This window comes from Fistularia commersonii, chromosome 18, assembly GCF_037954325.1.
Source record: "Fistularia commersonii isolate RoL2024-O1a breed Wild chromosome 18, RoL_Fcom_v1.0, whole genome shotgun sequence".
Classification (NCBI taxonomy): Eukaryota; Metazoa; Chordata; class Actinopteri; order Syngnathiformes; family Fistulariidae; genus Fistularia; species Fistularia commersonii.
Genome location: NC_141301.1, coordinates 11,995,577 through 12,105,624, shown reverse-complemented (window position 1 = coordinate 12,105,624; position 110,048 = coordinate 11,995,577). Strand labels below are relative to the sequence as shown.

General features: G+C 40.3%; 7 protein-coding genes across 9 annotated transcripts in view; 4 read left to right on the top strand and 3 right to left on the bottom strand.

Annotated features, from left to right (window-relative positions):
• Positions 1-3,161, bottom strand: part of laynb (layilin b) — an 8,664-nt gene extending 5,503 nt beyond the window's left edge. The window contains exon 1 of the mRNA XM_086164023.1: positions 2,942-3,161. Within this exon, the coding sequence (XP_086020149.1) occupies positions 2,942-3,014 (73 nt within the window). The 5' untranslated portion in view covers positions 3,015-3,161. The remainder of the gene's footprint in view (positions 1-2,941) is intronic.
• Positions 3,162-12,132: 8,971 nt separating this feature from the next.
• Positions 12,133-14,718, top strand: LOC147224406 (zona pellucida-like domain-containing protein 1). The gene is made up of 10 exons (XM_086164772.1): positions 12,133-12,255; positions 12,435-12,661; positions 12,874-13,064; positions 13,138-13,210; positions 13,284-13,381; positions 13,495-13,578; positions 13,652-13,823; positions 14,233-14,332; positions 14,419-14,445; positions 14,545-14,718. The coding sequence occupies exons 1-10, from the start codon at positions 12,162-12,164 to the stop codon at positions 14,700-14,702; spliced, it is 1,224 nt and encodes a 407-aa protein (XP_086020898.1). The 5' UTR covers positions 12,133-12,161; the 3' UTR covers positions 14,703-14,718.
• Positions 14,718-24,418, bottom strand: LOC147224405 (uncharacterized). Of its 2 annotated transcripts, none has more exons than XM_086164771.1 (4): positions 24,400-24,418; positions 16,361-16,429; positions 16,185-16,278; positions 14,718-16,088 (listed from the first exon to the last, which is right to left on the bottom strand). In XM_086164771.1, the coding sequence occupies exons 2-4, from the start codon at positions 16,407-16,409 to the stop codon at positions 15,281-15,283; spliced, it is 951 nt and encodes a 316-aa protein (XP_086020897.1). In that variant the 5' UTR covers positions 16,410-16,429; positions 24,400-24,418; the 3' UTR covers positions 14,718-15,280. The 2 variants fall into 2 exon arrangements, with proteins under 2 accessions (XP_086020897.1, XP_086020896.1); XM_086164770.1 differs by lacking the exon at positions 24,400-24,418 and adding an exon at positions 16,565-16,695.
• On the top strand, positions 18,786-43,243 carry LOC147224404 (uncharacterized). The gene is made up of 32 exons (XM_086164994.1): positions 18,786-18,975; positions 19,172-19,395; positions 20,021-20,182; positions 20,774-20,953; positions 21,147-21,267; positions 21,423-21,515; positions 22,862-23,060; positions 23,165-23,327; positions 24,323-24,511; positions 24,615-24,789; positions 25,637-25,767; positions 27,399-27,575; positions 27,765-27,895; positions 27,999-28,156; positions 29,167-29,394; positions 31,210-31,551; positions 31,630-31,778; positions 31,895-32,144; positions 33,625-33,795; positions 33,914-34,071; positions 34,256-34,396; positions 34,740-34,881; positions 35,042-35,187; positions 35,425-35,550; positions 35,715-35,904; positions 36,405-36,476; positions 38,085-38,144; positions 38,222-38,338; positions 38,653-38,801; positions 39,059-39,145; positions 42,417-42,563; positions 42,641-43,243. The coding sequence occupies exons 1-32, from the start codon at positions 18,786-18,788 to the stop codon at positions 42,812-42,814; spliced, it is 5,142 nt and encodes a 1,713-aa protein (XP_086021120.1). The 3' UTR covers positions 42,815-43,243.
• Positions 43,244-43,540: 297 nt separating this feature from the next.
• Positions 43,541-44,375, bottom strand: LOC147224403 (dispanin subfamily A member 2b-like). Its single transcript, XM_086164728.1, has 2 exons — positions 44,201-44,375; positions 43,541-43,856 (listed from the first exon to the last, which is right to left on the bottom strand). The coding sequence occupies exons 1-2, from the start codon at positions 44,312-44,314 to the stop codon at positions 43,713-43,715; spliced, it is 258 nt and encodes an 85-aa protein (XP_086020854.1). The 5' UTR covers positions 44,315-44,375; the 3' UTR covers positions 43,541-43,712.
• Positions 44,376-50,926: 6,551 nt separating this feature from the next.
• Positions 50,927-72,812, top strand: ttc12 (tetratricopeptide repeat domain 12). 2 transcript variants are annotated; one of them, XM_086164604.1, is made up of 20 exons: positions 50,927-50,988; positions 51,646-51,785; positions 53,115-53,250; positions 53,489-53,610; positions 55,118-55,177; positions 55,691-55,762; positions 56,291-56,351; positions 56,963-57,151; positions 59,132-59,201; positions 59,840-59,928; positions 60,140-60,308; positions 60,531-60,623; positions 61,689-61,752; positions 61,847-61,981; positions 62,064-62,156; positions 62,690-62,758; positions 65,427-65,528; positions 65,997-66,096; positions 67,848-68,076; positions 71,310-72,812. In XM_086164604.1, the coding sequence occupies exons 1-20, from the start codon at positions 50,937-50,939 to the stop codon at positions 71,377-71,379; spliced, it is 2,115 nt and encodes a 704-aa protein (XP_086020730.1). In that variant the 5' UTR covers positions 50,927-50,936; the 3' UTR covers positions 71,380-72,812. The 2 variants fall into 2 exon arrangements, with proteins under 2 accessions (XP_086020730.1, XP_086020729.1); XM_086164603.1 differs by having other exon boundaries at positions 51,646-51,863; positions 53,175-53,250.
• Positions 72,813-95,842: 23,030 nt separating this feature from the next.
• On the top strand, positions 95,843-104,828 carry ankk1 (ankyrin repeat and kinase domain containing 1). Its single transcript, XM_086164402.1, has 9 exons — positions 95,843-96,227; positions 96,387-96,666; positions 96,753-96,904; positions 97,263-97,312; positions 97,438-97,593; positions 100,890-101,014; positions 101,286-101,319; positions 101,647-101,887; positions 102,276-104,828. The coding sequence occupies exons 1-9, from the start codon at positions 96,043-96,045 to the stop codon at positions 103,309-103,311; spliced, it is 2,259 nt and encodes a 752-aa protein (XP_086020528.1). The 5' UTR covers positions 95,843-96,042; the 3' UTR covers positions 103,312-104,828.
• The last annotated feature ends 5,220 nt before the right edge of the window (positions 104,829-110,048 follow it).

The following is a 110,048-nucleotide window of genomic DNA, read 5'->3' as shown; positions in this document are numbered from 1 at the left end:
ATATATATATATATATATATATAGATATGTGTGTGTAGCTGTCAAATTGGTACATGAAAAACTATAAAATATAAATTAGTGTTTGATGTCTTGCTATCTATTTTATCTATTTATCTATGTATATCTATGTCCTACAAATATATAAATATACACACACTTTTACAACAAATTTGAAAATTTTGCACACGTATGTGTATATATATATGTTTATGAAATGAATAAATATATTAGTGTCTGTTGTCTGTCTATCTCTCGATCCATGTACTATATATATATTTATTTATTTATTTTTTCATATACAACTTTGACAGCTACACAAAAGCGAGCTCTTAAATTCCAATAATGGGGAATATGTCAATAAACATGTAAAAATTATCTTTGCACCTGAACTCTTCTGAGTTGCACACCAAGCAGCACTCAAATGTTTTATTGCACTGTATTCGACACACTGTTCTATTGCAATGTTCACATTCATATCTCCTGTATAATCCTATTTAGAACAATGTTTACACTCTTCTACCAGCACACATCCCAATGCACTGCGGAGAGCAAAGTAGGAATTTCACTGTACAGGGAGACACGTTTCTACACTGTACATGTGACAATAAACGCTTTGAATCTTGAAAATGTGATAGATAATCAATTGATACAGTCATTTAACTTTATATCTTGAGATCTTTGGCTGCAGAGAACAGCAAAACACAAGCAAAGAAAAATCAGATTTTCCAATTATGACATTTCCCTAATTACGCCATTTGAAATGCTAATCGTATCGACAAACTCGCCCAAACGTTTTCAAAATAATAATATGATTTCAGGAATCAACTTTCAGTCGTGTGGGAGAAATAATAGTAATCAGAGGATTAAATAAATATAAATAATGATCAGCAGAACATTTGTAACCACTTGGAAGACAAACAAACACAAGCTCACTTGTAAATTGGAACCATCAAATCTTATTATTGACATTATCCACATTTCTTGTGAAAGGATCCTTTCAGAAGCTCTCAAATTAAAGTGGAATCAAATGACTCCATGGGACAAAGTCAATAAATTCACCCACGTGCATCCGTGATATGGCTTACAGATGTAAACAGATACTGCAAAACATATGCAGAAACATAAAATGGTTGCGAATGTATAGAAAACACACAGAATATAAAGAGGGGGACACTTTTCACCACTTTTAAGTCTGATCTACAACGCTGCCAATATAATCATCTCTTAGTGAAATATTTTAAGTAGCCACTAAACCAGCTGAACCTGAAAGCTACGCATTACCAGGGACAGACAAGAACGGAAGAAAGTAAAAAAAAAAAAAAAGTAAAAAAGTAAAAAAATAACATCAGTCCACCGGTAAAATCTTCCCGTGAAATCAATGATATTTTTTTTCTTAATTAATCAGAATCATCAGAATGCTTTCTTGAACAATCAAAATTGAACTCAAGACGACTGTCTCAGAAAATAAGAATATTGTGATAAAGTTCTTTATCTTCTGCAATGCAATAAAAAAAAAAAAAACTTTTTCATGATATTCTAATATTTTGAGATAGGATTTTTGAGTTTTCTTCAGAGATAAGCTATAATCAGCAATATTAAAATAATAATAGGATTTAGTTGATTTGTAATTAATCCAGAATGTATAACATTTTTGTTTTTGTAATTGCATTACAGAAGATAAAGACCTTTATCACAATATTCTAATTTTCTGAGACAGTCCTGTATATAAAAATATAGAATAAAACAGCATATATAAAAAAAAGTAAAGATCAAAATAAATAAATTTTAAAAAAGGGAAATGTATGTCAAAAAATGTAACTTCTATAATTGTGCATTTACAAGTACGTGTAGTATTTACTTGTACAAATGATTGCACGGGAGACAATGGAGTTATATCACAGACGGAGACGCCTCGGAGCAAGAAGGTCGCCGGTTCGGTTCCGACGTGGTGGCGGTTTTTTTTTTTTTTTTTTCCACGTTCTACCTGTATCTTTAGTGCGAATGAGAACGTGAACACTTGTACGCCTTCCGGTCCGGGGTGAACCCCGCCTCTCGCCCCGGTGACGGATGAGACGGGGCCCTCGTCGGGGGGTCACGGGGGCCGCCTACGGAGACAGGAAGCGGCGCAAACTCCACCCAGAAAGGGCCCAAAATCAGCATTGAACCAGGAACCTCCACGCAACCCATCTTAAATCGATTGCGCCAACCAAATGCATGGAGTTGGAGAGAGAAGAACCAACACCGGAGTGTTTTTAACTTTCCATTACAGAAAAAAAACAACATTTAACCCCTGACCCACTTTTTCCCCTTTCTATTCAACTCATCGGAGCCACCAAAACACTGGATAGGAGGATGGTGCGCATCACTCCATGCTTTGTGAGGAACCAGTGACATTAAAAACAAAAAGATTATTGAAGGAACCCCGGCTGTGGAAGGGACAGAGGAAAAGTCCATCTTGTTCTGCGGCAGTTTTTTCCCCAAATTCTGGTGGTTTGGAGTGAGATAACAACCGGATGTTGCGTAATGGTTCTGCAGAACGATGCCAACATTCCTAATAATAACATTTAAAGAAAAATCCCCAAACCAACCGGATCCTCCTGACTTCTCGTCGGTCTTCTGACTCCAGACGCCGCAGCTGTTGATACTTTTCCGCCACATCACGTGGTGCAGCTGGTCTGCAGCATTTAAACTTTATTTATTTGCTTTATTTGAATTTCCTATGCTTTCTTCACCATGAAAACAACACAAATCCCGAATAAAACTATAATGGGAGTCGGGGTGCGTCATCGAAGACCAATAATCGAGACTGTAAAAGTCGATTAATCGATGCAAAATGAGGATGGAACACAAAAATAGAAGAAAATGGACAGACTTTTTGATTTCTATTTGTTTTTTTTTTTTTGTTTATGTTTGCGAGGAAACGCGAGGTAAATAAACTTACCATTGATCTTGGACGCGGATCCTGGGTGGAACAAGACGGCGATCACGGCGCCGAAAAGCTTCGTAAAATCCATCTCTACATGTTCACGCCGGGGTTTCTGGACGGTTCTTCCCTCGGACTGGGTTTTTTATTTTCTGGAAGGAAAGACGGAACTTGTGAGCGTCAAATCCACGGGAGCGTTTTTAGTCCGCAAACACCAAAAAAGTGGGTCGTCCGGAGCGCAGGAGTCCACATGGCGTCCGGCCGGGGAGGAAAAACAACTCCGATTTCCCAGATTTATTTAAAGGCATCCGTTCCTCTTTCGTTTGGCGGCGTGTGAAACGCGTATTTTTTTGTGTGCGTGAAGTGCGTGAAGGAGCGCGGATCCCGCAACCGGATGAATGGGGGCCGTTGTGCGCGGCCGTTTGTCACGCGTTTTGCGTTTAAAATACGGAGCGGCTGCCGCGCGTTCTTGCTCCCTTGCACATGCACGCGTATGTCAAAGAGAACGCGCACATGCACGCGTGTGTGCAGCGTACACACGGATACGTACGCGCACACACGAGTGTGCATGTGCGCACATGCGTCACAAACACACGTACAGTTACACGCTATAAGTACACACAGTCACGGACACGTCACTAGACATACTCGCCAGACACGCACACGCACACAGATACAGATACACACACACACAAACACACACACACACACACACACACACACAAGGGGCACCGTCAAAGATTTTGAGGTGGGAATCTACTTGGAAATATTAAAAAAAGTCATACAGACACACACACACACACACACACACACACACACACACACACGCACTCGGTCTCACACACATACGTACATACACACTCACACACACACACACTCACACACACAAGAGCACAGCCAAAGATTTGGGGCCCGGTACAAGAAATCTTACTGAAAATATTAACATTATCTTGGTGTCACGCACACTCACACACACGCACACACACACACACACACACACACACACACACACACACACACACACACACACACACGCACACACACACACACACACACACACACACACACACAAGAGCACAGCCAAAGATTTTGGACCCAGTACAGGAAATTTTGCTGAAAATATTAAAATGATATTAGTGTAACACACACACACACACACACACACACACACACACACACACACACACGCACACACGCACACACACGCACACTCTGGGATACTGTTAAAGATTTTGGGGCCCAGTACAAGAAATCTTACTGAAAATATTTTCATGGCAGGGGTGAAACAAAGCAAAAGTTGGAGTTGTATCACACGCCACACACACACACATGCACACATACACATGCACATACACATACACACACACACACACACACACTGCGGTGATGGTTGCAAGAGGAGCCAAACCAAGATGCCAGAAGGAAAAGTCAACCTGCAAGTGTGAGAGTGTTTGGTTGAACGCTGATTGTGGGATGAAGCTTTGCTTCACACACACACACACACACACACACACACACACACACACACACATGTACAGACATGCACACACACATACATACATTCTCATAATCTAGCACATACACACCTAAATATACATACATGTACACATACACATTTACTTAAACACACATGAGCATGCATAGACACACATTGACACACATACACACATATAAAAACATGCACACACATACAGACACGTTCACGCATGTGCACATACAGATACATTCACACACAAAAACATACACCTACATAGACACATGTGCATACACATTTACAAACATGCACACACTTACACACACATTCCCATCTTGATACATACACACACATGCACATACAAATAGAAACATGCACAAACACACTTGTACATACAGATACAAACACACACATACAAATGCTTATACATAAACACAAATGCACATACATGCTGTACACAAACATGCACACGCATACACACACACATTCACACACTTGAACATATAGCTAGATACACACATAGATACATATATACATATTCACATGCACTTACAATTATAAACATGCACACACATATACAAACAGGCACACACACACGTACTTGCCCAGACAGATACAAACACACACATGAACACACATACATGTGCACATACAGATACAAACACGCATACACATGCTCATACATAGACACAAATGCACATACATGCTGTATACAAACATGCACACCCATACACACACACATTCACACACTTGAACATAAAGATAGATACACACATAGATACATACATACACATTCACATGCACTTACAATTAGAAACATGCACACACATATACAAACAGGCACACACACACATACTTGCCCAGACAGATACAAACACACACATGAACACACATACATGTGCACATACAGATACAATCACGCACATACACATGCTCATACATAGACACAAATGCACGTACAAATTTACACAAACATTCACACGCATACACACACACATTCACACACTTGAACATGTAGCTACATACACACATAGATACATATATACATATTCACATGCACTTACAATTATAAACATGCACAAACATATACAAACAGGCACACACACACGTACTTGCACAGACAGATACAAACACACACATGAACACATACATGTGCACATACAGATACAAATACATGCATACACATGCTCATACATAGACACAAATGCACATACATGCTGTATACAAACATGCACACCCATACACACACACATTCACACACTTGAACATAAAGATAGATACACACATAGATACATACATACACATTCACATGCACTTACAATTAGAAACATGCACACACATATACAAACAGGCACACACACACATACTTGCACAGACAGATACAAACACACACATGAACACACATACATGTGCACATACAGATACAATCACGCACATACACATGCTCATACATAGACACAAATGCACGTACAAATTTACACAAACATTCACACGCATACACACACACATTCACACACTTGAACATATAGCTACATACACACATAGATACATATATACATATTCACATGCACTTACAATTATAAACATGCACACACATATACAAACAGGCACACACACACGTACTTGCACAGACAGATACAAACACACACATGAACACACATACATGTGCACATACAGATACAAACACGCATACACATGCTCATACATAGACACAAATGCACATACATATACAAACATGCACACGCATACACACACATTCACCAACTTGCACATGCAACTACACACACACATGCACACACATACACATACACACACACTGATGACAATGCATTAAAATGAAAAACAGGTGAAACAACATCTGAGTGAATGAGGTTTTGTCTCGTCCCCTGCAGAACCCAGAGAGCCTCCAGATGAATGTTCAGGAAGGCAGAGGGAGAGATTGCACTTGGAACAGGAAAGCATGCTGAGGAAGAAAGGGAAATCATTTTTTCAGCTCCATGTTTCCTGTTCATTGCTTTAGTTTGGTCTTGAGTCATTGTGACTCCATTTCCACAATTTAAGGGATTGTGCAAATTTGGAACCGTCAGCCTAGTTATTACTATAATAAATGATCATACTCGGCCTCATCCGGCGAAATCAGACGTCGGTTTCCCCCGGCGACCGAGAGGCCGTCTCAGTAAATGACGGAGAGGTTTGGATACGGTTGACTGAAAGGGTTTTTTTTTTTTTTTTTTTCGCCCCATTGTTGTTTTGGCAGACAATAACACAGGCGGTTCATTCACTCTACTTTTGTGTGTTTTGAGATTCCAACTTTTCTTTCAATCGCAGGGTTACATATAGAGACCTACAACCGTGCGCTCTCTCATACGTGCAGCTATTCGTGTGAAAAGTACAGCAAACCCTCTGCTCAAGACGTCCAAATTCGATGCATCTACCAGCTTTCTCAACTCGGGATTTGATCACCGATCTCGGCACAGAGAAATCATCCATCATCACGTTCTGCTACTCCGGTGTATTCCTTCGAAACTACGTATCATTGAACTGTCATTTTATATTCATTACATAGTGGACTCTCAGTAATAATGGGAGATAAACAAAACACACAGGGATTTGATATTTTGGCTTAGGAACACGCGGGTTATGGCGGTGGTTAGCGCTCCTGCTAATTGTCCAGATGTGGGAATGAGAGGGTGTGTGTCTCTATTAGTGAACACTCCCTGTTGACAGCTGGGATCCCCTTCTGCGGATAAAATATATAGTTTATGAATGAATAAATGTAATGCTCAATGCTGGAGAAGTAGTTACGCAGATTATTTTTCCGGATTAACTTCTTCCATAGGCTGGCGTTCCTCATCTTCAGTGATTTCAACCATGTCTTTCACCTCATGACCTTTGACCTCGATGGAAAAACACCGCTTTGTGTTTGTGTAGTTGTTGTCAGTTAGAGCGCAGCGAGAGTGTATTTGTGATTCGCGAGGTCGACACGCATCGAACAATGCGAGCCGCTTAGATTTTGTTTTCGCGATTGTCGGGAGTCCTTGTTTTATAAATAAAGGATTGTGTGAGACCCACCCCTCTGTTTTTTCCGGCACGAGGTGTGGTTTTAACCGAGCCTCTGCGAAATGCGGCCTGCAAAGATTTTCTGCTTGTGGACTCTCAGGACCTTCCAGGCTCATTTGATTACTTTGTGATGCCGTCACATGTTTGTCATGTGATGAAAAGCAGCGCCTGTGTGCCGCAGATACTTGCCATGTTTATCATCCCTCTCTTCCTGTGCGTGTTTGCTGACGGCCTAACAGAAAATTGCACAGAAACGTCTCAATGTCACTGTGTGCTGGCGGGACATTACTTTTCGTTTATGAAGACCAATTTCTTACATTTATGTTTTTTACGTTCTTTTGTCATGTCGAAAACGCCATGAGTGAAAAGGGCTTGTGTTTAGATTTTTTTCCAATTTGGTTTGACACAGGAAAGAAACATCTGTTTTCCCAGCTTCACATAGATGATTAAGTTTTGCCTGCATGATCCACATCATAACATACTGTGCTGTCTTTTCATTAAACGGTAAATATATGTGTGTGTGTGTGTGAAGCAGTCAATATGTGTGTGTGTGTACAGTGAGCTAGACAGAGATTATAGTTGGAACAGGAAAGCATGCAGAGGAAGAAGGGGAAATCATTTTTTCAACTAAATTACCCAGACGTGTGAATGAGTGGGTGAATTGGATGTATGTCTCTAAATGTGGCTGTGATTGACTGGTTACTGAGTGACAAACACACACACACACACACACACACACACACACACACACACACACACACACACACACACACACACACGCACACACGTATATGTGTGTGCGTGTGTATGTATACAGGACTGTCTCAGAAAATTAGGGTATTGTGATATAGTTCTTTATCTTCTATAATGCAATTAAAAAAACAGAAATTACTTTTTCATGATATTCAAATATTTTTAGATAGGATTTTTGAGTTTTCTTAAGATGTAAGCCATAATCAGCAATACTAAAATAATCAAAGGCTTGCAATATATCAGTTGATTTGTAATGAATCCAGAATGTATGACATTTTTGTTTTTGTAATTGCATTACAGAAGATAAAGAACTATATCACAATATTCTAATTTTCTGAGACAGTCCTGTATATGTGTGTGTGTATGTATGTATACATACGTATATTATACATAAACACGCACACACACACACATATATGTATGGATGTATGTATGTTTGTATTTATGTATATATATGTAGATATAGATAGATAGATAGATAGATTATAGTAAACCCAGGTTTTGTATAGTATTCATGATTTTTACTTTTTCTTCTGATTCATTTTATTTCATTATCTTTTTTCGACCAAATGGATATAAAGAAGTGTGACGTCACATTGAAAGAAATGAATGAATAGCATTTGTCCAGTAGATGGTGCCAGACTCATTCTGTGCTAAAATTCAGCTCAATACAAAATGAGTGAGGTTATATGTTGAGGAAAAGAAACAAAATCTCCATCTCTAATGGCAACCAATATATTTAATTCAATGCATTGAGATAATTCATCGATAAAGCAATGTATTTTTCCGGACCCATACTTTCTCTGTAGCCAAGAATAATAGTAATGCAACTTTTAATTGAATGTGTCATACATTGTAATTTGGTGTGTGTGTGTGTGTGCATGCATAAAAGGGTGTGTGTTTACCTTACACACTCAGGAGAGCAGGCATCCGTCCAGGTGGAAGGCCGGAGGTTGAAACCATACCTGAGGCGGCGAATGCAACAGTTCACTGTACGTGCAACAAAATAGTGTACCATGTTTTCACTCACACACACACACACACACACACAAAAACACACACACACACACACACACACACACGTTTCCCCAATGTGGCCTTTTCTTTTCAAGCTCTGATTTTCATTTCTTTGGAATAAGATTGTGTATCATCTCTTGCAAAATGAGTAAGTCATTCAAAATTTAGAATAAAAGTAAGGTTCCAGGTTGTCTATGTTAAACCTATTAAAAAAAAAAAAAGCACAGTCCAAATGTAAAAAGAAAATCCGCTTAATTCTACATCCATTTAAATCAGATTTTATTTTATTTTTTATTTTATTTAATTGTCTGATGACACTTTCCATCTCCACATCTGGAGCACACTTTCCAAACATTCCCATTCCCTAACATGCAGCAACAGAAACATGGGGCTCTTCGGTGTTTTATTTTAGTTTGTTCATTTTTTATAATGTAATTTTCAATTTGAAGATTACGGTGATCTTGAAATGTGTTAAAATATTTTGGTCACTCTCTGCATACGGATGACAGCACACACAGAGATCATTTTGGATAATTTGAGTTCAAAGAAGAACTAAAATAGACATTCAGTATTTTGCTTAAAAGTAACCTTCAACCCAACATTTTTTTTTTTTGGAGTTCTGTTGCATGCAGAAATGTAATTTGGTTTTCTCTACAGTCGTTCATTGAATTAAAAAAATCCCACATATTTTTTTTTATACATAGCATAAAGGCAAAAAAAAAAAAAAAAAGCATTATATGCCATGTTAATTCATTTTAAATTTCAAAAGGGTTGTGCGGGTCCCTTTGTTTTCTTTACTGCGGGGAAACTGGTCCAAATGGCTCTTTGAGTGGTAAAGGTTGCCGACCCCTAAGCGCTATTAGCGTTTTACATTTTGTATTTTTATTTATAACTTCACAATGCAAGCTTTGGACGCTGTATTTTCAAATCTGTGAACAGTGACCTTCCTGTGAGAAAAATCGCTGTAAACAGAAAAAAGCGAGCACAAAAATGGACTGCAATGAGAAGCGTCTTGGAGTCATCCCCAAATCCCCAGACTTGTTGGAGGACTCTGACGCAGAGAAGATAATGTAACAAATGTCTTCTTTCACCATGGGCACTTTGGCAGGGAAGAAAGAGAGCGCTTCTGTTCTTTTCATAGTTCGGTCGAACAATGGGAGGTCTCAGTTGAGAAGTTAAATTCTCTGCCTGCGGCTCAATGTATTCCCTGCGAAGCAACTCTAATGAGACAATAGATGAGAGATTTGACATCCACGGGAAATTAACAAACTTAGTTCTGATTGGATGTATTTTTTGTCGCTTGTGGCAAGTGTGATCATCTTACACGCATGTCATGTTTCCCCCCCATTCATATCTCCACATTATATTATCCACTGATCTTCTCAATGCAGGATTCATGAAAAGGTTTTGGTGTTTTATTTTTTTGTGCGCACGTTGAGTCGGTATTGGGTCGAATTAAATGTCTTAATCAATGACATCACCAGTTGTGAAACCGCATTTTAGGTCTGTACTCCCGTTTGACAATGGCGTCTCGTTCGCACAATAAAACAAAAGTCTGTTTTTTAACACGAACAACCATGATTTCACTTTACCTGGCCTCTTTGGCCACGTTGTAAGGATAGTCTTAGGATCTCGATTACCTCCCTGTAAGAGGTAATTGTCATGTTAGGATTATATCATTGATCATTTTGCTCTTTGGTAGATTTACTCAGGTCGAGATCCCTTATTAGACACCTAAAGGAGACAGAACTCAATACCAGCGATTTCCCACGGCTGTGGAAATGACAAAATGAATCTGTCTTAAAGCGTTATCATTTTAATAGCAAACCCAGTTGTTTTTTTTTACTTTATCCTAATTGGTTTCATTCATGCATGAACCTGTCAGCTGTTTAAATTATATTTTCTCCACGTAGACTCGCAATTATCGATTCCGTTATTCCAGCAACGTTCCCCTTCGTTCAATATTCATATATGAGAGACAGAAACAGCATTTGTAAGGATATATTTTGAATTTCATTAACTCATCAGTCAGATGAAAATATAAGAGTAAGAATAAGAATAAAAACAACTTTATTAATCCCGAAGAAAATTGTTGTGCCAGAGTTTCAAGTAAAACAAAACAATAATAAATAATAGTAGGAAATTGTATAAACAGTAAAAAAAAAAAAAAAAAAAAAAAAAAAAAAAAAAAAGAGGGAGAATAAGAAATAAAAATAAAACTATAAAGTATCAAAGTCAAGGCTATAAAGTGTTTTAACGTCTTAAGTACAAAACAAAAATTTAGGAAAAAGAGACACTAAAGTGAGGAGAAACTCTGGCAGGCAGCTGGCCAAGACAGCGCCGGAAGTAGTAGACATTATATTATATGATATTATAAATATTATATGATATATTATAACATCAATTATCATAATGTATATTTTTATATATTATATTAATATATTATACATGTATTTATATATAATTATAATATATTTGCAAATTTGCATTTTGGTTATCAGGAATTCGCACCAGAAAGATGAAGAGACAGTGTGTTCACGTGAGTGTGTGTGAGTGGGTGTGTGTGTGTGTGACTGTACGAGTATACATAGGGGTCTATAATTAGTTGCTGGGAGGGCTTGGGAGTTACACCTCTGCGGTTTTAGGTGTCTCTGCTATAAAAGACACGTGATGAGTTATGCGTGAAACACCTGCTCAGGTACCAGCAAGGTAAGCTCTTTATGTTGTTTTTGCATTTAAGTCAAATATAACTTGAGCAAACCGTTGATCTAAAATTATATGGATTAATCCCAAGACAATTTCAAATGACAAACTGGGGAATCTTTACACGTTCACAAACGTATCCCCTGAGGTGGATTTTTGCAAACCTCCGTTGTCGTTTTGTATCTTTTTCGACAGAATTGAACGAACGCGTTGAATCGTTTTCCCTCCAGCATGGCCCTTCTCCTTCGTCTTCCTCTTCTGGCGGCCGTCCTGCGGCCTGCCCTCGGACTCTACAACTGCTCTTCCATGTACGAGAGGACTCCAGGTAAGTTATCAGCTGTTGTTCTTTGCAGGCTTATTCAAAAGCCTTATCCGAATGTTAGTAACTACGAACGCATCTCATATTTCCCAATGTGCAGCATTGATTCTTGAAAGAAAACACCATGGATGAGCATAAATAACAGATATCCTTTAACATCGACCTTTGTCTCCTCTGTTTTTAAGACAATTCTGACCTAACTGTCGACTGCGGCACCAGTATGATCACTCTGGAGGTGAACCTGTGCACCGCTCAGTGGGCCGGTTTCAACGCCTCAGATCTGGCACTAAATGGGAACCACAACATTTCAGATTGCCAAGGCTCTATCGACATCAGCGTGGATCCCCCGGTTATACGTTACCAGCTTCCGGTCAACCACAGTCAAGAAAACCCGTGTCGCCATTCCTTGCAGGTCAGAAGGTTTCTGGCGGAGAACGATCAGAGAAGCATAACAAGGAAGTTATTGTCGAAATGTAGAAAACATTTTGGCATCGATCTATTTCACTTTGCAGTTAATACTCCTCTGTAGCAAAGTAGACGATCATGAATGTGCGGGAAATGTATATGATATAAGAAGAAGCTCTTATTTTCACTCACGTCACGTTTCTTCGCGTCGCGGTTCAGATCGTGGACGAGGCCCCGGACCCCGCGGGACCCTTCAGCAGCTTCCTCAGCATCCAGTCGGTTTTCATCACGGGCTACATCGACACGCCCGAGTCCGACCAAGGCTTGATCAGCTACTCCACAGACCTCCACTATCACTTCTCCTGTCGCTATCCGCTGGAGTACCTCATCAACAACACACAAATAGTGGCGTGAGTTCTCATGGACAGTATGAATATAGTGGCAGCGCTCCGCTTTCTACAACTTTCATTGATGCATCTCCAGGTCCTCAGTCTCCGTGGCGACCAGGGACAACAACGGAACGTTCATCGACACACTCCAAATGAGTGTTTTTAACGTAAGCGGCGGTCCAGATGGATTTCAGATACTGTAAATCCTTCCCTGGCTTATCGTGCTCGAATTTTTCGCAGGACTCCAACTACGGCTCCCCGCTAGTCGTACCCTCGACGGGGCTGGAGCTGCGGACGAGAATCTACGTGGAAGTGAAGGCCGTGAACCTGACGGGAAAGTAAGTACGCAAACTCGTTGGGCAAAGCATTTGCGCGAAAGAAGAAATTAATCTGGGTTAAATCCTTTCGATAGTCAAAAGTCTAACTTCGAGGTTGACTCTTGTGTTGTCAGTTTCCATGTCCTGCTGGACCACTGCTTCGGAACTCCGACTCTTTACAACGTGTCCAACACCGAGCAGCACAACTTCTTCACAGGGTACGGTGGAACGCGCTCATGGTTTCGTCCTTAAATGCAGTTATCCGACTTCCGGTTGTCATTTGCTCCTCAGCTGCTCGGTGGATCAGAGGACGTCCGTCACGGCCAATGGCCTTTCTAAGGTTGCTCATTTTGATTTTGAAGCCTTCCGCTTCGTCCAACATCGCGACCAAGCAAAGTCCAGCATCTATCTGCACTGCATACTGAGACTCTGTGAACCCACCAAATGTCAAGAGCTGCTGAATGTGAGTGGGAAAGTCCAGAACTAATGTTTGTTTTTGTGCGTGTGAGATATTGGACAAAGAAATTAACTTTTAAATTCTGTATGGAGTGACAATGGTCGCCCTTAAAATCAGCTAATCTCGATGTTGGAGGGCTCCTATGGGAAAATTGCAAAGCGTCACGTGATGCACAAGAATCTTTTTCGTTAGTTATTTCACTGCTATCAGCATCATTCTTTTAATAATTAAATTGAAATGATTATTATTCATAATAATAATTAGCATTAAATTGACAATTCTCCACTGTGGGCACATTCTATTTAATAATAATTTCATTTTTCTTATAAATATTGTTATTTCTAGTTCTAGTACTAGTGATATTGATTTCCCATGATGTGAAATTTATCGACACGACCGGGTGATATTTTTACAGGCTTGTAATAGCAGAAGAAAGAGATCAGTGACGCCTTTCGGAGAGGAAAGCAGCGATTCAGCCACAGTTTCCATCGGGCCGCTGTTCACAGCTAGGGAAGGTTAATACTTCAATATATTTTCTGTTGTTGAAAAGCTAAAAAAAAATCACCACAGTTGAGATTCAATATTTCTTCTCCTTCCACAGTAGACAGGCCGTATGCAGCCGCACAAGGTGAGAATATCATCGTCGCATGCATAAATCCAAAGATAACAGCGTAGTAGATATTTGATAAGTAGAATGTAATCTTGAGTGTTGTTCTGTGCGTGACAGGTAACGGCGAGGGAGCTGAGAAGGATGACGTGAACGTGACGGGGCTGGCGGTCGGGGTCATTTTTGGCTCGGCCACAGCCGTCCTGCTTGTCCTCGTCGGCTGGTTCGCGCTGAAGAAGTTTTATTGGACGGGAGGATCTGCGCACGCCTTCAACTGACCAACCAAGCTGTTATTTGTCACCTTGTACCAAACTTTATGTTTATTGTGACAGGTTGTGTCATTCTTTTTTTAAAAAAAATTGCATATACAGTCGACACATAAAAAAAAAAAAAAAAAATCACAAATATATAACTTTTTCTGTATATACGTATATTATTTCTACTGCCGATGTTACCGATCTGAGTAAATGAGCTGCGACGATGGCTATTATTCAACCACTGAGCGTTACAAACCGCGATCCCTTCGACTAGATGAAATGCATTTTCAGCAGGTGAAACTGGTTACCACTACTGCTTTTGGCTTTGGCAGAGTTCAAAATAAAAGAAATTTAAAATCAAGTTGTATTGCCTTCTGTCATTCCGGTTAAAATTGCACGATGAGAAAAAGAGCTGATTTTTTTTTTTCTAGCTTTACACAACAGGTATACATAATGACCAACAGTGTGACCCACTCAATCACATACACAGTGAACACTTAACTATGTACAGAGTGCTTGCTTTGGTTGTCCGATAGACCAAATGTAATTCAGTGAAAGCTCAAAGCTTGAAGGACTTACTCATCTCGCAAAGCTCAAAACTACACCGAGTGCAGGATGTCCTGGATCAGGGCGGTGAATACGACCGAGAACTCCTCCTGCAACGAGCCACCTGACAGTCGCGAGGAGGGGGGAGCAGTCTGGTGCGAGGCTGCCTGAACCTCCAGCTCCATATAAAGCCTCTCAATCCGAGCCTGGAAGAGCTGGATCTGCAGAGCTGTGTTTTGGCAGGACCGCTTGATGATGGCGTCGGCTTGGGCCTTAACGGGGTCTGCGGTTTCGAGAAGAGACGAAAACTCGTCTTTGAGAGCATCCACCCCGCTCTGTGCATCCATCCTCATTGAATTCAATTCCTGTCCGAACCTCAGACTAAATTTCTGCCAGATTCCCGCATTGACCGCCTCTCCTTCTTGCAGAGGCTCGATCACCTCTCGGGTTTTAGTCTGAAAGTCGCTGAAAAGCTGTGCCATCTTGCTGCCGCTGCGTTCCAGGAGTTCTGTTATCCACGGTGATGGACTGACTGGTGGCCCAGCATCTGGTGCCTCCAGGCCCTGCAAGTAGAGGCTCAGTTGGTCGCACAGATCTTGGGTGTTGCTCTTGAGCAAACTCTGGAACTGCTGGGTGAGGGGAGCCAAACGCTGTCTGATGCCGGCCACGGTGGAACTAAGCTGGACCGGAGATAGAGCCAACCTCTCGCTAAGCTCGGCCAGCTCTTGCTGCAGACGGCTTCGTAACCGCTCTGACTCCATGTTAAGTTTGCCTTGCATCTCTTCTGCTAAAGGGCTTCTGTTGTGATCATCTTCTTGGTTGTAGAGGGCAACACTGTCGATATGACTCTTGTAGATCTGACTGTGCAAAAGCAGAAAAGTACATTTCTTTATGAAGAGTATTTTCATTCAGAGATTTTTCATGGATGGGTGCAGAGCTGCAAAAATATTTACTTACTCCACGTCCTTTGTTGATATAGTCTTGTCACGAGACTGGTTTGCGTTTGAGTCGCTCCAGGTTGCCTCCCTTGTGTTGCGATGGCGAGGGTAAGCTAGAGACAAAAACAGGCGTGTAAACGGCAAAAAAGTGCAAAATAAAGCATGATGTATAACATTTTAAAAAGGACCATATACCTGAGGTTGTCAGAAATGAGAGGATGAAGATCACAACTTGTAAGTGCATGTTTATCTTTTTTTTTTTTTCTGCAGGGATGAAAAAACGAAGATCAACAAGTTAATACACATTAAACTGATTTCGTGTCATTGCATCGGGCACTGATATGCTGCAGTGTTAGACAGGCAAAGAGACGGATGTGTGAAACATTGGCTGGCTTTTACCTCGGGTGCAGCGGTCTGCAGAGTGCCTTATCCACTCTGACTTATAAAGGTCCTTGTTATCGCTCCCAAATTCTGCCTGTGTCAACAGCAAACACGTGGAGGGTCACAGCGATGGACACAACATGCACAATTACTGTAAACTACACGTTTGCGCGCAAACTATGACAACAATGCCAATACTGACGGTGTCCGGTCTCGAGACGCCTTTTATGCGGTGTTTATTGATAATGGGAATTATATAATGTCAACAAGGATGCTCCACTTTGACATGAATTCATTGCAAGTACTTGTACAATGATAAAGGCCTTGATAAAAGTAGCATGTTGTGGTAATAATGATAAGAAACGTGGCAGTTTACTCAGCAAAGGCAGTACCGACGAGGTAAAGTGATGCATATAGTGTAGATAAGGGTCATTTTTATGGCCAACAAAAAGTTCAGCAAGGTCAAGTTTGCACGCCCACAGTCAACAAGCATTAACACATCAACAACAGCTGAGTATTTCTTCTCAAACATGAGCGGGACGTTATTATTTGTGCAGCGTCGACTGAGGATGTGTTTTCAATTATAAGGTAGATGGTGAAATATTTCAGACACTTGGCACTGAGCGTTTTAAACATCAGTGTGCGAAAAAATCTCCGATCTTGCTCAATATGTCGCGCTTTTTTAGAGTTCACATTCCAAATAGGTAATAAGGCGGACTTAAATGTCCCCCCCCCCCACATATCGTAATTCCGCTTGGGAATGCGTGTGAATGTGTGGTGGACGGCTTTTTCACCGGTGACATGGACAAGTGGGTGAAAGTTGAGTCCCGTTAAGTTAGGTAAGACATCATCAAAAGATCATAGTCCAGGGCTACCATGACGAAATATGTAGGTTATTGAAGTCATCCAAAGTCCAAGATTTATTTTAATACAATAACAGAGCGTGATGAGGTGTCCAATGCTATCTGCACAAACACGAGGAATGCAGCACATTTAGATGCACATGTGAAGATGTATTCAAACATTCATATGTCTTGGAAGGACAGCGCTACCCAGTCGATGTACTTTGGCTCATGCGAAGCTCGTCTGACTTCCGATTGAATCGGGAACAAAGAGAAACACACAGACCATTTTGTACGTGGTTATGAAGAGATTAGACAAACATAATCTTTCTGCAGGTGAAAGGTTTCAGTGAACGCGAGAGCCCCGTCGTTCACGGAAAGCCATATTTGTCAGTGCAAAAAAACAGTCAGTTGTGAGGTGGGCAGACCTTGACCGTGTTTTTGCTTTCTGCTGTACAAGTCAGCCGTCACCTCCAACCTCAGCAGAAACTCAAGGTAGATAAAACACACAAACAAACAAGCCTGGTTTTGTCGAGCTTGCTGCATATTTTGTCCGCCCAAACTGTATGGTTTTGAATACCCGTTTTCTTCGGAGAAAATGACTGCAGGGCTTCTCTCAAATATCAAAGGATTGAGTTTCTTTAAAAGTACCAGCAAAAGTCCTTATTTCCAAATATTATGACCTGTTTGCGCATCAGTTTGAAGCTGATTTAAACTGCTCACCGGAAAAAAAAGGGTGAATACAGACATTACTGTTGTGCCAAATCTGTCAAATGTGATTTGGATGATTTGGGGGAAACTCCGGTCAGTCCCACTGCAGCTGAGAGAAAGCAGACACCTCACTGACTGATTTCTTGTAAAACTCACATTAAATTGATACAGATGGATAATGAGCTCTGTGACTACTTTTTCTCCCTTCTGAAAAGAAGCATCTGACAATTACGCAGAATAGCACGGTTCAATCTGAACGCGCGTCTGTCTTGCATTAATCCTTATACGTATACAGTGTATCACTGTAGTAACCGGAGCCAAATCTAAAAGTGAATTTTAATCGCTGGTTCCTGTAAAGCAAAGCTGTGATGATACACTGAGAACCGCATCACTAATCAGTTTCATGTTAGGTTTGAGGAGAACAAATACTGTTATTTGATCCTGCACTACCAGGGACTCTGTGCGCCCTTCGCGCTTTCAACCGGCCACCAGTCCCTGCACTGTTGCTGTCACCTTACCTTCAGACCTGATAAATCATTCAGCACACAATTGAAAGTTACTCAGACTCCCCCACTCTTTCCTTGCAGTTTACAAAAGGATAGATCAGGTGATGTTTATAGGGCTGCAGCTCATAGGGTTTTTTTTTTAACAATTGGGTGTAGCAGCTCAACAATAATTTGGATATGATGGAGAATAGCAAGAAATTGGGTCACTGGCTCACCAGTCCTCCGCTGCAGGTGGTCTTGACAACAATGCTGAGGCCACACTGTGAGAACTTCAAGAGTCTGTGGTGGATGTTTGTATCTGCTCTTCTTAACTGTGGTAATGGAGACAACTTCACTCAACATGTTCAGGAGAAGCCACCCTGTCAGCCAGGTATGACTCTGGGTTCTTTCGTCCTCAGATATAATTGAAATTTCATTATCTGGGTGTCATGCTATTTTATTTTACTTTAACCCAATAACGAGCTAGTATAAAGAAACGTACTATAGGTAACCAAAAACAACACATATTAGTCCAAGTGGAAAGCAGCAGACAGCTACAAAACTATGTTTACGATTGTTTATGTTAGGTTTCTACTGCCCATTGGGCAGCTTCACACCGATCCCTTGTCCAAAAGGAACCTATGGTCCGACAACCGATGGGATATCCATGGACAGCTGTCTGAAGTGTCCTCCTCACCATTACTGTCACAGGCCAGGGCTGTCGTCCTCTTTGCCGTGTGGCCCTGTGGCTCAGCAGCCGCTACCCGGCCAGGACACCTGCCTTTGCCCTGGAGCAGGACAGACTTTCCAGGTCAAATGACATGTAAAATGTACAGTGGTGGGAACATGCAGTGAATATGTGAAAGTTAAGGTTCCTTCTCTTGTGCTCGCCCAACTCTTCGACACCTCTAACCCTAAAGGACATGTTTTTTTGTCACCTTGGCACTACATGCTACATAAATTCTGAAGAGTCTTTCTAGCCTATGACTCTTTGTGTTGAATTTGTGTGTGTACGGTAGGACGTGGTATTAACTGCACTATCACGAGAGCAGCTTTATCGCTATCTCTCTGATACCTTAGACCAAACAATCTGTAGCTTCAAGCTGAAAGAGAGCTGGCTCAAGTTTCCCTCACAGGAAGGTCCTGTTTCCTTTTTTGATGAATTATGCCTGGGCGATGACCTCACAAAGCAAATAGATAGTTTTCCCCATCATAGCATTGCTGTTGGTATGAAAGCTGATGATCGAAAAATAAAAATAGGCGAGCACACGTCTAGATGAGAATACACATACAAAATTGAAATTGACAATGATTGCACTCCATAAAATAATATAAATTAATGTATGGAACCAAACTGATGGATATAAGGAACAAACCTGCAAATGTATTTAATGATACAAATAACCTTTTGGAATTGGGTTGCCTTTTTTCAGCAGGTCAGTGATGGCCAGTGCCTGTGCACCCTCGGCTACCAACCTGCCAAAGACAAAGATGCCTGTGTCCACAAACTATACAATGTCTGCAGGGACGGAAAAACACGTACACAGTATGGAGACTGTCTGGACCAATATCAATGGTCACTTTATTGTAAGCAGCAGGTAAAGCTCTTGCGTGCGCACACATGCGTGCACATACACGCACGCACATAGGCACAAAAATTAGAGCAAAGGTAATCGGCATATCGTTTGCAAGTTGACACATCTCTGACAGGAAATTTCATTCTGAACACCTTTTTTTGAATGAAGCTCGAATTGTTTATGAAGGACCACGGATGTAAAATGTGATATGTTTACAGAACTGAGAAAATAATCAATCATTGACAAGCCTGATGAATACAACCTAGATGTCTTTGCCCTTTCTTCCAATAATCCCAACAGGAGTTTAAGTGTAGCTGTACTAGCTATATCATTTAATATTTAACTGTCAACTGATTCTTGTAACCATCTACCAGAAGCAGCTTTCCCCCTGAACTGTATGCTTTGTCATAGTTTACATGCAAGACTTTGGCACAAATGACCTCTCACCTAGTAACATGTTCACAATCAAATTAAGTCGGGGTTGACAATGAATGAATTTGTTTTTAAACATTAACTTATGGAAAAAAAAAATCGTAGAATATGTAATATCTTATACCAAAAAATAAAATAAAATGAAATGCAATAAAAAATAATGAATAAAATTTTTCCCAGGTGTGCCAATCTGCTGAGGATTTCGAGGGTTATAGTGGAGAGCTTGGCCTTTGTGTGTGCAGAGAGCCTCCAGGAAGAGCTGCATGTGGGGGTCTGTGCAGAAACAGGCCTGCAAGTGAACTGAACCTCAGGTTCTTACCAAGAGGAGAAAAGAAGCTGATCTGGAGCCGTGATGGCCAGGTGAGCCAGTGCTCCTCTATGTACATCAAAACATTTGTGCATGGAAGAAAAAAAAAAAAGGTCAAACAAGCCCTCCTACAAGGCATTTTTTTTAATTGAACCACCAGTAAAACCATAAGCTCTTCTCCTGTTGCAGTGCCCAGTTAATGCTAATTCATAGTGCGTGTGTGTGTGTGTGTGTGCATGTTTGCAGGTATCAGGCATCTCAAGCAGCGTACTGGATACAGTTTTTAAACAGTGGGACTTCCAGAGGAATCTGCTTTTCAGCAGCAGCATTAATTCTTCACATCCAGTTTACATTGTTCAGACAACTGGTGCAGACACACACACACACACACACACACACACACACACACACACACACACACACACACACACACACACACACACACACACACACACACACACACACACAAAGATTCCAACAATGATCGTCCATTTATTCTCCATTTGTTGCTGTGTTCTGCAGAGTTGGGCTTCCTGGGCCTCCTTGGTGACATTCCAAAACAACTTGAGGAGCTGTTTTCAGCCCCCAAACAGCAGGACACACGGAGCTCAGACGGTCTGTCAAACATTACACTGCCATCTCAAATCACAATATCATAAAAATAATGTTCTTTTTCTCTCGTTTCAGCTGCTCTTTCAGGGATCCTCGCGGTTGATCATCTGCCTCCCTTTAACCCTCTCCTCTGCATCCTTACACTGATTTCATGGCGTCTTTCACTCGATCCATACATCTCCTCTCTGAGTTCCAACCTCAGCATCTTTCTGCCCACATCTTCCCGCTCCCTCCTGTGTGTATGTCCAAACCATCTCAGTCCTCTGATGGACTCATTCCTGAGTTTACCCATCCTCCTCAACCCTGAAGAGAACCTCAACATAATCTGTGTTGCTCCCAGCTCTGCCTGCTACCTTTTCCGTCCGTTAATTCAGGCTGATATAGTTTTTTTTATGATACTCTAATATTCCTCCACCTATTTCAACCTACTTGCATACATTTATTCACCTCTTCACTTGCGCTTTACTGTTGATCACTGTTCCCTCTAAACTGGGCATGTGCGCAATCACACACAGCTCTAGTGTTCTCTGCGCACAAAAAAGCAGAACTGTAAATAAATTAAACACACTTATTTAATTTACAGTTTAGCTTGGATATTATGTTGTGCGCAGCATAGATTTTCTGTGTGCAGAGAATGCTGGAACAGTGCTGTTGATCCTTTGTACTTAAAATCCTCCATCTTCTTTATCTGCAATTCTTGTAGCCTGAGGGTTTCACCCAGGTCTCTCTCATTCACATGCATTCTGGGCACGTCTTCTCCTCTCTAGATTTTCCGGAACAGTCTTTTACTACAGATCACACCGTCATCTGCAAACATCATAGTCCATGGTGATTCCTGTCTAATGTCATCTGTCAGCCATCACCACAGCAAACGAGAGGGCGCTCAGAGTTGAACCCTGATGCACTCCCACCTCCACTTTGAGCTCCTCTGCCACCCCCTACGTCACACCTCAGCACTGTCTTACAGCTGTCATACATGTCCTGCACCATGCTGATATACTTCCCTGTCACTCCAGACCTCCTCATTCAACCACAGTTCCTTTCTTGGCACCCCGTCGTACGCTTTTTTTTAGATCTACGAGGCACGATGCAGCTCCCTCTGACCTTCTCTGTACTTCATTATCAGCATTCTCAAAGCAAACACTGCATCTGTAGTATTATTTCTTGGCATGAAACTAAACCTCTGCCCATAGTCGAGCTCCCACTTCTCATTCCGCTAACTTCATTTCATGACTCCAACTTTACTCCTCTGTAGTTGCCTTTGTTACGAAAATAATGCTTAATAAATGAAACGGAGATAGTAAATATTTATCAAGGGTTAAAAGTGTCTTTTACTGTTGTTGCAGGAGACCATTCTACTTTCCCACAAGAGGTCAGTACAATTGCAAGTATCAGTCCTGGAGGTTCAGATATTCTCTCAAGCAGCAGGATCACAGAAGAATCCGAAGAGACAAGTGCTGCCGGAATTTTGAACCCAACAATGTGTCTCCGATTGGGGAATATTGTACTATTCACTGCTGACACACATCACTATCCTCAGTATGACGTGTAAGTCAGCCGCTATTTGCTTGCATTTCATTTGATCCATTATGTGTTGATTTTCTGTGACTCAGGGGCCGAAACTGCTGTGTTCTGTGTGCTGTGTCCATCAGGGACAACCTATACAACACCAACGCAGATTTTGACTGGGGGGCCTTTAGAAAACTAAAAGATGAAATGACTTTCACTTGGACACCTGCTAAGTTCTTTCCAGTAATCTTTGATCAGCCTGGGGTGTATGTGTTTGCACTGAGCAGCCAACAGCACAAACACTTGGTAGGTAAATTGAAATCCCGCTGTTCATACATTAAACTTTTTCTTCTGTCAGTTTTTCATATACGATAACCTCCTGCAATGTTCAGGTTGAAACAGTCTGCGGAGTTAATGAGTTGAAAGAACCAGGGTCAGTTCTTACATCCCACCTGGGGTTGAGGGCAGTGCTGGTTCAGTAGCTGCAGGGAAAAACTGTGGGGGTTCTTGTGTTTGTCCTTGGCAAGAAATGTTTTGAAAGCTAAGAGGAAGGACCGTTTATGCTAAAAGGACAGGGAGAACAGCGAATGGATGGAGAGAAGCAGTTGTGGTCTTGAAAAAGACATGCTGGCGGTAAAAGCAATAAATTTGTGGGCATGTTGTGGAGCTGTGAAGGGTTAGGAAACTAAGAGGTGACAACAATAATGAAAATTTTGGTTCAAGATAACCCACATGCTGTCAAGTATAACTTATAAATACTCTTCTGTCTCATTTCCTCCCATCACTGAAGAATAACTACTGGAAAAGCTTGACATTTGTTTACACCATGTACATCTGGTAGATCTCTCTAGTCTTGGGTCCTTTTGGGAATCATGCATGGTATGTGAGTAGTGGGGTGGAAATGTTTTTCAATACATTTGGTTGTCCTCACTACTGCATGGTTTACCAGCATTTATTCTTACAACCTTTCATCCAAAAAGGACTGAAATACTGTGTCTTTGTTGGTAATTTTATCAATGTGAAGAGGGAATATAGTCAAAACAGATAAGATATAAGAAGAATTTGAGCTTATGGAAAGGTTTCACACTCGAGCAACTGCAGGTCTGCCATTTTTGTGTTCTCTGTGCTAATGTGAGGCTTTATTTTTGACATTGTCTGGAAGATAAAATTCATATTTAACTACTACAAGAGTGTTTATAATTGATCAATCATTGCAAATATGGTGAGATATAATTGCAATATTGTCACTGAATTAACTTCACTGTATGACTCTAAATATCCCTATTACTATTGTCACTCAGTATGTGCGGGTGATGCCCACAGGAGGCCAGTGTTATGAGCCCGGGCCCTTTTTCCCCCCAACTCCTCAACATCTTACCAGAATTGGAATCAGCAGGAGAAGAAATCTGTTACTGCGGCCTGAATGGCCCGTGATGTGGGGGCTGCTTTTCTGTGCTGCGGTCATCCTCTGCCTATGTGTGACACTTTTGGTTAGTCTTAAAAGCAAAAAAAAAACCACACACACACATTAATGCCATGTCTATTTATGAAAGCAATAATTAACACATTAATGCCATTGTTCTCTACTTGTAGATTCTTTTCCATGAGTACGGTTGGCCTGAGAAGAAGCCAATCAAAGCACGGTATCACTTGTTGCAGTTGACCTACCGCATGGATGACTATGCATCCAAAGGTTCACGAGTGATTTCACAAATGAAGACTCACAGAAACCAACAAGCCATAATGACACGCAGTACCATTCAACCAGGTGGAGACACACACTCAGACACAGACAGACAGACACAGACAAAGACACGCACACAACCACACACACACATGCCATATACACACTTGCACAGCTCATTCATTGACAGCCCTGAGGTCATTGTGTTACATAACATGCGATCAAACACATTCTATACCATGTGAGCTAATGCACCTGCATTACACACTCATAGGAGCACGTGGAAACACACACTGACTCTCTTGTTTGGGAAGACCCTTGTGACTTCTTATGTAACACACTGACCCTTGGGTCCCACCCAACCAATTACCCTTGAAAAGGCTCATGTACTATAGCTGATATCACGTGCAGGGAAAGTAAAAGTCAACATTCCAAATGTCAGGTGACCTGAGAAATCCCCTCAACAATTGCATACTCATTGTTACATTATTACATTATTGAAAGGATTAAACCCTGACAACAGGAAACTGTTTAACCCTTGCCAGAAATGCTTTCAAGTTTGACTTTTACAACATTACGTGCTTATTCTGTGACAGAACATTAGACAATGCACCTAAGATGGCATGCAGGCTTATAACACTGGTTCAAGCTTTCAAAATAGTATTGTCAAAGTCAACTTGTCAATACTGGCGTACGTTTCAAATGTATAGAAGATAAAATTTGGATGCTATAAGCGCTACAATGTAGTACTGAAAAAATATAAATATCATAGATAACAAGTTATAATGAAAGCAACTGGTTATGGCAAAGCCCCCAAAAAGTTTAGATGCAAGGTGAGTGTATGTGTCTATTAATAAAGATAGATTTTGTGCTATTTTAGTTATTTTTAATAATTGATTTTAGTGATCCATCAGTGTCTTTGTCTGAATAGATACCACGGAGGACTTCTGGGACTATGAACACCAGGTGGATCTGGAGGCTTTCAGCAGTAGCATTTTCTACAGCCTCTTGCTCAAACAGAGTCTGTCAGTCACCACAAGGCTTGGAGAGCTAACCACTGAGGTCTGCAGCTTATACTATATATTATACTGATAATCACACAACTCAATGTATAATATCCTATGATACTTAAGCTAACAGCAAAAGGTATGAATATTAAAGTATGCTTCTGGCAAACAATTTCCATAACTATGATTTTCTGTTATGGACCATAGGTACAAAAACATCTGACTGCAGCCCGAGGGCCGAGATTAATGCCAATCTCTAGTGCAAACTAGGCTATGCATCTTAAATGCACCATAAAAGAACATGACAATGCTCGTTTTTTTTTTTCCGTCAAGCCTGCTTAAAACCAGAAGGCTATTTCGTAATATCATGCTTGCGTCCAATGCTAGTTTACTGGGTTGACCCCCGATAACTATCCGGGGGCAGCTGTGGCTCAGTTGGTAGATTTAGCGGCTTATCAGTTCAAATTCCCGGCTAATTCCGTCTACATATGAAAGTGTGCTTGGGCCAAAACACTCCAAACCAAGTTGCTCCCCAGCAATTGGTGTGTGAGTGTGTGTGTGAAAGGGAGACTGCAATCAAGTGTAAAACGCTTTGAAACCACAGGGTTTGAAAGGGCTACATAAGTGGAATGTTTATCTAGCCAACATATCATAATGGTTATCTGGTTATCAACAACCTGAATCATAATATGGTTGATATCACATCAGATTTGGGATATAGCACATTTTCTGTAAAGTAGTTGTAATAATGACAACATTCCGGTAACCCTTTGAAGCATAAAAAAAGGCAGCTATTCGTTTTTCTTCTTTCAAAACAGTGATTTGATAGTTGAGTTGCTGATTGGAAATTTTTGCTCCAACATGTTTATTCCATGACTACGGCCATTGACCTCCATTTTCATTTTGTTGTCACTTACCAAATATCCATTTTTACAAAAATAATCAGGTTATTAGATTCTGATGAATGAGAATCAGAATCTGAACAGTAAAATGAGATTCTTTGTGTTTCAAAATACCAGTTATGGTCACAGGGAGCAAATTGGATCTGAAATGCACTAAACTTTAGATGTGCGGTTCTCCATTGCAGTTGCGGAGGCCAACGTTGGCCTTCTTATTGAATTCCTACTTATGTTATTTTTGTCACAGCAGCCTCGGGCTTTTATTGTATGCCATTGTTGGAAAATGGATAATGTGGCTTATTGAGGCTCCAGGTTGTCTGAATACAAGGGAGGAGACCAAGACGAGCTAATGTAATGCATTAGGACAAATGATCGCACTCCAACGCTCACAAATTCATTCATTTCATGTATTTACCACCTATTCACTTTAACCTGCCATTGTCCCTTTTTAATATATACCAATCATTATATCCAAAAAGATTGGATATCCTGCTTGGGACTGATCTGCGCCCCACAGACATCTGTGACCTTCCTGTTTACGCCTCCAAATTGCTGGCTGCTGTGTGACACTGAGATCATTGTTTCAGCCCTCAGGACAATTTTGGAAAGGAGAGATCGCCCATCTTGCGCTTCTGTGTTATCCCATAATACGCAGATGTTTCATCAGCATCTGATATTTTTGTGCAACCGACACAAGGGTGGCGTGGGATGTGTGATCTGATTACCTTTATAAGGAGATTAGCTCTTATTAAGATGTCAATGCATTTTTTTGCATGTGGATATCTAGGTAAAGCAGCTATACAGAGGTTTGCTTGAGAAACTACAGCTACTCCACCCATGCCTGATCACAGAGCCGAAAGTAGAGGATGGCTGTGAGAAGATAAGGAGGGAAGTAGAGAGGGAGGTGGAGCGAAGAAAGTCTCTGGCAGCACAGTTGAAGAGTCTGCTTCACACTCAGCTGCAGGTTTTTATGGGTTTTGTCATTTCCATACATGCCACATGATGACGGGAATGCATGCTAAACTGATAAAGTCCAGCAATTTATGTATCCAGACATCCCTCAATGTTATGTTACCGGTGTCACCGCTTTTAAAACACGATGTTGCAAAGAATAAACTTTAACCAAGTATTTCATGTTTTTGGTGTTCATCAGGTTTTGAGACAAGAACAGCAAACCCAACTGAGTGTCCATACTGTTTTCATGGCCAAATTCAGAGAGTGCACCAGACTAATGGGCAAGGTTTACAGCAATGACGAGATGCCACATGAACAGCAGCATCGAAAGTAACCAGGTTTTTTTTCTAAACTTGTGGGCTGAATATTAGAAGAAATAGAAGCAAAGAAGATTCAGAGTCTGTCTTTTTTCAAATCGCCTTTCTATCTTCAGTATGATCCACAGGTTTAAGCTCTTGGTCGATGAAATGGGGCAGCTGGTGGCAGCAGAGTGCCAGCGGCAGGGAGCTTGGGGATTGTTGGGCGAGGGCACAGGGGCCAAGTTGCTCTGCCCTGATACTGGAACTGTGCTGACTAAAGACTGCATATTTGGTGATGTTTTAACCTTGTTCAAAGATTCTTCTTGCCGGCCTCTCAAATGTTAGACAAACAACACCATCTACTGGAAAATATGTGAAATGGAACAAAACATGACGATAATGATGATAATCATTACAACAATGATAATCATAATACTACTATACTACTACTACTACTACTATTACTCCTTCTACTACTTCTACTACTACTACTACTACTACTACGACCAATAATAATATTGATAATTATTATTATTATAACAACAACTGCAACAACAATACTACGACTACTACTACAAATAAAAATATGTTACAAGTAGAAAATAGATTATCGTATCATGACCATTGCAAACATTTTTCTTTATTCAGCAATGCTTGCCCAATTTGTGCCAGTAAGTAAAAATAGCTTAGATGAGAAAACAGTCAAAAACCATTTACTATGATAACAGCCACAATAAGCGATGCAGCTTTAGGACCAGCTCAAATTTGTGTCTTCTCCATTCTCTCCATGAAATGATTCTAACGTGTTGTTATGGCGAGAACAATGGGCCCTGTATGCAGTTCTCTGGGTCTCTGCTATAATACAATAGGGCCTGTATGAAATACTGCGTCATTTGCGGGCCAAATATACAGTTAAAGTGGCTGCACTGTCACTGAACTCTTCATTTTAGTAACAGGATGTCATCTGCCATCTCTCATGTCCTCATTTGTGTTTGCGAGTCATAGGCAGAGCATGCAGAAAATAAATGAAATAAAATACGTGAGAAAAATACATTTTGAAATACTGTCTGAAACAAACCATCAAAAATTAAACAAGAAATTCCCCTTGAGAAAAAAACTCCCCGAGAAGATTGAAGTATAATTTTCTGCACGACCATGTACACTAATGTCCATTTTAAAATAACATTCAAAAAGACGAGCTCTTCTTCCAGCATGTGACTGCACTTCATTTCAGCAAACACAGCCTGGCTCACTCTGAGTTTGATTATTCTCACCATGGTGTTTTCTTTTGTTTCACGCCAGGTCCTGATGGATCCCTATATGTATGCCAAGCAGTTCACTATGATTCAGTTACACACCTCATCTCACCTAAAGGCCACGGCCACATGCTGCTGAATAGTGGTCACACCACTGCAGTGCCCCCTGATTTTTTTCTGCACCCGCAGACCGGACGAGTTATGCCCATTGCTGGGAACATAGCTTACGATCCAGACAGCTCTACTCTAGTGTGTACAACTGATTTATGTGAAGGTATCTAACATGTGAGCAGCAGTGAATTAATAGTATTTTAAAGGAAGATTTAAACATGACAATAAAGCAGTGTGTTTCAACCTTGTTTTGAGCCACTGCAGTTTTTACATGAAAGAATCCCGCAGCACACCACCAATCAATAACTGTTACAAAATGACACTGTAGCCTAAAACAGTATACATAATGATGAAAAAGTCTCAATTTTTTTTTAAGATTTGTACTCACCCATAGTGAAACTTGGGCGTGTTAGATGAACACAACGCTGATGTCCTGGTAGGATTTGAAGAAAGACACACATGAAGTCCTTCCTTGACAGCTCTTAGCCTGTTTTAAGTCTCTATAGCAATCATGCTTGAGAAGCTCGACTTACAGAGATATGACGTGAACATCTGTCTCCTCTGAACAAGTTTTTTTGTCTTTACACCTGGGTTTCGCTCCTTCACCCTGCTAAGAGTGCCCTTGGTGCACCCAGGCAGTGGAGACACTTGTGCAGTTTTCCAACTGAAATCCATCTTGCTCAAGATACTCCGACGTGACCCGAAAAATGTCCTCATCTGCGGTTTCTTTTCTGCCAAAGACAAGCAAAATTGGTTTTCTCTCTGTCGGCGCCCTCACCCACAAAACGCTAGTTAGCCAAGAGCCTGTGAGCTTATCCACTCATATTTGTCGGCTCATCCCACAAGGGATTAATAAAGTATAATAATTTAAAATTTCCCATTGATGCGCATTTTATCAAAAAACAACACTTTTGTGTGCATATGTAAGTCTGACAATTGTGTTATAAAAGTAGGACTTTAGCTATTTACGTGATATTATTTACTATGGCTGAGCATCTTGCTTACAATGGCTTTGCCAGCAGGTAGTAATGTCTGTTGCGATTTGGCTACAAGCTAGGTAGCTAGCTTGAACGGCTCTGATTCATCTTTGAGGTTTTTATAATTAATGTTGCCTGTTTCTCTGTGTTTTCAATCAGGCGACAGAGATTGCTAACATCCATGTTTTGATGGATGTTTTGACGAGTATTTTTTTTACAGATGACATTAAAATTTTGTGTTAGTACTATGGCACCATATGATTGCCTTTCCTCAGCACAGTGCCCTCTTTGACAGCAAATCCACACGAAAGATAGTTTTCGCTGTAGAACCCCTAGCTCACCCCCTTTGCTTTCTTTTGACCACTAATCATACTAAGGCCCTTCTTACTTTTGTCCATGGCCCAGGTTGGAGTTCTTATTTTTCCTTTTCAAAAGCTTCTCCGTCACTTACTTGTGTTGTCTTAACAAGGTGATTAGCCACCTTCTGCTGCTGCCTGCTGACATTGAAGTGAATTAAATGACTGCCTGTCGCTAGCTAGCAGCACCGGCTAATTACTTGCTATTGCTCATCATAATTACAGCCAACATTTTTTTAATTTACAAAAATAGGTTTTTAGACACTAAAATGTTCACACGACACAAAAACACTACACTAGTATCAAGTAAAAATGTATATTTAAATATTTTGATGCTGATAGAATAGAATTAGGCCAACAAGATTCAAATAAGCTTTGGTGACAAATTTGACCAAAGATTTTGCCAACCTTTGGTCAAATTCAATGCCTCTAGTCATTTTTGTGAATTTTTCCACCACTTTATTTACATTATGAAATTATTTTAAGGAATATAACTTCAGCATCTGCTAATAAACAGAATGTTGTTGAAGTGAAGGTGGGATAAACCACCATAAACTATGTCATACACAATATTGGTGATCCATTTGTGTGCCATGACTGGACCTATCCCTGAAACAGTTCTATCATTTTAATGTTTTTTTCAAGGAAACACGAACCAGAAGTGGGATAATCCGCTCATTCCTTTCATTCCATACCCGACCTCTGGAAACTGCGACCAATCTCTGCCAAGCATCCGCCTCAGGAGCCTGAGACCGGGCCAAAAACTACAACTGAACGCACCTATGGCAGATCCAGAAACTGGGGTCCCAGTCCCTATTCTGGCTGTGACAATCCACCCCCAGAATGGACTGGTCTACCCACTAGGAGGGGTGCACATCTGTCCCATCACCTGCATCTTGCAGCCTATACAAATTGGATATCCCATGTTGGACCCCAGGACCGGGCAAGTTGTGCTCACTGTTGGAGTCAGCCTCGATCCAATGACAGGTTGGCGTTGTCTCCACAGCAACCTATGCCGGCGTCATGAAAGCTCAAGCGCTGAATGTTTGCTGTGTGTTCACGCAGGAGCTGTTGTGCCCGTAGGTGGAGTCCTGCTGGGCGAGTTCTTCATTGAACCTCTTAGTGGACGAATGGTGAAAGTGGGTGGGGCCAGCCTGCAAGCGGGGCAACTGGTGCCAAGGACTGGGGGCCACCAGGCATTTCTAGACAGCAAGGTGTCTGATTGACAAAGTGTGATTTTGAATTTCAGTAAAATACTAAAAATGTGCAGAAAATATAATAACACTGGGGACCCAACTGAAACCAATCACTGGGTTTTACTGCAAACCAGGTTCTCGCAGTTATGTTAAAAGTCGTAGAGCTCCTGAGGAGACTAACTGGGGGATGGGAGTCAGACCTGAATCCAGAGACTCGGGAGCGACTGGAGCCTTCAAATTGTGTGCAGGATCATCTCTCCGTTACTGCAAAGGAACTTGAGCAGCAGTGGGGAAACAGTCAGCTCTCCCACCTGCAGCTACAAACCAGGCTGGAGATTGTCTTGGGCTGGGCTGAAGGTGTTCAACAGGACGGGGGGAGCCTCGGTAAGGAAATCTGAATCCAAAATATAAAAATTTAAGCGAGTTTTCTTCAGGACGATCATCATAATCACTGTTTTATTCAATTCCGCCCTGGTGCCAATTAAATTTGGACCTCTGGAAATGATAAAACAACTGCACTGGTGTGACTGGCTGTACGATGATGCTATCCTCCTGTTTGAGGGTTCGGTTCTATCCTGCCTCTGGCTTTCGTCCTCTGTGCTGCTTTCAGAAATGGACTTGATTAATGCAGAATGAAAAGGGCTTATTTCCCTACAAAACTATCCAAATTTTTTTAACCATTTAAAATAAGCCATGGAAATCTTCATGTTTTGGCAACGGAATTTGAATTTCTTCACTCGAGGACATTTCACCCCTCATCCGAGAGGTTAATTCAGTTGTAATGACCTGTGGGGAGTTTCCGAATATAACTGCCAGGGTTCTGGGCGGGTCTGGGTTAGGGGGGCTTGTTATGAAAATGGAAGAGTTGATCAACAGAAACTAGGTCTTAGGGGTTTGTTATACTAATGGGGTGTTGCTTGCAACTTTTGGGGACTTACATTGATTGAAATGTGAAAAGGAAAAGCTAAACAACGGAGTGAAACCTGTTGGTTTACATGAACTGAGGCTCATGTGGAAGTTACTAGGGGCTGGTTCTGGTGGTGAATCTTTTCTAGTTGTTTGGAGGGTGCAGAAGGGCCTGGTCCGTGTGTGCAGATCCGTTTTGGTGTTGATCCCAGCCTTATACATTTGAGAAAGGTTTTGTCTTAGGCCCCCTCTTCTGTTCAGAGGTGGTTTTTCTGTTTTGACAAAGATGGCTTCTTTGACTCCTCTCTCAAAATTTCTGTCTTCTCTGGCCAGAATATGGTCATTGCTGTTTTCAAATGAATGGCCCTTGTTCTTCAGGTGTAGGTAGACAGCGGAGTCCTGTCCTGAAGTGGTGGCTCTCCTGTGTTGGGCCATGTTTGTGCGGAGGTTGCTCATCATAATCCTCAGTGCACGTGACAGCATACTCCACATTCTCAATCTTATGCCTGGGTGTTTTGTCCTGGGGTGCACCAGTTTTTGTCTCAGGATGTAGTTGGGTTTGAGACGCGGGAACAGAGAACAGGAGGAAGACAACAACAAATGAAAGAAGATTGTCATACCCTATCTTGATATTATATATTCAAGCAGAGGCAAAATAAACTAATGTGAGTTTCATACCATATAGTGCCTAGTGTGTAAGATGAACTTTTTAATTAAAGTTCACCTGTTACAAGACCATATTTCTGCCCTTGCAGAGTTAAAGGTTTAATGCAGAGCTATACACAACCTTTAGCATGCATCATGTTTTGTTTTCATGGAACCTTATTGTAAATAGTCATTATATTTTAGCTATGAGCATCATTTAACAACTTACAAACTGCATGGGAATGTTTTAAGAAATAAATGTTTGTCCTTTGACTTTCTAACTTGTTATCTTTTTCCCATTTGATCCTATTAGGGCAGATGCCTGTTTCAGGTTCAGAAACAGGTGTGCCAGCATTGCTGGGGTTGGAATATCCCGACCCCATGGGGTCAGGCATTAATGTACCTGTCTTGGGGTATGAAACAGACATTGTATCTGGAATAAATATGCCTCTGGCAGGAACCATGGAGGACCCAAATGGAAAAGGTATTTTGGAAAGTAATCTCAGATAGCACAATTTCAATCACGCAAAGTTAACTTTAATCCACTTTCAAAGCACGTTAAATATACTTGCTATCCTGTTTTGTATTCTTTCTGTCCACAGGCTTAGTGGCGATCCGTTATGGATCTCAGACAGTTGACCCAGTAACAGGGTTGTTGGCTCCAGTGGTCGGAGCCAGACTGGATGTATTCAAAAATTCTATTGTTCCTGTCACGGCATCATATTGGTTTGCAATGGGAGATCAAACCCACAGTGCACAGGTAAGGGAATAGAACAGAAAGTTATGCAGCCACTAGACTAGATGATGTTTCTAATGTTATTGTTTTTACATTGCAGTGAAACAAGGTTTTATACCCCAATTTTCTTTTAAGTAGCCTTTAAATATCATGACAATGGTATGAGGAGACTGATTTAAGTTCTTTTCTTGATGGGACTGTATGCAAGATAGAGGCGCTGCAGAGGGAGCTGAGTGTCAGAAACATTTACTGGCAGAAGCAGACACAGTGGGAGGAAAATACAACCTCCGATTTGGACAAAGCTCTATTCCAGTGTCTTCATGGAGTCACAGATACAACCTCTTATCAGGTGAGAAGGGGAAATGTGTAGGTTTTGGGGGGTTGGGGCGGGGTGTCACAGAGTAAAGTCCAAATGTCAGAGGAGGGATTTAAAAGGCCAGGCACATTTTAATGTGAGGAAGTCACTGAAGGAATGTAAACAGTGTTGGGAAGTGTTTGGTGGATGCTTTCATATCCTGGTGTTGTAAGAGAGCCAATTGATAATGTCTGAGAGTCCCTAATACCATTTACTTCAATTAGCAATTTGTGTGTGTCTATCCAAATATTTATTTTTGTCTTTCAATGTTTTTGCGACTGCATGTATGTTTTTGCTTCCCCTCTCCATATGAGGTTATCGTATGTATCTGTTGTAGGTTCATTGGCCAGGGAGGCAGCTGAAGAGAGCAGCTGCACAGATGCAGGATGCAGCACAGGCCGAAGCCCAGAGGAGAGCTGTTCATTGCAGCAACTTGACTACGATGCTGCCTCCAAATGTAGTGCACATCTTAATGCAAGGTAAACTGGTCTGCTGTCTGGCAGAGTGAACATAGACATTTCAGTCATGACACACACTATAGTTATATTCCTTTGTGCTTAATCCATATTCTAATTATGATGCATAGTTCATTTTCAGTTGACAGCGTTTGGGAGTGCACTTCTTACTTTATTTGTGCAGGTGATGAAAGTGAGTGGACTCAGCAGAGTGTGTGGCATGCAGAGCTGATGTCAGGACTCGATAGATTGGACATATATATGGAGCAGCTGCAGGAAGACCGAGAAAAATGGACATCGCAAAGAGGAGACTGGGCAACAAGCCACCATGTAATGCTTAGAATAAATGCTCTCTTGTCCATATTTGGGAGAACAGATGAATGAAGCAATAGAGATGGTGTTCATGTTGACAGACCTGCCGGTTGAAACTAACTTTGAAAAATCTGTAAAAACTGTAATTCGATAAATCTATGAGTTTATGTGTAGCAGTGTGTCATTGTTTTTTAGATGCAAAAAAAATCTCAGTGCTTCGAACAGCAAGAGCCTGTATTTCTGTTTGTCATCTAGATAAGAGAAATGAGATGGAGAGAGCTGCAGGAGGAGTGTTTCTCCAGGCAGACAGAGTTGGAGACAGCCCTTGAAACAATACATTTTGTCAGGCACCTTTCTAAGCTTCGCGCAGACATGGCTCAGGTCAGAATCCTCACGGAAATAAACAGGTCACCTGAATTCAAATGTAAACATTTATGCATCTTCATAACGCAACCCTGTTTTTTAGATGATGAACTCATTTTAGATGGTTATTACTACTCTCATTTGTGTCGTTCTGAGTCACCATTCACCATTTGTTTACCCAGGCAATTTTGAGTCAGGATGTTTGGTGCAAGGAATATGGCCTGGCCGGGTGCAGCCGAAGCAAACCAACTGTGAGGGCCTCGAGTTTATTCCAACAGAAGGCTTTGACTCTCCTTGAGAGGCTGAACCAGCACTTGGAAAATAAACAAGCTTCCAGCCTTTGCCCTGACTCTTGCCTCCAGCACCTCTCTGGTACCCAATAAGTCACGGAAACTTCTACTCATACACAAGATAATCAACACTGTGATATATTGGCTGGAAAAATCTGATACAAAAGTAGACACAACCACGGCACGGTTGTGCGGTGGTTTTCGCTTTAGCCTGACAGCAAAAAGCTCCCTGGTTTGAAACTCCTTTCAATGTGGAGTTTGCATGTTCTCCCCATATGGGGCAAATGCATGTCGGGTCCAAAAACACGCAGTAGGTTAAACTGGAGACGTTGAATTACCCAGATGTGTAAATGAGGGAGGGAATGGCTGTTTGACTCTTTATGCGACCCTGTTATCAACTGGTGACTGGTCTAATTTGAGCTGCAGTCTCTCACCTGACGATCGCTGGATAAGCTACGTAGAGAATGAATGAATGATATAATAGACACATTAAGTATCTAAAAAAAAACAAAAAAAAAACCTTTGCATCTTTATCACTTATATTTGAGTTCTTATTTCGGTTTCTCACATTTGTCTTTCTAGCTTTGTCACAAGACCCAAACCGTATGGAAACATCCACTGGGGTCTGGACAGCCTCTGTGCCAGTGTTGAAAGGTATGTTCACTGACGGCCAAATGATAACACACGCACACATATGTGTGTGTAAACAAGTGTTGATCGTGTTGAAATGTTTATAAAGGACAGTGGATTGTGAATAAGTAAACTCCAAGAGCAGGAAGGATATTATTTCTTCTTTAGATGATTGTTCTCATTATTTTTTCATTTTTCTGGCGAACATAATCAGTAAGTAATTAGAAAACAGACTTTTCTTTTATGTTAAAAATAGGTTTCAGATTCAGAAGTTGTTGTAAAAGTTCAGTTTGGAAATGAGAAAAGTTCAGTGCCCAATGCTTAAACAACAACAACAACAAAAAAAGGCCTTGTAAAGTTAAGAGCATTACTGAAGTGTAGAAGTGTAGTGACGGTAATGTATCTTGGGAGAAGTTTGATGACAAATAACCTGCTGATTGGTGAGACAGAATTGATCTGGGTTGTACAGAGCCAAAGTGTTCTGACAGTAAGTGCTTTCCAAGGAATCTCCCCAAAGTCTTTAAAGAGGGCCGACCAATGCTCTTTACTGGAATCATGGCTTGGCGGGCTAGCTCGCTGCCGACACCCTTCTCGCAAAGACAACCCATTTCCTCTGGCCGTCAGCCCGTAATGAGATGGGGCTGAATGACACTCCGGAGTGTTCGACTAAATTCATGTTTTGTTGCGCTGTTATTTTCTGGCTTATTGATCCCACCGCCTGAGTCCTGAGTTACAAGCAGACGAGACTGATAATTTAAACCCCTCAAACCCAAAATGCAGAGGCTCACAGCCAGGTTGAAGAATCCAGACCTCATGGATACTTGCTGTTATTAAAAAACACAAACCGATCACAATGAGAACGTATCTTGACATTATTTGGATCTCGTATCCCAACAGGGGCATTTTGACCCACATCGATGCAAGAGCTTATTTTTAAAGGGATACTTTGTTGGCAGAGTTGCAGCTTACCATCAACTTTCTTTCAAGCTGCACTCTACTTTTGGCTTCCATCTCACATCCTCTCTGGGCCTGAGCGTAACACAACACTAAGATTTCCAATGCTTTCATTTGAAATAATTGCGTGGGTACTGACTGCATTAGTGACGCCGGCTGATTTTGGAATTTAGCGTAAATGGAAACAGTTTTTCATCAAAGTGCATTGCTTTGGAAAGTACCGTCTCCATTACTTATTCGTCATACTTGGAGCTTGGATTTGCTCATGTAATGACAATGTCAGTGCTTGTTTCTTTCACTTTACTTACCCAATACTTTATGTTTTGAACGGTACCTTGATAGCATGCATGCATTTTCCGTGTGTTCTCCAACTGCATCCACGCGAGTCCACTATGACTGCATGATGAAACACGTGTCTCCTGTTCAGGAAAACAAATGCAAATATGTGGTCACAATCTATGTCATAATCCAGTTTCAAATCCGCTTAGATGTGCTCTAAACCTACGCCTCCCATGTTTGAAGTATGCTTAGCACTTATGTTGCATATGCACCATTGCATTGTGTACATTGCTGTTGTGCAATGTTACATTTGACCTTTATGGCAAAGAATCATAAATTGCTTCAGTTATTCAAGATAAAAATAGCACTTTTTACACAGATTTTTAATGTGTTTTATAGAGAAACAACCTCAGGGAGTGTGCGCTCCTCCTACACATATACTTGTCCCTGTAATACCAGGTAGGATAATGATGAAAAATTACACGTAATTACATCATGGAACTGGTGTTGTGTAACTTTGTGTTCTTATTCCCTAGAGGACAAATGGCCCGCACTGCTAGCGATTTCTCCCCTTTTCAAGTTGTTGAAGGATGTCGAGCTACAGCTGAAGTACTATGGGAGTAGAGCAGGGTTCACCGTGAAAGACCTTGCTGGTTGGTATAGCGAACATGCAGCTGTTCGTGTTTAGCTGAGTGACAGCTGCAGGCACCTCTAGTTCAAACTGTCAGACATATGTTAAACTCGTTGTCATACATATACTGATAATTCAGATATGCTGAGTGTGTTCAAAGGTTAATAGTAACGCAGCCTGATAAAGACCCAAAACGATCCTAATGATGTATTTATACAACACGCTTAAAGGTCCCAAGCTCGTATTGCCATAGTTTTCGACACTTGCTTTTCTAGTCTCCTGATAGCGATTGGAGTGATTCCTAAATTTCTTGCTGTCTTTTTTGTCTATATAAAGACAATAATACTTTTATGGATGCGCTCGAATGCCAGTGGGAATGTGAGGGTGAGCTGATCCCTTGGGATACATCCACTCTCAACCCCGAAGAGCTACTGGTTTATCAACACGGGCTTTCCCTGATAGACACACTGCATGCTCTAAAACTGGTATGTGAGAAAGTTTGACACACAGTGGAAGTCAGTTAACTGTGATTCCTCATGAACATCTGCACAGATTAAAAGATATTCAGTGAGAGGATCCAAATCACCCTTAAATATCAAGCTGAATGCTACCTTGTCTTTTTTTCAGTTTGTATTTATGTAATCTTTTTTTATCTCTTCTCAATGACTTCCTTTTTAAATCTCTTTTGGCATCAACAATTAATACAAATCATACTAACATTTTTGGTCTCTCCTCCTCATAGACTCCCGCCATTTCAATCCAGATCGCAGTAAGTCTCCCAAAAAACAACTACTCCGACAACGCCTTCAGAAATTCCTTCTTTTACGAGGTAAATGTAAATCTCTGTGTGTCTGTTAACGATTCAGCGTTCGGTTGCGAGTTGCTTGCAGAGACACCCCAATAACAGGGTTCGAAAAAAGGAATGAAAATAAAAAATATTTTTTAAAAAATCACAAAATTTTATATAAAAAAAAAAACTCAAATTATACCCGAAATTATCCAAAGCTTTAAAAAAATACATCAAATTAAATGCCCTCTTATTAATTTCCTCTCTGGCTATCCAATTCAGGGGTTTTCCCTGCCAATCATCTGCCGCTGTTTAACTTCATATCCTGTTTCCCTCCATCCATACCTGTATATCTCCTCTCTGGTCCACCACATCCCCACACCACAGATCCTCAACATCTTTGTCTCTGCTGTCTCCATCTCTGCCCCGTCTTTTCTTAGTGTCTCTAAAGCAGGGGTGTCAAACTCATTTCTCATCGCGGGCCACATACGGCATAGGGTGGATGTCAAGTGGGCCGGACCATTAAAATGATAGCATACTCAGCAATAAATAACCAAAATATCATGTCTTTCCTCTCTTTTGGTGTAAAGGAGTACAAGGACATTAGGAAAATCTTGGAATTCAATGAACAATCCTTTTACAAAACATTTCATGAAACACCTCATATTTCCTTAGACAAACGTGTAATTTACTTTTATCATTCACATGTATGCATTGCAACCCATCCCACTGATCGTACAAAGGCACTAAACTTTAACAAGTTATTTGTATTAAAAAATATAGTAATGCACTTTAAGATTAGACGAGACTTATAAAGAAAGTGATTTTGAAACCATTTACACATGTGCATATAAAATCTAAATTGAATTCCTGCCTACACCTTACAAACAAAAGAGAGTGCTATTAAGTGTGTAAGGAGGAAAGTATTCACCTGTCCTGTAAATGTGTAAACTTCATACATGAAACATGCATACACATACAGTACATACTGAAAATGTATGGAGTTGCATGAACAGTAGAATTCCACCATACTCTTTGTAGTGAAGCTGCTGACTAACATTAAATTGCACATTATCGATAACAATTAGGTCACTGGCTTTTACTGCTGCTTCATTGATTTCTCGGCTATGGGTGAAAGTGGACTGCTGTTTCCTCAGACCCGCCAGCAATTCGTTGATCTTATATCTTCTCGGTTGTCCTTGAAAGCTGTCATATTTTTCGCTGTTATGAGTCTCGTAGTGGCGCCGACTATTATATTCCTGAAATACCGAAATTGGATGCAAACGCAACGAGCACAAAGGTTTCCCGTGCATCTCCGTAAATAAATAGGACGTAGTCCATTTTTCTTGGAAAATTCTACACTCTTTATCTACTTTTCTCTGTTTTGATAATGACATTTTAATTAAGTCCTTGCCTTTTATGTATTTTTTCTCTTTCAAATTAACCTGCGGGCCTGATCGAGCCTTGTTGCGGGCCGATCCCGGCCCGTGGGCCGTGTGTTTGACACCCCTGCTCTAAACCAAACAACATGGCTCCTCTCACCACCACCTTTCATTCTGGCTGATACTCTTTTCCTCCACCCATTCCGACATGATTGCACAAATTTCTTCATCTCTTTTCCATCCTTTCCATCGCTCTTACGGACCGTTGACCTGAAATACTTATATTAATCCATCTTCTTTATCTAATCCTCAAATGCCGTATAGGTCAAAATGACCGCCTTGTGCAACTAAATTAAACCTTAAAAGCTCACGAGTGTCTTTTTACGATCCATCCAACGAATTCCAAAACAAGGTACGATTTTAAAAAATCTATTCATAAAGATTGTATTTGTGGGGAAGAAGATGAATGAAGAAGAGCATCACAAGTAAATATTGAATCATTTTGTGGACATGTCTGAACTGCTGTTTGAAGTGCAAAACTAAAACACTTGATAAAATGAAAAGAAGAATATACTAAACAAACCCTTACACTTTCCCTTTCCAGACGTGGATTTTAAGTAAATATCTTCTTTGCATGCATTTAATGGCTTTCCGTCATCTTAAAATCCCCCCCACCATTCTAAATTATTCAAAAGTGCAACAAGCAAAAGCCCTACAAGTAAAAGGATAAGCAATGCCTTAACAAGCCCTCATTGTCCGCTGTCATTCACATTTGATCTTAAATGGGACTTCATCAACCTTATGGCAGAATAAAGTTACTTATTAGGACAATTTCCTCCTGCTTTAAGGATTAAGGATTTAAGGATTTTGTGGCAAGTAGCCATATCACTTGCACCCAGACGGAGGGCAGACGACTTACTCTTATGACTTACTTCACAGTGTCAGGGTAATGCATCCACAACACTTTGTTTTCGGATTAATTGCACCTGTGGTGTGTATGGCTGCAAAGGGGCAGTTGGTTTAACACAGTTTTTACATGCACAGCGCTGGTATGGGTTAGAGGTAGACACAACAGTCGTTGCTTTAAAACATCCTTCATCAAGTTTACTCATTCCAACATGCTTGCACACATTTCGATCTCTAGAAAGTTCTTCCACGCTGTGCCACCCCACCCCCTTGTTCATGAAGAGTGGGTCAGATGCCAATTAAAAGAGAAAGCAGACAGAAATTCCAAACCCGTTTCATTCCCCGGCCTTGCTGCAATAAAATGTGTTGCTGGGGGAAGTTTCTGAGGCCCCAAATTCCTGGATTTGGAGTGGGGGTGGGGATGGGGGGCCTCGGGTAACACCAGCTCTAGATCTTATTTAGACTCTCTAAGTAAACACTTTACCATATGGCTCGGCAAACAGTTATGACTGCATAGTTTTCAAAATCTAATTACATCCTTGTGTCTGTACATCATCTACTAACGGAAAGCAGACCGTGATTTCATTATGTTTGTCTCAACATCGACTAGAATTGACTACGAGTTCCGTCATGTAACTACGAGTTTGTTAGGAGATTTTTAGTTTATAAATGGGCATTGAAGCTCACGATAGCATATGTTTTATGACCGTGTACTTTTTGTTTGACTCTTGGCTGAAAGTTTCCAATTTCTAATCAGAGAAAGTGAAGCAAAGCTTTTCATTTAATGCCCGCTCCTCCCAAGGAATATGTGTTTTAAAGGTCTCAATGTAGGATGATGATGAAGTTGCAGATTTAAAAGATGCCAGAATGGGTGGGGGAAAAAAAAAGATTCAATTTTCTACGCATTGAGATCTCTTCTCATACATGTTTATATATACCAACTATACAAGGTGTATATCTTAGGCGGGTACCAATATGTAACTTGGAATAACTCAGATGATTGTGAGAGAGGTTCTTGTTGACAGGAAGCAGATGAGACCCTCTTTGTCCGGCGCCAGAGGCTCCAGTCGGTTGGAGGCTTTTCCCTCCTCCTCCTCCACTGCCTGTCCCATGTTCAAGTTAAAGACATGAGTGCTGATTCCAATCCTATATTCCAGAGGCTTTTCTTTAAGGTACTGAAAAGACAATCCTTATCATTTTCAAATGTCTTCAATTGATATATATTTTTTTGTCTGAATTGAAATCATAGATGCTGGAGAAATGTCTTGAACAGTTGTTTCATGCTGGACCGGACTCCCCCCCGCCTTCACGGGCAGCCAATTTGGGTGCGTCAGTGCACAACAAAGAGATCCCTCTGGCTGATTTAAAGGGGAACATCTCCGCCCCTTACACTCCAATCACTCCCCAAAAGCATAAGAATTAAAGCTGCTTTCTTCTGATGAAAAAAAAAAAAAAATCTCAGTGGGATTTTCTGCAACACATTTTACCAGTTGGACATGATCCTAACATTTTCTGATTTCATTTGAATTTTGGTCACTAAGACAAGCAAGAGTGTTGTTGCTTCCAGTAGAAACCAGAGAGCAGGCAGAGTTGTTTCACATATTTTCAACAGGGTCTGGGTTTTTTTAGACCGTGGTGTCCAGGCACCTTATAGGCTTGGAGGAATGTCTCTGATTTACCATCTTGAAGTGCTTTTCAAACAGACATGTTTTGCACCTAAGAAAGAACAAAACCACATCGGCTGAATAAAGAAAACTTCCATTTGATCTGTCCATGTGCAGTGATTAAATGATTAAAAGAGCGTATAAAAAACACGTATGAAATGTCTTTGACAATGTCTCCTTTGTGCAACGGAAACCAACTAATGCATTAACAGAAATGCGGAGATGCCTCTGCAAACCAACTCTTCAATTATTTAACGAATTACTTATAATTACTAATTACTTACTTATTCTTAATAAATAAGAAGTTAACTTACTTTTTAAACCTGACTGTAGTCTTATGACTATTAACCTCTGAGTAGAAATCCGCTTTGTTTTTCAAGGAAAAAAGTAAAAAAGTAAACTGACTTCTAAAAAAAAAAACAAAACAAGGCAAAACCATCAACAAAATGTTGATACAAAAAAGAAACAGCCCTCTCCTCCAGGAGTTGTTTTAAAATGGCATTTATTCATGGTATATAAAGGCTTTAACATGCACATAAATGGACATCTGTTTCTGTTTAGTGGTCCCAGTGAGTGAGGGAAGGAATATCCATAGTAGAAAAGGGCTTTGTTTAGATTCCACCCACCAGCAAGTCGAGCGGTTTTCTATATGCTAGTTCAGTGCATGTTGGTGGCTTTCAGAGCGATGATAATGATGATCAGAATAATTCCAAGCACGATTCCAATGACATTCAGGATCTTGGCTGTCCGTGAAGCATCTGCAGCGTTGGTTGAATCCCCAACAGAATTAGCGTTTTGTGCCTTAAAAAAGATGACATGGTTAGTATCAGTTTGATGTGATTTGCAATGAAATGTGTTACAGTGACATGGAATTTGATCTGTTTCAGTTCATGCAAATTGCTGAAATCTTTGCCTATACTGGAAATAGAAACAACATAGAAACAAAACATAATTTCAATTTTCACCAAAAAGTAGCTTATTAAAGATACATGCAAACTTTGTTACAGATGCCTAACATTCTGTCACATGCAGCAATAGTGCAAGGTTCTCCACCATTGCTTAATTTATGCAATCTATCCAAGTATTTCCAAGATTCCAATCATGAATTAAGACCAATTCAATGATAATCGTGAAATAATATCTACCCTGCAGGAGCAGACAATTGCTGCAATGCCCAGGGGCAAACAACAGCACAATGTGTTGAAGATGGACCATCCAAGGTAGGTTGGGGCAGCGGAGCGGACCTGGCCTCCTTCCATACTGTCTTCTGGGTTTCAGTTTAAAAGTGGATGTAACTTGCTTGTTGGCTGATAGCTCTCCCCAAACTCTGACTGTCTGATGTGGGAGTGCCCGCTTACATATTATGGGAGTGGCTTAGAGGTATTTGGGTGTCCATTCGAGCACAGTGGGGGAATGTATAGAGGGAGGGCTGCAAGATGGACTCTTGGGACACACACACACACACTTGAATACACTTGGAATCGTATATCCAAAATGGTTGAATGTTTTTTTTTTTTTTTTTTGTGAAACCAAAAATCTGAATGGTCATGTTATTTTAAGAAGCAAGGCTATTGGACCATAAAGTCTTTTTACAAAAGGAAAACTTAAAAAAAAACAAAAAAACATGAAAGTGGGATTGGCATGTGTCATGGACTGACAAGACACACCCACAGTACAGTTGTGATAGTTAAAGCACTGACAACATAAGATGCAGAAAAACAAAATACTCACGATTTGAGGTATGTTGTATGAAACTTATCTTTCAAATGTATTTGCAAGGGACACCTTAGACTGACAACAGCCATAACATTACACAAAAGCTACCATTTGAAGAATGACAGCATTAGATAATGAACAGAAGACTGTTTGTCGACAGAGAGTCCAATCATACACATTTCTATTTTCAAAGCTCATGAATCTTTTTACAATCCATCCTAGAAATTTCAGAACAGGCTATGATATTAAAATCTATTCAGAAAGATTGCATTAGCGGTGAAAAAGAGGATCACAAGCCGATATTGAATAATTGGAAGGGTGGGACATGAATGAACTGCTGTTGAAAATTCACATAAACCCCCCAAAATGAAAATGCAAATCTAAAACACTTGATAAGATGAAAAAAAGAAAATAACTCTTACACCGGGTGTAGATTTTGAATAAATGTCTTTTTTACATGCATTTATTGGCTCCCCATACTCAATTTGTTGGGATCGGGGGTTACGTGTCTGTGTGCAGCTACTTTCACCAGTGAGCCTGATTGAGCAGGAGAATCCATCCATCCATCCATCCATCCATCCATCCATCCATCCATCCATCCATCCATCCATCCATCCATCCATCCATCCCTGGCAGGTCTTTATCTCCAAACCGCCCATCCCTGACTGCACCACATCCCAGTTCCTAAGACCCCCAGCGCCCCTCCTCGTCTGTTCCTGAGACTCCAGAAATAACCCTGGCCAAACGCAGCCTTTCATTCATCTCACTTGGTCAATAAACCCCTTATCGCCTGAGTTTCTTTGCATTTAAGTCAGGCATCACCCCGCCCAAGATCATGACAGAACTATCTGGTGGCGAAGGGCTGGCGGGAGGCTCCTCTTATCCTCAGCCTGATGAGCCGCGGGGTGCATTGCACCCCAGCTGAAATTATTCTCTCGCTTAATAAGGCTCACTGGTGAAAGGAGCCGCGCACAGACGCATAACCCCCACACCTAACGTCAACCCCTCCCCCAATGGCCCTTAAAACACCATACCCCCTGAGTGTTCTTGCCTTTGGGGCAAGCATCGCCCCAGAAATCATGGAAAAAAATGATTCCAAAGTACAAGCAAAAGCCCTACAAGTAAAAGTAGAAGCAATGTTTGGACAAGCCCTCATTTTTCCACTGTCTTTCCCATTTGATCTTAATGGGGCCCTGCAGACCTCATCAACCCCATGGCCGAATAAAGTTTCTGGTTCTTATTTGCACAATTTCCTCCTGCAGATGGGATTCATTTTGTGGCAAGTAGCCATATCACTTGCACCCAGATGGAGGGCAGATAACTGACTCTGTGACTGCATAGTGTCAGGGTAGTGCTTCAGTAACACTTTAGTTTAGTATTAATCGTAACTGTGGTGTGTTGGCTTAACACATGAGGGTTTTAATGTATGGTGCTGGTAATGGCTTATGGATAGGTACTGCTTGAAAACATCATTCATCAAGTTGAAGTTGATATTATGACAGAAAATAACTGTGAGGCAAACAAGAGACTGTAACATTTTGAAATGATTTTTTACATTTTTTTTTCTTTTTTGGATGTTCCCAGTCTCATTTTAACAAAATCTGCATGATACGGATTGTTGACGTCACACAATGTTAAGTTTTAGGATACAATTTTGTGCCAAAAAGTCGCAGAGCACTAAATGCTCTGATCAAATCGGGTTCCTCTTCATAGACAGTTAGAGGCCCGAATCATGGCCAGACTTATTGTAAAAAGGCCGGTATAGTGGAGAGCATTTAATCAATGGCTGTATTGAGCAAGTGCTATGTGTTATCCACCGAGACGCGACACAGTGGCATTCACTAAAGTTGGAGTCTGGCCACAGCAAAGCCCTTGTCTGCGAGCCGTCACGGAAATAACTCCATCTGTTCTGCTACTATGCATTAGTATTATACTTTAGCAGCGATGCAGATACTTAACATCCAAAGTTCTGGTGAATATTCTGTAACTTAAGTCAAAAACTAAATCCTGAGGTTCAAATCCGTAAGATAAAACCATTCATTTACATTCATTCATGTTTAATCGGATGTTTTTCCTTGTTACATTCCTCAAGTCACTTTTTCTTTCCAGTTCATCTCGTGACGACTGGCGATCTGATTCTGTAAGTTCAGCTTGCTATTTAAAGACTTTTAAAAGCCTGTCGCTGTGGAATGTGTGAGATGCAGGGGAAGGTGCCGTCCAAGCAGAGAGCTAAAATATGGTTAAAAGTGATTATGCAACCCCATTCATCGATTTCATGGTGTGTTTCCAATAATGCAAAAATGACCATACAGCATGTTTTTGTCCATTTGACATTTACTAAATGTGAATAAAGACGCTCACTTGTTCACAACCGATGAATAATGGCTGTGTGAACAGCGCCTCTCAGGATGAGGTCAAACCTCTGTTTCCTTTTCAGGACACTTTATGGAGGCCACATGTGAAGGCCACAGAATTTTCCACTGTATGAGGAGGGAAGCCTCCGTCTTTTACAGCAGTAACATTTTTGTCATCGGAGTCCCTCAAATGAAATGATTAAATTATGTAATACATGGCTTTTTCCAGAAAACACGCAACTATATCAAGTTTCAAAGGGCTAAATAATGTCTTTTAAGTTTGTAGCTGAACGAAAAGCCACAAACTGTTTACATTTTCAATTGAAATTGCTTTTAAACAAGATACTTTAACTGCTACATATGTGCATACAATGCTTATTCCGTTAATTTGCAGGGTGTCGTTAATTAATTTCTCATTATGCCGTATATTCCCTCTGGCGGTGAAGTGATCCACATAAGTGCGTCACAGCTGAGACTCGTGTGTGTTTTACGTCACCTTAGAAACCTTACAAGGCTTGAAAAAATTGATTGATCCATGGGAGGACCAAAGCATGGAGCTACACTGCATCTGGAGGTTGATCTCTTTTCCTACTTGAAAAGAACACCATTAGGCATTTTGTAGGTATCTGCAACTTTGGAGGATTTATATCAGCTGGAGGGGAAAGAACAGCATTGTCAATGCAAAATGACTTCCGCCATCTGTTCACCTTTTGATGCAGAAGCCTCTCGCAAAGTTGGGGCAATTTTATTGGGGCAATACAGGACTGTCTCGGAAAATTAGAATATTGTAATAAAGTTCTTCATCTTCTGTAATGCAATTAAAAAAAAAAAAGTATTTCATGATATTCTAATATTTTGAGATAGGATTTTTGAGTTTTCTTAAGATGTAAGCCATAATCAGCAATATTAAAATAATAAAAGGCTTCAGTTAATTTGTAATGAATCCAGAATGTATGACATTTTTGTTTTTGTAATTGCATTACAGAAGATAAAGAACTTAATCACAATATTCTAATTTTCTGAGACAGTCCTGTATGTTGAAACCATTGTGACAATCATACACAACAACATGCTGGTTTTAAGTCATATTTTTATAGAAATTCACTGAGTGTGTTGCCTTTTGATTTTATCGGACTTTTCAAGTTGATGTTTTATTGATTGAGTGCCAGCAGAGCTTCTTTTCTGTGCTTTATCAAAGACAAAGAATGGAAAGATGCAGAGGCCATAGGAAATGTGCTTTTTGACACAGTTAATGTAAACAGTAAAATATTAATGTACCCCAACGTGCTCCTTTTTTTTTTTTTTTACATTTGGCTTTTCTTTAGCACTGCTTCATTTTTCTTGTGTTCGGATTTACACTTATATGCGGCTCAACTCATTTAAATATTTTGGTAGACAGTCACAGTTAATTTCAGATATACTAAAAGAAACAGTAGAATTGAGGACTTTGCTTTGGAGCGATACATGCTTGTTGCAACGCAACCCACAGGGAGGCAGTATTGATCCAAAACTGTGAAAGAGGAAGGTCAAGGTTTATGCTTTACCTCCTGGATGGAGTTCTGATATGAACCCTCAAAAGCCTTAAATGCCCTCTAGGCCAGTCCATTGAAAAGTGCAACTTGTTCATTATGGCTATGTGTCACTGAAATCTAAACGCTGTGTTCTGAAAGATATTGTATTGAGAGAGCGCTGATCTTTTTAGGAATTTGTCATTGATTTGTAAACATGACATTTTATCATATTCATTTCAGTATTCATCATCGGTTTCTTGTAAATGATCAGTAGTTATAAATCAAGTGTTTTTTTTATATACACTACAATTTGCTCAAATTGTTCTATATTACAAACATTAAGGTCATAGGAATGCAAAAAGTTGATCTGAAAGTAGATCGCCTTAATGAAAAGGTAACGTAAGACTGAACTGAACCTGCCTTTTGCAGCTCTCATTGTCACATTGCTCTGGATTAGTTAGTGAGTCAGTGATTACTTAATTATTTTGAAAACTATAAATGATAAGAAACTCTTAAATATGGCTCAAAGTTTAAGGAGTTGGCTTAACAGAAAGCAGTAGAATGTTTTTTGTTGGGGTGAGCAGCCTGTGCTTCAGTTTGTGATTTATGGCCGGCCTGTAGCAGCATAATCGTTACCCCGATGGGTCTTGAAGACGTGCTCTGTTACAATCTGCTCTTTAGACATCGGGTGCTAGATGTGGTGACGGCCAGCAGCAGGCTCAAAGGAACACACACTCCTACACTGCATGCAAAGAAGGACAAAATTAAAGTAATATAAGGTGCACTAAAAACACTAAAGGGAAACTTCTAGAGGCAGTAGTTACAATAATGACATTTCAAACACAGTTTTTTTGAAAGTTGGACTGCACTCACCACTGCTATGAATGAAGTATGATGGATTTTTACAAAAACAGCTCACAAAAAAGCCAGATTTTAAAAATAATGTTCAAAATCCTTTGTTGTTCTTATTATTCTCCAGCTATTTCTGATTGTATTTTCCTTCAAGGTTCCATTCACTCTGGAAATCAAAATAATAGTTTGTAAAATGAAAACCCACTACTACCGTATTCAGTTGGGGATTGAATACATTAACATACAAAAAGCCATTTAGAAAAGCCTGTAACAAAATTAGCATGCAATCCATTCATGCTCTAGACTGCCTATCTTTTGAAAGAATCAATCTTCTATACTCTGTACTTTTGGATAATGCATTAGAATATGTTCGCCATGTTTAGTAACTTTGCATTTGCAGTGTTGTCATCTGCCATCATCTTCCAAAGATTGGGTTCTTTCCTCTATCTGTGTTTTAAAAAAAATCACACTACCCATTGACACTTTTCTGGAGGCTTGTAATTCCTTATACCTCCATCGCTGTCAACTCCGTCACCAGACCTGGTGCTTTGTCATTGTTCATTTTACTTTTTATTTCTTTGTTTTTCCCTTGTGTCTTTGGTTTATTTTTAGATACATATCAACATTATTTGTATTATTCTAAGCTATTCTGATCTTGCAATTTCAACCAGCTTCACTGAATAAGTACAGCACACCAGTCTTCCCGGTCTTCGCTCACTGGCTGCAGCAGGTAGAAGAGGAATACTCCCTCAGTTTGTGTATAAGTTCTCTTACAGTATTTGTTTTCCTATTCTGACAGGATATGATAATCCCAGTGCCTTCTTTATCGTTGGACCTCGTATTTTATACATGCACATTCTGAGTAGTACCACCTCATCCATGTGCATGTGCCAGTGTGTGTCTGTGTAAGCTTGTGTGTAATCATGATATGAAAAGCACAATAAAAGTAATCTGGCATCATTAAATTAATGAGCATTTTTTTAACAGTTTTTTGTTAATAAATCTAAGTCTACTGTCAACTTGACCCAATTCTCCTTATTACAAAGAACACATTGGCACGTAATATGACGTCACACCACCCCACGTGATCTCGAAAACTAACTCCTTAATAGTGTGACCCTGTTATATCATCAGTAAACTAGTGTTATTCTATTGTATCTTTGTCGCATATATTAGCAGAGTTAGTCACAGCGAAAACTTCACAACCTAATAATCATCTTCGAGGCCAAGAGCTGCGGTTCCGGCTAATTCCTGGTTTCACTCAAACATTTACAAGCAACCCTGAAGGCATCGCGTCGCCATGGCAACTCGTACACGCAGGCGCTACCAGAGGAGAAGACAGCCTGAGGGAAATCTAGCATAAACAAATATATATGTATAAAAACATAGTGGTAGATTTAATTTTATTGTAAAAATAAAAAATAAACTACAACAAAAGGACCGCAGCAATGGACCACCTTGAGGGCTTCGACAGTTTTTTGAAAAATGTGGACACAATAAGTAAGTAGTCAAGGTTAATACAATCTTAATTTTAGCCGTGAGGCAAATTGGATTAGTCGGAGAAAAAAACAACGAGTCACATGAACGAAAAAATGAATAAGTAGTTTGACAGTAAAATGAGAATTTCCGGGAAAAATAACTGCAAAACGTTAAGCGCTTTTAAATATGGTATTACCTTTTGGTGTTAAAAACTTGCGCACGGCGTGGAACAGTTAGATGCTAGTTAGCTTAAACAGTAGCCCTTCACGTTTTTAGTGCCACTCCAGCGACATTTATATGGGCGCAATTTTAGCGAGGGTTAGCTTGCCGAAAAACCCCTTTGCTGGAGTGAGGAACTTTTAAAATAATATTACCAGAAAACTAATAAAAATAAATAAATAAATAAATAAATTCCATTTTAAACAACTTTATTCTGTCTTTGTGGCCGGTAGTTAGGGGACCTCCGAACTAAAAGACCCCCCAGGGCCCCATACAAAGTTCAGTAAAAACAAGTATGTTTGAAACCTTCAATTTGAAGCGCAGTTGACACAGAAAACATGTGTAGGATTCTTAAATGTTTCAGTCTGGTTTTATGGCGCGTTAAATTAATTCTAGGTTACTTAAAGGTTATGACAACAGAGTGGCGACTGTCAGTGTTGATGACGTCATTGTTCTCAGGCGAGCTTGTGAGGGACCTCAGCTCCTCTGACCTCAGGCTTCAGCAGAGGGCGATGGAGAGAGCTGACTGCCACATTGCAGCCCTGACTGAGCCATGCAAGACAAAAGTCAACCACGCCAGCATCAACACAAACCCACCAGTTCACCCTGGCTTGGTAAAGACTTTTCCCTGCATCTTTCTCCATCTAACCCTCCCCCCTTCTTCCTTTCATGCCGAGGTTTGTTCTAGATTTAGTCAGAAATGAGTGAGTGTGTGGTTGTTTTACATATCTTTTGTGTTTTTAAAATGTTGGTTCTTCCTACAATATCCCTGACTATTTTTATTGTCTTCTTTTTACAGAATCTAAATCATGGAAGTCCAGGTAAGCCACCAATGGAGGAGTGACTTGCAAAAGCACAGAAATTGCAGAGTTAGCTGAGCAATAATAAGAATATAGCATCATAAGTCATCATCATGACTTAATACAGTCATGTACTAAGTTTAAATATAAAAGTCTGGCTCAAGTAAATGTGACCATTTTGCCATTGCTTTGAAATAGTTTTTGGATGAGTTGTAAAGGCTTTGAGGCAGTCCCCATCTACACATTTAATAACTTAGTTTCACTGTGGAAATAAATGTTTTTGTACTCATAATTGTCCGTGAACTATCAATTTCATGCTGATATCTATAATTAAAAATGATAATGAGGCCTTCCGTACACAGCAGGCTCCTTCTTTTCCTTTTTGCTGGTCCCTTTAGGGGTCGCCACAGCCAATCAACCTGCTCCATCTAACCCTATTCTCTTATCTGACACTACCTAACGTCATGTCCTCCTTCACTACATCCTTAAATATTCTCTGTGGGGCTCAGAACTGATTTCTGATGTAGTTCCACCTCCACCTTGTACTTTTCTGTCACACCGACAGCACATCTTACCACTGTCTCACAGCTCTAATACCTGTCCTGCACCAGTGTAACATACTTCTCTGTCACTCCAGACATCCTCATACAGCACCCTTATTCCTCTCTTGGCACCCTGTCATATGCTTTTTCTAGCTCTACAAAGGTACAATGCAGTTCTCTCTGACCTTCTCTGTACCTCTCTACCAGCATACTGACAGTGAATACTGTATCTGTAGTACTTATTCTAGGCATGAAACCATACTATTGCTCATAAAATGCTGACTTATCCTGTTAGTCTAGTTTCCACAACTATTTCCCAAAATATTGTGTGGCTCATCGATTTAAGTGCTCTATAGTTACCGCAATATTCACAATATCTCTGCCAGCACCATCACCCATCTCCATTTCTCATGTAATTGACATTCCAACATTACATGTGTATACTGCACGTAACATTATCAATAGCTAAAGCTTATTTTCTAGATGTATAAATGAAATAACTTTTGCTGTGTGTCATAAACTCACACTGTATGGTGTAGGGTAAAAAATGAATTGCTTCATTCATTAACAGCAGCTGTTGAACGAGAATGATAAATATTCTCTGTCCCTGACAGATTTTCATTTTTTTGGGGGGGGGGGGTCAGAGGCTTTTATGAAAATGATGGAGAAAGATGCTGAAGACAGGAGAAAATTGAAGATCTCAAAGCAGAAAAAGGCAACCGGTATGCTATTCTCTGTTCCCTTGAAGTAACATCAACTACTTTTTGTGAAATTCCCTAAATTTGCAGCATCTCCATGCAGAAAGAAATGACAATAACATATCTACTTCTCTACAATAGGGAAGATGGCAAATATGCTTTTTCATTAAGTTGTCGGTCAGGGGACCAGGTTGCTTCAACTGTTGTTTCTCCTTGTCCATATTTCATCCTTTCAAATGATGAACTGTTTGTGTTCTTTTAGCTCTCAAGGACAAAGGGAATAAGGCTTATGTGCAAGAAGACTATGAAACTGCCGTTAAGTATTATAGTGATGGCTTGGCAGAACTCAAAGATATGGAGGAATTATATACCAACCGAGCACAGGTACCGCTTTAAACCTAAATGATTAACCAAGTGGTTTTTAAAGAACTTGTACTCTCAGGCCATGATTGCAGCCTTTCATATGTGTCCATTACCATAATCACCCTGCCAAAAATGTGTTCTCATGACACACAAAAGTGTGTTTGATTTGTCTTTTATTTATTTGGGATGTCAGCTAAAACAATGCAAGTCTGCACCCAGAGTTCCTACCTGTGAAAGGAGTCACCTTTACCAACCGTGTTAAATTAAGACTGTCAGTCACTTTTACCTACCACCATAAATAGATCATGCCAGAACCAAACAATACCAGTGATCCCACCATAGTGTCCTAATTTATTTGTCATATAATCTCAGTGTTTAAACTCAGTGTTTTCAGTCTGGCAACGTCGTATGTGTAAAATATATATTGTTTTGTACGAAAGTTAATTTGGTGATGTGATAACCTTCCTACACTGACTTGGTTAGTGTTAAAGGAACATGATTAGGTTAGAATCTCATGATGTATTTGCGGAACCCAGAGACACAACACCATTAATTTCTGTGCGATTTTAATGCATGTTGTTGAAAACAATGTAAGACCAAAATAATCTGATACATGAAAAGACCAAGCCACATTGTTCCTACATTGTTCTGTACACCATTACCCAGAAGGTTTAATTATTTAATGTAGGGAACCTCATGAATCACTGACCCGCTTGTTACTCTAATGATCAGGGAATCATAAATAACAGACCTTCTTTTGGAAGATGCATTATAATAATCCTACTCTGAAGATTGCTTGTAGTTATTTTTTTCAGATTTGGAATCAGGAACATGTACCAGTCGAGAGATTCACACCTCCTCTGGCTCCTCTGAAACAATGCCGTGCTCCATGTTTAACTGTCTCAGAGTCGCTCTTCTGTATGCAAAAGTGGTGTTTGTCCCAAAAGTGTTGTTTTAGAGGTTGCATAGTGTAAGCGTTTTGCCCTTTTCCATCAAAGATGACACCAAACAGAATAATATTACAATATTAGATATATTACAGAATCATCAGGGTAACATCATTGCTCTTTTTGTGATCTAATTTTGAAAAACAAGTTCAGGTCTGGCACTCCTCATATGGGTATACTACTATTCACATCCACTTCCCATTAAACACCTGTCCTGTCACAGAAAATGTTGCAATGCTGCACTTTCCCTTGTCCTTTCTTGTCTGTCACTTACATTGTCTATTTTAAAGATCTCCATTTAGTTAAGATTTCGATGGATTACAAGATTATATCATCTATTCACTTAGATTACATACTGTATGATTATATACAAATGGCATAAGGTTTCCATTTTTTTTCTTCTTCACCTATCTAGAAGATTGCAATATCATTTATAAACATCCAATATCACTGTAACATTAATAACCCTAGTTTCTTATTTTGTGTTTGTGAGATAATAGTTTTTTTTAATGTTGTTTTTATTTATTTATTTGTTTAATGCTTATTTACCTTTTATTTTTAAAATGTTTAACTCTGCATAGGCTTACATCAAGCTGGGAAAGTTCATTGAGGCTATCAGCGACTGTGAATGGGCCCTGAAGGTGAGGCCTGGCTGAGCTGTAGGACATTTGCTGACAGATTTGTCATTCATTCTTTGTTACCTTTGGATCTTAAAATATTATATAAAACAGGTGGTTGGATGATTGACAATGTAATCTTCCCAGTAAAACAGTCTGACATCAGTCATAGGCCGTAGGTGATTGTTGTCACCAACATAAAATCATTGCCAGAAGAGAAGCAGCTAGAAAAGTGGACTGAAACACAGCATTCCGGAGTTCTGTACATAAGCACAATCCAGTTTGGTGTATTTTTGAGATGTTACTGTTGATGACATGTAAATATAATATTTACCAGGTATTTTGGATGACAAGTGAAAAATGTTGCATCATTATAACATATCCTAAACTTTTGGAGTGAAGTGGAACTCAGAGTGAATATTTGTTTTTAGCTTTGCAAGTGTGATGAATATAGACTCTTAAATCAACACTAGGTATATATACTGCTGATCATATGCTTTACAAAAAAACTCAACATAATAACTTTCTCCTCATCAGTGCAATGAGAAATGCGCAAAGGCCTATCTACACATGGGCAAAGCATGTATGGCTTTGAAGAAATATGATGATGTGAGTATAATTACAGCACATTATATCAAATCACACTACTTCTTTTTTTTCTACATTTTTTCGAACAAACATACACAAATAGTCATTTCAGCTACATACATATTCAAACACAAGGAGCTATCTGGTTAAAACAGCACCAGGTAGATTTTATCCTCATCAAGATTGAGATTTGTGCACTTTAAAAGTAATAATAGTGTTTTAACGACAAGATAGTTAATGAAATAAATCTGAGTCAAAAGGTTAAAAGTTTGTTGTAGTTGTTTTTCTGTGTGAGCCCAATTGAATGGCTCTCACATGCAACTGCTGGAGAATGAAACATTTCCTGTATTTGTGTGACTTCCCATGAATGAAGACCCCAACATGGGGTAGAATACTTATTCCAACATAATCCTGATAGCTGTGCTGTAAAGTGTGTTATGTAATGGGTAATGCAATGTCATGCAGTGACTTGTTTTGTTCAGAGTCATATTGATCTCCTTGGTTTCATGGGAGACCAGTAAACTGCTCTGTATGTTCTTCCCTTTTCAGTCCAGAAACTGCTTTGAAAAAATTGAGGAAATTGATCCTGGGAGAGGGAAGATTGTGAAAGGTAAAGAGATTTAGACTTTTAAGAGCCTTGCATATTCAACATTAGCTCGGTGCTTATTGTCTGAAATCAACACGCCCATAAATTATTTACAACTTTTCTAAGCAGAATTAAAAATTATATTAAAGCTCATTCAAAATATTGAACAATACTGCTCAACTTTCCTTTATTTTGTCATTGGTGTTATTCCCACAGACCCTTTACAGACGAGAAGCTTTAATTTTCTTGCCAGTGTAAACATACAGGAAAGAAAACTGTTTGATTACTGTTTACAAGTTTAGAAGAAAAATATTTGTTGAGTCAAGGACATTAATAGATATTCTGTGATTTGGTCAAAATACTGAGTTAGAATCTATCCTATATGTTGATTGCTTTTCATACACAATTTTATTTTCTTAAATGTCATGTGTAATGATGCTGCCCTTTAGAAGCTTACTGATGCAGCTTGTTGCATTACATTTGAAGTGGAAAACAGAACTGTGTATTTAACAGACTGATAACAGACCTGTTTGCATTGAAAGGGCAGAAACTGAAACAGATGTTAACACGATGACTTCTATTTCAGATCACAGTTGGATGTATTTTCTTTCATGTTCTTTGTTTTGTTATTGCAGAATACCTGACCAAGGTTGATTTCGAGGAGAAGAAAGAGAATCAAGAAATGAAAGCCCGACAAGATTTTGACGAGGGAGTTGGAACGACTAAAACAGTCCCACAGCTGCTGGAAAAGCTGTCAAGGCCCAGTCAGATGTCTGTCTACTACTGTGGAGGACTGGAGCTTCTGTCACAAGCAGTTACTGACTGTAAGTGTTCTTGTAGGAGATAGTTGGATCTCTCTCTAATGTCTTTCATCATTAACCTGCTTCACTGATTCACTTAGCTCTCGAACTGTGGGCATTTTTTCGATAGAAGAATCCAAATTACTCAACTTGAGAGTCAAGAAAGGTTGACGATATTTAGTAAAGTAAAGAGGTTCAGGATATATCAATATTAGTCTTATTCAACAGTGATGATAAACTGAATAAATCTGTCTCCATCAATCACCACACCAACAAAAATTCAATGTTGCTGTGGTGAGCTGTGAAGAAGATGCACAAAGGGGGTGTGTCCAAAAGCACTTTCCCCACTTTCAATCACCAGGTGGTCTGTCTAACTTGAAGGGTTTAAGAGCCCTTCAGAGGCCTAATTTTGTTCATTTTTTCAATCTGAGATACTATGGTTGCTGAATATATCCTGAGGTAAAAATGGCAGCTCTTAAATACCTGCTCCAGCCTGTGATCTGGAGCCAGTAAAGGCTGAAAAACACAGGTAGTGGATGACTCACCTAGTCTGCACGGGTTAAAACTACCATGATTTGGGCCATCTTCTCCTTATTTGCTGTTCATACATGGTATTTACCCCTCATTTGACGAGAAACCACAAATTCCAGACCCATTGTGCTCAAAAAATAATGGACAGTAATAACATAATCACTATGCTGGCATTTCTGGGATTGTGTAAAAATGGTAAATCATATATAATGACAAATAGAAAGAAATTACTGATAACTGCATTTGGTGAAATGGTATATAAATGGGAAGTTATAAGATGATGGAAAACAACATTAAGGTTTCTGATGCTGTCTTGAGTGAAAGTCCATGATCTATTCCTTTCAGGAGTCTATTCCACAACCTCAGGGACACTCTGCCCTGTCAGATTTCAAGAAAGTTAGTTCAAAATGGCTTTGTGGAATTATGACAGCCTTACCTGAAGTGCCCAGGATCGACAAGGGTTCTGGTTCATGTCAAGGGTTATTGAAGCTCAGTATATTTCACAGTAAGACTGTACTGTTGTCAGAATTTCTGGCCTCAAAACCAGATTAAGCAAGCTTGAATTAGAACAGCGAAAAAAGAGCTGACAAAGTTGTAGCCAACACATTCCGCACTGCAGTCTGTTGAGGTAAGTGGTTGTAAAACACAAACAAATCTGATTGAATCAGCAAATCTCTAACAAACCACATGTGGGTCTGGTTTGTAAAAGCAGAAAAACAATGTAGGCAAAGAAATGCATTTATGGTCTTTGTTCTGTTAATGGACGAAAGTAGCAATCTAGACCGACAAGATATTTTTGCTGGTTTTCAATTGAAGTTTAATTAGCAACCAACGTGGTGATTTGAAACTTGAAGGTAATGCTTTATCAAGGAGGTTCCTTGCTTTTATTTGTTGTTAATATTTTCTTAAAGTTCATACATATATATACACATACATATATATTTTCACAGTTGAATGAATCAAATTAAGGAGGCACAGGCTGCTCTATTGCTCCTTTCAGCTGTCAGTTGTCAGCTGTGCTGACAACCCATGGTGTTGGAATAACTTAGTAAATGTCTACGATACTATTTTATACCACAGGGAAATTCGACGATGAATTATTATTTAAAAATTGTGATCATATGCTAAACAATATTCTTCAATCAACAAAGCACCCTCTATAGATGTTAGAAAATGGCTAACATTTGTCCTCCAGTGTCTTATTTTCTCTCAACTTAAATTAATAAAATGGCCAAAGCAATTCAGCAGGAAAAGGCAAAACATACACAACTCACAACTGAGTAGACTGGTACTACTGGCTCTGTACTCATGTAGCACCACAACAGGCCTCTTTTCTTAGTCTGTATAATTCAATTCAGTTTTTATGCATGTGTTATTTCCCTAAAAACTGCTAGGCCACTGAGGAATGCTATGTATTCTCATATGTTTGTACACTTCTTCACTCCTTGTACCTCTACGATTTTTCTCCACCAGGTACTGACCAAACACTTTTCAGACTGAACAATGGGTTTAGTATCATCAGTGATAATGACATGATGAGGAGGTAAGGGGACCCGGGGGAGTTGTAGCTGTCAGCCCTAAGTTAGTCCAAGAAAGATGAACCCAAAGACACAGAGAGAAAGACACCGACAGCCTTAACTTGAGTGATCATCTGCTGCCCTCTTACTTTCACTCACTCTGGTTATTTTTGTCAGCGCCCAAAGAGGAATATTATCATTGAAATGTACAAAGGCCCTGAGTTGTGGGCCAGAAAGAGGCAGGATGTTGTACAAGATACCCATAATGTCTCCCTTTTGTTAAATCAGTCTGGATCTTATGAATTCCTTCCGTTCTCTCTCCCAGTTGTCGGAGTTGTTTGTATCTAAAATGAAACAGAGTGTCTGCAAGTGCAGAGGGATGCCTATGGTTCATGTTCTCCTGGCACTGCTGCATTGTAGAGACTTCAAATTTTTATGAGGGCTTTGGTCCCTAAACATGGGCTTTTCTGCATGCTGAAGACTTTAGTATCCAACTGAATTCATAGTCTGCAATCAGTCTTTCATCCTTTTATCCTATATCATTTTAAGCAACGATGTAAATAATTCTGTTTTCTTTCTATCCTTTTTTTTCTTACATATTTTATTCAATAAAATAGATTCTCTGTAAATCAGTGATTTTATTCACTAGTACATGTTTTTTCAGTTGTTTGTTGCAGGAAACAAAAGATCCACGCAGCCAGGAATTATGTACATCTGTTCTAAAGTTATGGAGGGTAATTTGTTGTGGCAACGGTACGTAGAATCATATTTCACCGTCTATGTTGCCCAGTTTACTTGTGCTGTTATTCACAAGGTTATTAGATAAATGTGACAAAAAACTCTGACTCTAACAGTCCAACAAATACTCCAGATAATGTTGTCATGCACACTTAACTTCCTGGTAACACAATAGTCGACTGCATACCGTTACCTCATGTGCATACCATCTTTTTTCCCCTTTTAGATGAAAACCAGAGGATATTGATAACATGTCCAGTGTCCAGACAGTCTATTGTTAACTTGGTATCATCAGAGCATGTTGCGGTGCGGAGAGAATGCCAAGCAATACTGCGTCTTTACAGTCAGTCACCACATGGGAGACGTTTAGCCGTTGACAACTTGGATGTTCACATGTAAGCTACAGAATTTGTTTCATACAGCTGAAAATAACAGTAGCATAACTGGTTTAAAACTTGTTTCCGAAAGGCACATGAGTAATACACATGACAAATAAATACTTTCAAGTATAATTGAATATTTCAATCACATTCATTGCAAATGTTTGCTTTTGTATGATCTTTTTCTGTTTGGTTTCTCCCCTTTTATTTTGATCTGCACTTGAGTTGGATCTAAAGGTTAATGAAGAACCTCATGGTGTGCATTTCAAGGCCGACACAATGGGAGAACACGGCGGTCAGCCTTCTGGAGGATTTTGCTGCAGAAAAAAAGTAAAATTGTTTTAAATTCCCTCCCCCTAAAATAAATATTCCACAAGCCTATTTTCAATGTCAGTCTTTGATATACAGGGCAGTGTATTATCCCCTCAACTTTTCATATCAATACTTATTTTAGCTCTTTAAATTCCATGCCTGTCTGAAGAGGTCCTCTGAGAGATGATAAATCAAAATGTGATATCTTGAGTGTTACTGCCAGTTGAAGAGCAAAACAAAACAAAAAAGTGCCAACCTGTTTTCCTTGTGAAATTAGACATGAAAAGATAACTCAGTCTTTTAGAACACAGCCGGAAAGAATTTGAGCGACAACCAATGAATGCGTGATCGATCCTGCTTTTCTGGTGCTCAAAGAACTTATTCAAAAAACAATCTGTTGTATTCTTCAGCCCAGCTGGACCACTTTTGAACATCAAATATTTTTTTTCAATCTCAAGTCGTGAATCGCCAGATTCTAAAATGACTTTTAGTGTTGCGAATGTCCCACAAGAAAATCTTCACAAAAAGACACTCTTACAGGCATGCATGTGAATAATGCTACATAAATATTCAATAAATATGTGTAAAGCATGCTAAATCGATATTTTGACCAAATTCTCAAAATAAATTTGTACATAGAAGTCAGGGCTATCATGCCTTTTTCAGAGTTGAAGGCGGATGAGTTATAGTCCTCAGAGACGTTACACCACATTTTTTCACTGAATGAAGTTGCAGAGATTCCTCTATTGTTCTGACATTAAGTGCTGTTGTTTGGAAGTGCTGTTTCATGCATTCATTTGTTTTTCTGAAGAAACATATTGTCTTTTGTAATTCCCTTCAAAGCCTTCTTTCATGTTTGTACTTGACGTTGTTATTTTGCTTTCTTACCTCATGCTGTACTGTGATTTAATTGTGTTTTGGTTTAAAGCAAATGTCATCACTACTACGGTGTATCGAATTTGATTTAATAGTATAATTCCAGCTAAACACTAAAACATCTTCCTGCTGTAATCAGAAAAGACTACAGGTAGTAGTTTAAAATTTATGCTGGTCTGCTATATTGGATGTGTTTATTTCTTGCAGATTTGCCATTCAGCTCAGGGATTTACTGACAGACTCTTTCATTGTGCCATTCACAACAACACTGGTAAGTCATGATGATGACAATCTTTCATGTAAACACTTTACCTATATTTGTGTTAATGTCATGGAAATATGAATCACAGTTTATTTCATTTTAGAGAAATATCAGCAAGTCCAATCGGCATGTTATTCCATCGTTAGTATCGGTTGTTGGCCGCCTGAGTCAAGATGACGTCAACCGTGCCAGTCTTGCTCATGCTCCAGAATGTTGGGAGGCCTTCCTGGTTGCCATTGTTAGTATCTTCACAAATTTGAACTTAAGATACGATAACTATGAACCTGATAGAATTTATATCTGCCTATCTGTTCTTGTAGAAGCAGTGCAGTATGTGTGATTACAGAGAGATAACCTATTCCTTGCTTGGACTGATAATAAACATATCAGCTATCACATCTTCTGTTATCCAGGTAAGACATGTCAGAGCCACATTAATTCTGTTAATGAAAAATTTAGAACTATCTCTTGTTATACTGAAACAGTCACCCTCAACAGGAGTGGCATAGAAATAATTGTAAATGTGTGCCAAGTCAGTTTAGAAGACCGTATTTTAGTAGGAGTCTTATATGAGACTAAGAATGAAGAAGGGATTAATGTGAACATCATAGGGTATCTATCAAGTGACCTATCAAGATGCAAATCTATGGTTTTGTCTAATTGATTTACTTTATTACTTTCAGAATTTATGCACAATTACAGAAAACTAAGAGCAAGATCATATCCTACCGGTGCAATTGATGAATAATCAACAAATAAAAAAATGACAAGTAATTGTGTAATTACTCAACCACTATGAGATTAAATTTTATTAAAATATTTATACACCTCTTCTAACCCAATCAAAAGAACTAAGATCAATATATCATTACATTGCGCTTGTTTGTTCGCCGTTTATTTAGAAAGTTGTGAAAAATATTGGACATTTCTCTTTTTTTTTTGTTAGGAATATGCTCTCTCCCTCAGTCAGTGCTGCCTGGATCTGCTGAAGAATAATGATAGAGACATAATAACTGTGAGTAATTCATTTCTGGCACTTTTTACAATTCAGCCTGAAAAGTGGCCCATGAAAAGAGCTAGAAATTTGCCATAAAGGGAAGACAACAGTATCATGACCCCAGGAGTTTTTAAAATTTTGTCTTTGTTGCTCTGACACACAATGGTTTTAATGATGCTTCTAGTTTCAGAGAGTCTGTGATATTGGAAAAAAAACTTTTTTATTTCTCCCAAGTTGAATGAATCTTATAAAGAAAGAGCCATCCATGCGGGTAACTCGACCAAGCTAAAAGTCACAAATCTTGGGTAAAAGGCCTTTTCCTAGGTCTTATGAGCTCCCTAGCAATATGCCCCCAAGAAGTAGATAACTGCTGGAGACAAAGTTTTTCAGATCCCATATACATGTTTTTAATGGAAAAAAAAACAACTCTTTCAGTAGCTTCACTCTGCCTATGATATTCTCTTAGCATCCTAAAGTCCCACCCCACGTCCCTCCTCTGTATTTTAGTGCTCACTCACTAGCTGTCTTGCGAGGAGGGATTTCTTTCTACCTATCGCCTGTTGTCAGCATTTCCTGTTTATTTTCCCAATATTTCTCACTGGCCGTTATGTTCCATTTGTATTGTTCCCTTTGTATTTACTAACTTTAGAGCTGTGTTTTTTTTTTTTTTTTTGCTTGGCAGAAAAGTGTGAGCACATGCAATTTTAAAGATCTTTCAAAAGAATTTTAATATTTAGATGAACTGGTTTCACTCTTTTTGCTAACTGATGATACTCACAGTTAGGATTATGCATCTCTTCTTCTACCTCCAGTTATGTTGCAAAATCCTTGTCTGACAGGGATTTTGTGTAGGACAATCTAAGAATGATAAAAATCATTCTTTTTTTGTTCATAGACACATCTCCTTGTACCACTGTACCTCTCTTTGGTTTTGTATATGGATAGAATATTGACTGCATATCTAAGATAGAGTACGTCCTCTGCGGGGCCAATGCATGATCATGAGCATATTGGATGGAAAAAGTCTGAATAGCTAATGGAAACAATGCATATATAAACATTTATGAGTTTCCTTTCTTTGAGAAAGACTTTCTGACACAGGCGCATGCACACACACACACACACACACACACACACATACACACACACGTCTCTCGCTCTCTCTCTTTGTAGATCTACATATCCCATATAAATATAAATAAAAACAATATATATATATATATATATATATATATATATGTATATATATATATATATATATATATATATATATATATATATATATATATATACACACACAAAACACTATCAATGTATGTTTGACTTTATTTCTTGTCCTGAGTGCTACACAAACAGTTTTACATGACAGTCACCAATGATGATTCTTTCCTATCATATCAATCTACAGTATGTTGCTAACAATCCATTCTCTTTTGGTCATTTATAGTATTTCTTGACTCTTCTTCTCTTGTTCTTGTACTGTGTGTATGTCAAACTCTGGATCGGGTTCCTTTCCAAACACCTGAGACTGTTGTTAATGTTAATGCCACTACTATTAATGTGTTGATGTTGTAGCTGTCGTAGTAATTTTTCCAGGGATAATAATAATCCATTATTACGTACTTAAAATTGCATTTGGCCATGTACTTTTACCCCCTTCACTCTTTCTTTCTTTCTTTCTTTCCCTTTGGTTTCTGTCCCTTAACTTCTAGTTCAGGTCAAGGTAGAGACTGATTCTGTTCAGGATTTTTCCTCAAAGCTGTTGCAAATATCTGCTCTTTGGGTCATTATTAGGACTAATAAAAATTTGACATCATGGAATAAATAAAACAGCAGAGAATATATTAGGATTGAGTGCAGAAGACTGGCTTCGGGTGAGATCGGTCCCATTTGTTTTTTTATTTTCTGCTTGTTTGTGAGCTTCAAATTGCCTGCAAAATCTGTTTTTTTTCAGGTTCTATTTTACCTGCAGCTCTTGAGGAGATTATATTGTTCCTGCATTCCTGCTTTAAAAATGTTTAATTTCTGTTTTGTTTTGCCAAAAAGTATATATTACCAGCTGCTGTCACACGAATAAACTTTTTTATTTGCTTCACTTTCTCTGTCTTTAAATTACGCTCTCTGTTTGTTTTCTGTTTCGGTAAATAGGAAGAAGTAATCAAATTTAACTTGCACAAATGAGACAAGTAATATAGAGCTGCATGGGCTAAAGATAGGTTTAAACAGACAAACTGATTATACTCAAACTGATTTTTTATTTGAATATTTCTCTTGGATAGTCCTTATAACAAGTAATTAGTGCATCTATTATTCTTATTTAGTTATATATTATTATGCCATTTTATTTTTTTAACCTGCTACAACCTCATATAACATATTAGTGCTGATAATAGTGTAATAAAGCACACTTGACAAATGGGAAAATGTAAAGAAGCTTGTTCTATCTTTTCATTATTATGGTTTGGAAAGGATTACTTTACAGTGCTATACTTGGTATTCATTGGGAGTAAAACCAGTGTTTTCTTTTCCTGTCAAAGTTTTCCTCATCACATTTTTTTCTCACATTCTTTCTTTCACAGAAATCATTCCTTGATCCATTTGATCATATTTGATTGCTCAATATTTTCCTGTCCATAGTTTCTTTCCTTCTGCGCTGATCATTCGAATATACGTCTTATTCCTCCAGAGAGCCACAGGCGTGTTAAGCAACGTCCTTGCTCAGTCTGCTGAGGCCACTGACTACACTATACAAGGACGTGTGGTACAGACCATGCACCAGCTGCTTAAGGTACGTAGCAATCAAGTTTCAGTCATTAGTACGATACCTTGTATCATAATTGTGCTTTGAGTCAATATTTCATTTCATATTTAATGAATCGTCAAGATTTGTAAAACAATACATTTTCCAAAATGTATGTGCCTTTTGTAACATAGCATTAATGTGAAGGAGGTTTTTGTCATTGTTTCTGGAGGCCAGCATAGGACTAGTTATTTGAGTCATTTTACATTACATTGCATTTGGCAGACGCTTTTATCCAAAGCGACTTATAATAGAGGACATAGGGACTGCAAATACACTTGCAAATACACGATTTTGACTGTGACAAATTCGTTTCTCACTATATAGCGCAGATATTCCTTTAAGACCTTGACAAAAAAGGGTACTCAGTAAATCTCAGTACAGATCTGTATTTTCTTGTAATTTTTTGGCCTCCTACAACCATAAAGTGAGTGACTCTTAATATTTCCCTTCCAGGGAACTGACCAGGCAACCATTAAGTATGCCCTCAAGACTTTAACACTGTGCACAGCTGCCAGTCACTTGGCCAGGGAGGAGCTGGTGATGTGTGATAATAGTAAGAAATGATTGACTCTTTTTTCTTTATATGGGTCCTCATTATATTATTGAATCTTTTTGAAGCTGGATGTTGTATTTTAATGTACCTCTTTATCTTCATACTGCTATCCAGATCCATTATGAACTATCAAATACAAGAATTTATCATATTTCCTGTTAATATGATCAATTCCTTTTTGTCTGTGTTTGCCATGAAGCACTCATACCGCTATCCAGATCCATTATGAACTATCAAATACAAGAATTGATCATATTTCCTGTTAATATGATCAATTCCTTTTTGTCTGTGTTTGCTATGAAGCACACATTCCTATTTGACAAAATTGGTACAATAAACTCAGTAAGATAAGATATGATAAGACAAGAAATACTTAATTGATCCCCATAGGGGAAATTCCTTTGTCACAGTAATTATAATGTCAAAAATAAATATGAATATAATTATAAAAAGACAGAAGATAGCAAGACATCCACAAATAAATAGACAGCAACAACATCAGGGACAACATCATGGAACAGTAAGGGTGAAAAATAGACAACCAGAAGTAAATGACAATATGAATAGACTGACAATAGGAATGACAAGAATACGAACAAGGATAAGAAAGACAGCAGAGTTGGGGCACGACATGTGAATGGGTGACGTAGTGAATAGGATGAGGTGGTGAGGTTGTGGTAGCACAGATGCACCTCAGGCCGGTCAGATTTGTGTGCCATCCAGACTGCTGTTATACAGTCTGATGGCTGTAGGCACAAAGTAGCGTCTGAAGTGCTCACTTGTGCACCGGGGTGGAATAAACCGCTGGCTGACGGAGCTGCCCGTCAGCCACAGCTCATCGTGCAAGGGGGGGCGGGTGAAGGATTGTCCAGGATAGCTCCAGTTTGCCCCCCAGCCTCCCCACTGCCACCAATTGAAGATGTTCCAGTTTCAGTCCCACCACCGAGCAGCTCTCCTCACTATCTTGTTGAGCCTGTTGACCTCACCAGTCCTACCGGCACACTATTTGGAATGAGTGAGCTGGCTACCGTAGACTGGCGGAAGGTCTTGAGGAGCCCGCTACACACACCAAATGCCCTCAGTCTCCTCAGTACAGGTGGTCCTCACTTAACGACGGGATTACGTCCCAAGGGGTCTGTTTTTAAGCAATTTCGTTAAGCGAAACCGTTGCTACCGTTTTAATGTACAATATTTGCATACATATCGGGCATTTGTACTGTGCTATTTTACCTCTCCTTTTCCTATAATGTTTATATTTGCATGAATATAGGCCAATTATAAGTGCGGGTAAGCGCATACAATACGTACTCACTCCCAACACTGCTGCCAGTGCATTCTGCTCACATTTTAAGAGTATTGCAAAGCCTGTCGTAACTCAGGGTCGTCATTAACCGAGTAAGTCGTCAAGTGAGGACCGCCTGTAATATACATTCACTGGGAATCTACTCAAGGTCATCCTTTTGTGGCAAGATCAGTGAAAGCATCATCTTTGTCCTGCAAACTGGAAATATCTTATCTATGTAACACTATCATGTTACTGTGCGTCTTCTGAAGGGGGTTCTTTTTTTTCATAAAGAATGTGATGTGATTCACCTCCAGGGATCAATAGATCATTCTAAATCCAGGGAATGTATGGCCTCAGAATTACCTGTTGAATTTCATATCATGATGTGTGTGTGTGTGTGTGTGTGTGTGTGTGTGTGTGTGTGTGTGTGTGTGTGTGTTCACTTGCTTTTCATTGTCATACACAGAGTTGTTCATTTTATGTAAATTGCTGGGATCCAGCCATGATGAGACGGTGGTGGGAAATGCAGCCCTTTGTGTGTCCCACTGTCTGGAACTAAATGGTCTTGCCAGTAACCTGCTTGGCACAGACATTGTACTCCTGCTGCTGCGCCACGCTGCAAGTGACGCAAAGAAGACGGCTGTGCAGCAAAACGCGGCAATCGCCCTGGGGAAACTGTGTCGACTGGAGAAGAGGTGACCTCTCACCTCAATCAATACACTACAAAATGTTTATTACATGCTAGAAACTTGCTTGAAGGCATAATCATAGATGGGGCAAAATGACAGATTGTCAAGGAACTAATGTGATGTAATGGCTGTTGGAAAGTAGTTGTGCAGTTTAAATGATGAAGCAAAATGCTTGTCCATACTATTAGTCAAGTCAACGTGATCCATCCGAAAGTGTAACAAACATTACAAAGAGGGAACAAGATTTCATTGAACGAACTCCAAAGGTGCAGTTAAATAAACTGAAAACACACACAGAACCACAAGCATCCACACACACACCCTACCACTAACATGAACACGGACATCAACAATAAATAGATATAAGATACACATGCAGACAGACATAGGAGACACATGTTTCAACAAGAAAGAAATCTGAGGAAGCCTATTTTCCTATTCTACGTATGACAGTTCTATCAGCGTTTGCCAGACGGTAGGAGAGGGAACATTTTGTGTGCTGGGCGGTTGGTGTCCTTGATTATGTTGATGGATGGCTCTATTGTAGCAGTAGGATGTGTAAATGGTAATCTTTTCTGCGGTCCTCTCCACCCTCTGTAAGGTCTTCTTGTCCCTGGTTGAGTAGCCCCCGTACAAGACAGAGAGGCTGCCGGTGAGGATGCTCTCAATAGCACCCCTGTAGAAGGTGGCGAGTGCAGAATGTGGGAGATCACATCTTCTCAACCTGCGGAGGAAATGGGGGCGTGTCTGTGCTTTCTTGACCAAGGAGATGTTTTTTTTTGTCCATGTGAGGTCATCTGTGAGCTGCACCCCCAGGAACTTGGTACTTTTTACAGACTCCACAGCACTGCCATTGATGAAGACTGGGCCGTGTTCCCCGCGTTTCTTTCTGAAGTCTACAATTATTTCTTTGGTTTTGCTAACGTTGAGTTGCAGGTGGTTTGTGCCACACCACTTTATGAGTTAGTGTACTTCCTCTCTGTAAGCTCATCATCTCTAATAAGGCCCACCGCTGTTGTGTCATCATCAAACCTGATGATGTTGTTCATTGTGAAGCTGGCACAAGTCATGCGTCATCAGTGTGAACAGCAGTGGGCTCAGCACACATCCCTGAGATGACACCCAGGTGTCAGTGAGAAAGTCTAACATCCAGTTGCATAATGAAGTGCCGATGCCTGCTGCACGTAGCTTGTTGACCAGGTGTTGGGGGATAACTGTTGAAGGGGGAGCTGAAGTCAATGGATAGCATCCGCACATGACTGTATTTATTTTCTAGATGAGCCAGGCATAGGTGGAGTGCTGCTGCTATGGCATCATCAGTGGAGCGCTTGGGGCGATATATAAACTGTAATGGGCCAAGTGTAGTGGGGAGTCTAGATGTTATGTGGGTCTTGACCAGCCTTTCAAAGCACTTCATCATAATGGGAGTGAGTGCTATGGGTCTGTAGTCATTCAGTGATGGGGCTTGGGATTTCTTGGGTAGTGGTGTGAAAACATGATGGTATGATGGCTTGGCTCAGAGAGATATTGAAGATGTCTACGAGGACATCTGTAAGTGAATCAGTCTCTAAGAACATGCCTGGGTATATTGTCTGGGCCTGCGGCTTTCCTGGGATTCACCTTGAGTAGGGTCCTCCGCATATCCGCTGGGCCTCGCTGGAGTATTGTATCGTCTGAGTCGCAAGGGGCTTTTGTTAGTGTGGTGGTGGTGTTTTTCGTCAAACTGGCTGAAGAAGGTGTTAAGTGAGTTGAGGAAGTCTGTTGTCCTCCCATGGCGGGGGTGTTGGCCTGTAGTTTGTGACTGATAGGATGCCTTGCCACAGGCGTCTGGGGTCTTTAGCATCCTTGAAGGGGGAGTGGATTTTCTGTCCACTGTTTAGCTGCTCTCAAAACAGCTAATCAGCCAGGGCAAACCTGGCTGATCTGAGGGCAACTTTGTCCCTGGACTTGAAAGCAGTGTTATCAGGAGCTCAAGTACCTCCCTGATGAGCATGGGTTTGTTGTTTGCTCTTGTGGTGATGTTTTTGATTATTAGCATCATCCATGTATTTGGATATATATCCAGTCACAGACTCAGTATATTCAGTTAGGTTGATGTGCTGCTTGGTGGTGGCAGCCTGCCTAAAAAAACAGACCAGTCTGTACAGTCAAAGCAGTTCTGGAGCGCTAGCAGCTCCCTCCGGCCATGCTCTGATCTGTTTCACGGCCAACTTGCTTCTGGTTCATAGTGGTCAATAGGCTGGAATTAGTATAACATAGAGATGGTCTGCGCTCCCGAGGTGGGGGTGGGGGACAGCTCTGAATGCCTGCTCGATGTTTGTGTGTTCTCTCCCCTGATCGCAAAGTTCACGTTTTCTTAACTCTATAATGTATTTAGTATTAAGAAAGGAAATTGTTGGGACAAAAAAACTACAGCTGAATTAACAAGCCCACATACATCATTGGTAATTAAATATTGATCGCACAACTTTTAATGCTAATGTAGTTAGTGTTTCATGTCACTGCGAATAAAGTGCATGGGAGGTCCCATACAAGGAGGCTCAATTGAGAACTCTGCACAATTTCTCCCCATTCATTTTTTTTAATGGATCACAATTTGGTATGGAAGTGTTAGCTGTGTCAGTCCACATTTTTTGTACCCGCAATAGATACAAATGAGATCCCTGCGCGATTAAAAAAAAAAAAAAAAAAAATCAATACAAAAACAATCGGGTAAGCCTTAAAAGTCTCTCCCCTCTCAGACAAGTATTATTCTTTTAGGACTCACTTTTTTCAGTAAATACATCTTCCCTAACTTCATGTTCCAACTTAGTTGCATCAGTTTGTTTTTCAGTTAGAATAACACACATCCTTTCAAAACATTGTATTGTTACAATAACAATATTGCAACATGCAGGACGGTGTACTATTCTCATACAGGCGAGCTCACATTCTGTGTTTATAAGGTAATGTTGTGGTATCTGCTCAGCAACAATAAATCTCTTTTTTTTTTTTTTACTTATGAATACTTAACCTTCTCCAGGCAGATGTTGCAGATTTGCGACAGCTAAATGCTACTTAGCTAATTACGCCACAACTTAATTTGAGCCTGAGAGGGTTAAGTTGCTCCACCAGGTTTGAGAGCTCTGCGGGGGGGAGTATTGAGAAAGTGTTTACAAACTAAAAGCAGGAGTTGAATTATATCCATCAATCTGATGCAAATGCATTTCTTCCTAAAAGCATTTTCCTTGCTTTTACAGACACGTGAACAGACTTCGGGAACTGCATGGCTTTGAGATCCTTCACTCCTGTATGAAGTTTATTAAATGAAGACATGACAAGATTTCAAGCAACAACATCAGGATTCTGGGGAATTCTCCTATTTGTCGCGACTACCTAATAATTGTAATTGCTAGAAGATACAGCCATGCCGGTGCAAGCACAAGGAGTTGACACAAATGGGCTATTAATCAAAACAAAGCATACCAAATCTGTAAAAAGAGACAACATGAAAATAGCTGTATTATCACAGACAAGCACTAAAAACACAATCCCCTCACAAATGACACCCTTTTACACAAATCTACATGATTGAAAGGCAACAATGTGCCATTTTGTCATGGCAGTCAGAGTCCATTACGTCTTATCATTTGACGGCAACTAAGAAAAACGATTCTGTTATAAGTATCCCGAAAGCCCTGAAATCGCAGGTTACGAAGGACAGCCCTCACTGGATGCGTTTGCCATATTTCTGCCATATGAACATGTCTGGCCCTTAGCAGGCAGTGTGCACTATTTCCACCCTGTGGACCCTCTTCTTTTGTGATGTTAGGAGTGAAATGGCTTGCAGTGAGACTGTTGAAGGAGTGTGAAGGAAAGGCATCTATACAGGGGATCATGCCTGTGTTGCAGAAGGACCCTGGAGATGAGTGAGTGACTAGTATGCGGAGCGCGCTGGTATACCATAAATACAGTGGGGGTCGCTTGAGGGAAGCCGGTGGGCGTGAACGGTGTGGGGCTGTGAGGCTGCAGAGCTGTTACTATGTGTGTCAGTCTGTGTTCTTGCTGCCATGTGTTGTAGTGATTAGCCTGTGTGTTCTTCCCCCACTGGAACAGGTTCACCAGGGGTTTCAGCTGCAAGTCAGTAATGTTGACACAACTAAATAGGTGATTATTTGGACAACTAAAGGTAACGAGAATTTTTTGTTGATCTTCCCAGCCAGGGTGATCACAATTCAACCAGAACTTAGGGCTACACCAATTGAAATGTCTTGTTATGATAAAAATATAACTTTGAAGTGAATTTAATAAGACTAACTTGTCTCGAGTAATTGTAAATCCTATTGACCGACAGGAGATTGCTTTGCTTTTTCACTTTCCATCACTGTCTTTCTCAAAGGATTTATTTTTGCGCAAGTTGTGTCTTTTCTTTGCTATCTGTAAGGGTTCGGTTTTTAGTAAACAGTTGTGATTGTTAACCACAGCTACAGAAACGTCTCATCGAAAAAAAAAAAAACAGTTCACCGGAGGGGTGACAATATAATTAGGCTTTTTACCTTCTTTATCTTTGTTAATTTTTTTGCTCGGTGTCATTATATTACCTAACACAACAGGGTTTTGTTATCAACCAGCTCATTATCTGATTTGATAAATCACATAAAGAAATCTAAAATCCCTCTTCAGTTAATTAGAAAAAAACATTTCGTATCTCATTATTCCCAGCCAAATATTAACGAGGCTCCTTGGGGATTAGATTGTATAAATAGTACTCTGAATGTAATTAAGTCATCAAATGCGTCATCAGTTATCACAGTATTACTGCCTGTGAAAGCTGGAAACTTTGAAAAAAATGAATAAACGTGTGAATGACAGTGAATGGTCGTATGTCTCTTTATGACGTTGCATTTCTCAGAAACTAACAGCTCGTAGTGTTGCATGGAAAGTGCAATTTCTGTCTTTATCGGCACAGAAAAAAAAAAAACTTCTCTTCAGTGCCGTAATTATCACCTTGGTTATTTTTGCAAGCAGTGAACATCTTTGCTTCAACCTTCAAAAAGTCTCACAATTCATCTCGCCTCACTCCTGTGACAAAAGTCACCCCCAACGCCTCCTCCATGTAAAAACAGAGGTGACTGTCATTGCATTTCTTGAGTTTCGAAATAGGGATGATTTCTTGTATCGCTTAGGTTCGGAGCCTGTCAACAAAGCTTCAGCTGCAGTTGAAACCTCCCAGCTGCTTTACACAAAAATACAAAGAATAGAGTACAACACAAAGCAATTGAAGAGAGTAGATTTGATGTTTTACTCTGGTGGGTATGAAATCGGTGAGAAAAAGCAAAGTCAACAATTGTTGCAAATAAGTCAATTTCCCTCTCTGTTGCTCGTCATCTTGCAATTTGGGGGTGGGGAAAAGAAATAAAGGCATAATGGGACAAAAGACTTTGTAGAAACTTCAGTCTTTAGAGGTTCTCAGGAGGTTTAGGGGCTCAGAGGCTCGATGTGTCTGTATTGAGGACGGGAGCTATCGATCAGAATACTGTCAGCTTTGCTCGTCCTTCCTGAAAAGACTTAATTCGGGGGCTCTGGGGGCATTTCAACTATTTTACTCCCCGGCAAGACAATCCCGGAGAGTTTATTCTTAAATGCGGTTTAAGTAACCATGTATAGCATGAAGGTCAAAAACTAAAGAAGTCAACAATGTGTTTATATTTGACCAGCAGTGCTCTGACAAATGACTTTCCTCCTGGTTCTCATGTTCATCTCAGTGATGTGATGAATCTACTTTGTTAGGCAAAAATGATGCTTTGTGAAAAATATGTAGATAATTAAGCTGAACTTCAACATTTTGTGACTACTGTCTATAATCTTGTTAATTAGAAAATAAGTAAATAAATAAATATAAAATAAAAAAATTGATGGACCTCTTCGGAAAGATGATGTCAAGTTTATTATTGGTAGTAATATCAATGCTGTTAAAGTAGTTTGTTTTTCTAGCTCTTGTTGTTCTTGTGTCATGAATAACTTTTTTCATTTCATCAAACAACTTGATTTGGTTCTCAGTTAGAAACTGATTTGTTGGTGACACTGAATTATCCCTTGCCGCTTTGATAACTATTGTCACCAAAAAATAATTTTATTCAGTAATCATCATATATACCTTACTAATTTCACTTTGTTGCTCAAACAAAGAACAAAAATACTAAATATACCAAATAATTGTATCTTCTGTTGTCCGTACAGGGTTGATAATATACAGTATGTCCGTATAATATAGTGACACCTCTTTCCCTGATGGAAAGATGTGAAAATAATTTTCAAGAGGCAGAATCCATGAAAAGCAGCTGGGCATGACTCCATCTCCCCATCCACCCTGAAGCACTGCTGACCAGCTGTCTCCGGGGTTTACTGACATATTTAACACCTCATTGGAGAGACATGCCATGCACCAGCCTGCTTCAAGGCCTCCGCCATTATCCCCATCCCAAACAAACAGGAACTCCGTGACTACAGACCTGTTGCACTGAACTCTGTGGTGATGAAGTCATATCAGCTCTTTGTGTTGTCCCACCTCAAATCCATCAGACGCCCCTCCTGGACCCCCCGCCTACAGAGCCGACAGGTCCGTAGACGGCGCAGTAAATCTGGCCCTCCACTACATCCTACAGCACCTGGACGCAGCAGGGAGCTACGCTAGGATCCCGTTTGTAGATTTTACGGGACAACCTCTCCCAGCTGAATGCACCAGACTCCAGGTGGATCACACACTTGTTAAACTGGGAAAACACGTCTCTGACTCCAGGACCATCAGCACGGGATCCCCCCCCAGGACTGTGTTCTTTGAGAGATCGACCCAGCCTCACCCTCCTCCGTCATCCTGACGGACTCCCCCAGCTGGCACCATGGAGTCCTGCCTCTTCTTGGGAAAAAATCATCTCCCAGGACCTCAAGTGGGAGCTGAACATCAGCTCCCTCACAAACAAAGCACAGCAGAGGATGTTCTTCCTAAGGCAGTTAAAGAAGTTTAACTTGCCATGATGGTGCGGTTCTACGCCTCCATCATCAAGTCCATCTTCACCTCCTCCATCCCAATCTGGTGCGCCAACGCCACCGCCAGAGACAAGGGCAGACTGCATCCACTCTGCAGAGAGGGTGACTGGTGTAATCGACCCTCTCTACAGGAACTGTACACCCCCCAGGACCCGCAGGGACTGGTGTAATCGACCCTCTCTACAGGAACTGTACACCCCGAGGACCCGCAGGCAAGATCCTGGGCGACTCCTCACCGCTCCCCTCTGGCAGGAGGTTGCGGTCCATCGGGACCAAAACTACACACCACAAAAACGGTTTCTTCCCATCGGCAGCCTGCCTCATAAATAATGACCCGGCCCCCCACTGACACTTTCCCAACCCCTCGAATGCACAGACCTTGCAGCGCTTTGCACAACCAACCATGATTTGCCTGATCTCACTTTTTTAATTTTCACTTATTTAATGCCTGTTACATGTTGTCTGTTTAGCACCGTCAACCAAAGCAAATTCCTTGTAGTTGCAAAATTACTTGGTGAATAAAGCGATTCTGATTCTGATTCCAACAAGTGATTCAACATCAAATTAAATCTTTCATATATAAGTGTCACCTGATTCTCACTTTGCATTTGACATTATGTACGGCATATATTAATCCCAATTTCCAATATTAGCCGCAATAAAACAAATGCAATTTCATCTCGCTCCACAAATTTGGTCGGTAGCCTTCGGGGGAAAAAAACACAACTGGCACAACTTTTGATGTTTTTTTTGTTGACAGGGTTGAAAAATATTTCCAAGGTTAATAACAGCACATAACAGAAAAGGGACAATTGTTACAAAAGATCTGCTATTGAAAAGAGGAAAAAACACAACTGGCGAGCGCACACACACACACACACTAACTTCACAGAACACCCATCAACCCGAGTCTGCTTTCGGGGTGGTCGTTTTCGACACGGGCAAAACTACCTTGTGAGGGACCAGAATTCCCGCAGGCGGTGGGTCTAATTTGTTCACAAAGCGCAGTCTGATTCACTTCCACGAATACGGGGGAGACAACCCTTCCGTTATGAGGTTCACGCTGGAGCAGAAAGTCCACTGATGTCTATTTATGCAGGGAATGCTTTCTCTTCAATCACAACGGAAGAATGAATGAACGAGATGACTAGCACTTCTGAGCAGGATGCCCGTTTGATTCTAAATGCAGCGGGGGCTTTTCTGTGGTTTCACACTCCAAAGAAAAGAAAACATCAAGTCTATTAGTCTCATACTCGCTGACAGGGAGAGCAGGAGTTCCAATTCTATCTGCATCTCATTTTCATGTAATTGATAACCTCGCTGTGCTGCATTATGACACTGATGACATATGGTCTCCAGGTAAGGATGAAAAGAAACGAGGCCTGAAACCCGTGATGCGATGAGTATCCTTCCGGTGCTGCGGTATGTAATCCATCCTCCTAAATGATAAAAGTGGAGATTAAGGGGGGAAGACACATTGCTGTAAATTTATGTATGTATCATTTGAGAGATTAAAGAGAAGCGTTTGTCAACGAAACGCATTTCAGATTCTTCAAAAACTATTTTTCGGAGCCTGAACCAACAATCAGATACAGAATGAGGTGCAGTCTTGTCTCACATGCAGTCTTGTCTCAATGGAAAACACTCATCTACAAAGAGACATCCCCTCCTTTAACATTAGATAGCCGGAGTTATTATTACACTCTTGCTATCTTTTTTTTCCAAGATACAGGAATCCAGCATTTGGTGCACATTTACACACGGGGAGCGTCAATATCACAACGGTTACCATTACAAAAATATGGCTCAATCTTTGCATGTAAGATTGGATCTTTTTCTTTCGGCTTTTCACTTCAGGGGTCACTACAGTGAATCAACCTTCTGCATCTAACCATATTCTCTGTATAGTCTTCTCAAAGTATCCCTAACACTTTTCTCCACCCATTTCAACCTGCTTGAACCTGTTTCTTTACCTCTTTTCCACACTGTCCGTTACTCTGGACTATTGACCATCAGCACTTGAAATCTTCCAATTTCTTGAACTCAACTCCCTGTTGCCCAGGTTCTTCTCATCAAACAAGTGTATTCTGTCTTGCTGCGACTAACCTTCATTCCTCTCCCTTCCATAGCATACCTCCACCCCTTAAGATTTTCCTCAACCTGTTCCCTGCTCTAACTACAGATCATAATATTGTCTGTAAACATCATGGTCTATGGATATTCCTGTCTCACCTCATCTGGCGGCCTGTCCATCAACATTGCAAACAAGAAGGGGCTCAAAGCTGGTCCCTGATGGAGTCCCACCTCCACCTTGAACTTCTCTTGTTACATCAACAGCATACCTCACCAGTATCTCACAGCGAGCATACATGTCCCGCACTAACATACTTGATATACCAGACTTCCTCATACAATACCAGAATTCTTCTCTCTGCACCCTGTCGTATGCTTTTTCTAGGTTTTCTAGTGCAGTGCAGCTCCCTCTGACCTTCTCTGTACTTCTCTATTTGCATTCTCAAAGCAAACAAGAAAAAAAGAAGAAATTCCTTTATGATCACATACAGTTATACATAGAGCACAACATCAGGAAAATTTAACCACTGTAACAATGAGCAGAAAGCAGGGGTTCAGGTTCTTGCTCAGCAACACTTCAACAGGCTAGGAGGAACCCGAAATCTAATGTTCAATTCCAAGGATGACCGCTCTACCTCCTGCGCCACGCCGCCCTCTGACATTGATGAAAAGACAGGACACAGTATGGAGGTTGCAGAGATGAAGATGCTGGGGTTCTCTTTGGGGGTGACAAGGATGGATAGGATCAGGAATGAGTCCATCAGAGGGACAGCACATGTTAGATGTTTTGGAGAGAAGGTCAGAGAAGCCAGACTGAGATGGTTCGGTCATTTACAGATGAGGGATAGCTAATCTATTGGTAGAGGGATGCTGTAAGACTGGATATATCCCTGTTATTTTGAGCCGCTAGAAATGCACATGCACAAGATGGTCCCTGTTTTGTGCTGACACTTGTGAAAGTAGGGGCAAGCTGATACCCATTGAAGTGAGTTGATACTTGCACAGCTGGTAAGTTTATTTCCCATCTGTCTGCATCCACAGCAAATGATGTGAGGCATTTATTTACTGTCATTTCCAACTCTTTGGTCTATGACCAAATCTTTCTCTTATATATATATATGGGTAAGTTTAAGAGTTCTACATGCGTAAATGCAGAGGCCTATGGTCGGGCTGTATGATGGAATATGTCGGATGCACGCAAATCAAAAGCAGAAAAACAAGGCAAAATGAAAAAAAAAAAACATGTCGGTCATCAAGACCTGCAGTGTATGGGTTCCACAAAGGAGGTACAGCCATCTTGATAAAAACTTTGGATTTCAGCAAACACAATACTTAATTGTCCATCCGTGGGATTGCAGCTGCATTGATTGTTCAGCCTGATACATCACTGTAAGATACGACCAGTGGGAAAACGTCTGACATCAACTCAAAGTATATATTCTTTTACCTTCACCTTCGCCCTCCAGGGGTCGCCTCGTCCATCTAACTAACCATCCATCCATCCATCCATCCATCCATCCATCCATCCATACACCCTGGACTTGATCGCCAGTAAGTCGCAGAGTCACATATGCCCCTCGTTCCATAGTCTTAAACATAATTTTGGATTAGCATCCACTAATTTTGGATTAGCATCCACTCACTCTTTGTCCAAAATGTCCCTAGCTTAATCTGTCAAAACTCTGCTCCTGTTGCTGCTGAAGCACAAGGATGCCATCAGAGAGGGACCGTCCCAGAAGTAATGGGCGTAGAGCTGCAGCTCAAAGACTGCAAGACCAGAACTGACCGAAGTTGATTATGCAACAGTGACCCTTCAGCCTTTACAGACGACTCACTTCTGCATCCAGTTTCACTCCCTGCCGGGAAATCATCTTTGATCTCTCCACTGAGTGGCCAATTACAAACTATCCCCGTTTTCAATAAGAGTGAGCGACCCGAATGTTTTCCGCATCAGATGATTCTTCCATCCTCTACAACTAAAGTCAGACATGATAGAGATCGAAATTCTCAAACTTGTTAAAATGCAAGTGGAGTGGGGAAGCAGTCTTTTGATCCTTGGGTGCCGGTCAGTATGCCTGCGATGGTGAAAAAATGTATATCAACCTTCACAACAAAGGGAGCAAAAAACAAAGAACGCTTGTTTATTTCGGGTTCTCCGGCCATCTTTGGAGTTGACAGGTGACTGACGGTGAAAATCACCACTGGAATTTTCCAAGACATAGATATCTGCGGAGTCATCCGATAAAATCTCCTGGCCATGAACCCTGCAGTCTTTTCCTTGATGCAATGGGGACTGAATCAGAGATCAATGATATTCTTCAATCTGAAGCTGTGAGATGACAACGGCCACCTGCCGAAGAAAGAAAAAAAAAAAGAAGGAAAAAAAAAACCCTCATATCGATGTTTTAAGAGGAGCTAGTCATGACCAATGACAAAACCCAATGAGTCGTTTCGATCAAATCCTAATGAACCATCATTTCCTCCAAAAGTGACGAGGGAGAAAGATCACCTGAAACCAAGGAAGTAATGACTTTTCTCATAAATTCAATATACAGTGGACTGAAATTCTTCTTACTTCCTTTAGACAACAAGGTTGTCTGGGCTATATTTTCTCATCCTTGTGTTTCCAATGGCAACAGTGATACCCACAATACAGGACTGTCTAGAATATTGTGATAAAGTTTTTTATCTTCTGTAATGCAATTAAAAAAAACAAAAATGACTTTTTCATGATATTCTAATAATTTGAGATTGAATTTTTGAGTTTTCTTAAGATGTAAGCCATAATCAACAATATTAAAATAATAAAAGGCTTGCAATATTTCAGTGGATTTGTAATGAATCCAGAATGTATGACATTTTTGTTTTCGTAATTCCATTACAGAAGAACTTTATCACAATATTCTAATTTTCTGAGACAGTCCTGTAGCTATTCAAATTTTAAACCACAACCTGATGACGCAATTTGCACAACATATGTTTTGTGTTTTTCTAGTTTTACAAGTATCGACCAAATGTTGCGACCAATCATTTGAAAATTTCGTACCAAATCGCTGAGCACAGAACATTTCTGCATTTGCTGCGACTGTATCTCTATCTCTGAGCGGAACCTACAGTAATGTAACAATACATCTGATGTGATCCCAGATATGATGGAAAATACAAATACATCATCCTCAGTGACTCCTTCCCCGACAAATTAGAAATATATTCATTTATACAGTACATGTCTCCTCCCACAAATCACTCGCAGCAGTGGCCTTGAAATCTCGGACCCCCCGCCCAAAAGGCCAGCTGCAGCATAACTGGGGGCAGTCCACCCCGGAGATACATCAGATGTTCCTCGTCCTCATCTGACACGTAAACATACCAGCCGTTCTCATTCAAACAACCCACGATGGCGCGCACGGTTTCATGCTTTTTTTCAAATGTGTTGCATGCTCATATTGAGGGCAACTGGCAGAGCTGTATATGCACCCTAATGGCATCAAGCTGCTCTGAAATAGAAACATATATTACAAAACAAAAAAATCTATATTTTTCATTATTTTGTCACCATGGGTTCATCTCACGCGATTCAAGGTAGGTTTGTATGAATATAGTCAAGAGGCATATTTCAACACTGTATACGGACATGGTTGATATAATGTCTCTGCTGTGTTTTTGTCAGTGTTGCTTGATAAGACGATTGAAGTGAGAAGAGTCTGCTAAATAGCGAGCTCTGCTGTAAAACAGTGAAGAGCAGCCAGAGAAAAGAAGTTGAAAAGAACGGATGCCCTTTTTCAGCTCACTAAATATGACTTTAGTGCTGCCTGAATAGCATAAAGATACGTTTAAAAAACTTGACTAAATGAAAAGCAAATAAATGACCCATCTATTGTTGGAGGCAATGATAATGAAAAAATGCACACAAAAAAATATAAAAAAATTTTTTTTAAAAATGCCGCAAGTCAAGTAAAATCATATTTGTTCCTGTTACAGTTTTTTTTTTTTTTTTTTGCAAGAATTATAACAGAAGCCTGAATGCCTCATCATGTGTTGAACCAGTGTGTTTACACTCTGCTTATTCAATGCATCAATTTCAGAAGTGACCTGAAATTCCAGACACATAAGAACTCTGACCAGACTGACGGACTGCTAAATCTAAATATCACCCCCCCCTCTGCACGCTTAAACCCAGGATCAGGTTTAACTAAGCAGTCGCAGCGTGTAAAAAGACTCATGAATCCACTTATGGCAGTCATGCGAGTGTGCAGGTTTTTATTGAGAAGTCAGCTTAGAATTTGAAGACCGAAGGAATGACGGACTCCAAATAGTATCATCGTCAGTGACGGGGTTACTGGCCTATTCAGCATGAGTCATCTCCATGGTGCCCAAGCGTGCCTTCGTTTCAAATTCGTTCCTCTAAAAAATCATCAGTCACAGATATGCAGATCTGATTAGCTGTGGATAATCAACTTGCGACATATCTATATATATACTTTGTAAATGGGACCTGTTGTTAACACATATTTCTGTTAAGCATCTGAGGAAGGGCCTCCGTTTGCTCGAAATGTCATGCGAGAATAACTTTTCTGTACTATATGTAAAATAAATTATCTTTATTTTTGAAGCACTTTTGGTGTGCAGATATTTTTCAAACCTTTATTCAACTGGGCCTGTTGTGAAAATATTTTATGTAACTCTGTTACTGTACTAGTCTGTGTGAAACTATGCTCATTATCTTAACCATGTCTATGGTGTAGAAAATATCCTGTCCACAGTGGAAAATGACTAAGCGTGTGAAACTCACATGGAGAGAACCGATAAGTCCAAATCCTAGCATGTACTCGGCTTTGACGAACAAGATGTACGTCGCTTCATCATCCATCCGTCTTCCAAACAACACCTCCTAAAGGACGTCGAATCCGACTCTTTGTATAAAAACCCCACCCTGCCTTGTGTTTTTTGTACTCTACTTCAGACTACTACTCTGTGCTCTGCATGACTTGTACTTTTTGGGGTCTCGAAATAAACATCCAAAGACCATTCTGAGTATTCTTTGTGATTCATTGCTATTCTGAAAGGAGTCTGAAACCAAGTTGAATCGGAGATTGCAAGTAACTGGAGCAAGAGTTAACCCTTTCCATAGTCATTGTCGTATTTCATCCTGATTAAATAGGAAACCCCTGCTTGCAACACTGCGGTTCAGGAAAATGGACTCTATTTTCCCAGCTGTCTAATTGCTGAGGACACACGTAACCTGTCATCTCTGGGAGAAAGTCTGCTTGTTTTCCGTCTGACAAAATAAGTGATGCAGGTTATTCATTTGGCCGCGGTGTAATTATTACCGAGCTCCATCCTCAAGGTGAATCTACATAGGGTTTCGTGCACGGGAACGAACATTCCCACCCATCCTTTCTCAGAAAGCGATGTATTATTTCTAAGTGGAAATAGCCGGATGTGGATGAGAGAATCAAATTAAAGTGGCTTTACTCGCAAAGCACGCACGGCCCCAAATTCCTGCGGGGTTTCGAATAAAGCTCTATATTTCTATTATCAGATTATGGATGACTTTTGTTTGATGTTATTTGCTCTAATGTTGAGGCGGGAGCACACTTTACCATGATCACCTATCAACATAAATTTCATGTAACCAAGCAACGTGGGGGCACGTTCATTATGGCACGCTCACACATGACATATATTCCTATTCCTCATGTCTGACATCACGATACGAGTAGAAGCGACAGGCAGGGTCTTGCGAGACGTGCACGAGATCAAGCCACGGGAATGTTATAAATTATGCCAAGTTCAAAAATTGCTATATAGCAATTCGAAATGTGGAGTTAAAGACTTGCCCAAGGCACTGACAATATGTGTGGCATGTTCTCATATAGGATGAGCATCCCTAAAGACCTGGGGTGGAATATGCTACTCCATCTTGCCTCTGTATGCAAAAGTCAACACAATACGTGACTGCTGACCGGCTTGGACTTGGAATTTATGCATAAAAAGACACATTATATATATGTTATGATTGTAATTATTCATCCCATGAGGTATTCACTGATAGGCCCAGATAGCCGGAATAGTATAGGGAGGTTCCTAGTAGTCCAGAAAACTAAATGAAGGCTGTAAAGTAATTACACTCTGCTTTGGTCTCCTGAAACAAATACCCTCAGAAGACCTCAAAAAGTCTTAAAGCCGTGACTGATTCTGCACCACCTACAGGGATCTCACCTGCGGAGATTATTAATAATAGCTGCAAGACAATTTGTGGCGCTATATCAAGATGAGACCACTAAATCAACAACTGGAGCAGATGTAATTGATCATCCCGCTCCGGAGAGGAAAATGCAAAAAAAAAAAAAAAAAAACACAACCTGATGATGGGAAAGAGAGCTGTATTGCAACGCACTGACTCCTGATATGGAATAAACCAAAAAAAAAAAAAAAACAAACATTATATAAATACAAAATGAGATTACATTGCATTTGAAAATAAAATAAAATTAGAATATTTTCTTATTTTCATTTTTTTTAAATAAAATGAAAAAAAAAAAAAAAAAAAAAAAAAATCTCATCAAGGAGAGGCACTGAGAAAGTCGGTATAAAAATAAGTGACCCCAAATAAAAAGCCAGCAGGTGAGGTTGGGCTGTGGCTAAAGGACAGATAGCTGAGGCTGTAACAGTCAGAAATGCAGAGACTGAATGACTTCATCTCTCTTATCTCTTTGCAAAATCTTATCTAATAACCCTTTATTAACTGTATAATCTTTGCGCAAGCGTAACAGGCTGCTATCTGATATTCACAATGATATTTCCTTCATTTTTGTATTAAAGAATTGATATTGCCATGTGAGAAAACAGCCAGGTACTGAAATCTCTGTGTATTAGTCTTTCGCAGCGGTTTGCTGTCGTGAATGTCGCGATATCGAGGGTATTTAGGGTTAAAGCTTATCTAGCATGTTCCCGACTACGAGAGCTTGAAATTGATTCAATAACGCACTAGTCGAAAATTAGTTTTTGGAAAGCCCTCGCATCATCATGGACATTTTTTTGTGGATACGTCCATAGTTTTGTAAAAAAAAAGAGAGTACATACAGTGGCCCCTTAAGATATGAATCACTTTATACACCAATTTTTAAGATAGCGCGATTCGAGCAAATTTAATCCTTGAAATACGAAAAAAAATGTCATGATACGAATACGAGAGGCCCGATTGTGTGTCCGAACGAGACTTTGAAGGATTGGAGCCAACCTGTCGTGGATGAGATTGTGTCCCTCGGAAAGTACATCAGGTTGGAGGTTGATGAGAGCGATATAGATGAACTCGCTTTAGAGCGTCGGGAGGAGCTCACAATAGATGACCTGAGGGAACTATAGGCTGTAGCTCGCAGCCAGCTAGATGAGCACTTCAGCAGTAAGGAAGAAGAAGGGTGGAGGGGGGTTATGACAGCAGCCGAAATAAAAGAAATGTTATGGCTATTATCATTAAGTGACAGATTTCTTCGAACGAAAACACCTGGAAAAAGAGCCGTATATCAGCCCCGTTCGAGGATGTATGCCATTTTAAAAAAATAAGCAAAAGTAAACTTAACCCTCTTATTATGTTAAGGGTCAATTTGATCCATTTCATCCATTGACCCAATGGATCAAATTGACCCTTAACATAATATGAGGGTTAATTCGATCAATTCTTTAAGAAAGAGTGTTATTTAGAGACAGAGATTCAGAGGAAAATTGGTAAAAAAAAAGACAAACTCCTGAAGACAACTTAAAAAAAATGAAGTAAATTAAGTCAGTTTTAATTTAATAATCATCATAAGTTTATTGTAATGCTGAGTTCATTCTAAGTGTATGTCCATCTGCAGTTGTATGTGCCTGAGGTAAGGATTTGTATTTCACTATAAGTTTACAATAACCATGATTCTTCTTTTTGATGTCCCTTTAATTATTAATATCCTTCTTTTTCAGGGTTTTCTGAAATACATATCCTTATTTTGTGAGTTTTGGGAGGGGGTTGAAATGAATTAATTTGTATTCTGATATTTTAAATGGGGAAAAGTCATTTAAGATTTGAAAAAAATCAACATACGAACCCACTTGTGGAACAAATTAAAATCCGGATCTTGAGGGAGCGCTCTAGAATGGTGCTTGTTTTTATTAATTACTATCCATATAACAGCAACAGCGACAACAATTATAATGATAATAATAAGAATAACAACAGCAGCAACAACATTATTATCATCATGCTTCATCATAAATCAGTATTGTAAAGTATGAACACAAACAAGGATTTCACTTATTTGTAATGTATTCACACACACACAGACATATTTTCTAAAATATACATACACAGATACACACATATATCAGAAATCGTCGTTCCCAAGCTGGGCAGTTGTTTGCTGCACTGAAATCATTGTAGCGATCCAAAAAAAAAAAGAATATGTATTAAATTATTTCAACATCCCAAAATGACACTTGTTTATATAAACACAATATGTTATATTGTAGAATAACTGCTGATGTTACCTGGCGCTCCGTCTCCAAGTACAGAGGGAAGAAGAACCAGCTACACATTTTGTTTAAGGAGAGGCTAATCTGTTATATTTCTTTTCAATTAAAGATGAAAAAGCATTTTCTCTGGTAAATGGGAAGAGGATACATTCATCTGCAGAAGAAATTAGCAGGGTAAACAAGGAAGTGCGCAGACGGACCCCAGGGGGGGCTCACGCTCCTGCTCTCCTGGCCTCCTGGTAAATAATTGCCCTCTTTGCAAAAATGGTCTCCATTTTCTATTTTCTCTGTGTTTATTTTTCGTTTAAGAAATATGGCCCTTGGCACCTATTCTCCATCATAAGACAAGGTCAGCAAACCTCATGTGGACCAAAACCTGCTCAGACCCACGTCACAACCACGCTCGAGTCTCCCGCTATTCACATCGTTATGGCGAAAAAACAATATTCCTTAATAATTCAAGTTAGCTTGCTGTTTGGAAGTTTATGATGTAATAAAATGAATTAGTAATGACTCTGAAAGTATGCTAGAAAAATTGTTCATTCACTTTCGGAAAGGATAAGTCTTTTTTTTTTCCAAGAAAAATCAGTGAAATTTTCCAAGAAAATTAAAAGCAAAAATAAAAATAAAAAAAATGTTTTGCTACTGTGTCATATGCTGTAAACATAACAAAAGAAAACACAAATGTTTCAGAATTTAAGTGATCGCCATTGGTAGAGGAACATGTGGAGGAATTCCACTAACGGTAGGTTGATATTTTCAAAAGATGGTTTTCTTAACCTTTCATCCCCATTCAATTCAAAATATTGACAGGAAACCAGCGCGACTTGTAGAACTCGCTCTCATATCACTGAATGTGGTGTGGAGAAAAAGAACTGCTGATGATGAAAGTACTACGGACAAAACCACCCAGGATGGCTTATAAATAGCATTCTTTTGAAGTTTCTAGTAGCTTTCAGGCTGCAAATCCAGCGTTCCTTAATATAGAGCCCAAACTGCCGATTGGAAGAGTCTTTTCAACCGCCGTGTATGTTTCAAACGCAAGTTTCAGCTGGGTACCCCCAATAATTATGGTGGTTTATAAAGATAACGTCGGCATCATTTGGTAATTGTATTTCCTGAACGATATTACAGCACTGTGTCATTTTTCTCAAGGATTTTTCTGTACTTCTGTGTATTTGTTTGTTGTGGTTGCATGCAAGTTTGATGGAGACAGCTGGAATTGCACTGCAGCCCCACTTCCTGTCAAGCGCTGCCAGCTTCACCATCAGTCTCTTGCAAATGATAAATTACCCCATAGTCTACCTGCCCTGTGATCTGGGTGTTTGCCTGAGGAACCGCTTTCAATGTGGAAATCTAGCAGTGTGGAGGGCACACAGTGTAACAAAGGTGAGTGGATGAGTAAATGAAAGTTATTTAAATCTTGTGAAACAGGGTATGAAAGCAGAGGGGGGCCTGAACAATGAACACAGTGAATTAAGTGAACTGACTAAAAAAGTGAAAGGGGCGACCAAGCCAAGGGTGGAACTGCGATGCAGGGAAAAATGATTATCTCCAAGGGCGGCAAACAAATGAACAGGATAATACAGGTCAAAGCTACCTCAGAATGATACAAAAAAAATTGAAAACAGACTAAAAAATAGGGAAAAACTCATATCCAAAATGACCACAAATGTAGAAACATACAAACATTCACATATAGAGAGAACTGGGCCACTGCCTAGAATATATCGATTATTTCTTTTATTGTTTTTGTTCATTTAATTGGAATAAAAAGGGGGGTGGCGCAGTGGTTAGAGCTTCGGCCTCGCAGCACAAAGGATTCTGCGTGTTCTGCGTTTCTTTCCATAATCCAAAAAACATGCAGCAGGTTAATTGGAAAAAAAATTATATTTGCATGAACTGTATTGAGTGTTTTTTTTCTAGATTTTCTTTCATGCATATTTGGTCATATTCTGGGAATGGTTATGGGCAAAGTAGTCTATTTTTTTTCTTCTACCTTTCGGCCACAGCAACCCCACCTCAATCTCACCCCATTCACTTTATCCTCTTCTCTCACAACAACTGACATCATGCCTTCTTTGATTACATCCATAAATCTTCTCTTCAGTTTACGTCTTGTCCTCCTGCCTGGTAGTTCCAACCCCAGCATCCCACTACCAATATATTCACTATCCCTCGTCTATACAACAGGGTACAAGCTGGAACTATCTCAGTCTGGCCTCTCTGACCTTCTCTCCAAGACATCTAACACTTGCCGTCCCTCTGACAGACTCATTCCTGATCCTATCCATCCTCATCACTCCAAAAGAGACCATCTTCATCTCTGCTACCTCCAGCTTTGCTTCCTATCTTCTCTTCGACGCAGCAGACTCTAAACCATACAGCATCGCCGGTCTCACAACTCTCTTATACACCTTTCCTTTCATTCGGTCTTACATTCTTTCATCACGTATTACCCTGACATTTTTCTCCGCCTGTTAAACCTTACGGAACATGTTGCTCCAACTCTTTTCCACACTCTCCATTGTTGTGGACCGTTAACCCTAAGTATTTAAAATCCACCTCCTTTATTTCCACTCCCTGTAGACTAATCGTTTCACTTTGGTCCCTCTCATTCACACTAATATTCTCTATCTTCCCGTGACTAACCTTCATTCCTCTCTTTTCCAAAGCATACCTCCACCTCCACCTGTTCTCTGCTTTCAATACAGATCGCAACATCATCTGCAAACATCATGGTCTGTGGAGATTTCTGTATAACTTCATGCTCATCGAAGCAAACAAGAAGGGGCTCAGAGCTGATCCGTGACGTAGTACCGACTCCATCTTGAACTTTTCTGTCACACCGACAGCACGCCACTGTGTTGCATTTTGCATAAAGTGGGGCAAAAAAGTATTTAGTCAGCCACCAATTGTGCAAATTCTCCCACTTAGAAAGATGAGACAGGTCTGTATTTTCATCATAGTACACTTCAACTATGAGAGACAGAGAGAGAAAAAAAAAATCCAGAAAATCACCTTGTCTTGATTTTCAAAGAATTTATTCGCAATAATGGCGGAAAAAAAGTATCTGGTCAATAACAAAAGTTCAACTCGATCCTTTGTTTTATCCCCTTTTTGGCAATGACAGAGGTCAAATATTTTCTGTAAGTCTTAACAAGGATTTCACACACTTGTTGCTGGTATTTTGGTCCATTCCTCCAGACAGATCTCCTCCAGAGCAGTGATGTTTTGGTCTAAGCCCCTCCAGGACCTTGAGATGCTTCTTACAAAGCCACTCCTTTGTTTCCCCGGCGGTGTGTTTCGGTTTATTGTCACGTTGAAATACCCAGCCTCGTTTCATCTTCAATGCCTTAGCTGATGGAGGGAGGCTTTCACTCAAAATCTCACGTTACATGGCCCCGTTCTTTCTTTCCTTTGGACATATTAGTCATCCTGGTCCCTTTGCAGAAAAACAGCCCCACAGTATGATCTTGCCACCCCCATGCGTCACAGTAGGTATGGTGTTATTTGGCTGCAACTCTGCATTTTTTCTCCTCCAAACACAACAAGTTGAATTTTTTCCAAAAAGTTCCCTTTTGGTTTCACGTCTGGCACTGCATGATTTGAGTCCCTGGTGGCGTAGTGTGTTACTGATGGAAGCCTTTGTTACTTTGGTCCCATCTCTCTGCAGGTCATTCAGAAGCTCCCCCTGCATGGTTCTGGGATTTTTTACGGGTCTTGTGCTCATTTTGACCCCACGGGATGAGGTCATGCGTGGAGCCCCAAATTGAGGGAGGTTAGGAATGGTTCTAATAATTGCTCCCACAGCTGATATCTTCACACCAAGCTGCTTACCTATTGCAGATTTTCTTCCTAGTCTTCCCAGTGCAGGTCTGCAATTTTGTTTTTGGTGTCCTTTCACAGATCTTCGGTCTTGGCCATAGTGGAGTTTGGAGTGTGACTGTTTGAGGCTGTGGACAGGTGTCTTTTATACTGGTAACCAGTTCAAACAGGTGCCATTAATACAGGGAACGTGTGGGGGACAGAGGAGCCTCTTCGAGAAGAAGTTACATGTCTATGAGAGCCAGATACCTTGCCTGTTTGAAAGTGACCAAATAGTTTTTTTCAGGGGAATTTACCAATTACAATATAATTTCCTGGCTACTTTCCCCCTATTCAAATAATTGAAGTGTACCAATGATGAAAATTACTGTCATCTCTCAGCTTTTAAGTGGGAGAACTTGCACAATTGGTGACTGAATGAATAGTATTTTGCCCCACTGTACATGTCCTGAACCACTCTAACATACTTCCCTCCAAACCTCCTCATAAAATACTAGTTCCTCTCTTGGCAACCTGTGGTATGCTTTTTCTAGGTCGACAATGCAGCGCCCTTTGACCTTAACTGTACTTCCCTACTAGCATTCTTAAAGTGTCTTTCAAGGCATGAAACCATACTGCTGCTCACAAATACTGACTTCTGCTCCCAGTCTAGTTTCGACTACTCTTTCCCACTTCCTTGAATGGCTCACCAACTTTATTACTCCATACTTATTGCACAATCGCACATCTCCCTTATTCTTACAAATGGACACTATCACAAACCTTCTCCATTCCTCAGGCGTTTTTTCACTCTCTAAGATCCTACTGAATAATCTAACCAGAAAGTCTACTGCTGCCTCTTCTAGACACTTCTAAACCTCCACAGATGAATCAGGTCCAACTGCCTTCATCCTTTCCAGAGCGCTCATCACTTCACCTTGACTAATCTCTGCTATTTGGTGGTCCACAATAGTCACCTCTTCTACCCTTCCCTCGCTTTCATCTTCCTCATTCATCAGGTCTTCAAAGTACCCTTTCCATCTTCCCATTACTCTTCTAGCATCTGTCAATACATTTCGCTCTCTTTCCTTCCAGACAGCACACCAAGCACTCTCCTACGAGTCTCCCCGATCACACTAGCTGTAGTTGTCCAGTCACCTGGAAGATCTCCCTAACCACCCAGAGCCTTTCTCAACTCCTCCCTGAAAACCATACAACATTAATCCCTTTTCAGCTTCCGCTGTAGTCCGTCTGAGTGAGTGTTTTAAACAATCTTTTTGTTTGCATTTGAAAAAAAAAAGGAAGATTTATCTTCTTTCTGTTGGCGACACACAGCTTTTCAGAAAACTTACAATTTTGTTAAATGGACTCTGTTGCAGAAATATCAAGAGTAGGGGAAGATCTTGAAGGATGAGGGCAAGACAAACTCTTCGCCAGAACCTAAAGATAAAAATAAGGACTTCACACAGTTGCAAAGCTGCACGTTTGCTGATGATGTGATTCTGATTATTGTTCCCTGCAGTTGTGAGCATGAGGCCTATTAGGGAAGACACTGAAATAAACAGAGTTTCATTCTGATGTATGACTTTGTGCAAGCGAGCCGTGAGCAATTTGGGGCCAACATTTTATGGCAACCACACTGGGGCAGTTAAGTTCAGGTTCCACAGATTAAAAGACAGATTGCTGGGTTTAAGTTAAAATCCGACTCAGTTCGAAGCGGCTGTGTCTATCACTGAACTTGGATCCCAATCAAAAGCAGTGCAAAGGAAAATAGAAATTGATAATAGACGCAATGGGAACACCTTCATAATTTTTATTTTAGATTTTCTGTGCATTGTTCTCACGTTCTCCGATATAAACGTGACTATCATCATTCTTCAAAAAGTAATTGCCTCTTCGCCTGTCATTTTTCACACTCACAATTTCATCACCGCGCTCAGGCGTTCGTTTCCCTCGGTGGGTGTTGGGGCCGTTCTCAAGAATCGTATTTCTTTTGGTCCCAATTTGAAAACAGCGAAATACTGTATTTTCTCAAAGGAGTTGGGTAATTATTAACACTGCCTAATAAGGTGCAGCCTAAAACAAAAACAATCAATCTGGGATAACAGCTGTGAATGCAGGAGATGGTGAAAGGAAATGAGAGGACCATAACATTTATCTATCGTCTTGGGCAGAGATCTATGTTACTTAATTTTTTCCTGAGTGCAAATACAGCGGTTTGTAATGTCTTTGCACTGGAAAGTTACTGTCCGTTATGAAAGTCATCAGAATTCTGCCACCGTAGAGTGAAAAGGTTGGTGTTGAGGGAAGCACACCCAAAAAAATGAAGACACTCGCTAGATTTTAACACCATTCGGATCTGGTTACGGTTGGCGTGAAGCTAGATCCTCTAACGTCACACTTCCATCGTCGAGGAATCTAGCTGCTATCCCACAAGCCACTATGGCTGCCATCGCCAAGGAGGTGACTCCATCCTTCCCGGAACAAGGAGGAACCGCCGCCAATGACACCGATCATGTCCTTACCAAAATAGCTGCAGACAATTTCATTAGTCAACAGACAGTCAATCATATAAGCGATGGAGCAGGGTCGTATCAGCTGGTTTCTGCCAGACTGGACGACAAGGAGCAATCCAATTGACACCTAGGTGACACAGCTGCGGCCGTCAAATTTCACACTTAACCATGAGTAGTCCATGATTATTCACTGAAAAACACTGTCTGTGAGCAGAGGAGCGGCTCTGATCCTTTCATTATCTCTCAATGGAAACTGATCGATATTGTATTTGCAGATTTATTACAATGTATGTGCTTACGGCTTTACAGTTCAATAAAGCCATTTGGAGAAAACGTTGTGGATGGGGGAAATTCAAGCTTATTTGCCATTGGAAAGAAAAAAAATATAAAAGAACTCGGCTTTTCATGTATTAAACAAATAAGATCATCCCCACCTTGATCATCGAATATTGTATTTCATAACAATAAATGCAACATGGTAAGTGGTAACAATTAGTCATAAGTAACACTGAGGAATCTGTCGGTTGATTTGGATTTGAAGTGTCTGCGGCTCTCTTTTCTAGTTGAAAGGTTTGGCAGTTTTATTCCTGGCGCCTCATGGATGCACGCCGAAGTGTCCTTGGGCAACACACCGAACCCCCCCTTCCTGCCCCAGATGCTCCGGTTTAGGGCCTTACATGGCAGCTCTGCCACCATCAGTGTGTGCATGTGTGTGTGTGCGAATGTGGAGCGTAAGGCATTTAAAAACCCCATGTGAAAGCAATATGTAAGTTGAGACCATTACCGTAATATTTAAAAGAAAACACATACACACACAACAATCTGCATAAGTATGATTTACATTTCTCTATTAAGAGCAATGCCGAAGGCGATGTAGCAGGTACATGTTGTGCCTTACACAGGACAAAAAAACGCATTTACAAATGTTTAGATGGGCTGTCAAATTTTGAAATTAATGATTCATGCCTGAGAGGAGCAGAATATCACATCCAGAAAGCCTCGAATAAATTATCTCAGAAGGTGTAATCCAATAATAAATAGCAAGCTCATCACAAATATAAATCTAAAAAGTTTTTAAATTTAGAGATATACAGCGAAGTGCGATATTCAGGCAAATTTCTCAAGCGTCATCTGTGCCATCGCTCTCTCATGTAGGTCGCATATTTCTTCTGAGGAAATACAAGTGGAAAAACAACAACATAAGAAATTCATTAAAGATGGTAACTGCTCTTCGCAGAAAGCAATTAATGTTTGAGTCAGAAATTGACAGCTTACATCTTCCAGTTTCCCTCACAGTGCACAACAGACGGTCCGTTGTCCTCGATGTCCCCTACTCTTTATTTTGTTTGGTTCTGTTTAGCACCCTCTGTACTAATAGAATGTGGATCAAGGACACTGGATTTTGAGCGCGTTAATTAATCGAGGACATTAGAGGGAATGGAAATGCCTTTAGCCGTCCAGCCGGTCGTCCGGCGCACCGAGCCTGGTCGAGCTTGACAATGTGATTGGCTGAGGTGGGGGATGTTTGCTAAAACAATAGGGACAGAGTTGTCCCCTCAGGTAGCCTATCGGGAGTCTGATCACGAGTGCCTTGTTTTCACTGGAACATCAATCTGACTTAAATAATAGTGCGAGTTAGTGAAGCTTGAAACTATGGGGGCTCTTGACTGCTAAATTCTTCTCTTACAATGCCTGCATACATAGAGGGAGAAGTGAGAGGATGGGGCCCTTACATCGTTCTATGTGACAAAGAGCTGTCACTTAAATTACAAAACACACAACAGACAGAACACACTGCCTGGAAATATGGAAATGACATGTTTGTAATTCTTTTACTGGGAATAAATAAATCAGTTGCAGCTGAATGAATTAGTGGTGATGCCGTTTCATGTTTTAATGATTAGGATGCTTCTCATGCTACCTCATCTGGAAGCATAAGTCACTGATGGCCCGCCACAATATCCCACGGTATATCAAGAAGCCGATGAAAAGAAAAAAAAAAAAAAACTTTAATCCTATGAAGTCTCTCTGAAATGTGTTTCCATGAAGAGTGTCCGCGGCCAAACGTACGACATGCAAACACTGGGGCATATCTAAATGCAAATCATCCCACCGATGTGCATCCAAAGTCTGAACCAACTATAATCCTCCCGAAGCATACAATTATAAGTATTTCAAACCATCTCTCCAAGAGAAGCGACAACAAAGAGCCGCCTCTGAAAATCTGATAAGTGAGGGTGTAACTGCAGATTCTTGGCAGTCTTGGGTTAGTTTGTGCACCGGCCCAAACTTGTGATAAATCCCATTTTTATGAAAAGTGAATCGATATCCTAGAAAGACAGAGGCACCGTGAGATGGACCACTACCCGACGAGGGTTAAGCGCGGCTATCAGTTTGTAGTTGTAATTTGCTTGCGGCGTGCACTCCGTAGGATCCACAATGAATCTAAATGCGTTATGTGCTGAGAGTGAGGGAACACAAGGGAGATGACCCAAATATTTACACTCACTCACACACACACACACAAATACCAATACGGACTCCAATATGTGCACTATGTGAGTTCATCCTTTTTTTTTTCCCAACGTCACAACAAAAGACCACTTGTCCTCTAATTAATTCAACAAAAGGGTGATCCGTGGTGATTACTGAGTAAATGTAAAGAACACACCGGTAACCCATCTTGTTTTATGATCCACTTGCTTCTGGATCACACTCGCAAAAACCACGCAGATCAATGCCGTTTTATTTTCGGAGAAAAAAAGATAATGTACCTCGGGCTGTCGGTATGGCAGATGACCAATGCATCACTCACTCAGGACCATCAAGTGAGATAATAAAAGCAACGAGTGTTAAATAAATACTTTTGGAAATCACCTTTAGTAATAGCCGTTTCATTTTCAGTTTGGTGAATGTAGTGCGCGAGTTCTTATCATTCGCCGGCTAGATTGTTCCAGAAAACTACCACTAAATTGGTTTGTGCCATAACACATTCAATTCTTATTCTGAATATAACATTATACTTTGAGGGGGAGGAAAGGGAAGAAAATGTACAACATGGCATCTATAAAGTATCTATTAGATGGAATATGGACTGAAAAAAAAAACACAATTATAATGATTCGCATTGAACATGTTAATAGTCTGGCGACATTCAATACAATTTTCTGAGAAGCCTTTAGCTCAAAATCGCATCTTTGTACAGCGAAGAAAGCTTTCAGCGCTACAGCTAAACCATGTTGTGCGTGATTGTCGTAGGGAAGAAAAAGAATCACTTACAAGGAACTCACAGACATGGATAATTTACTCCTGGAAGATAATTTAAGCAAATATAGCCTCACAGATTTAATTTTTGGTAGATTTTATCACACATCACTTTATATTGAATTAGATTTGTGGGGGTTTGTTTGGAGTGATTTAGGTTAGACCTATGCAGAGGAGAAAAAACACACACACGCACGCACGCACGCACGCACGCACACACACACACACACACGCACATGCACACACGCGGGCTGCCATTGAGTTTTCGAGCTGATGGGGGTTAAACACCTTGATAAAGTGTAGTTTTACAGGCCCTTTAGGTTCATTAAACACAACATTCACTACATTTTCAGACCAAATCTGACATGGGCAAATGGGCTTCTGCAGGTCGCAGTCAATTTCTAAGGGACGATATGGCCTTGAGTTTCGGTCCATGTGCCATATCAGCAGTCGGAGCAGAGAAAAACCGGCTTTTCAGCATTGCAGTGCAAACAGGTACTTCCAAAGCTCCTCCCCCAGCGAACACTCGAATTTGCGACGAGTCATGCTTAACCACCTAGGCGCTGTGACTGGTTTGAACACGGTCATGCTTAACCACTTGGGCGCTGTGACTGGTTTGAACACGGATCCAAGTTTTTACAACTTTCTCTCACGCTGGTTTAGACAGAGGCTCCTACTGTGGCGCTGACTGATGTTGATCTGGAGGATAAACCCTGTTTGTGTGAGGGATTAGGCAGTGACATTTGGGGGGCCTGGAGAGGAGAGGATCTTAACACTCATGGATTGCCTCGACAGATCCCCTGGGCAGTTCAGGAACTTCAAGAGGGATGACTTTGACGGAGAGTGGATTAAAGTGACAGGATGCAGATTTGGTCAGGTGTACCAAGTCAATCTCAAGCTCTGGCGTGAAAAATGTGCCCTGAAAGTTCTTGATACAGCTTTGAACGCGGAGAGCTTTCGCAGGTGGGGGAAACGTGAGCCGGGCGATCGCATTATTTCAGTTTTAATTACCAGATTGTTTGTGTTTTGTGGATTTGGATTTATCTCCTTTATTGTTGTTTCTTAATTTATTCAAGTTCATTCCTGTCGTATTATAAAAACCTGTTTCTTTGGTGACAGCAGACTGGAAGATGAGATGTGCAACATAGCTCAAGGGAAATTCCCGTACCTTATCACCATGTACGGAATGTGCAGGGAAGTAAATGCTGTCGTGATGAAGTACATGAGGAATGGATCGCTCAACAATCTCCTGAACAGTCACACTTTAATGTGGCCCAAAAAATTCCTTATGATTCATGAGGCCTCCATGGGCATGAATTTCCTCCACGGCATGCAACCTCCGTTTCTCCACCTAAACCTCAAGACATCCAATATCCTTCTGGATGACCATCTTCACGTAAAGGTGAGGCGACCTCGGCGTGACGGTATCAATGTTTCACGAGCGCTGCGGCGTAAAGAAAGCCAACACACCAACTTTTTGAACATCAGATTTCAGATTTTGGTTTAATCAAGTGGGAAGAGGGGATGAGTAAAAAGTTGTTTGTGGAGCGTCTGACGGCCAGAGGAAACATCAGTTATATTCCTCCAGAGAGCTTCAGTCAGACCACCAACCCCCCAGGGACGGCCTTCGATGTTTATAGGTGATTGCCGAAAAGCCTTTTGTGAAGCTTATTGCTTTCTTATCCAACACACAGTTTCATCTTCCTTTGTGCTTTAATTTTTTTTACATCAATTGATGTTGGTGTTAATTTATCTTCTCATGATGGAAAAAAAACAAAAAAACACAGATCTTCTTCTTCTTCTTCTTCTTCTTTTGGCTTTTCCCTTCAGGGGTCGCCACAGCGAATCAACTCTCTCCATCTAACCCTATTCTCCGTATCCTCTGATGTACTTTCATTCATTTAATTGACCTCATTTGGGCCACAATTTTCACTTGGTGCAATGAAAGTACAGATGAAAGTTGAAAATAAGGGCTTCTCTGCTTGATGTGCTCTGCAGCTTTGGAGTTGTGATGTGGGAGATTTTGACCCAGCAGAAACCGAATGCAGGTATGAATGGGTTCTGTCAAAACCATTGACCGTGCATCTAATAATGCAATTCCATAGATGGATATTTAATTTTCCTACTCAGAGTGCTGAGTTTTTTTTTTTTTTTTTTTTTAATTTACATCCAGGTAGCAGCGTGACCAATGTGCTGTTAAATGTGTCAAATGGAAAGCGTCTCAGTATGAAACTGGTTCCCGACCGAAGACCGCCCGAGTGCAATAAGATGATCGACATCATGAATCGGTGCTGGGACCAGGAGCCCCGACAAAGGCCGCAATTTTCAGGTACTACAAGGATAATAGCAAAAAAAAAAAGCAAACTTTCTGTGCACTTTGTCTAACTCAGAAATAATTCAAATGACTGCCAAAGCATCGAAATAAGACGCCGGGCTATGAATGTGACCTTCATGGACTGGACTCGCAACAAGATAAAAAACTGACGTGGCAAATATACTTCAAGGGTGTCTCAAGGGAAATGCGTATAACCAAACAGGCTGTGTATGCCGCCTTGGATATGATGAGTGTCTTTGAAAAACAAAGATTTCCAACCTTCCCCCTGAAAAAGAATTACCATGCACTTAAAATTATAAGCCGTGGAATGAACTGTGCTGGAATTTTAAGGACCTGCGTGCAGCAAGACGAGTGTATCATCTGAGTGTAAGGTGTGACAGAAAAAAAAAAAAACACTTGAGTGAAAGTCGTATTGTTCTCCTGGCCGCATCTACATGTAAGCGTGTAAAAAGCACAAATGATCTCTTTACAACTACGGTAGCCACATCCCATCTGAATTTCTGACATAAACAACAAAAGCTGAAGAAAAAAGGGAAGGAGAAAGTCGTCATACTGAAACATCATCTGATGCCTTTGACGAATTTTGACACTTGTGTCCATTTTCGATCATCCCTGTAGAATCTCATGCTGTTAGTTGATGTTTCACCTCTGGTTTGCATCGTGCCGTCTTCGGCGTAAGTCTAAAAATGCACTTCTTGTGCAGACGGGATCTCTCTTAGCGCAGGTTGGAATCAAGCAGAATTTATTGGTTACCGAAGGATTAAACAAAGAATAAACAAAGTTATCTACGGCAGGTTCCTCTCCTGCAACTGGAACTTTGGTTTCTGAGCGTTCGTATTTATACTAGAATCCTCAAGGATTTGGAATTGTTTGTCACAAACAGATTGTAGCCTGAACAAATGTTGCAGGTGTTGTTCCAATAGCATTCTCAGGGCCCGGGCATGAGGGTCTGCAGGGCAGAATTTCAAACATCCGCTGAGCTCACGCCACTCAACCCTGTCTCACCAGTGACCCCAAACAGTGACATACGTGACTTACTGGTTTGATACACAATAAAATCCAGTTGTAGCGGCAGAACCGTGAATAACAGTAAGACTAGAATGGAGAGAGAAAAACTAACACCAATTCAATTGAATGACAAAAAGGCATGTTACACTCCGGTTTTTGCAAGTTATTCCCAGCTCACAGATGGAGCTTTTCGCCGCTGAGCCAAATCAAATGCATACATTAGAATAAGATCTAATCCTTCATCCAAGAGGGTCGTTTATTTATAAAAGTTCTTCCAGCTTCAAAAGTCATGTTTAGGAATATAAATGACTGCGATGTTTATTCATAAACAGCAGCTACTCCAAAGGGCGGGTGAGACTGAAACCCCCCCCCCCCCCCGCCCCCCCCCCCGCCTGTGGCAGTAATAACCGTTTCTGAGAGGAATTGAGCTGGAGTTCACGTGATTGGTTTGTTTGCTGCTGTTGGTGGTGCTGCTATGCAAGCACAAGACATTCGCTTGAATGTTCTTGTGTTGAACAAAACTATTGTGATGTTGACAATTATGTCATTAAGTCGTTTTGAAGCCAATTACAGACTTGCACAGTTAGTGTGTGTGTGGTGGCTTACCTATACATTATTTGAAGATAACGAAACAAGTCCAGTTCAATTACATTAGATTGTCTTCCTATGAATGAGAAATGTTTTATTCTAATATGAACAGCAGATACAATGCGATAATAATACTATTGCAAGATTTAAATGTCGGTATAGAAACACATATATCTATTCGGTACACTTTGAATGATCGGTGGGATGTATGAATGAATATTGACATGTATGGATGTAGCTCTGGGCAATGAAGATATACACAGTGTCAATTCATATAGAATAAATGAAGACATATGGATAAATGCTGATCTAAGAACATTCACAGACATAAATGCTGATTAACTGAATAACCTATGACAACGTTCCATCGGTGACTTCAGGCTGTGTCTGTCACGGGTTTGTTGTAACAGGAAACTAAGGCTTTCCTTTTTGAAACAGAAGCAATGAATATTTAACCAGTTTTGTTTTTTTATTTAACTTTTTTAAACTAAACCAAGCCTTACTCTGAGTTGATTGGAAAACAAAGGACCAGTATAACACATAAGGATTACTTGTGTTCACTTCCCGACCCGTCTTTCAAGCTGTTTTCAGTCAAAGATACAAAATATTCCGCCACAACTAAAAAACTAGTAGACAGTGTCTGTGTGTGGATGTGCTTGTGAGTGTGTGTGTGCCTTCTTGCCGTGAGGCAATAAGGTACCTGGTTCATGACAGTGAGCCTTTCTGTGTGGAGTCTCCATGTTCTCCTTATGTCTGTGTGGCTTCCTTGGATTCCTCCTACAATCCACAAACATGCAGTTCTGTTTTATCAGACTACCGAGTGCACCTAAATATGCATATAAATGTATGTACATATATAGGCCGCACTTGTCTATAAGCCTCAAATTGTAACATGAGATATTTACATAAACATTTGAATTTAGTTTTAATTAAACACATACCTATAACATCCACAAATACGTACTAGAAATGTTTTTTTCCAAACAGTGCCTGTAACACGGCTGATGAAAAAGATTAATAATAAATAACACAAGGAAAAGTCCATCCATCCATCCATTTTCTATCCCCGCTTTGTCCTACTCCAGCTGATCGCTATCTTCGTCTTCCTCCTGCACTAAAACCATGAAAGTAGTCTTCTTCAGTGTCAGAAATGAACGGGCTCAGAATTTCCCGGTAGTTTCATTGGTCCGATGTGACGAGGCTAAATGTTTTAGCGTCCTGAAGCTCGTTAGCCCCCCCAAAAATCCATAAATTTGCCCCATCATTGTTTAAGCCGAAGTGTTCAAAGCGTGTGAAAAAAGTAGCGGCTTATAGTCTGGAAATTACCTGACCCTAAATTGCCCAGACGTGAGTGAGATAGCTGTATGTTAAAACATGTGTTGTGAATGAAAGAATGCATTGTTCTTTGTCTCAATATAAGGTTTGAATGAGAGAATGGATGGCTGTATGTTTCTATATAAGGACCAAAAACTGACAAGCGACTGGTCCAGGGTGAGCCCTGCCTCTCTGAAAGACAGCGGGGATAGCATACCAGCTAACCCCACAGACCTGAGCGCAGGATTAGTGGTATAGATGATGACCGAATGAATAATCAGTTGTTTGCTGCACCTTAATGACTTCTCCATAATCAAAAAATTTGAATATTTTTCCATGTAATCTGAACATCTTACAGCTGCCCTTATTTGCTTCTGCAGATATCACAAGGGAAACAGGGGGGCTCAGTCAAATCCACAGGATCCAGGGATCGAAATTCCAATGTGTTGACAACGTCGAGGAAGAGAAACGAAATCAGCAGCAGCCGGTTTACCCAGCTCACAAAGTTCGTTCTGCTGGATTCTTTCAAACATCGCTCATTTCCACGAAGCACAAAGAGCACATGTTTAGCCAAGGATATGCAGAAAAGATGCTGTGTGTTTTTTAAACAATGAAAAGAAAAAGAGTCTTCAAGTTATTCAAACTGTAGCTTTGGATCAGTTGAGTCATATTTAACCAGTCATGGCAGGAGACCCATTGATATATATAAATATCTGTATTGTCCGTATTAACTATTGTGCAAGTAGATCTCATCATTTTTTTCCCCATAATTTTAGGTAGTTTCTCCAGAGATCTACGACCTCAACTCAGGTAAATTGTTCGGCAAGGTTAGACGAATAATGGCACTTGAAGTAGTTTGAGTTTGCTGACTGCCCTTCCAGGGCTATTACTTTTTAAGTTGTTCTCTACTTCCAAAAGCTGAGGCAATAATAAGTTCATTAGAGAGATTACAAGTGTATGGTTGACAGCCATGACCCCGGTGACTCGAGAAACCTCAAATTCAAACAGCCTCTACTGAAATATTCAATCGAAATTTTGGTGACGAGCATTGACAAGAGTGTTTCATTGCAGGAGCACAATACAACTAAAATTCGTAAGCCCTCACACTGACTTTCTTCATTTGCCTTTGTCTGACAGAAGAACGATGCGATGAAAAGGGTCTCCTCTCGCTCCTTCTAAAGAAGGATTTTAGTCGATTCAGAGACTCGGTCAAAAAGGAACACATCCGCTCGCAGTTTTTAGGAGAAAAAAGTATCCTTCACTACACGGTAGCCGGCGGGGATGCAAAAAGTGTGGAATGTGTGTTAAGTCTGGGTGCTGACGTGAACTGCACAACGACCCGGGGTTACACGCCGCTAATCATCGCTGCCCTACACAGGTATGTATGAAAAAAGATCTTGGGCATGCACTCAGAAATGTAACGAATAAAAAGGGGTTTTCAGCTTTGTGCAGGAATTGACATTTCTTTAGAATATCAGTGCGCCAATTACAATAATGTGACTGGTAAGGACGATTAATGGTTCAAAGTTTTTATACATGCTGCATGTTAATCACTCAATTGCGATCACGCTTCGTGCAATAAAGATGTCTCAGGGTCTAACAATACTAAAAAAAATGCATCAAAATGGTTGAACAGTTTTGGCGCAACATTTCCAACATGTGAGATCGGTTAACGTTTTTATCTAATATTTGGCAAAAAAAAAAAAAAAAAAGATTCCTGACAAATTGTTTAAAATTCATGAGGGATTTCATTTTTTCCTCCATAGGTACCACGATATTGCCTCTTTGTTGCTCACGAACGGGGCAAATGTCGTCCAGGGAGATGAAGACCAATGGACTGCTCTCCATTTTAGCGCCCAGAACGGTGACGACAGAACAACCCGTCTGTTGTTAGACAAAGGCGCCGTTGCAGATGCTTGTGAAAAATCTGGTTGGATGCCGCTGCACCTGGCCTGTCAAAACGGCCACGAAGCCGTCGTCCGCCTGCTGTTGTCGCGTCTCCCGGACAAAGCGGTTGAGGAAAGAGAGCAGGGACAAAATAGGACGCCGCTCCACCTAGCTTCAGCTTATGGCCACATCAATATTGTTAAGCTCCTCCTTTCTAAGAAAGCTGATCCCAATGCTGCAGACCGCTGTCTTTTCACTGCTCTTCACTTGTCTACAGAAGAAGGCCATAACAGAGTTGTGAGAGAGCTGATGAAGAGCGGTGCTTGCGTTGACAGTGCAGACAGCAAGGGATACACTCCACTTCACTATGCGGCTCTGAGGGGCCATCCAGGCATATGCAGGCAGCTGCTTTCCAAGGAGGCCAAACCAAACTCTACAACTCACAAAGGCTGGACCCCTATGCATCTGGCCGCCCTACATGGGCGTGAAACCACCATAGCTCAGCTGGAGGATCAGGGAGGTTGTGTGAACGCTAGAGGTGAGCATGGATGGACGCCGCTCCACCTTGCATGCCACAAGAGTGAAGAAGGAGTGGTAGGCAAGCTCCTGGAAGTGAAAGCTGACCCAAATCTGATTGAAGACAATGAAGGATGGACACCGCTACACGTGGCCTGCACCACTGTCAGTTTTCCAAATGTCCTCAAACTGCTGTCACATCATGCAGACGTGAATGCGATGAGCTCAAGGAAATTAACACCTCTACACCTGGCCGCTCAGCATGGCAGCGTTCCTATCGTAGAGGCTCTGCTGGCAAACGGGGCGGACCGGACTTTGCTCGACTCTTCCGGATCCACGCCGCTGAACTTGGCCCAGAGGTGTGAAAAATGGGAGGTTGTGCAAATGCTGGAGAAATGAGAAATCCCAAACCTTCATTGGGATTTTTAAATCAAAAAACATCACATTCTTCTATTTGACGTGTTTTTATTTATTGATTTTGAAAGCCGAGCAAAAGACAACCCGTCTCCTCTGTTACAACAACTGATTTTTAAACATGCTCAAAGCACATGCATTGACCCGTGGAGCAGATGTACCAATGTCAAGAAGAAAATATGGACAGACAGACTTATAGGTTATATTCACTTTTCCCTCAAAACACAGAGAATAACGACAAACCCTTGGAAACAATCACCGGGCTCCTTGCCCAGATTATTCATTGTTTGACACATATGAATGGACCTGACACACCCATGAAGGCCGTTGTGTATTTACATATATGCAAAAACTTGCTGAGTGGAAAAAATACCAGAGTGAGACGTGAAAGTGACGAGCGGTAAGAAGTGGTATCAAGGTTCCCCCGCTTATCACCAGCAGGCGATCCCTTTTCCTCGCCCGAGGCCGCTTCCCTCTCAGAATAAATTACACCCAGACAGAGTTACCTTATCAGGAAGACCAAAAATAAATCTTGGAACAAATTAGAACTGAGGTGAGAGGCCGAGGTGAAGCAAACCATGTCAGCAGAATGGTTGCCGCAGCAAATCGAAAGTATGGGACCTCCAACCCATTCTTTGTTTGTTGAGATATTCCCACTTTCCAAATCCGGAAATCCCACTAGCAACAATCATTTATTCAGTTGCGATTAAAAATGTCCTGCAAAGTCCACTTGGTGTTGCACATCTGAAGTGTGATAGCTATGTTCTAAACGAACGTGTAGGCTGCTACAAATAAATCATTCCTGAACATAGTTGAGTAAGTCTTTCTTACAACTTGTCTAACCCGACCCTTTTCCACTCCGCACTATTTACAACCTAACCTGGCCTAATGGGACCACCCGGTGTTGGAGCCATTTGCGTTTACATCAACGGTGTGTTTTCATTCACGGGCAGAAAGAAGCATCTCATCATTTCCTGCTTTTGCTTTTTTCAGTGCGTGGTAATAATGATACCATTCAGCAGTACAGCACAGTAAAATATTAAGGCTTTGCAGATGATAGATTGCTCTTTTTGTGCTTTTCCTGCAGACAGGCACCGGTGCAAACTAACCATCTTTAATTTTTCAATCAATTCCTCATTATTCAGATGAGTATCATTTTTGCTTTTGCTCTTCCTTACATCTGTCTTAAAAGTCTTTTGTCAGACCTTCATTCTGAATATGTGATGGGATACATTTAAGGCCAGATAGAAAGAAGAACAAGTTGGACAAATCTACCCTGAGGGGATGTTACATAAAGGCATGAGTGAAAATCCTACTCTCGCTTCCCAAATGACACCCTAGATCTGTTTAATATGCAAATCTCAATAGCCTGCTGTTAACACGTGCAAACTATTCACTATTAATATGTGTTTACTCATCACTACAAGTAAATAATGTTAAAAAAGGATACCCAGTAAAGTTGTTGAGAAAAAGCATTCCCATTTTCACATATTAGATTAAAATAACACTACCAAAATAACATGAAAATAACATAAAATAACATTATCCATATTACATGGATAATGTAATGCCAGTTTTGAATGAAAATATATTTAATAAGAAACTTTGTTTGATGCATTTGGTACATATTCCTTCAGTGTTGTGGGAGCGGTCTAATTTGGGAGTCTGCGGATGTTCTCTGAAGCACCCACTCTTGTCTATTAATATAATGACTGCGAACATATTACCAAAGTGGTGATAATAAAGAGCAGCAGTTATCAAGCCTTAATAGTCTTTTGAATAAACCCACCACACAGCATGGTGGCTTTCATTCTCAAATTATTGAAGGAAAAAAAAAAAAATCATGATTACAGAGTTAAAAATAACACTACCTTTGCTATCACTTAACTCTGCCTGCAGAACCTTCACATTTCTTCAGACAAGGCAACAAACATGTTCGTCAATAAACGTGATAATAACTCATTCCCCGCAGACTGCTTAGTAAAAGACCCCTTATCAGTGACAACTGCTTAATATGATAAGAAATGCACAGATTGTTGAGCTGACTGACCTCCCATACTAACGTGGCCTTTCCACCCAGAACCACAAGAGACTAACTCAAAATGAAGAGCAAAGCAACTGTGCCGTATCAAACTGCTGTGAGTAAACAAATTAAGACGGCCTCAAATTGAGCCTCGATGTCCTTTTCAGAAATAAACGCATTCTTCCTCAGTGCTCTATGATGTAATTTGCTTACAGGCTGTTGAAGATCGATGGGAATTAATTACCTTCTAGTCGTCTCATATGGTATTTTTCTCAAGTAAGCAACAGCAATAAACACACAAACAGACAGAACAACACTTGGCACACATCAGCTGATAATAGTTCATTTCTGCTACATCTCCTCTTCTTGTATCTTCCCGAGATGTGCTCCATTAATCACTCAGAGCGGTCTCTAAAGCAGTCTGTCACGAAGTTCTCTCTGGCAAGAGCCGCCTCAGATTTGGACGAGAAAGTCTTGATTTCTATTGTTGTTGGAGCTGTTGATCCAGCGCAGGCTGTAATTTATCTACTGCAGATTGGAAAGCGACTATCCGTCCTCTGGAGGGCACGGTAAAGTCCGCACCCAGTCGGATGATTTAGAGCTGAAAATGTCCGTTTTATGACGGCGCCCGTGGTTTGAAATTTATGAAGCCATCAGCGTCCTATAAACTGCCGGTAGACTGTATTTGTGGGGATTGTTATCTACGGTAAACATTTGACAGCAACAGATGGTACCGTCACATGCCTATGCATTCACGGAGTTCGTCATTGTCAAACAGCATTTTTGTCCTTTTGATACTGAAATGAATAGTATGTCTGTGACCACGATTGTTCCGATGTCGGGTCTGACAAAATAAAACTCATCTCTCCACCAGCATCTAATCAGAGTCAATCAGCGGTGCCACTGCAGCCTTTTCACATACACTGACACATTGGATACATTCTATTAGGCAGTAATTGTATTTGCAGGCACCTAAACTAATTTCATTTTCTAACAGGGCAGGAGACAGGAAGAAGATAATGTCAGGGAAAATAGGAAGGTCAGCAATGTTGGGTTTGATTTTCCTTAATTTCATTAAGAGACGATGTTTGCTATAATCTTTGATATTCTTTTCTTTTGTGAGAAACAGCACCGAATGAGCCTCAAATGCTCTGATATGTCCTTGGCCGTTTTCAGTGATAGGCAATAATATTGATTTGTAAATTACATTGGGGCTCATAAAACCTTGCTTTTACTCACAACTATTAATATTTTTTAAATAAAAAACAATGTCAATGTTCTACCCATATATTCTCAAATGTCTCACATGCAAACAGTTCCAAGTGCTTCCCTGTAAAAAAAAAAAAAAAAAACATCAGGGGGGAAGTTCTACCTCCCACTTGTTTTTAAGCAATAATAATTAAGTATTTTACATCTGGGTCTGCTATGGGTACGTGTTTGATCCCATTGTCAGTTATGATGTAATTCCCTATGCATTTTGCTGCCCGTCCTAAACGTGAAGTACAATTGCTTTATATTATTTGTTTCTCAAGTGCTGGGGGGGAATGATTGATGGAGGCCATCGTGACGGGAGACGTGCTAGTATTGGGACAGCTCTCGGTAAACAATGTCGATGTAAGAGTTACAGTGTAATCCTCCGGATTCACTGTTTGTGGTACCTCAAGAGTTTTTGCAACAGATAACATTATGGAAATTACATTACATTACATTACATTGCATTTGGCAGATGCTTTTATCCAAAGCAACTTACAATAGAGGACATAGGGACTGCAAATAACACTTGCAAATACACGATGCACAGGAAATATACAGAACAGTAAGCTTGGGTTAGTGAGTTTTTTTTTTTTTTTTTGACCAAGACATACACAAACGTGTACACACACACACACACACACACACACACACACACACACACACACACACACACTGAAATGATCTATACGGAGAAGCCCCCTCACTAGCCTACCATATCTTTTATATTTTTGCCGTTATCCTGCCATGTAAACTCTTTCCACGTAAGCACAAGAGGTGTGATTAATAACATTGTCTCTGTCTTCCATTATTTGAATGGTTCTCTTTCTTGTCTGAGAAAACAGAAGATTCTGCAGGTGAAAACGATGGACCAGAGTGGTTTTCCCACACATATGAATTGACATGTTCCTGACTGTTCCTAATTGTTGTCAGGGAGAGTTTTAGATCATTTCAAAAGTGCGCCAACAAAGCCTCCAGTTGATATTTCGAAACTTTGAAATAACATCTTTCTCAAAACTTCTTCTTTTGCTCCAAGGTCGTACTCGGCTCCTCTTCACAGACGGGCTCTCACGCCACTATCTTCTGACACGACTCATCTCATGCGAGGTTTCAGATAGAGCTTTTTACAGTTAGCGAAACTTCAGACACATGTCAGACCGACAGCTATTGTCTGAAGGATCTTTTCCGCAATGTTGTCAGACGCTGATAATACCATGAGCTTGTCATTGGTAAAAACACAGGGATTTTGTGTTGTTGCTAGACATAGCGCTAAAAGTCATGGAGTAACTGTAAACACTACAGTCCTTTTGATTGAGAAATCAATCATCTGAAGATAGCGTGCGTGTCCTAATTCTGACCAAGCAAGCATGTCTATAAGAAATCTGAACACTGAGGAAAGTCTGTCTGAGATTCACAGTTTTAATGATGGGATGTAATCAGCCAACTTATTGCTATATTTAGTTCCTCGGAGGAGAGCCGTCACATGCTCTCCACAGTGCCCCTCTTATCCGGTGGGGTTTAACTCTCAACTGAGCTACATCCCGTGGTGTTAAGCATCTGCAATCACGACTGATCCAGCTGCGGCTTTTTCGACCCAGGTGTGCCACCTCAGTAGGGCCGAGCGGGCATCTCGGCAGGCATCTTTGGTCCTCGCCTTGGTAATTGATGGAATGATCTCATGTCGCCCGAGGGACGATATTTCCAGAGTGATAATATGGAAAACACGTTTCACCCCTGTCATCTCTTAGCGACCTCTCACTCTTCAGTCTGACAGAGCAAAAACACAGCGGATCGGTCTTTAAATCCTCAAGTTACTCCCTCACCGTTCTGCAAATGACAACTACTTTGCGCCTGGTGAAATTCCTTTCAGGAAAAAACCCTTTGTACTTTACATTTCCTCTACAGATTCAGTTAATGGCCAAGTATTAAAAAGCAGCATATGCTATGTTTAGAAAGATTACTCAGTATTATTTCCTTGAGTATATCATAAAGGACAGCCTATTCTAAAGAAGAATGCATTGGCTACAATATGGAAGTATTCCTTTTGCAGGGCCCTGTTTTCCCCCAGTGTCCTTTTATCATCCCTTTAGCGTCTTTTCCCTTAGGTGTTGTCATACTCATGTGCAATGATTAATGGAGGACGCCACTGCTATCTCTGCAGCACAGAGCAACAGCCCCTGATACTTTACAATATTTGAATGCGCTCCACTGCAATTTGTATAGTCTGGCAGCATCTCTCACTGAAGGGAGTGTGAAGTCCCGTATCTATGACGACACCCGTTTGGAAAAACAAAGCCTTTTTTCATCTAATTTGGAACCCAGGAAATGATCACTGTTATATAATTTTTTATTGATTAGTGCATAATGACATCTGAAGGGAGGTGATGAAATAAATGGTTGTTATGTTTTTTTTTTCTCTTTGCTGTGATTGTAATGTTAAAGATTATTGTATCTGTGAATTAATTGTCTTAAATGGCTAAAATCAACAGTATCTGTAATTCTGAAGCAACAATGTGGCCGAGGCTGTTATGTATGGAACTAGCAGTAAAGGTGGTGGAAATAGCACCAGAAATACTATATGGTTTAATGTAGTTTACAAAAAAACCAATTAACATAAACTGTGATTACTAGAGTGGGCAGAATGTCACATAAAAAAGAAATGAAGAAATGAAGAAATGAAAATAAAACAAATAATAAGTAAAGTGACACAAGTTCAGCAGAAGTATTTCATTATGCAACACCTGGTACCCATTTTCATATTCACTTCTAAAACCTAGCAAAGAATTTAAAATGAATATAATAAATAAAAAATAAAATAAACGATGAAATAGAAAAATGAATAACTCAATTACTTATGGAAAAAAAAAATCAAAATTAGATGATTAGTTCTCTATTTATCCAGTGATGAGCAGGGTCTGAAAACATCTTTATGACAAAAAAATCAATTCTCAAAAAAATAATCAAAGAGCACGCAGGGTCTCACATCAGCTTTATAAAGAGTATTTCTGTGCACTTTAATGGGAAAATGTGTATTTCCTGAGGTGGAAAAGCACTGGAGATTAATATCACATCATCCAAACACTTCTTTCCCAGGACAAAGTGCAAAGGGGGCTGAACTGTCAGTGAATTAAGCACACTGCTCCGATATGTATCTCTTTCATTTCCGCTTGTCTTCACCTCTTTTCCTTTAGGCCTGGATAAAGATTTCATACAAGCTCTGCAGATGAGCGGGAATTGTTTTCATCATAAATTTCTAAATCCCCCGAAAAAAGAAAACACCTGCACCGTTGCGGTTAAATACCACTGCTGTTCACTTTGCGTGACACTCCAGCATTTACAATTCCTGAAGCACCACTGGTTCCAAGTCCTTCAAGCAACGTTTTCTGGATCCGATGCAAGGGCAGTATCTAATAGTGTTCTATACAATGACAACGCTTGTTTGATCAAA

Coding starts and splice junctions, on each gene's coding strand:
- LOC147224406 (XM_086164772.1), top strand. CDS start 12,162: ATGGCCCTTCTCCTTCGTCTTCCTCTTCTGGCGGCCGTCCTGCGGCCT. Junction 13,065..13,137: donor AACAACACACAAATAGTGGC/GTGAGTTCTCAT, acceptor ATGCATCTCCAG/GTCCTCAGTCTCCGTGGCGA. Junction 14,446..14,544: donor GCCGTATGCAGCCGCACAAG/GTGAGAATATCA, acceptor TGTGCGTGACAG/GTAACGGCGAGGGAGCTGAG.
- LOC147224405 (XM_086164771.1), bottom strand. CDS start 16,409: ATGCACTTACAAGTTGTGATCTTCATCCTCTCATTTCTGACAACCTCA. Junction 16,279..16,360: donor CTCATTTCTGACAACCTCAG/GTATATGGTCCT, acceptor TTTTGTCTCTAG/CTTACCCTCGCCATCGCAAC. Junction 16,089..16,184: donor ATATCAACAAAGGACGTGGA/GTAAGTAAATAT, acceptor GCTTTTGCACAG/TCAGATCTACAAGAGTCATA.
- LOC147224404 (XM_086164994.1), top strand. CDS start 18,786: ATGGAGAATAGCAAGAAATTGGGTCACTGGCTCACCAGTCCTCCGCTG. Junction 25,768..27,398: donor TTGGAGAGCTAACCACTGAG/GTCTGCAGCTTA, acceptor GTGGATATCTAG/GTAAAGCAGCTATACAGAGG. Junction 35,188..35,424: donor ACTGGGCAACAAGCCACCAT/GTAATGCTTAGA, acceptor TTTGTCATCTAG/ATAAGAGAAATGAGATGGAG.
- LOC147224403 (XM_086164728.1), bottom strand. CDS start 44,314: ATGGAAGGAGGCCAGGTCCGCTCCGCTGCCCCAACCTACCTTGGATGG. Junction 43,857..44,200: donor CAATTGTCTGCTCCTGCAGG/GTAGATATTATT, acceptor ATCTTTTTTAAG/GCACAAAACGCTAATTCTGT.
- ttc12 (XM_086164603.1), top strand. CDS start 50,937: ATGGACCACCTTGAGGGCTTCGACAGTTTTTTGAAAAATGTGGACACA. Junction 57,152..59,131: donor GTCACAAGCAGTTACTGACT/GTAAGTGTTCTT, acceptor TTTCTCCACCAG/GTACTGACCAAACACTTTTC. Junction 60,624..61,688: donor GATTTTGCTGCAGAAAAAAA/GTAAAATTGTTT, acceptor TATTTCTTGCAG/ATTTGCCATTCAGCTCAGGG.
- ankk1 (XM_086164402.1), top strand. CDS start 96,043: ATGGATTGCCTCGACAGATCCCCTGGGCAGTTCAGGAACTTCAAGAGG. Junction 96,667..96,752: donor ATGACCATCTTCACGTAAAG/GTGAGGCGACCT, acceptor TTTGAACATCAG/ATTTCAGATTTTGGTTTAAT. Junction 101,015..101,285: donor CGGTTTACCCAGCTCACAAA/GTTCGTTCTGCT, acceptor CCATAATTTTAG/GTAGTTTCTCCAGAGATCTA.